At 42.7% G+C, this 144179-nt stretch overlaps 1 protein-coding gene across 2 annotated transcripts; it reads right to left on the bottom strand.

Annotated features, from left to right (window-relative positions):
* Positions 1-26227: 26227 nt before the first annotated feature.
* On the bottom strand, positions 26228-138077 carry ASB1 (ankyrin repeat and SOCS box containing 1). Of its 2 annotated transcripts, XM_073633680.1 has the most exons (5): positions 137926-138077; positions 94804-94945; positions 64922-65224; positions 37458-37837; positions 26228-27107 (listed from the first exon to the last, which is right to left on the bottom strand). In XM_073633680.1, exons 1-5 carry the CDS (start codon positions 137978-137980, stop codon positions 26971-26973), a joined length of 1017 nt encoding a protein of 338 aa, XP_073489781.1. In that variant the 5' UTR covers positions 137981-138077; the 3' UTR covers positions 26228-26970. The 2 variants fall into 2 exon arrangements, with proteins under 2 accessions (XP_073489781.1, XP_073489782.1); XM_073633681.1 differs by lacking the exon at positions 64922-65224.
* Between the last annotated feature and the right edge of the window lie 6102 nt (positions 138078-144179).

Genomic DNA, 144179 nt, shown 5'->3' with positions numbered 1-144179 from the left:
ACCGATCACGTGACCGCCCTCATGTGCCAATACATAGCAACACCGGCATCTGTTGACAGCCAATTGCATCTCTTGTATTTTCCCTCGAAGACAAGCTCGCCGTGAACAAGAGGGTAGCGATTGGCTGATTGTTTTCGTTTCGTGGATTGGCTGAAAATAGAAAGTGTTCTGCCCTTACTTGCAGGAGCCTTCCGGTCCATATTCTAGCATGTCTTTTCGGTCTCGGGGGTCACTGTGTACCTAGTGACAGCTACCCAGATAACCAATAACCAGCGGAAACCTAGGTAAGGAAATAACTTGGAATTGGATTATCTCATGGTGAAGTGAGTCACATGGGCAGGCTGTAGAGGTCTCCCGTCAAGAGCCTCAATGGCAAGTGGAGTGTCAGGCAGCAAGCGGAGGAGGTGAGTTGCCATCTAGATAAAGGAAGGCCCGTAGATGTGGTGTATCTGGATTTTGCAAAAGCCTTTGACACAGTTCCCCATAAACGTTTACTGTACAAAATAAGGTCCGTTGGCATGGACCATAGGGTGAGTACATGGATTGAAAACTGGCTACAAGGGCGAGTTCAGAGGGTGGAGATAAATGGGGATAACTCAGAATGGTCAGGGGTGGGTAGTGGGGTCCCACAGGGTTCTGTGCTGGGACCAATCCTATTTAATTTGTTCATAAATGACCTGGAGGATGGGGTAAACATCATCATTCAATATGATGAAGATTAGACCTTTGAAAAAGATTGTAAAGTCTTAACAATGTTCACATTATACATTTTGTCTCTCATAGTTGAGGTATACCTATGATGACAATTACAGGCCTCTCTCATCTTTTTTAAGTGGGAGAACTTGCACAATTGGTGGCTGACTAAACACTTTTTTGCCCCACTGTACATATCAGAAGAGCAATCCACTGTACAGGCAGTCCCCGGGTTACGAACACAATAGGGACGGTAGGTTTGTTCTTAAGTGGAATTTGTGTGTAGTGCATTTTTTTTAAAAATACTTTTTAATGAGTTTTTGTGAAAAGAAAAGAAAAAGAGAAGAGAAAAACAAAAAACAAAAATATAGGAAATTACAGAATAAAGCCTTTGGGAATACCCCGGCCTAAACACACAATATAACAGTCCTATAAGTTCTAATATATCTAATTTAACTACTACAACTTAAACTGCTTGTGCTATCAATTTGAAGGGATATTGGAAAGTATAATGGGTCATGTACTGTAGGTGACCACTTCTGGGAGGGGTGCTTAGGCTGGTAGAAACGCACCTAGGCGTACCATCATATCGGCAAAATGAAGTCATCAGCGCTACAAGGCATTTGGTCAAAGTAAACAAACAAAGGGGTCTAGATATTATTGTGTCATGTTTGAGATGTCTGAATCTAACCACACTTGCCAAATTTTGTCAAACTTGGCTGTGCAGCATCTAGCGAGATAAGCCGCTTTGTATAATGGCACCGCTGAGTTGATCAATGATTTCCATGATTTCAAGGGGGGTACCTCTGGTTGTTTCCATTTTATGAGTAAAGCCTTCCTAGCATAAAATAATAGGAGTCCTATTAGGGTTCTGGTTGCTCGGCGGTGGGCCAGGGGGCTGACCAGACCCAGCAGGCAGAACGACACCTTCAGGGGAACATGGATCATGAGCAGTTTCTATGAATTTTGTGACCTCCGTCCAAAAGGACTGGAATCTTGGGACAGGACCGTAACATATGGTTGAAGTCAGCTTCAGCTATACCACACTTCCAACAGTTGGAGGAGGAATTTGGGTAAATTTTGGATAGTCTCTGGGGTTACAAGTAAACCCTGTGGATCAGTCTAAATTGCATCAACTGATCTCTTACGGAGATAAGTTATAGAAAAGGATACTTCCAGGCATCTTCCCAGTCCTCTGAGTCAAGATCAGGGATCACGCCCTGCCATTTAGAGAGCAAATCCTCCAGACCAAAGTGGACTGAGGTTAATAAGGCCTTGTAAATGGTAAAGGTGGGTTTGAGCAGAGGGACTTCCCCCAATGTGGACTCAAGGTTGGACTGTAGGAGAAGCACTGGGGTGGATGTGTAGTGCATTTGTAAGTTTAATTTCAGCCTGTGCAAGAATGTGGGATGTTCCCGGTGCTTCTGGGCATGCAGTTGTTATCTGGGGCTCTTCTGGTCATGCAGTACGTGTAGTACTGCAGTGTGGGATGTGTCGGCGCTGCAATCTAGCTGCTCATAGGTATCTAGGACCAGCATGGAGCACAAGCGACCAGCATTGAGGCTGTTCGTAAGTAGGAGTCGTTCGTAACTCGGGGACTGCCTGTACTTGTTGACCAATTTCTTAGCATTCAAGCCTACTTGCTTGCTAAACAAACAAATTAAAATCTTTTTCTAACATTATGATAGAAGAGAGGTCTCCATCTGCGTTTCCGATGTGGAAGCCTACATACACCTTATCAGGATGCTCTAGCAGTGTGGTTCCTCACAGCCCAACAAAAAAAATCTTTTTTTCAATTTTTTTTATAAATACCTGAAAAGTGTGGTGTGCATTTGTGTTCATTCCCCTTTATTCTGATACCCCTATCTAAAATCTAGTGAAACCAATTGCCTTCAGAAGTCACCTAATTAGTAGTAAATCGAGTCTACGTGTGTGCAATTTAATCTCAGTATAAATACAGCTATTCTGTGAAGCCCTCAAGGTTTGTTAGAGAACCTTAGTGAACAAACCGAATCATGAAAGCCAAGGCATACACCAGACAGGTCAGAGATAAAGTTGAAAAAGTGGAGAAGTTTATAGCAGGGTTAGGTTATAAAAAAATAGTGCAAGCTTGAACATCTCGCAGAGTACTGTTCAATCCATCATTCGGAAATGGAAAGAGTATGGCACAACTGTAATCCTACCAAGACATGGCCGTCCACCTAAACTGACAGGCCGGGCAAGGAGAGCATAATTCACAGAAGCAGCCAAGAGACCCATGGTTACTCCGGAGGATCTGCAGAGATCCACAGCTCAGGTGGGAGAATCTGTCCATAGGACAACTATTGTCGTGCACTCCTCAAATTGTGCCTTTATGGAAGAGTGATAGAATGAAAGCCATTGTTGAAAGAAAGCAATGAGAAGACATGTGGGGGGGGGGGGGGGGGGGGGGCACGGCAAACATGTGGAAGAAGGTACTCTGGTCAGATGCAACAAAAATTTAATTTTTTGGCCTAAAAGCAAAACGCTATGTGTGGCGAAAAAAAACTAACATTGCACATCACCCTGGTGGCAGCATCATGTTGTTGGGATGCTTTTCTTCAGCAGGGACAGGGAAGCTGGTCAGAGTTGATGGGAAGATAGATGGAGCCAAATACAGGGCAATCTTAGAAGAAAACCTGTTAGAGTCTGCAAAAGTCTTGAGACTGGGGCGGAGGTTCACCTTCCAGCAGGACAACGACCCTAAACATACAGCCAGAGTTACAATGGAATGGTTTGGATCAAAGCATATTCATGTGTTAGAATGGCCCAGTGAAACTTCAGACCTAAATCCAATTGAGAATCTGTGGCAAGACCTGAAAATTGCTGTTCAGGCACTCTCCATCTAATCGGACAGAACTTGGGCTATTTTGCAAAGAATAATGGACAAAAATGACACTCTCTAGACGTGCAAAGCTGGTAGAGACATCCCCAAAAAGACTTGCAGCTGTAATTGCAGTGAAAGGTGGTTCTACAAAGTATTGACTCCCGGGAGCTGAATACAAATGCATGCCACACTTTCCAGATGTTTATTTGTAAACAATATTGAAAACCATTTATCATTTTCCTTCCACATTACAATTATGTGCCACTTTGTGTTAGTCTATCACATAAAATCCCCAAAAAAATACGTTTACGTTTTTGGTTGTAACATGACAAAATGTGAAAAATTCCAAGGGGTACAAATACTTTTTCTAGGCACTGTAAGTTAACTGTATTATAGTGATAATTGTATAGTAGGCGTGTGTGTATTGTCACTTTTGCAGATTGAGCACCATAGAGGTTATAACTACTTCACAACCATGCTGCCTGAGGTTATGATTAAGTGATTTGGTTTGTGAAACCTGTTAACCTTGCTGCTATAGTCCTGTTGTATCATGGTCTATTGATGTAATGTGTGGATTTTTATGATTAAAGCATTCATAATTCTGAAGATTAGAGTACAGTCACCTCTTTTGCACATACTTTGACAGTCTTTCACGAACTGGACCAGCACCAGATCTTCAGTACAACTATTGTATCACCTGGTGTTGCGGTGTTGCAGCCTCTTTTTGTCTTATTGCATGCTGCCTGGATCATCCTGACGTATTTTGCTATAATTATATCCTGATTTTGACAGGCGAACAGAGGAAAGAGTGGTATGTGGCCGTTATGCTGTATTTAAAAAAAAATAGAGCTGATAGGGAAAAATTGGCCAGTTTAGGAATCAGCAGGTGAGATATACCCAGGAACAGATCTTACATTCCAAGCACCAAAATGGCCCTACTAGCCCTTTTGAGGAAATACACCTATTATGAATCAAGCACTGTAACGGTGTTGTCCCTTTTCAATAAATCCTAGTGCTCTGGGACTCTTTTGTCATGCATTGTATTTTTAAAAAAGAGAGTGTATACATATAGTAAACAACATTTATAGACACATTTTTTGAGAAACTTGTAAACATAAGAAATACACAACCATTATCTTTCTATTTAGGTGGATTTGCTTTAGACCTCTGTGTTTAACGTTATGTTATCATTTATTCATCTAACAGACAATTCCAGAATATAGAAAGTTGGTTCTGTTCAAACAGGTGTAGAATTAATACATTACTAATACATTTTTCTGCAAGTGGTCCATGGTGTGTTTCCATGACATTGTGCTACATATCAGTTAACTATGCCATTCCCATAGTGGCCTAGGCCCTGGGAATCTCAGGAGCCTCCAGTCTCAGGCTTATTGCTGGTGAGAATTCAGCACCTGGCCTGAGAGGACTTTGATGCTACTGCTTCAGTCCCATTTAATCCAGGACAGGCGAGCGGTGAGATCTGAAAGAGGAGTAGATGGAGTATTAGTCTGCTGTTCTCATACCAATGGCTTAAACAGATTTGCAAAACATTTTAGCTTTTCATCATTTGCAAGCAAAATCTGTGAAGAATAACACCAGAACCTCTTGTACTAGGTATATCCCGCAAAACCACCAAACCAAACTAAATACAACCGGGCTACGGCACAGACAGCATCATTTTTTGCTCCTCTTAAAAAAAAAAAAAAAAAAAAAAAGATTCAGCAACTTCAGGCATCCCTGAATTTTTAATCACTCACCTGCACTATGCAGTAGACATGGTCTGTTTCTGGATTACATATATACAACACCGGAGATGCTAAAGGGCTGTAACCAGATGTTAACACTGAAAATTTTAAGTTACCCTCTGCACACTACATGCACGCATGCCTAGAAAACATTTGCTTAAACAGGGATTCTTATTGCGCTTAAGTTGGCCAACTGCATCAAAGTGTTCCCTCTCTGGTCAGTCCATAATATTCTTTGCAGACTGCTAGATTGTTACTTGCCTATAGCATACTTGAAAAGCATGGATATATATATATATATATATATATATATATATATATATATATATATATAGGAACTGCACGATTCTGGCCAAAATGAGCATCACAATTTTTTTACTTAGGATAAAAAGATCACGATTCTCGCTACGTAATTTTTTTTTAGGAGAGTGATTGAGAGATTGATTGAGAGAGAGAGCGATTGATTGAGAGCGATTGATTTGAGAGATTGATTGAGAGCGATTGATTGAGAGCGATCGATTGAGAGATTGATTGAGAGAGAGTGATTGGGGGATTGAGAGAGATTGATTGAATTTGAGAGACTGATTGAATTTGAGACATTGATTGAAAGAGAGAGAGATTGATTGGGAGAGAGAGAATTAAAAGCATTTGCTGATTCTTAAAAAAAAAAAAAACACAAAGCAGTATAGCAGGCAGCTTACATTTCGCCAGTGCTACTCAGTGCTGCCGTCACGCTTGTGCCGGTGCTCTGTCCCCGAGACCTCTGGGAAGAAGAAACATACTTACCGACCAATCATATTCTTCTTTGCTGACGTCAGACTTTTCACGCTGGCTCTGACAGCTTCCCCTCCGCTCCGAAACAGGCAACATCCCAGGGACACCATCGATCACTGCGTGGCGCGTGCTTTTAAACTGACAATTTGCTGAATGGTCAGAATCGTTCAAATCCAGAGTTGCGATCATATATAAATATGATATATTCATTTATTACTCCTTTTAAAGAAAAATGCAGCAACTTTAGGCAGGAATTATTGATTGTGTATATTACAATACATTTGGATAGGAATCGCACTGCATTCCTATTCAAATCACATGCGATGTCTGTGTGGTGCGATTTGAGCCAATTATTTATAAGACTCAAATCGGCACAAAAAAGGTGCAGGGCACTTTTTTCCTGCACTGGAATCGAATCACATGGATGTCAACACCTATGCGATCTGACTGTCAATCACACTGCGTTTTGCAAACCATTTTGGGGTGTCTTTAACTTAACATTGACACCCCCTGTGGTTCGCATAGAGGCTGTGCAAATTTAATGCGGTATGGGAAACGCACAGGATTGGCTGCATTTCCCACACCGCAGATAATGTGAACCAAGCCTTAGGGGTTGATTTACTAAAACTGAACAGTGCAAAATCCGGTGCAGCTGTGCAAGGTATCTAATCGGCTTCTAACTTCAGCTTGTTCAATTAAGAGCTGACAAAAAAAAATATAAGCTGATTGGTTTCTATGCAGAGCTGCACCAGATTTTCCACTCTCTAGATTTAGTAGACCAACCCCATAGTGCCAGTTTGAGGAAAAAAAGACAGCTGGAGGTGAGCTACAGACCAGGATTAGCAATGCACAGTATATTATATATATATATATTATCTACGGTATCAACATGTAAAGATAGTTCTCTATTCCTTTAACCAGCTACAGACCGAGATCCAGGGATGCATGTCTACAATGGGAAAAGGTCTGTAGCCCAACTCCAGCTGTGTCTGGTTGTCCCGTATTGGGGGTATAAGTTAATGCTCTCAAGAGTGTGGTTTTTAGCAAGTAAGATGTTGGCAATCTTCACGATAGCATATAAAATGGCCAGAGAGGAATCACGTTGACACAGTTGGCCAGTTAGAATGTGTATTGCAGTATATGTGAACGCAGAATCCCTGTTTTTTTTTAAGCATGAGTTTTCTAGGAATAAGTAAAGGTTAACCTGTGGATACACCCCTTTAGTGTATATTGTGTTGTAAGATATTTAGGACCTGAACAGTCATATCTTCATTTCTACTGCATATTGCAGGATAGCAATTAAAAGGGCAGGGATGCCTGAAGTAGCTGGATCACTTTGTAATGGAGGAAAAAAAATGTTCTCTGTGCCCTTGTATTTTTATATGTACAGTGCCTTGAAAAAGTATTCACACCCCTTGAAATTTTCCACATTTTGTCATGTTACAACCAAAAACATTAATGTATTTTATTGGGATTTTATGTGATAGACCAACACAAAGTGACACATAACTGTGAAGTAGAAGGAAAATGATAAATGGTTTTCAAATTTTTTTACAAATATCTGAAAAGTGTGGTGTGCATTTATTCAGCCCCCTTTACTCTGATACTCTAAGTAAAATCTAGTGGAACCAATTGCCTTCAGAAATCACCTAATTAGTAAATAGAGTCCACCTGTGTGTAATTTAATCTCAGTATAAATACAGCTGTTCTGTGAAGCCCTCAGAGGTTTCTCAAGCTTTGAACATCTCATGGAGCACTGTTCAATCTATCATCCGGAAATGGAAAGAGTATGTAGACCTACCAAGACATGGCTGTCCACCTAAACTGACAGGAGGCAAGGAGAGCATTAATCAGAGAAGCAACCAAGAGGCCCATGGTAACTCTGGAACAGCTGCAGAGATCCACAGCTCAGGTGGCAGAATCTGTCTACAGGACAACTATTAGTCATGCACTGGCAATTATGGAAGAGTGGCAAGAAGAAAGCCATTGTTGAAAGAAAGCCATAAGAAGTCCTGTTTGCGAGAAGCCATGAGGGGGACACAGCAAACATATGGAAGAAGGTGCCCTGGTCAGATGAGACCAAAATTGAACTTTTTGGCCTAAAAGCATAACGCTGTGTGTGGCGGAAAACTAATGATTTTCTTCAGCAGTGACAGGGACGCTGGTCAGTTAATAGGAAGATGGATGGAGCCAAATGCAGAGCAATCTTAGAAGAAAAATGTTAGATTCTGCAAAAGACTTGAGACTGGGGCAGAGATTCACCTTCCAGCAGCACAATGACCCTAAACATACAGCGAGAGCTATAATGTAATGGTTTAGATCAAAGCATATTCATGTGTTAGAATGGCCCAGTCAAAGTCTAGACCTAAATCCAATTGAGAATGTGTGGCAAGACTTGGAAAATTGCTGTTCAGATGCTCTCCATCCAATCTGATAGAGCTTGAGCTATTTTGCAAAGAATAATGGGCAAACATTTCACTCTCCTAGATGTGCAAAGCTGGTAGAGACATCCCCAAAAAGACTTGCAGCTTTAATTGGAGCAAAAGGTAGTTCTACAAAGTATTGCCTTTTTTTCAGATTTTTTTTGTAAAAAAAATTGAAAACCATTTATCATTTTCCTTCCACTTCACAATTAAGTGCCACTTTGTGTTGGTCTATCACATAAATTCCCAATAAAATACATTTACATTTTTGGTTGTAATATGACAAAATGTGAAAAATTTCAAAGGGTATGAATAGTTTTTCAAGGCACTATATATAATTTTGCATTATTTTATTAAATGCCATGAACAAAGACCGTATTCAAATTTCAATATAGGTTTTTTATTAGGGACAAAGGCATACGCCTCACCAAAAATGAAGTGACCTTTATTCTAGAGTGCACTTACATACTGCAGTTTGTCTTCCAATTTGGCCAATGGATTACTAGTATGATAAAGCCTTGCATGTCTACAGGTAACCTTAACTTGGTTATAAAGTAGATTTCCTTCTTTTAGTTTTTGACAAACCACAAGGAATCCTATTGCCATATTACTATTTTGCCAGTGTTCAGTAGCCTTATTGGTACATTTTATATTATGAATTTTAATTAATTGAGCAAAGATAACACACCAGGATAAAGATCCTTATTAGAAAAAAATAAATATGTTTCACACAAGGTGAAACTGCTGCCACCCATGTGAAGGTCTAGGTAGCCACAGACATGAAGATTGGTCAAAAGTTTTATCCCTATGGGTGATCCTATAAATATGCAGCTGTACTGTATATCTGCAGTAGACTGACTATAATATAGTATGCATAGTTTGATACTTATGCCTATAAGGATACTATTATAAATCATTCTAAGCTGAAATCTAGTTGTTACAGTGCTTTGCACATAAATGAAAAAAAAGCTAATGATCCAGAAAACTGGGTGCTATGGAGAAAATGAGACAATATTAAAACAAAATAAGAAAGTCAGTGATGACAGCACTTGTCCTGAAGATTAGTAATCCCTTTCTCATGCTTTTAGTTAAATAATTGCTACATGCACTCAAGATTAGCCACAATTTATTTAGATCACTCATGCAGTTGAACAGTACCGATGTGTGACTGAATCTTCATATACTCAGACATCGTCAGCTGAAAGCTAATGAGCTGTGATAAGTATGCAAACCTTCTGGTCAAATTTTAAATTACAGAAAGGTATTTTTGATTAGGCTCAGTTAAAAATAAAATAAAAAGCATAAACCAATGAATATTGTTGTTTCCATGTTACTTGCTTTTTGAGTACACTAGAGGCATTACAGTATACATTTTACTGCATGCACATTTGAGGATTTGAGAATTATTGCACAGGTTGTTCAGGTTGGTTAATACTGTAAATTCAAATGAGGTCTATATTGAAGAATTATGTCTGTTACCTGAACAACTTTAGACGGAATTATGCAATATAATCAATGAGTTCAAACTTAGTTACATATTGGTGAATTTAGCCTGTGTGTTATATTTTCTCAAAACGGGGTATAAATTGGCACAAATGTGAAATGTTGCAACCCAGGTAAGTATTATGTGGGTTTGGTTTTTCCATGAAGTTTTAAAGTGTGTTGTCTTTCATGAGGAACTGGTAGAGATGCTTGATGAAGCCTGTTATTTTGGTAGTTTAAAATTTCATAGCAACGATGTTACGCAAGCTAGTTCAGTTCAACCTTTGTAACAAATAAAAACACACAATTTGTTTTGAATTCCCTTCAATCATAATGTGTTAAATTTGAAAGAAATGCCATTTACAGGGTAATTCTGAAGACACTCACCACTTGTGTTCCAGATGGTGCCATTTGACCTATGTGCACCTTTTTTCATAAACTCATTCAGATAGGACTTAGGATCTGTCCCAGAAGCCAGGATGTCACTCAGCAATGCTATGTAGGCAATAGCCAGCCGCAAGGTATCAATCTTGGATAATCTCTTCTCATAGGGGAAAGTTGGGACTCTACCTCGCAATTCTTCGAAAGCAGAATTGATACTCAACATTCGCCTCCTCTCCCTGATGTTAGCTGCCTGCCTGTGCACCTTTACCTGAGGAGTCAGGCAGCTTTGGCTCTGAAAAATATCGTTTGCATCAACATCACTTACAGGGAACTGGAAGTCTGGTGTAAACTGAGCATCAGAAGACCAGGAAGAAAAGTATTCTGGAGCAATATCAAAATCTAGGGTGCAGATGTCCAGCATAGATTCATACTGACAGTTGTTTGATGGACCCAACAACTGTTCTGCAGTGGACATTTCTGGCTCCCATCCATTTTCCTTCATTCTACAAGTTGCAATGTGTTCCCATCCAGCGTTTAATACTGAATGGTAAGACCAGTCTGGGAGAATATCCTGGCTGTTGCCTTTAAATACTCTAAAGACACTTAGTGGCTCTGAATATTATTGTTGTTGTTCCTAAACTAATTAGAAGACGCAACTTCTTTTCAGAGGCCAATCAATGAAACGTGCTGATTTTTCCATAGCTGTTCTTTTTGCATGTAACAATCAGGGTGCTTACGCTATGAGTGGGGGTGTCAGCATGGCATCCTTAAGTGCCCTGTATAGCAGAAAGGAGCAGCCTCAGAAGTCTACAGAAGCCTGTCAGGAACATATGAGGCTCTTGTTTCCCCTTGTAATTGAGATCACAACCTCTACTTGCATGGGGTTTGTATGGGTTTTACAAACAACTTCACTTGTATTACCGTAACTTGTTAATTGGTTCCCAAGCGCTTGTGCAATGCATTTGTATGAACAAGGTACACTGACACACCATGGAAGAATATGAGTTTATAGCCTGAAATAATTAAGCACTACCTGGTCTGCTCAGCTTGCTGATGAGTTTCCAAGTAATTGTAAATAGAAATGTCATTCGGAATGTTGCAAAGGCCACATAAACCCTAAAGATACATTCTTACCAGTTTCTATTTTCTAAATACAACTCGCTTTAAAGAAAACCCAATTTTAGTAGCAAATAAAAGTTTACCAGGCCAGTGTAAAAATGTATTCTTTGAAATTGCAATTTTATGGATTTTTTTTTTTTTTTTACATAAGGCTATGACCTATTTAAAGCAATGACAGCCAAGTGTGGTTTCTGCCCACCCTTACTGATAAAGTCTGAGCTGGCAATGACTGTTTTAGTCTCTTTTGAGTTGGTAGTGTGCTGTGAAAGGTGCTGTGTGTGTGTAAGGGCTTGTTCACAAAGACTTTACTTGTATAATAGCAGTGTGCCTACTGAGCACTTTCAACCCCCTTCCTGCCCAGGCCAATTTTCAGCTTTCAGCGCTGTCGCGTTTTAAATAACAATTGCGTGGTCATGCAACACTGCACCCAGGTGAAATTTGTATAATTTTTTTGAGACCGAGCTTTCTTTCGGTGGTATTTAATTGGATGGATCCACTGTATTTTTTATTTTTTGCTAAACAAATTAAAAAAGACCAAAATGTTTAAAGAAAAAATGTTTTTCTTAGTTTCTGTTACAAAATTTTGTAAATAAGTAATTTTTCTCTTTCACTGATGAGCGCTGATGAGGCATCATTGATTGGCAGCATTGGTGGGCTGCACTGATCATCAGGACACTGATGATCACTGCCCTGATTATCAGTGTAGATGTCCCCTGTTTGGATTTACTGGTCTTTGGCTCTCCTCTCTGGCAAATCCCGTTTACACTGTGATCAGCTGTGATTGGACACAGCTGGTCACATGCTAAAGAGCCGCTGTGATTGGCTTTCACCCCTATCTGTGTCTGAAGGATGCAGCGGTCACAGATCGCTGCTGATGCGTGCTGCAGGGGGGCACGTGGGAAGAGCAAGCAAGGGAGGATGTCATATAATGCCCTCCTGGCAATATGCGACCACACTGTAGCCTTCATTTGGCTATAGTGTGGTCGTGAAGAGGTTAAATACTAATCTTGATGGAAATGCTGACTCACTTTAATCAAGCTGCTAGTAGCCTTTAGTAAGCATCAGCATGATGTGATGCTTGTTAAAAATCTGCTAAAATTTGCTAGCAGCTTGTTTAACCACTTTCCACCACTGTAAATAAACAGCCAGATGGCTCACTGGCAGGATGGTGAATAAAAACATCTTACTGCTAGCAACACTTGTGCATGCCCTGGGATTGCTGTGTCCTTTGAACACACCTGATCGCAGATTTGGGGGGGAGGGGGGGCACAGGGCCAATGAAATTCAAATATGTAAACAAAAGCTGCATCCTGCAGCCATTATTCTGTTTCCTGCAAGAGGAAGCACAATGTTTCCTACAGAGAGAGACTGATTTTTTTTTTTCAAACAGTATCAGTAGAGCAGCCAGCCAGTGTCTCTGATCACTAGACACTCCAGTAGAGTGTCACATAAGTCCCAGTGTCATTAGACCTGTGTCCAAAACAAATGGTGACCCAAACTAGTACAGTCAACAATAGAGTTCCTGATCCCCACAACACCAGTCTCAGTGTCCCCAAACCAGGGCAGCCAGCATTAGTGTTCCTGATCACCATACCATTCCCAGCGTCACCAGGACAGTGTAAGCTACAATCCCAATTCCAAAAAAGTTGGGACGCTGTGTAAAATCTACATAAGAACAGAATGCAATGATTTACAAATCTCATAAACCCATATTTTATTCACAACAGAAAATAGAAAACAAATGATTCAACTGAGAAAATGTACCCTTTTAACCACTTCTGCCCTGGACCATTTGGCTGGCAAAAGACCAGAGCACTTTTTGCGATTCGGCACTGCGTCCCTTTAACTGACAATTGCGCGGTCGTGCGACATGGCTCCCAAACAAAATTGACGTCCTTTTTTCCCCACAAATAGAGCTTTCTTTTGGTGGTATTTGTTCACCTCTGTGGTTTTTATTTTTTGCGCTATAAACAAAAAATTTAGCAACAATTTTGAAAAAAAAAACACATATTATTTTTTACTTTTTGCTATAATAAATATCCCCCAAAAATATATAAAAAACATTTTTTTTCCTCAGTTTAGGCCAATACGTAGTCTTCTACATATTTTTGGTAAAAAAAAAAAAAAAAATATACAAAATAGGGGATAGTTTTTTGGCATTTTTATTAATAATTTTTTTTTTTACTAGTAATGGCGGCGATCAGCGATTTTTATTGTGACTGTGACATAATGGCAGACAGATCGGACACTTTTGGTGCTATTTTGGGACCATTCGCATTTATACAACGATCAGGGCGATTAAAAATGCATTGATTACTGTGTAAATGTGGCTGGCAGAGAATGAGGTTAACCACTAGGGGGCAGTTAAGGGGTTAAGTGTGTCCTAGGGAGTGATTCTAACGATGGGGGGGATGGGCTATGTGTGACACAACACTGATCACCGCTCCCGATTATAGGGAGCTGTGATCAGTGTCAGTGTCATTAGGCAGAATGGAGAAATGCTTGTTTACATCAGCATTTCCACGTTCTTCCTCTCCGTGAGATGATCGCGGGTAACCCCGCGGACATCGAGTCCGCGGGACCCGCAATCACACTCACGGAGCTCGCGGCGAGCGCACACGCTGCAAACCGCTTCTTAAAGGGCAACGTACAGGTATGTTAATATGCCTGTACATGCTGGTTGGCAAGCGGTTAAGAAAAAATAAGGTAATTTTGAAATTGATGGCAGCAACATGTCTTAAAATAGTTGGAACAGGGCAATAAAAAAGGTGGTACTAACGAGGAAGAGCTGGAAGAACCTTTTGCAGCTAATTATTTTAATTGGCAACAGGGTCAGTAACATAATTTGGTGAACAAAAAAAACAGAGCATCAAAGGCTGGCCATACATTATACAATTTTCACTTTTTTGATAAAATTAGCTGAAAAAATTATCTCTTTATACAGGATTTACCTATTTACTAGGCTGGCGAATACGTGATCCGACGCCCCACTCTCCAACTCCATAGGCTCTGACTGCCATGGGGTATTGATCGCGATCGGCTGTTAGCGGGCTGAGCCTCTTGATGTGAGTTGGGCTTTGCATGCCCCATTTTAGGCATTGATAACTTATATTGGGTAAGCATCTTTATTAGTTTAATGAACTGTACTTGAACAATGTAATTATAAAACAGTACCTAATATGAATTTATGTAATCTAGAGATACCAACAGATGTAAGCGACGCCCTTGAAGCAGGAAATCTGCGAAACATGTTGGATTATCGCATATTCAAGCATCTTTCCAGCAATTCGCGGACTAATGATAATTAGTATCAAGTATCTCTAATGAACTGTTTGTAGCTCATGATTTTATTATATTCGCTAATATGTGTTTTTGTAATCAATAAAATGTAAATTTTTATCAATTCCTAAGTTTGTGCTTACCTTATTATACAGATAATATTGTCCCGAGGGGTTCCACACTGGAGCGGTGCGCTTGCAGGATGGTACAAAAAGTCCTGCAAGCGCATTCTTTGCAGCGCTGTAGGAGCGGTGTATACACTGCTCCTAAAGCGCCCCTTCCCATTGAAAACCTCCGGAATAGCGCCGCTGCGGGTGGTTGTAACCCTGTTGCGGCTACTAGCGGGGGTTAAAACCTCCCCGCTAGCCGGCGAATAGCGAAGGTAAAGCGCCACTAAATATAGCTGTCTCAGCACTGAAGATGGACTGGAGACAGCGGCTCAGTTATCAAGACACAGGAGCGATTGCTCTGTGTCCAATTGAGAAAAGGAAGGGGCAGATAAATTACATATTTACTGGCCCCTTCCTCCGCTCTGCATCCTGACACATCCCCCCAGCAGTCGACAGGAGAGGTGGGAAGCCGGCTGCGGGGGACGAGGGGGGGGTGGAGGATGAGGGCAGGGGACCGAAGGAGTGGCCGGAGCACACGGGGGCTGAGGAGGAGGACAAGGGACAGGAGGAGCGGCTGGAGCACACGGGGGCAGAGGAGGACAGGAGACCAGAGAAGTGGCCGGAGCACACGGGGGCAGAGGAGGATGACAGGGGACTGGAGGAGTGGCCGGAGCACACGGGGCAGAGGAGGAGGACAGGGGACCGGAGGAGTGGCTGGAGCACACGGGACAAGGGAGGAGGACAGGGGACCGGAGGAGCGGCCCGAGCACACGGGGGCAGAGGAGGAGGACATGGAAGAGGAGGACACAGGGAACAGCTGGGGATGATCGGTGCGGCAGAAGCCACGCAGCCATTACTTTGACAGGCTCAGGCTGTCACTGAATTCGGCTCACTGAGCCATCGGCCCACCGGGAAACTCCCAGTAGTCCCGATGGCCAGTACCTGCCTGGTAAGGAGTACCTTAAAAGCTGAAATGTCAAGGACTTAACTCAAGTTAAACCGATCACTGGTGTTTGATAAGATTAGACATGTCAAGCCTCATATAATACTCCTTCAGGAGGCTTATCTGGTTCATACACCTTTCATGCCACATATTCATCTTTCTCAAAAGAGGTTTCTATTCTGATGTCTAAAACTCTGAATGTTCAAATTATTAATGTGAAAACAGATCCTCAAGGGTGCTCTATTATACCGGTATTTGAACATATGGACAGAAATTATTCAGTAGAAATTGCGTTTGTTCTTGTCCGTTTGGATATAGCTAAACTGGACAAGGCTTCAAGCATATACTTATTTAAATTACCACGCGCCCAGTGACATTAATAGCATACTTACCTGGTTCCAAACACAAAGCCTGCTGGACCCGCTACCGGCAGCCTGTGGGCTGCATATAAGCTGTATACTGCAGTGGGCTGCTGGAGTGTGCTCTGTGTTCCAGCATTTAGAGAGACTGTACTGAGAGGGGGAGTTATCTCTGCCCACAGTTAAATTAAAGACCAAGCCTGCAGAACAAGAGCTTGTGGTAGGAAAGTGACGATCAATGATGGGGGTTATCGTTCAATGCAATGACCATCAATGCAGGGGATTGGGGGGTTTAATTGGTACTGCCATGACTGCAAATATGAGGAGAGTTAACTTTCACTACCATGGCCAGTAATACAGAAAGGGGGGATTGAGGAGCTAACTTTAACTGCGACTGACCAATGCAGGGGGGGGGGGTTAATAGTATTGACACCAGTGCTGAGGGTTATTATTGCATCCACTGACACCAATGTTGGGGGATGTTATTGCAGTCACAACAGCAATTTTGAGGGCTATTGTGCCCAATGACGCCAATGTTGGGGGTTATTTTTGCGTTCACTGACACCAATATTGGGGATTATTATTGTGGTCACTAACATGTTGGCGGCTATTGCATCCCCTGGCCAATGTTTGGAGTTATTGTGTTCACTGACATCAACGTGGGTTTTATTGCATCCACTGACACCAATGCTGGGGATTATTATTGTTGTCCACTAACACCAATGCTGGGTATGTATTGTACTCCAACTTCTTTAGTCTGCATTTCAATCAGCTGCACAAAATTCAGCATATCCAATTTGTTTCGGTGTTGAGGTGTGAAATGCACTTCTATTTTGCGGTCCTCTTGTTTTTAAGTTGACCGCCATTGCTGTACTCAAACCTCAAAAATGCATGCTCTTACCTTCCATGCTGCGAGACCGGATACAGAACTATCACCTGGTAGATGTATGGCACTGGAAGTACCCTGATAGAAGGAAATATTGTTGTTCAGACTCACATCATACACTGTGATCTGCTTATTGCACATACCACGTGGTACTCCTCTTTGGAGTTTACTTTACTAGGTCTTAAACCTTGGAGAATAGGTCCAATACTAGTTGTTATCCAATAGTGCTCTATAAACGTGAATATGGGACATATGGCAGAGCAATGGAGATGAAACCACTGAGAACACCAGTTGAGAGGCCTTCAAGGCCTATGAGGCACCTATTTTTGGCATCTACATGTACCCTTGGGAAAACTAATAGCGAAAAAATACACTCACTAGGACAGGCAACTGGATGCAAAAATGACATATCCTGGATCTATCCCCAGACAACTTTGAACACTGTCAGTGATTGTTTTTTGTTTCTTTCAGTAAGAGCAAGAACAGACACAACATATACAGTGTCTTAAAAAAGTATTTTTACCCCTTGAAATTTTCCACATTTTGTCATGTTACTACCAAAAATGTAAATGTATTTTATTGTTATTTTATATGATAGACCAACACAAAGTGGCACATAATTGTGCAGTGTAAGGAAAATTATAAATGGTTTTCAAAATGTTTACAAATAAATATGTAAAAAGTGTGGGGTGCATTTGTATTCAGCCCCCTTGAGTCAATACTTGGTAGAACCACCTTCGCTGTAATTACAGCTGCAAGTCTTTTTTTTGGGAATGTCTCTACCAGCTTTGCACATCTAGAGTGACATTTCTGCCCATTCTTCTTTGAAAAATAGCTTTAGTTCAGTCAGATTGGATGCAGAGTGTATGTGAACAGCAATTTTCAAGTCTTGCCTCAGATTCCCAATTGGATTTAGGTCTGGACTTTGACTGGGCCATTCTAACACATGAATTTGATCTAAACCAGGGATCCTCAAACTATGGCCCTCCAGCTGTTGCGGAACTACACATCCCATGAGGCATTGTAAAATTCTGACATTCACAGACATGACTAGGCATGATGGAAATTGTAGTTCCTGAACAACTGGAGGGCTATAGTTTGAAGACCCCTGATCTAAACCATTTCATTATAGCTCTGGCTGTATGTTTAGGGTTGTTGTCCTGCTGGAAGGCGAACCTCCGTCCCAGTCTCAAGTCTTTTGCAGACTCTAAAGCTGCGTACGCACGAGCGGAATGTCCGACAGAAAAAGTCAGACGGAAGCTTTTCATCATCTATTCCGATCATGTGTATGCCTCATCGGACTCTATTTTTTTTAAATTCTGAAGGACCTAGATATGGAACATGTTCTAAATATTTCCGACGGTACCAATTCCTATCGGGAAAACCGCTCGTCTGTATGTTGTTCCGATGGACCAAAAACGACGCATGCTCTGAACAAGTACGAGATGGAAGCAATTGGCTACTGGCTATTGAACTTCCTTTTTCTAGTCCTGTCGTAAGTGTTGTACGTCACCGCGTTTTTGACGGTTGGACTTTGGTTTGACCGTGGGTAGGCAAGATTGCATGAATGAAATTCCGAAGGAGTTCCATCGGAGAAACCTTCAGAGTTTATTCCGTGGACAAAACCGGTCGTGTGTACGTGGCATAACAAGTTTTCTTCTAAGATTGCCCTGTATTTGGCTCCATCCATCTTCCCATCCACTCTGACCAGCTTCTCTGTCCCTGCCGAAGAAAAGCATTCCCCCAACATGATGCTGCCACCACCATGTTTCACAGTGGAGATGGTGTGTTCAGGGTGATGTGTGGTTAGTTAGTTTTCCACCACACATAGCGTTTTGCTTTTAGGCCAAAAAGTTCAATTTTGGTCTCATCTAAGCAGAGCACCTTCTTCCACATGTTTGCTGTGTCCCCCACATGGCTTCTCCCAAACTGAAAACAGGACTTTTTATGGCTTTCTTTCAACAATGGCTTTCTTCTTGCTGCTCTTCCATAAAGGCCAGATTTGAGGAGTGGAAGACTAATAGTTGTCCTGTGGACAGATTCTCCCACCTGAGCTGTGGATCTCTGCAGCTTCTCCAGAGTTACCATGGGTCTCTTGGCTGTGTCTCTGATTAACGCTCTCCTTGCCCGGCCTGTCAGTTTAGGTAGATGGCCATGTCTTGGTAGGTTTGAAGTTGTGCCATACTCTTTCCAATTTCCAATAATGGATTGAACAGTGCTCCAGGCAATGTTCAAAGCTTGGGATATTTTTTTATAACCTAACCCTGCTTTAAACTTCTCAACTTTATCCCTGACCTGTCTGGTGTGTTCCTTGGCCTTCATGATGCTGTTTGTTCACTAAGGTTCTCTAAAAACCTCTGAGGGCTTCACAACAGCTGTATTTATACTGAGGACAAATTACACACAGGTGGACTCGATTTACTAATTAGGCGACTTCTAAAGGCAATTGGGTTCAGAAAGAATGATGGATACTTGTGCGCACACCAACAGACAATATGCAGACTAAAAAGAGTTAAAGGATGTAGCTGCCAACATAAGGGTGTTCTCACACTAATCAAAGACAAGTAAAACAATAAAAATATGCGGCGCTTACTAGGTAATTTAACTAAAAAAACGAAGAATACATATATTAAAATATGTAAAACAATCAACTATACCAGAAATTTCAAGACGGGAATTCCAAGTGGTGATTGTATCTTTAGAATTGATCTTCCATTACATTGTGTAACCAAAGGTTATAATAAACCAGTGTTACATCAAACAAATGAATCACAATATACCCAGTTCCAGACTGAATAATAATAATCCTTATAAGAATAAACTGCAATAGATAGCCAAGAGAAAGCAAATCTCCCAATATGTAAATTACTAATTCCTCTAAATAGGTAGGTAAGAGGAGAATAATAATGAGGTACGCAGGTGACTAAAACAAAAGTGCAAAAAAATATATATTAAAAGTGTAAAAACAACTAGAACTAAATGATCCACCAAAAATGTGTAGGGATAAGTGCACAACAGCAATTAGTGCAGCATCAGTTCAGCTTATATCAATAAACAATTTCTAAAACGCAACACTCCACAAAAGTGTAGTAAATTAATAATAAAAATCAACAAAACCATTAATTAATAATGCCTAAAAGGTAAATATGTGCAAACAAGCAATCAGTGCGGCATCAATAAAGCCTTAATAAGTAAAAATCATAAAAATTAGTGAATAAATATTGTGTGGCAAGTGCAACACAGCCAGACAGTGCAGCAACAAAAATTTACCATTATTAAGTGAAAAATATTTTCTGATATACAAGACTTCACACAGGTGTATTATAAATCTCAATCGTGACAATTAGAATTGGAAAAGATGTGCATTAGTGGTAATATGGATGTCAACATATAGGGTGTGATTTTTAACTATGTTCTTTTTGTGAAGTTATCTCTGTTTAAAAGCAGTGGTTTCCTGATGAAGCTATGTGTCTATTATCACAGTTTTAAATTGACACATAATTTTTGTATGATTTCTGTGTAATAAAGTTAATTTTTAATTGTAATTACTTGGTTGTTTTTAATGGCTCCTTAAAAGTCCCCCTTTTTTTGTTTGTAAAATCTGAGGAAGAGTTAAAGTGGATGTAAACTGGCCTGGGCACAAATATATACGTAGTGTCTTTCTGCTGCTCCGTTCCTCTGTTATCTGCATGATAACTTCTGACAAGCTCTCCAACACATGAGATAAAAGCAGGTGGAAATTTGTGTCAGGGAGGTAACATAGAGACAGATAAGCAGAGAGCTTATCTATTCAGACTGCAGCTCTGCAAGTTTCTTCGTTCCTTTGCCTATGTGGGGGTGTGTGTGCCTTTCCTCCAATCAGCTCTCACACTGTGTATGCCCAAACTCCAAACACACTGTTGAATGAGGAAGAAAGATTTGTAACACAATGTGCACTTTCTAAAGGATGTAGAAAGAGAAAGACTGCAGATATACATGGAAAACTTGTGTTGGGAGATTTATTTCATCTCTGTGTATCATCTGAGGCTGTTCACTTCACTGGGTATAGGAGAGAATTTACAATCACTTTAACATCTTAAATAGTGTTTCTCCTGAAGTTTTATACGTTTTCTCTGAATGCTCAGTCTATTCCTAAATAAGAACTGAATCATAAGCTTAATACGTTTTATTTGGCACTCCAAACACCTAAGTTTTCACTATCGCCTTTGCAACTCCTTCGTTCTCAGGTTAGACTGACATTACTAGACCTGCAAAGATATTGATATGACACCCAACTGATGTAAGTGCGTTGGTGGCTATTTCCACAGTTAAATAACACCTTATCCAACCTCATACACTGGAAATCTCTCAAAATTTCTGAGGGTAGCAACATTTTGGCTACTGCCCTACAAATCTATTATACCATAGGCACCCTGGGCTGTCTCCCCAAATATTCCTATGTGGTATAACCCCCTTGTTTTTTAACTGTTGGCCTGAAAAATGTGCATAAACTTTCCTGCACTGCAACAGGAATTGGCGGTGCTTCCCACTTGGTCTCTGTAATATCCTAAACTGTAACATGCTGCCGAAGCCCAGTTTGGATTGTGTGATGTACTCTCTCAACCATTAACCACTTACACCCCCTTCCTGCCCAAGCCATTTTTCAGCTTTCATCGCTGTGGCACTTTGAATGACAATTGCGCGGTCGTGCTACACTGTACCCAAACAAATGTTTTATCATTTTCTTCACACCAATAGAGCTTTCTTTTGGTGGTATTTAATAACTATTGGGTTTTTTTAGACCAAACATTAAAAAAAAATGTGTTTTACTTTTTTTCTGTCAGTAAATTTTGTAACGAAGTAATTTTTCGCCTTTACTGATGTGCGCTGATGAGGCGGCACTGATAGGCTGAACTGGTGGGCATTGATGAGGTGGCACTTATGGGCACTGATGATGTGGCACTAATATGCCGCACTGATGAGCGCTGTTAGACGGCACTGATGGGTAGCACTGATGGGCATTGATTGACATCAGCGATGGGCATTGATGGGCAGCACTGATTGCCAGCACTGACTGGCATCGCTAATGGGCACTGATTGGTGGCACTTGTGGGCAGTGGTGGGCACTAATAGTTGGCATTGGTGGGCAATAGTGGGCACTGATTGGTGACACTTTTTTTCTTTATTGTAATCAGGGCACTGATGATCAGTGCCCTGATTACATTCCTACATGTCCCCCTGTGAGGAAATGCCGCTGATCGGCTCTCCTCTCCTCCCAGTCTGTCAGTGTGAGGCGAGGAGAGCCGATTACCGGCAATTCCTTGTTTACATGTGACTGGCTGTGATTGGACACAGACAATCACATGATTAAAGAGCCGCGGACGCGGTGCAGCCGAGATTTCTGCGCTGCGTACCTGTCCTGGGACGCCGTCATATGACGGCGTCCCAGAACGAGAGCTGCACTGCCCCGCTGTCATTTGACGTTGCGCGGGCAGCAAGCAGTTAAAATGTGAATTGCTATTTTAGTATACAATATTTCCTGTTTCCATATGCAATATGCTTAAAAACCAAAATGGGACCTACGTGATTCTGGTGGAACTATTATTACCGTCTCTCACAATTGTCATCATAATTCTTTTTATGTTTATGTACATATCTGTCTAATGTGATATCTTTGAAAGACAAACTCAATTACAATATTTTCACAGAATTTATTTCACCCCTGATAAGACTGTAGAAAATGGGAAAGTGAGACTCCACTCTCTGTCACAAATGCCACAGAAATACCAGTGATATTCATAATATGGTTTGTGAATGCTCCAAATGTGGACCCCTCTGCTCTCAAATTACTGTTTTTTTTTCTCAGAACTTTGATATCCCAAATATATAATTCAAAATAATGTTCACTAGGAGTTTTTACTGATATAGACCTTGGGAGTGCCAACAAGACCACTTTAACCACTTGCCGACTGCCCATAGCCGAAAAAACGGCTGCAGGGCAGTTGGATTACTCTGGGAGGATGTACTATAACGTCCTCCCAGAATTGTGCACCCCCGGGAATATCTGTGACCGCGGATCATGGTATAGGACTGATGGCAGCGGCCCCATACCACATGATCGATCCTTCAAATGACACAGCGATCAGTTGTAAACAAGCGATGCATGCTTGGTTCATCTCTCCCCTCTCTGTATTGATCGGTACAGTGTGAGGAGAGGGGGAGAGATTGGCTGCAGCAGTGCTGCGGACTGGATCTATAGTGCCCACAGCGCTGCACTGTGCCAATTCCTGCCTCATCCATCCATGCTCAGCCATGCCATCCATGCTCAGCCACTCCATCCATACTCATCCATGCTCAGCCATCCCATCCATACTCATTTTGGGGTGTCATTTTTGCTATGTACATGCTATGTGTTATAAATATTGTATAAATGCACAACTTTGTGTAAAAAAAAAAAGTGTTTTTATTTTATTTCCACATTTTCCAAAAACTTGTGGAAAAAAATGACATGTTCAAAAGACTCATTATGCCTCAGAGAATATATGTTGGGGTGTTTGCTTTACAAAATGGGGTCCATTTCCATTGTCTTGGTGCTCTAGGGCCTTCAAAAGTGCAAGAGGTAATCAAGAAATTATATGTGTAATTTATGTTTCTAGAACGTCTGATGGTGCTCCCTGCACGTTGGGCCTCTGTATGTGGCCAGGTTGTGTAAAAGGAGGAATAGTAGAATGTGTTTTGGGGTGTAATTTGTGGTATGCATATGCTGTGTGTGAGAAATAACCTGTTAACATGACAATTTTGTGAAAAAAAAAATCTTCATTTTACAAAGAATTGTGGGAACAAAATTACAACTTCAAAAAACTCACTATGCCTCTTACTAAATACTTTGGAATGTCTACTTTCCAAAAAGGGGCCATTTGCGGGGTATTTGTACTTTCCTGGCTTGTTAGGGTCTCAAGAAACTAGATAGGCCGTCTGTGCATCAGGTGTGATCAATTTTCAATGATTGGCACCATAAATTGTAGACTCTATAACTTTCATAAAGACCAAATAATTCACACGGATTTGGTTTATTTTTACCAAAGATATGTAGCAGTATAAATTTTGGCCAAAAGTTATGTAGAAAAATAACAAATTTGCAAAATTTTATAACTGAAACGAAGAAAAATGCTTTTTTTACAGAATTGTTGGTCTTTTTTCATTTATAGCGCAAATAATAAAAAACCAACGGTGATTAAATACTACCAAAAGAAAGCTCTATTTGTGTGAAAAAAGGAATACATTTCATATGGGTACAGTGTTGCATGACTGAGTAATTGTCATTCAAAATGTAAGAGCACCGAAAGCTGAAAATTGGATCTGGTTAGGAAGGGGTTTAACCCCTTCCCGCCGACCGTACGCAGATATGCGTACTCGGCTTTCCGGGGTTATACCGGGATGATGCCCGCAGCTGCAGGCATCATCCCGGTACCGTTGTTTACAGCGGGCGATCGGCTACCCGAGTATAACAACTGATGCGGCTAAAAGCCGCTCAGTTGTTATACAGGAGGAGCAGGAGGGGACATCCCCCCCTCCCGCCGCTGTTACCGGGGCTCCCGTGCGATCGGGAGGCCCGGTGTCTGATCGTGTGCCTTCGGCGGCTGGGGGCGGGCTGGAACGAAGCTGTGGGCGGCTTCGTTCCAGCCTTCTCGTTGTAAACGCGGAAGCGACGGCATGACGTCACTTCCCGTTTACTCGGCTGCCAATGGCGCCGAATTTAAAAAAGTACACAGTATTCAGAATCGCCGTTTTCGGCGATCTGAATACTTTGAAGTGTAAAGGAGGGATGGGGGGTCTTTTAGACCCCCCATCCCTCCATAAAGAGTACCTGTCACCACCTATCACTGTCACAAGGGATGTTTACATTCCTTGTGACAGCAATAAAAGTAAAAAAAAAAATTTTTTTTTAAAAACACAATTTATAAAGTAAAAAAATAAATAAAATAATAAAAATTTTTTTTTAAAGTGCCCCTGTCACCGTGAGCTCGCGCAGCGAAGAAAACGTATACGGAAGTCGCGCCCGCATATGTAAACGGTGTTCAAATCACACATGTGAGGTATCGCCGCGATCGTCAGAGCGAGAGCAATAATTCTAGCCCTAGACTTCCTCTGTAACTCAAACCTGGTAACCGTAAAACATTTTTAAAGCGTCGCCTATGGAAATTCATAGGTACCGTAGTTTGTCGCCATTCCATGAGTGCGTGCAATTATAAAGGGTGACATGTTTGGTATCTATTTACTCGGCATAACATCATCTTTCACATTATACAAAAAATTGGGGTAACTTTACTGTTTGGATTTTTTAAAATTCATGAAAGTGTCCCTTTTCCAAAAATTTGCGTTTAAAACACCGCTGCACAAATACCGTGTGATAAAAAATATTGCAACAATCGCCATTTTATTCTCTAGATTCTCTGCTAAAAAATATATAATGTTTGGGAACTCTAAGTAATTTTCTAGCAAATAATACGGATTTTAACTTGTAAACACCAAATTTCAAAAATAGGCTTAGTCATGAAAGGGTTAAAGTGGGGTACACACTATAAGAAAATCGGACCAACGTTCGTCTGATTTTTCTTGATGCTTCACAGCAAATCAGAACCGATGAAAGAAAATTCTTATGAATATTCTTGTATGACAAAGGCTTTTTTTGTTTATTGTTTCTGATCATGCGCAGTCTTTCTTTTCTGATTTTTCTTGTATGAAAACAATACACTTTAAACGAAAATCGTTCATTCTGTTCCCGTACGAGAACAATTTTGGAGTTTGTCCCTTTGGGTATTTTCGTATGAAAAGTAGGAATCTGCTGTTGAAAGTTGTGTACACCATACGAAAATTCTTTGGATGAAAATGTTTGCCCGATTTTCTTATAGTGTGTATAAGCCTTTAGTGCTAAGTGGTTAAGGTCACTTCTCTCAAACTAAATATCTACTCAGCTCATAGATAATAATGCATGAAAATGATTAGTGAATATAGTTCTATAGATGAATCCGTGAAGCCAGAGGGTGCCTCACTAAAGCTGGAGGGAGTTGGGTCTTTTTTTTTTAACACCTGTAAGCAGAGAGCTCCTACTTCACCATCTTAATTGCAATGCACAGAACCCCTTTTCCAAAGTTGTTTCTGTCTTCATGGTCATACTATACAAATGATACTCGCAAAGAAGCAGATACAGTGAACTTCTTTTATTGTTAACTATTAGATACATGTACAGCTTTCACAACTGCAAGTTAATGGGTATCCTTGCAATAAATTATTGTATGTCCAATTATATTTTGCATTCAAAAACTGCAAATCCTACCCAGCGATGATGTTATTACATGTTCATTTTTTAAAAAGCGTTGTTAAACCCAAAACCAAAAATGTAATATATTGCAGCTTAACAATTATTAGATGTGGTGGCTCCATTCGTTTTGTTAAGCTCCCCCCCCTTTTTTCATCTGGCCAGCAATCCACCACCTGTCTTACAATGCCTACAGTCTGTATGAAGGAGTACATAGGCACCTTTGGACAGCAACATTGTAGTCTGGGGGGAGTGGTAGATGTACTAGCAAATTTTGTTACACTAATAAACTGAAGCCAAATTCCAACTAACACTTTTTAAGCAGTTACAGCAACAAGTTTTTTTTCCCGATTTTGGAAGTTCTTCCCACAGCTTTACTGGAAATTTGCATAATAATTTATATTAGTTATCTTATTTATGTATCATTTGCCAGAAGTGGACATGTGCTCTTTAGTGTAACGCACGAACATGTTCAATTTGCCATTTTTCCACTTGCAAAGTAAAATAAGGCACTGTTTTTATGATGACAATCCATCTTCCATAAAGGCTTGTTTTTCCATGCAATGTGCAAGGATGACATTTGCATATAGCAGAATTTTGGATAAATGTTGTAAACATGCATGATAAAAGCTAGCATCCGTCCTCATGAAGAAGGTAGTGCAGAACACGAGATGGAACAGGGAGGCTATTAATACAGGACAATCTCTGTTTTCCAATCGCCCTCCGCACAGCAATACGACATAAACTTGATAGGGTTCGTGTACAACCTGAATAAGAATGGGCATGGTTAGTTTTTTTCAGCTTTACATGTAATCTTCACACCCAGTTCATAAACTAAGATTATCTTACTTAAAGGGTAAGGAAACGTTCTTTCTTGTCCATTGAGCCACACAAGAAGTCTTTAAACTTGACAAAACAATGTATACCCAGAGAGCAAAGGATTGAAGTTTTAAGGTGCAAAAAAAAAATCAATCATGATTTGTTTAGTCATATATAAAGGAGGTGGTGCATTTATTAGTCTCCCAATACTAATTTGATGAAGTCTTGTAACTTAGTTACACTGCACCCACTGAATGATTGGACACTGCCAAATAAAAAAAAAAAAAGTGGAGGGCAGCCCTATGATAACCCCTCCTACTAGCAATATGCTTCAGACTTTTTTTTTTTTTTTTTTTACTAATGGCCTTTTTTTCAATTCTGCTGTTACACTCATTTTTGCTAGCATTCCTTCTTTGGTTCTGTATTTTATTTTTTTTTCTTTAATCGGGACTCTTCTTTACTTCTATGCTAAAGCTGAATTCTACAATTGCCACTATCCAGAATGGCCTTTCCTCAGCATAGCTTTTGGAGTGTCGTGCTGGTTTACTGCTATGGGGCCATAACTTGTCTTTAGCTAGACACAAAGGGGACAGTAATACTGCAATGGATGACCAGGGCTCACACTCCACTAACAGTTCCATGCTCTCTGAAGGTGCCAACATCTGCCATCTGAAATCTTGTTACCCAATGATGACAGAGTCTACCTCCCTAGCTCTTTGGATGGGGCCAAGGACCTTGCCTTGTTGACCGGGTCTCTACTAAAGTCATGCAAAACTTTGTGGCTAAATTCATTGAATTTCTGGCTGAGGTTGGCCGCTGAGGTTCTAGGCACGCTGCTGCCCCTTCCCTTGCATAATCTATAGATGATCTGCCTTCAGCCCTAGCAGCTTCTTAGCCATTGGTCCGTGACCATTTCTTACCTCTGATTCTGAGTCCGTCCAATCTCTACCTGACTAAATTATCCTAGTGGATTAGCAATTTTTGCAATAATGCTCTAGAATTAAGAGCATGGTTCAGCTCCAATTGATGTGGTGCACACTACTCTGAATATGTAGGATCAAAGGGCTATATCCAATCATGGGTTTTTCAGAGCCCCTGCTACTATAGACCTTCCCATTGCACCTGCTCTTTAGGGTCTTTCTCTGTAAAAATTGGAAACACCCTGACATGGCCTTGGTACCTCTGACCACTTACTGGACTTCCCATTCCACAGGGATTATGTTAAACACAAAACTTTGTAGACCCTAAAGTAAACAGGCTGCACACCCATCACTTCCTCTGATAATATTTATTCATCAAGACAACACATACTGCATGCTTCCACCTAAGCATGCGTGGTCTAGTCCTCATTGTCCTAGCTCTTGTGTATTATCAGTCAGTATTTAAAAATTGTCTCTGATCCCTTTCCCCAAAGAGAACATTTGGCTCCCTTTGGGTCTGTACATCCAGATCCTTTCCATGGTAGTTACCAAATATACCATTCTCTCCATTCCCAGAGGCACTTTTTGGCTTCTGTGGTCAGCAAGGATGTATGCTTACAGCTTCCCCCCTCTTACTGCTCTCACTTGTCAGTCTTGCCTTAGTAACCCCTATGTTCTCTAGGTTGTTGGCTCCAGTGTTTGCCCTGGAACTTTCTCAAACAACCCCCATTGTACTATACTAAGGTGGCCTCATGTGAAAAAAACAGCAGGTATTGACTTTTTGGATATGGTGTCTCTGGTTGACCAGATGCAGCAATGATTTGGCCAAATCCTGAACCTTCATAAATCATAGCTGGAATCTTGCTGTTGCCAAAAACAGCTGGGATCACCAGAGTACAGCCCTTGTTCTTTAGTCCTGTGGCGTGATTCGGGAGTCAGTGAATTACCCTCTTTGAGAAAGAGCCATCCCCTTCCCCCCTGTAACTGTCAAATCCTTTTCTTGGAGTCCATTAATGAACACAGAAGACTTTCACGTTTTAGTTTATACTGTCACCCACAGGAGGATTGAACACTGGCAAACAAAAAAAAAATAATCTAGGCCAGTCCAGGATAAACTCTCCAGCCTATCCTCTGCTGCCTTAGCCCAAGCGGGTGCAATATTGCCCAACAGACTTCTAAGGGCCCCAGAGACTAATCCAAAGAGGATAGGATGGCTAAACATTGCAGAAGAACCCCTGGGGACCATGGTCCTTACTCTTTAAGGGGCTACTATATCTAAAACAATAAACTTGTGCATTTTCATTACATAAATGCTTCAGATAATATTCTATGTACAGTATATAAAAGTCTTTAGAACCAAATAGAAACTGAGGTATCTAACAACTCTGTTGCCAAAGTAGGCTCCTCAATATTACAGTTGATAGTTTCTTTCTCAATGCTTATCCTGAAAGTCAACTGTGCTTTGGAAAATCTCTGTTTGCTTAGGCCTCATGCACACTTGAGTTCAAAAACTCTGCCTTTACAGGTACTTTTTTTTTTTTTTTTTTTTTACTTCTCTGCCTCTTAATGCCCCTCTTAATGCCTATGTGTCCATACACACTATAGGAATTTACAGGAGTTGATAGCAAGAACCCCCCCCAAGTCACATTCAGGAGAGGAGCTTTTGAGCATATAAAACACAACGCGGGTAAAATAGTCTAAACATGGTTGAGCATTTTTTTCATTTCAATGGCCAGAATAAATTATTAGCCTGTCCAATTAAATAAAAGGCCCAAACGCTTGATGCTCCTAAACACGTTTGCAAATATACAGCTTAGGCTCGTTTTTGAAGCTGCCTTTCTTCTGCCAGCAGTTTTTAAAAGCCCCAGTGTGCATGAAGCTTTAAGCGTATCCAACATTTTATATTTCTGGTATGTGTTTGTTTTACCTTGTACTTGTATTAAAAAGTATGCTTTTTGCATTGCTTACTTTGAAATACCAGGTGATCCTGCCAGACCCCTGCTTTTCCATTTAAAACTGACCACATCAGGGCACTGAAGCAGATACATTACTGTGTAGTCAGTTCTCAGTTTGATTCTTTGGAATCACATCCTGCAGTGGTCAGACTTGTGCTGACCCCTGTGGCAGGGTGAGGTTATACCATGTTCTAAGATGACAGTCTAGGCTAGATTTTGCAGAGAACAGGCACACTAATTGTGCAGGTGTGTGTGCTGGATCTATATAAGTGCCAGGCTTAGAGTTCAGGGCTCCACCCTCCCGGGAGACTGTGTGCGCAAGGGAGAAGAGAGGCCCATGTCTGCACCGTGTTGTCCAGGACAGATAGAAGCCAAAGCCTGAGTGCATGGTGGAGCAGCAAGACAATGAAAGACAAGCTGACAGATATAGTGTTTCTGCACAAGCACTGGGATGTGTGTTTGATGGTCAGGAGGACCAAGCCATGAGGCCTGAGTGGTAGGATTGCCAAAGAGTGAACAATGAGGCTAAAGTATTTTTGTTGTGCAAGTTACAATGACGGTGGAAATGGCTGCGTGGGCAACTGATATCTTTTGTTCATCTTTTCTTTGCTGTTTTAAATAAAAGTGGGCAGAAAAAGCCCTGAAAAGACACTTCTGGCGTGGAGTAAACTCACTGTTTTTTGCATGCGAGGATCCGAAACTCCACAGTCTTTTGCCTGCATCCTCCACCAAGTGTGACAAGTTGGGGGTTGTTTAACTCAATGGTAGTGCACAACAGTGAGTGACCACCCACTGAGTGAATTTCGGCCGGTTCGGAGGAAAATTCTAACAGTGTATGGTAAGCTTTAGGCTGCACTTTAAAAAAAAATCTTTAAAGAAAAAAATAGCTTTGGATAAAGAAGATTGTTCACATGAACTTTGGTGGATTTCTGCGGAAATCTGCATCTTCTTTTCAATTGATATTTATATTCTGATTGCCAAACATTCCATAAATCAGTCTAAGTGCTCTGGAGAACACTTACAAAGAAGTTTCAGGCTGCTAAGTTTGCCTGTGAACCTCACATTATAATTATATAGGCATATATTGAGATGCTGAATGACAGCTGAGGCTGTTACATCTAATTGTGGTACACATTCTTAAAGTGACAGTGTGGCACTAAAAAATAGTGTATGTACCCTGAATGTAGTACAAATACATTTTTAAGTGTGATGCGTGAGTACACAAAACAAAAAATAAAATACAGAAAATAGCAAATGACTGTGCTCAACACAGTGGATATATAAATCAAACATCGAGTAACAGTCCACAAAAATGTGAAGAGAGGGGCTCTTCCCGTGAGGGTGTCTCCAGTCACATGAGGATGGAAATCACTTGTCTGTAGTCACTCTCAGTAACACTTCAAAAGATAAATACTCTTTTACCGACTGGGGTGGACCCTAAATGTCGTACGACAAATGGGTCAAACAGGCTAGAGATCCTTTGAGGTCTGGATTGGGTGCTGTACACAGGAGATGGTCAGGTAGGTCCAATGTGGTGTCCCCGACTCCTGGTCCATGGATTCCACAGGCAATCTATGATCCAGATAAATGTTGCCCAAAAACACTTCCTCATGGACTCCAAACAGCAAACGTGGGAAAAAGAAGGAAGAGGGACTCCGGATAGTGTAGGTCAAACCAGATGGTTTATTGATAATCGGTCATGTATCAAAAATGGTACAATAAAAGTGATCACAAAAATATGTATAAAAAGAGAATAAAAGCAATGTGGGGTACAAGAAATGCTAGCCCGATGCGCTTCGACACTAAAAGGTCTTCAACTGGGGCAAATCGAAATTGCTATGGTATCTGCAGACCTTATTGTTTTAAGCCTAAGAACCAAAAATTGGTCTCTTGTTCCTTATATGTGATAGATGCATGTTTTTTTCAGGCTTTTTGGTAATAGGGTGACAATGTTCACTCACCAGACTATGTATAGGGCAGCAGCTTTGTTGCTCTAAGACAGAAAGTGGTTTACCACCTTCCCTCCTTATCTCCATAACATTGATAGAGTTGTACTGTAGTCCATAAGAGAACTTAGAACAGTGTTTACTGATAAGGTTCTGTGCTGTTATCTGCTCAGATTACAGGCAGGGGAAATTTGTACTTGCAGGAAGAGGTAATTTTTGGTTATATTATGCACTCCTTGGCTCTGTACACTGTGCATTACAGATAGAGTGTACATACACGTACTGTGGCATATGGGTACTGTGAGTAGGCTCTGGTCTATTTAACCATTGCCCTTTAAGCCCCTATACATTTTGAACACACACATTTAAGCAGTGCACTGAGCATGTTGCTTTAGTTATTTTTTTGTGTGTTAAAAAATGATTGGCTCCAGGTGCCAGATATGCTAGGCATGCCACTGGTCAAACAGAACTAAATTCTATTGTGAGTACCATGTAAAATTGTTGCTGTCTGTAATATCATGGTAAAGCAGAATGATTCAAATTCAAACAAATATGTCACTCCTCTCTACCTCTTACACAAATGCTAGAAATTTTTATTTTATGATTTACCATTTTTCTTTTTTTGCTGCATAGCATCACTTCTGGGTTTCCAGCCTAGGTCAGGCCCCAAGACCAGCTCTAATTGCTACCCAGCACAAATGCTGTTGGGTGCTATACTCTCCATTCAACAGAAGCTAGCAGCATTTTTGCGCATGCATGGAAATCTGCCACACGTGCACAGATACACCACTGGTAGCTTCCAAATGCCTGGAAGAGACCAGTGGCACATCTGCACATGCACGGGTTCTGTACAAACGGCAAGGCGGAAGTGGGGAGGGGGGTAATTCAGGAGCCCTTTAGTTCTGCTTTAACATTTTAGGGAAGAGCTGTACTCCTATCAAAAAAACAGTATATGGTTTTAACCACTTGTCAACCAGTGCTGTTTATAAAAAGTAGCTGGTAGCAGGGATTTTAAACACTACCGGCTGTTTAAATTTGTAGAGCAGGGTGATGGGCTTTCTTGGGTAAGAGGCTCAGGTGGTTGTAAAGGTACCTGTTTACGTACACATGCAGGATCTACGAACGTTTGCATTTATGTGTATGCATGTGGGGGGTGTATGGGGGTACTTCAAAAAAAATAAAAATGAAAAAATATTATTTTTTTACACTTAATTTTTTGTTCCCATTTAACTCTCTTACTATCACCTGGGGGCTAATAAACCCCCTTTGTGATAGCCTTGGGCAGGTGACAGGTACTCTTTATAGAGACATTATGGATCAATTATATCCCCAAGGTCTTCCCTGCTCTCCAGTGCAGCTAATCAAGCACAAATTGTGCTTGATTAGCTGCCTTTTTCGATGTAGTAGCCAGGGAATGACAGGTAGGGGAGTGTTACATGTACTAGCAGATTTAGATGCACTAACAAATTGAAGCCAAGCTGCAGCTCATACTTTATAGCAGTTATGTATAACTTTTTTGTATGAAAATTTTACATTAAAGCTGACCATTGTAAGCACCCTTGTCAGTGTTAAAGGCTGACTTCACCTTTTTTTTCCCCTAAAATCCAGCCCCCCTATTTACCAATATACCGTTAACGTACCTTGGTTGCAGAAAAATAAAAGCTTTCTTTGATTCTGAGAACAAGACCTTGCCTTACCCTTGCTATATTTCTTAAAGCTTCAGAGACTCCCTCGAATAGATTTGGGATGGAGAAACCAGTAAGACATAAGAAGGAGTTTACCAGCTGACCTCATTAGCACACCTTTAACCCATCAACTATGTTTTTACAGCATCTCCGGCCTTCACATGTGCATCTGTCTGGCGTCCCTTCAGACAGGTTCAGGTTGCATGCTAAACTCTCTGGGACCGGCATGCAGCCCACGGGACACCCCTGATGTAGTGCAAGGGCCTGATTGAATAGATGGTGTGTCCTCCTATTATATCGTTTTGGTAAATCTAAAAGAGATTGTACAGTGTTGCGCTTTTAGTGTCATTAACCGCTTCAGCCCGGGAAAATCTTACCCCCTTCCTGACCAGAGCACTTTTTGCGATTCGGCACTGCGTCGCTTTAATTGACAATTGCGCGGTCGTGCGACGTTGTACCCAAACAAAACTGACGTCCTTTTTTCCCACAAATAGAGCTTTCTTTTGGTGGTATTTGATCATCTCTGCGGTTTTTATTTTTTGAACTATAAACAAAAAAAGAGCGACAATTTTGAAAAAAAAAAAAACACAATATTTTGTACTTTTTGCTGTACTAAATATCCCTAATTTTTTTTTTAAAAGCAAATTTTGTCTCAGTTTAGGCCGATATGTATTCTTCTACATATTTTTGGTAATAAAAATCACAATAAGTGTATATTGATTGGTTTGCGCAAAAGTTATAGCGTCTACAAAATCGGGGATAGATTTATAGCATTTGTATTATTTTTTTTTACTAGTAATGGCGGCGATCTGCGATTTTTATCGTGACTGCGACATTATGGCAGACACATCGGACAATTTTTGGGACTACTGGCATTAATACAGCGATCAGTGCTATAAAAAAATGCATTGATTACTGTAAAAATGTCACTGGCAGTGAAGGGGTTAACACTAGGGGGCGATCAAGGGGTTAATTGTGTTCCCTAGTGTGTGTTCTAACCGGAGGGGTGATGGGACAGACTAGGGAAGATGACAGATCGCTGTTCATACTTTATATGAACAGACGATCTGTCACTTCTTCTCTCAGAGAACCTTCTTGCCATGAAGGTTCTTGCCATGTTACGAGCGATCGCGGGAGCCCGGCGGTCTTGCACCGGTTCCGGGGGCGAGCAGCGTGCGCGACGTAACATAATGTTGATTTGCTCAGCCGAGCCATGTTGCAGTACAACTGCGGTTAATTGACTACGGCACACCAAACACAGAAGCAAACACACATTTTGCCACATGAAAAAACAGGTGACAAATGCAGTAAAAAAACGTGCAACCCACCTATGTCTCATGAGTTACTTTGCCACGTGTAGCACAGCCCATTGAAGTCAACAGGCTGCCCTATGTGTGTCACTGAAAAAACTACCAAAAAAACACATGCGCTCCCACTACTCTAGGTATGAGTGGGGCCTGAAAGTGAAATTGGTGCATTTACACAAGAACAATGAGGCTACATTCACATCTGTGTGTTTCCAAACGCATGGCAAACCACACAGAAAATGTGTGCTTTGCCATGTGTTTCAGAAACACTGCAAATGTGAATCGTGCTTGCGTTGTTATTACATGCTGAAGGCACCCCAAGTGCGGCAAACGCACCAAAAACTGCAGTAACGCACCATGCTCCATTCCAAAAAAGTTATCGAGCTTCACTGGGGTGATTGTTGCGTGTAGGGCAGCCCATTCAAGTGAATGGGCTGCCCTATGCGTGACCAGTGAAAACCCTCCAAAACAAACGCATGCGAATGTGAGTTTTCTCTACATGGAGATGTGAAGGAGGCCTGACAACTGAGTGTCTCCATCCACTCCCTCCAATGTACTTGTATAAAGATGGCTATACACTATGCAATCTGATTGTACAATCTCTGTACAATTTCCTTTAGGTTTACTAGAACTATTAAATAGGCCACGCCTGAACAATCCATTCAATTTGTATCAAACAAGACAGGCCCTTGTACTACATAGTTGATGGGAGATCCAAAGGAGATTGTACAATCAGATTGTATAGGAAGTGGGGGGATGGTAGTATTGTAATGAGGGAGGTGTGGTCCAGAGTGGTGAACACACCCTATCACACCCTCTTCTATGATGCAACAAGGAAGTGAAGGCTTCTGAGAGATGACCTACAAGAAGTGAAAGCTGAGGAAGTGATGGAATTTGAAAATCATTTTAAAAATACAAACAAACTGACAAGATTTTAAAACCTCCTGTGGATAAGGTGAGAGATATGCACATGGGATGGCTGGGCCAGTAATGGCAATCAAACGCTTCTATTTTTTATGAAAACTGAAGACCTGCCAGAAAATGTGAACTTATCCTTTTAACTCTAACTGCTACATCTGCAGGACAGCTTGTTCTTTTGAAAAACAACAGACGTACTGGGCATTTCACCAGGTAAAAATAAGGGAAAGAAAGTCTAAAAAAGAAAACTAATGCAGCCATTAGTAAGCTGCAATATAATAAATGTTTGCTTTCGGGTTTAACCACTTGCCGACCAGCCACCGCAGTTGTACTGCGGCAGAATGACATGGCTGGGCGAACCGACGTTATGTTACGTCGCTTCGTCCTGTGGCCACTAGGGGCACGAGAGCACGATGCTCACCCCCGGAGCCGATGCGAGTGCCCGCTGGTCACGATCACCGCCGGGCTCCCACAATCGCTGCTGACACACGGAGAACCGGGATCTGTGTGTGTAAACACACAGTTTCCGGTTCTCTGAGGGGAGAAGAGACAGATCGTCTGTTCATGCAGAGAATGAACAGCAATCTGTCATCTCCCCTACACAGGTCCCATAATGTAAAAGAGATAAAGAGATGTTTTACCGACGACCTTCACACCAACTAATAGAATGTCATTCGTTCGCAAACGATACAACACAATTTTTCCATTTTTTTCAGTCTTTTTCGTTCACAATATCGATACCGGGTATTACTTGCTGGGCATCAACGAGCAGAAAATCGGCCAATCGTTTGCAGAACGGAAATTGTCGCCCGATTTTCTTATCGTGTATTTCTGCCATTAGGTTCAACCAAGTGAAACTGTTGTTGACTCGCCAAATATACAAAACTATGATTGACAAACTTCCCAGTCAAACCTGGTAGAACTACTTAAAAGTGATTGCAAAGGTAATTAAAAAAAAAAACAAAAAACAACAAAACATGTCTATACTTACCTGGAAATGCACAGAGTGGCCCAAACCTCCTCTTCTCGGGTCCCCTGCTGGCGTTCTTGGCCCCCTCCTCTGTCCAGTGCCCCCATGGGAAACCGCTTCCCATGAGGACACTTGTGTGTTTGCTCCTGAGCCCTGCTGTCGCGTCCGTTGACACAGGCAACGGGACTCGGCCCCCCCACACTCCCTCGCCACTGGCTTTGATTGACAACAGTGGGAGCCCCAGCTAAGCCAGCAAAACCCGGAAGTGAGGGGAGAGAAGAGCTGCAGATGTGCACTCCCTGGATTGAATGAAGGCTCAGATAAGTAAAAAGGGGGGGGGGGGAGGGTGATGGGGGGATGCTGAAGCCTAAACATTTTTTTACCCTAATGCAAGGAATGCTGTAAGGTAAAAAATGTTTAGGCTTTAGAGTCACTTTAATTACATTGGGTTCTCTCTTGACTGGCTTATATGTTAATATTTCTGACTGAGTGGTTTTGCAAGAATAAGAAAAAAAAAATTACCTTTGTGAGTGCTAGCGACTGACTGACACATACACACACACACACGCACGCACGCACGCGTGTATCATGACTCACATCTTGCCTCCCTGAAGAGTTTCAGAGCCTCTTGGTTCACTTTTCTCCTGGAGCTTTCCTCAACACTAGGTTCCTTGCGTACAAGACTCAGATTTGCCCCGTAGTCAATAAGCAGCTGAACAAATGGTTGATCGCATCCATGCCGGAGAACTGCCTCCAACAGACAAGATGGAGACGCCCGTGAAAAGTTTGTTTCGCATACCATACTCCAGCTGTTATAGTCAGGGTTGGCACCAGCCTGCAGCAGGAGACGGAAGCAAGGCAAACTGTCATACACTGCACTAATATACAATGGTGTGCATGATAATGATGTCAGGCATCGAGGGGAAGATCCCAATCCACATGACAGCTGGTGATCAACATCCACATCTGCACCATATCTGAAAATAGGGGAGAAAAAAGTAAATAGTTGTTGTAAGAATACAGCCAAGACAGGGTTGAATTTGCATGTTTAAAATTACCTCTACACATATCTAACCTCTATAAATATATTAATATATAAATATATTTCACAAAGACGTTATAGAACACATTTCCTTCTATGCCAAGCAATACCTCTAAAACCCTAATGGGTTTTTACTGGGTTCTGTTCGAATTTTCTTATCACTGTCCTGTTGACTATGGTTTCGCCCGTCAGGATGAGAGGGAGAATGTCCAACAGCAACATAGACAAATAAAAATGCTTTATAAATTTGAGTATGAAATAACTAAGTACCTTGTCAGTTTTTTATTGCTGTTTGTATCTCTATTGCAGATTTTCTCTCATTTCTTACCTGATGAATCTGTTGTCACCAGTACAGTAAGAGCCTGTGCTGACAGGCTTTGTGCTTGTGTCAATAGCATCAGTTTGAGAGCAGTCTGAGATGCTTCTAAGATCATTCAGAATTCATTAACAAGTGCATTTGACAGTAGCCTGTGCGTGTGCTTTTCACATGCTTTTTGTGCATTATTAAAGCGGGTTTTTGATGTGTTTTCATACATTGGTGTTTTTTTTCGAGAAGGAGACTGGTTGTTAAACATAAAAACACTAACCAAAAAAGCACCACAAATACACGCATTTTCCGGACTGCCGCACACCGATATATGTCCTAAGTTTGAAGAGGAATATCGTTGTTATGGCAGCAGCTAGCTGCCATAACCCCGGTGTCCTCTTTTTCGGCCGGAGGTCCGGTTTCTGATAACAGTGGTCTCTGCGGCGGATTGGCCACAAGATCACTTTTGTCAGCAGCGGGAGAGGGGCCCCCCTCCCGCCGCACTCTGGTGCCCTCCGCCACTTACCGGAGCTGTCGGCAGCAGCGGAGGCGATCAGATGTTGACCCACGCTGGGTATGGAGATGAGTGAGGGGAAGATGGCCCCCACCTGTCTCCATATCATTGCTGGGCGGAAGCGACGTCCAAACGTCACTTCCGCCCATAGCTCTTAAAGGCCCGTTTTTAAAAAAAACTGTTTTAAATGACAAAATTTTTTTATTGCATTTTAGTGTAAATATGAGATCTGAGGTCTTTTTGACTCCAGATCTCATACTTAAGAGGTCCTGTCATGCTTTTTGTCTATTACAAGGGATGTTTACATTCCAAAAAAAGTGCGTTTGTAAGACTGCTGCACAAATACGGTGTGACAAAGTATTGCAACGACCGCCATTTTATTCTCTAGGGTGTTAGAAAAAAAAAAAGTATAATGCTTGGGAGTTCTAAGTAATTTTCTATAAAAAAATAACTGTTTTTACCTTGTAAACAACAAATCTCAAAAATTTGAGATCGGTCCTTAAGTGGTTAAAAGAAAAGTGGTACAAAATACAAAAGAAGAAAAGATACCTGAGAGTGCGTTTAAGATTATATAAGTATACAGTGTATAATCAATAGGAGAACAGCAGTCAGTTGACAATGGCTGACTCTTAAAAAAAAAAAAAAAAAACATTTCTGTATGATATATCCTAAAGTACATTCTTAGAAAAGGGATAAACCATAGTAAACAATATCATATCTAAGTATCACAACGGTAAATAAATGCTGAGCTAATCATAATGACCACAGCTGATCAGATGCAAAAGTCAAATGGCTTTGTGTGTCATTAAGAAGGTGATTAGCTATACCTAATTGAGTTTACAAGTCATTTTTTTTTTGGGGGGGGGGGGGGGGTGGTCCTGGTTTTTATTTTCTTCTGACATATTGATGTTATATCCTTCACTTGGATGTTATAAGTTGCAAATAAATAAATTCAGCTGGAGAAAACAAAAACTGTGTCTGTCTTCATTTCAGGCTGCAAAGCAACAAAATGTGATTCTGGGGGGGGGGGGGGGGGGGGGGGATTCTTTTCTATACCCACTGTATAACCTCCCATTGACATATGAGTGTGAGCGCAAGAGTATAGAGCAGTGTATCTCAACCGGGGTTCTGCAGCAATCTGCCCGTCAATCACAAGCAGCTGACGGGTATATCAAGTCTCAGCCAACATGCAGAGTAGCACTGTAATTAGAGCTCTAGCATAGCGCGATCTTTCTCCCGTCCACCACAGGTGATGTCATTTACAAGCACCTGGGTGGACAGGAGGAAAGTAGGGGCCAGAGGGAAGGATCGCACTATGAGAGAGGTCTTATTACAGCCGCTTCCCGCACTACTCTGCATTTGATATACTCTGCCGTGTGTTCCATTCCCTGCAATCCGCATCTTGTGGCAGGTGACGTTGCAAGTGGCAATCTGCATCTAGTGTCAGGGATGTGGCAAGTGACAATCCGCATCTGATGGCAGGTGACGTGGCAAGTGACAAGCTGCATCTGGTGGCAGAACTATTTCATCTTATATAACAATGTAATAATAGAAATAATACGCTTCAATCATCCTAACATCATATCAACCATGGTGAAGTGGTGATTGAAGCTCCAACACCAGCCAACGCCCCGACAAATTGCCAGCAAAAAACCGCATCGCCCCCGTGGGCCTTGCCATAATTTTCTTCCACGCAGCTGGTGCCTGTTGCTAAAAAGGTTGGGGACAGCTGCTGTAGCGCATCAGGAGAACCATGAGGGATCACAAAGATCTCCTGTGAAGTTGATAAAAGTGACTGCCGCCACTGTCGCGGCTGGGCTTAACACTTTCTTTACTTTATTTTTATGCAGTGCCCCTCCCGAGACTAGACTCTGTATCTGCCCCTGAATGGGGGCAGGATAATACATGTTGATTGATGAAGCAATCGGCTCCCTGTAATTCTAAGTGCATACAAACAATAGACACAGGCTGGAAGGGAGTAGAATCCCCCACCTAGATAGCCCACACCATTTATTTGCACAAAAATGACATATACCCTGCTATGTGACCTCTATCACGTTGTGTGCCCTGTAACCTGCTATGTGACCTATACCATGTTGTGTGACCTGTACCCTGCTTTGTGACCTGTACCATGTTGTGTGCCCTGTAACCTGCTATGTGACCTGTACCATGTTGTGTGACCTGTAACCGACTATGTGAACTGTATCATGTTGTGTGCCCTGTACTGTACCGTGTTGTGTGACATGTTCTGTGTTGTGTGTGTTTCAGAAGAAAAACTGCACACGTTTCACATAAAATAGGCAAGTTCTAATATTTATTTCTACCATTTAATGCTTTTTCCTAAAATAATTGTTATTCTATCACAACTTGCTAATCACACCAATGTTTCGTAAGCTGTAGATCTGAATGCTATTTTAAGGTTCCTCAATGGTAAAAAGATTGAGAAACACTGGTATAGAGTATAACAATGTTAATAAGAAGAGCGAGAAAAGAAATGATAAGGAGGTATAATATAATATATATAATAATAATAATAATAATAATAATAATAATAATAATAAAGTATAGGAGGGAGGAAAATGAAAGCGCTAGGGAAGACAGGGAAAACAGTACATGTCCAAAAGTCTGTTTCTGCCACCCCCACAATTCTGCAATCATCCAGGCGAGAGTTGTAAATACTAAATCCAAGGGTTCCAGAGTTTTTCAGTCAATTGTTTGTCTCACAGCACACTAACCATTTTTTCATGAAAGTGGAAGTAAACTCTCTCCCCTCTTGAGCCCCGGAAGATTTTAACTTCTTCCTGACCAAAGCACTTTTTACAATCTGCACTGTGTTAATTTAACTGACAATTGCGCGGTCATTCGACACTGTACCCGAATGAAATTTGCGTCCTTTTTTCCCACAAATAGAGCTTTCTTTTGGTGGTATTTGATCACCTCTGCAGTTTTTATTTTTTGCACTATAAAAAAAGAGCGACAATTTTGAAAAAAAAGCAATATTTTTTACTATAATAAATATCCCCCAAATTTTTTTTAAAAAACTACCGGTAATTTCTTCATCACTTTAGGCCAATATATATTCTTCTACATATTTTTGGTAACAAAATATCAATAAGGGTATATTGATTGGTTTTCACAAAAGTTATACTGTCTGCAAACTATGGGAAAGATTTATGGCATTTTTAATTATTTTACACTAGTAATGGCAGTGATCTGTGAATTTTAGCGCTATTGTGATGGACAGATCAGAGACTTTTGACACTTTTTTTTGGAACCATTGGCATCTATACAATGATCAGTGCTATAAAAATGCACTGATTACTATGTAAATGTCACTGGCAGGGAAGGGGGCAATCATGGGGTTAATTGTGTGTTCCCTCAGTGTGTTCTAACTGTATGGGGATGTGAGTGACTAGGAGAGGCGACATATAGTTTTTCCTACTTAGGAACAAACGATTTGGCTCCTCTCCTCTGACAGCACAGGGATTTGTGTGTTTACACACACAAATCCCCACGCTGGCACTCATGCACGCGATCATGCGTGGCCGGCAGCGATCGTGCCCGCCGGCCACACGCATCGGGTCCCCGGGTGCGCGCCTGTGGTGGTCGAAAAAGGGTAGGACGTGCCCGTACGATATTTCACTCAGGAGAGCCATTGTGCCGCAGTATGTCTGTGTGACATGGTCGGGAACCAGTTAAAACCCCTATTAATCTCGCACTTGCTATTGAGCCTTTGGCCCTGGCAGTGTGGCAGACGCCAGAGATAGGGGGCATCTGCTGTGGTCCAGTGAAGGAGAAGAGTTCCTTTACTAAGTTGATGCAGGTGGTGGAGGAGTTTGGAGAGATTTCAGGTCTTCAGGTGGGTTGGGAAAAATCTCAAGCATTTCCTATAGAACCTTCTTTTTTTTTTTTTCAAATATTGATTTTGTTAAGTTTTTCAACATAGAAATACAAGAAGGGTACATAACAATTGCGGTCATGATAAACAATAAAATGTTACATATGGGTATTCTGGTAAGAGAGTCCCTTTGCTATCTGCAATATAGAATCCATAATACTGTCGCAATTGATGGATACAGCATTATTGCTTTAAAACAGAATGTGAATAACTTTCTTGGTCTTATTTGCTAGCATATATGGTGTCATCTTGATCGCCTAATCGTGTGTTTAGTTAGAGAGACTGTATCTCAAACCAACTGCACATCTCCCTATCGTCTGGACTTAGGACCAACAGTTTAAAGAAGAAAGATGGAAAAGGCAGAGAAGGAGGGGAGGGGAGGGGGGGGGTGAAGGGTAGGGGAAGGGTTTATTGTTCAGCACGGAGGTGGTGGATACATCAACAGTGTCCTCCACACTTGACCAGCCATGGGAGAACTTTCAAGAATTTAATAAGGATTGTCCTTCATCACAGTATATGTATAAGTTCCATGACCTCCAGACTTTAGAATGTTTTTCTTGTTTGTTTTGTGCCGTATGCACCAGATCCTCTAGTTTCTTAAGATCCTCCACTTTACGCAACCACAATCCAATGGATGGAGGTGTGTTTTGTTTCCAAGTAGCTGGGATGCAAGATTTTGCTGCATTGAGCAAGTGTCGCACAATGGATTTTTTATATAATTGTGCTGGGATTGTGGTAGCATGCAGCAGAAAGAACGCTGGATCTTTTTGAATCCTATGATCTGTGAATTTTTGTACGATCGTCTCTATTGTCGTCCAGTAGTGTAGCAATAATGGGCAGGTCCAAAAGATGTGAAGGAGTGTTCCCCTGTCTGATTGACACCTCCAACATTTGTCTGTCGTGGTAGGAAAGAGTTTGTGTAGTAATTGCGGTGTACAGTACCACCTTGTAAGAATCTTGTAGTTTGTTTATTGTATTCTCGTGCAAATGGATGATTTTAGGGAGAATCTAAGGATGTTTTGTGTTTGAGCGTCAGTAAAGGTCTGTTTCAGGTCTTTTTCCCATTTTTGTAAAAACCCCAGGTCTGGTTGTTCTGATGGAGTGTTAAGTAGGGTATAAGTTCTCGTTAATACTTGAGATAGTACGCCGTCATCCCTGCAGTATTCTTCAAATGTTGTCAAGTCGCGTGTAAATTGTACTGGGTCTGGTACTGAGTGGATGAAATTATGTAGTCGAATAGCTGACCAAAAAGAAAGTTGAAAGTTACCAGTGCCGTCCGTCAATGATTGGATCGATGTCCATCGATCTCTGTCCACGTAATGTAATGCACGGTCCTTACCCTCTGCCCAGAGTGTCTTGTATTCCGCTAGGTTCAAGCCAGGCGTAAACGCCGGGTTGCCAAGGATTGGAAATAAGGGGGAGTTTTTTGATGTCAGAGAGGTCATGTTGATTATTTTCGAACCCACGCGTAATGTGACCCCTATGATGGGATGTGTTTTCATGTCTGAGGGGAGTGGGTCATAGCACCATATCGCTCCTTTTAGAGGAATATGTACCTGGTTGTATTCTATCTGCGTCCACAATTTGGTTTGTCTGTGTCTGTTCCAGTCAATGATTCTCCCTAAATTTACTGCTTGATAGTAATTTTTTATGTCTGGGAGGGCCAGACCTCAATGTTGTTTCGGTAATGTCAAGAGTCTTGTGCGTAGTCTTGGTTTCTTATGTGACCATACAAATTTGGTAAAAAGGGAGTGTACATGTCTAAAGTAGAGGGATGGGATCTTGATTGGCAGTGCTTGGAACAGGTAGAGAAATTTCGGGAGGATGAACATTTTGATGAGATACATCTACCGAACCATGAGTGGAGTCCCTTGCTCCACTCTTCTAGCAGTTCTCTGGCTTTTGTCAGCATTGGAGGGAAGTTAAGTTCAAAAGTGCGTGTCAAATCATTTGGGATAAATGTCCCCAAATATTTTAAATGACTATCTGCCAATTTGAATCTAAATTTATCTTTCAAAGGAGACAGTTCGTCGGGTGTCATATTGATGCCCATGGCTGCGGACTTATCAAAGTTTATTTTCAGATTAGATAAATTCCCATATCTCCTAAATTCTTTAATTAGATTTGGTAGGGAAACTACAGGATTAGTGAGGGACAACAAAAGATCATCTGCATACGCCGAGATCTTGTATTGGCTTTGGTCTATAGTAATGCCTGTTATATTTGAGTTCTTCCGTATTGTGCATAAAAATGGCTCTAGAGCTAGGGTGAATAGAAGGGGAGAGAGCGGACAGCCTTGCCTTGTACCGTTAGAGATGGTAAAGGGTGCCGAAATGACTCCATTGGCTTTAACTTGAGCGGTCGGTATGGAGTAAATGTTAGAAATCCATTGTAACATCTTATTTCCTAAGCCGATAAGTTTAAGGACAGCGAACATAAATTCCCAGCTCACCCGGTCAAAAGCCTTCTCAGCATCTGTGCTGAGAAAGATTCCTGGTGTTTTGGTCACTGAGGCTCTGTGTATTAGGTTAAGTACTTTGGTGGTATTGTCTCTAGCCTCTCTTGAGGGGACAAAACCCACTTGGTCTAGGTGTATGAGATCTGTCATATGCTGAGATAGTCTACTGGCCAGTATTTTGGTATAGAGTTTAAGATCTATATTCAAAAAAGAAATAGGTCTATAACTCCCACAGGCGGCCGGATACTTCCCTTCCTTAGGAATGAGGGAGATGTGAGCTCTTAAAAGTATCTCTTTGTAAACGCCCTCCTTCCGTAAGGTGGTTGAATAATTTGACCATATGTGGGCCTAGTATTGGTAAGAGGGTTTGGTAGTATTGTAGGGTAAATCCGTCTGGTCCTGGAGCTTTACCTGGTTTCATTCCCTTTATGGTGTTCTGAAGTTCCATCAACGTGATAGGTTCTTCCAGAGCTGCCCCTGTTTCCTCCAAAAGTTTAGGGATGTCTGACAGGTTAAGATAATCTCTTATATCATTGTCATTGGTCTGCTGTTTCGGGAGGTTGTATAGGGAGGAATAGTAGTCTTGAAACTCTCGTGCAATTTGGATGGGCATGGCCGTCCTGTTTCCCGAAGACCAAATAATTTGGGGTATGTAAGCCTGTAGTTTCTGTTGCTTAACCACTTTGGCTTGTAATTTCCCGCATTTATTTCCTGATTCATAGGAGAGTTTCCTACAAAATTGGAGTGCTGCTTTGGCCATGTACTGTAATAGATCTACCGTTTGTCTTCTAACAGTCAGAAGTTGTGTTTCTAGAGACGGTGTCGGGTTATTTTTGTGTTTCGATTCTAGATCCTGTATCTTGTGATAAGGTCAGGGATTTAATTTAGAGTTCTCACTTAATATGATGCCTACATGTAAATCTGTTTTGAATGTAACTTTTTGGCTGTTGAACTCAATTGAAGCTGCTTTTGTTTTCTTGTAACTGTATTGCCATGGTGTTGAAGCTTGTGTTCGTAGCCCAGGTGACTCCTGTTGTTGTTTACCCTTGCCCTTTGTGGGGGGGCTGTGCTGATGCTATTGTTTGTATAATTGCCTATAAAAGGCCTTTGAAAGAAGTAAAGAGCAGCAGTCCATTATGCTCAGAACTTTGATACAGACATACCTGACTCTGTGTCTTAATTCCTATATGAAGCAATAATTAGACAAAGCAATATAAACTATAAGCAACTTATTTAAAAGTTGAACCTAACATTTTGGCGCCTGAACAGGGACTCACCGATGATACTACAAGAGGTGGCTGAGCTACGCTGACGGAACGAAAGGACAGGCATTCCGGGAACCACAGATCAAAAAACCTGCGCAGGTAAGAAAAAGCTTTATTTTTCTTATATTCTGTGCTCCCCTGATTTGTGCCTATCCGTTCTGTCAGTTACGGTTCTCCTGGTTTTAAAACACCAGCCTCTGTAGTGGTGAGTCTAGAATTACTGCATATTTTAGTTTATATTGCTGGAATTATCTGTTTGGTTGTTGTCTGTGTCTGTCTTGTCTGTCTTGTTGAGAAAGTGAATGAGCCTTGTCAAGGATGGTATGAGTTAGAAGGGGATTGCCGAACTAAGCAACGGAATGCGCCTTACCTCACATGATTGGGAACCTGAGGGCTTGTGAGTTTGGGGGTCTGACGCTTATGCTTAACCTCACATCTAACTCATAAACCATAGACGGGTTGAGAGTATAAGCCCTATCTGCTCCATAAAGCAGGGATAAGAGTGTATGAGAGGGATTCCCAGATAAGGGGAGGGAATAAGATCTCCAAAAGTCCGGAGATCTAGTCGAATACCTGGCCACTTAAAGGAATGCTTGTATATGTTGTAGCCGCATTTTTGTATATGTTGTAGCCGCATTCTGGTTTGTTATTGGGCTAGCATATAAAGTAATTATTTATTATTGGGCTAGCATATAAGGTAATTCGGTTTCAGAAATCTCATTCCGGAAGAGGTTTCTAGTATTCTAGCACCCTAGGAGGAAGGCAACGAGGAACTAGTGTAACTTAGCTGGTTTGTTATTGGGCTAGCATATAAAAGTAATTATTCATTCTTGTATATGTTGTAGCCGCATTATATTGTACACTAAGTGTCCCACACGCTACCTAGGCAGGACTGTTAGAATGGGCCAGAGGAACACAAAACCCCATCAGGGAATTGTGGCGCACTATACGGTGCCACAGATAATTAAGAACATTTATGGGAAAACCGAAGCACAGGACTTAAAGGATGTCCTTCGTAAATTTAAAGGTAAAAGGAGCAGCGGGCTTAGACCCGGATGTATGGAGTGAAATAAAAAGGGACAGACAAGGAGAGGTGTTAGAGAAGCAATGGATGCGTCAGGTTCAATGCTTAATTAGGGTTTCAAATAGAGCAAAAGAAGTGGGGTGGAAGTATAATCCAGACTGTGATGGTTGGGATATGAAAGACAGAAGAACAAAAAATGTTGAAATTTTAAATAATCTTAGTTCAACCATCCCACCCCTATATACTGACATAGAACGTAAACCACACAAGATATATCCTGTACTTAAGGGTAGAGAATGTTTTTTTTTTTTTTTTTTCAAGTTTGTGGAGTATAAGAATTTCATTCAGAAACTGTAGCTCCCGTACGCACTGATACATGCATTATAGTAAAGCCAGCTGTTTTCTGTAGATTTGTGACACAGTTAATGAATACACATGAAGCAACCTGGCAGGATGGGGAGGATTTATGCAGACATAAAATGACTCTGACCCTGTTTAACCAGTTTATGACTGACCTGCAGACCGAGCTGAGGGGGATGGCAATACTGGAGACAGGACATGTCAGACATATAGACTCAAGGGCTCCTTTTATTGTTAGATTAGAAGCTTTCTGTCAGGCAAAACAACAAGAGAGGGGGTCAATATCACCCATGAAACAAATGCCAGGACAGACTGTATCAGAATTTTACTTGTCTATGGAAAGTATGATGGCAGATGAGAGAATGGATTTAGAGCTGCCAGTCACGATCCGAGCCTTCAATAGACAGTTTATGGAAGGATTAATTCCACAGATAAGTGAAAGACTGAAAGTTTGCACACCACCCTTAAATTGTTTTGCGATTTTTGGCAGAAAAAGGTTGCAAGGTTAATAAGAAAAAGTTGCAAGTGTGTCAGGAAAAGGTTATCTTTTTGGGACATTGTATATCACAAGGTACAAGACATCCCACTGAGGAGAGGGTTCAAGTGATAAAGGGAATGTTACCCCCACGGAATTTCAAACAATTGCGTATGTTTTTAGGTATTGTGTCATATTGTAGACAATGGATACCACACGCTAGCGCTTTGATGCAGCCATTATACGATTGTTTGAAAATTGTACCGTATATGCTTACAGAAGTAGCTTATGAGTCGTTTATCATTTTAGATTATACTAAGATATTTAATCTGTACATTGCTGAGATCACTGGACACGCCACAGGTGTTCTGACACAGGCACATGTGAAACAAAGACCAATCGCTTACTTTTCAGCAGCATTAGATCCAGTATCTAGAGGTTCACCGTTCTGTGTACGGGCGGTAGCTGCAGTGTCAATTATCATAGATAAGTCATCAGAGATTGTTCTAGACAATCCAGTTGTGGTGCATACCACACATGACATACATGCAATCTTGTCTCAGGTACAGCCTAAACACATTTCCATGGCTAGGCAATTAAGGTTACAGTGTACTTTACTCTTACCTCCAAATGTCACTTTTCATCGCTGTACAACCTTAAATTTGGCTACCTTTTTGCCTCTTCAGTCACCAGATTTGGCAAGGGGGAATGATAGTGCTAATAGTACTAGTGAGAAAGGAAATGAGGTACCTGACACTCTTTTGTTTAAACAAGTAGATGAGCACGATTGTTTTCAGCTCATGGAACAGGAGACAATGGGATTCCCACATGTTACAGATACACAGATTTTAAATGCTGAGCACACTTTGTACATAGATGGCAGCAGGTTTGCTGATGACAAGGGTAAATATCACACAGGTTATGCCGTAGTGACTGATACACAGGTGATTGACGCACAGCCCTTACCAGCCCACATGTCAGCACAAGAAGCAGAATTAAAAGCTTTAGAACAAGCCCTAGAATACTTAAAAGGGCGAGAAGGGAATATTTACACTGACTCCGCTTACGCTTATGGTGTAGCGCATGATTATGGCCATATATGGAAGGCTAGAGGTTATCTGACAGCAGCAGGTACTCCTATAAAACATGGAGAAGGGATTAAGAGAGTCCTGAACAATCTTCAAAAGGTTAAACGAGTGGCCATCATGAAAATAGCGGCACACACAAGCGCAAAAACAATTGAGGCAAAAGGAAATGCATTTGCAGATTTGACTGCAAAACAGGCAGCTCTAGGGGGAGGAAGCCCTGAGACCTTAGCAGCAGTAGAGGTGAGTATCCCAGAACCAACATGGCAGCAGCTGAGTAAATTACAGGAGCAAGCAGGGGAGAGCGAGAAAGATAAGTGGGTCAGAATGGGAGCAGCACCAGACCTTGACAATGTATGGAGGGAAGGGGGCAAAATATGCCTGCCTGCCTCTCTGTACCCAGCAATGGCAGCGGCAGTTCACCTACCCACACACGTCAGTTCCAATTCCATGTATAGGATTGTGAACCAAGGATGGCTCGCCCCTGGATTCAGTAGTACTGCGAGAAACTACTGTGCAGCCTGCCAAATCTGTCTCCTGAATAACCCAGGACAGAGAGTAAAAACCCCACGAAAACACCAGGTCCGGGCCCAATACCCCTTCCAGAGACTGCAAATTGACTACATACAAATGCCCAAGAGCGGCCCCTTTGAATTTGTCCTCGTGTGTATCGATTTATTTTCAGGTTGACCCGAAAGTTATCCAGTAAAATCGGCTACAGCTAAAGCCACAGCTAAGAAACTGATCACTGAGTTAATACCTAGGTTTGGTCTTCCTGAAACCATAGAATCAGATAGGGGGACACACTTTACAGGAGAGATCATGCAGAATGTAATGACCATGTTAGGGGTTCAACAAAGTTTTCACACCCCTTACCACCCACAGAGTTCAGGATCAGTGGAGAGAGTAAATGGGACAATAAAGTTAAAAATACAAAAGGCAATGCAAGGGTTAAACAAGCCATGGCCTGAATGTCTGCTTTTGGTTTTATTCTCTATAAGGTACACTCCAACAGGAAAAACAGGATTGTCCCCATATGAGATACTTTTTGGTAATGCGCCTAGATTAGGTCTATACCAGAGTATGCAATTGCAATGTGACAGTTTGACTGCATATGTAATACAATTACAACAACGTCTAACTAAGATCCACAAAAGTGGGTATTCTTCTCTTCCAGACCCTAATTCAATAGCAGGTACACATACACTGCTACCAGGGGATTATGTATATGTAAAGAAACACACCAGAAAGACATTGGAGCCAAGGTTTGAAGGTCCTTATCAAGTGCTTCTGACCACGGCCACTTCAGTAAAGCTGGAAGGAAAACCTACCTGGATACACACATCACATTGCAAGAAACAACCCGAGAAAACAACATGATGAAATATCTACTTACATATTTTCTGTTGAAAATTGTTGTTTTACAAATACATGCATGGACTCCTGGTATTAATGTAATTGAGGTAGAGGAAACAGCAAACTTTCAATGGGTTATAGATGATCCTAAAGTAGCAAATGATTCAGGATATGAGATGAATAAGTATTATGATGTAGGTAATTACACTGTTAAAGGACACAGGCGACCATTTCATATAGATGTAGGTATTGCATGGATACAGGCAGACCCACTCTCAGAAGTAACTATAACTTTCCAGTGGAATGACAATATGCGCTTTCCTTTCAATAACAGTAAAAATCATAGGTGCCATAAAATATCCCTTTCACAGACGTGGAAACAAGCACGGGAATGGGTGGTAGGACAAATGTACCAAATATTAGTCCATAAAGCAGGGGGAGAAAATATATCAGAAGGGATGTTTAATCTGACAGATATTACCGTTAATCAATCAAGTACTTTCCTCTGTGCCTCTTGGTGGAGGGAAGAGAGAAATGATGGGTGGTATTGGAATGCAGAGGCCTATGGATTTCACATACAAATGGAGGAAGAAGTAACGCCAATAATTGAATCTTCCATATTAACACCCGTACCAAACACTTGCATAAATGTATCAACATCACAACAGAAAACAAAAATAAAATTCAATATCACCTTTCCCTCTATACCGGAGTGTAGGTATAAGCGAGAATGGTATGATACTCTATTGGGATTAACAGGTACAGGAATGGGAGTTTTAAACTCGGTCGAGATAGAAGAAATGAACAACAGATGGAAGCATGCAGGGGGACACATAGCTGACAGCTTGACTATCACAAGCAAATGGTTACCCACCACTTTTGAAACCTAACTGCAAGAAATACCCCTATTACAATTTTTGGGAGGGTTAATAAATCACACTATAGGAGCAGAGCTCCAGCTGTGGAATCAAAGTCAACAGTTTGTAAATTTCACACAGTGCTCTTTTAACCTCTTATCCTATCATATACAAATAAATAGGGCCAGGACTGAACTACAGTTGGGAAATTATCATACCTGGATGAAATATTTTAAAGGTCTAACTGACGATGGTGTATGGTTCCAAGTAAAAGGGGATAAGATAGAATGTGAGGAGAAATGGTGTGTAGGAAGGTTTGAAGCATATCGGGTAGCAGATGTAATGGAAATGTGTAAAATAGTGGTTATGCCACTAGTAATTAAAAACGAGTTTTGGTATCCAGAAATATATGGGAAATATGTAGATAAAGGAAACAGAACCCATGATCTTAGTCTATGTGAAGGAACTAATAAGGGAATAGTGTGTGGCAGAAGTTCCCCAGTATATGAACCTTGCTTGTTAAAATACCAAACTAGCATATGCAAAATGCAAAGAACACCGATAAATGTGAACAATAGATTCATAGAAATAGGACCCCAGCATATTTGTATCATTACTAATGACAACCGCACCATGTTAGCGTTAAATAGATCGGCGCCGTTTGCGGGATGTATAAAAAAGATTAAAATATTACAATGGGGTAACGACACCTATCTTTTTGAACCAGACGCCGATAAGGTATTCTCTTCAGTTTATGAGGTACATAATCTCACTGACACTACACCCTTTATAATTTCTTTAGACCCACTAAAACAGGTTTTGGAACAATCAGAGTTGTTAAGACAACACATAGAAACACTAGAACATACCCTACAGAATAACCTTGTATCCGCAATTATTGACAAAGGTAGACTAGTACATCTTGACTCACAGATACAACAGGATACTGCACCACATTGGTGGGATATATTTAGTGGAATGTCCTCTACAGCAACCAATACCTTTCACTGGTTGTTAAGTCCAATGGTAATTATTATTCTAATATTAATATCACTTACAATCACGAATATATGTGTATACAGGAAAATAAATAGGAAAATTAGGAGAATAGACAGGGCATACCGATAAATGTGTATTGACATCACCCTACTCCTATAAAACTCCTCTTCTTGAATTTTAAGATGTTGGTAATACCTAGGGGGATGGGTTCTACCCCTCTGACAACTCGCGGTCAGGGAAAGGACTCTGGGGAAAAACTGACTAGAACTTATTCATGAGGACCCAGGGGGAAGGAGAGGATGATGTCAAAGGGGGAAATTGATAAGGTCAGGGATTTAATTTAGAGTTCTCACTTAATATGATGCCTACATGTAAATCTGTTTTGAATGTAACTTTTTGGCTGTTGAACTCAATTGAAGCTGCTTTTGTTTTCTTGTAACTGTATTGCCATGGTGTTGAAGCTTGTGTTCGTAGCCCAGGTGACTCCTGTTGTTGTTTACCCTTGCCCTTTGTGGGGGGGCTGTGCTGATGCTATTGTTTGTATAATTGCCTATAAAAGGCCTTTGAAAGAAGTAAAGAGCAGCAGTCCATTATGCTCAGAACTTTGATACAGACATACCTGACTCTGTGTCTTAATTCCTATATGAAGCAATAATTAGACAAAGCAATATAAACTATAAGCAACTTATTTAAAAGTTGAACCTAACAATATTAATAGTCGTTTTTCCCGTTCTCATTTGATATGTGCTCCATGTTTGATCAAGACCCCTCTTATTACGGATTTATGAGCTTCCCATAATATTCCTGGATCACAGTCCGCGGTGTCATTGGTTTGGAAGTATTGGTTCAGTTGGGTCGTAACATCTGTCAGCACGGAAGGAGTCTGTAGAAGACTTTCGTTCAGCCTCCAGATCTTTGTTCGGGAGGTCAGTGTCCATGATAGGGAGTAGCGCAAAGTGATGGGAGCATGGTCAGATCAAGTGATATTCCCTATCCCCGGGTCATGTGCCTCTTCCAATTGTCCATGTGGTATCAGGAAATAGTCGATACGTGAGCATGTTTTGTGGGGGGACGAGAAGAACGTGTAGTCCCTTTCCCCCGAGTGGTAAAGTCTCCATATGTCAATCAGTTGGGCATTATGTAAGTCTCGTGAGATGCGTTTGTGAACACTGGATCGCAAGGAGGAGGTACCAGAGGAAGTGTCAACCGTGGGGGCTAACGGGACATTAAAATCTCCACCTACAATCAGGCGTCCTTCAGTGAAGTCCATCAGTATGGATAGTGTATTATGTATAAAGGTATCCTGACTATCATTTGGAGTATATACAGTGGCTAATGTTATCAGAACATCCCCTATTAGTCATTTGATGAACACATAACGACCTTCAGGGTCTATTTTAGAGTCGCGGTAAGTCCAGGGCACCCCTCTTGCCAGAAGTATCAATACCCCTTTAGATTTATTCTTTGGATTTGTAGCATGGTAGGCTATTGGAAAGAGCTTGTTTTTCAGGCATGGTGGTGCTCTAGTTTTAAAGTGGGTCTCCTGTATAAACGCTATATCTGTTCTAACCCTCTTAAGGTCATTTAGTAGCATACGGCGTTTCTCGGGTATATTCAACCCTTTGGCGTTCAGCGAGAGAACATTGATTTGATCCATCACGACCACGCTGGGTGGGGAGGGAGTCGGGGATGGGGTAGAAGAAAGGGATGTGGGTGGGTGAAAGGTAAGGAAATTAGAGGAGAAAGAAGAAGTAGAAATGAGAGAGTAGGGTTAGCTCAGACGAGAATAAAGCGGGCAAGAAATATTAGCCCGTGTCCTATCTACTATTGATCATTAAAATAACAATCCTATGCAATATTTTGCAATGAAGCACAATCCAGAATTCACCGGGTGTAGTGCTTCGGCCTATTGGGGAGGAGGTTAGGTTACGACCGGGGGAGTATTCCCGGTCTCGTCTATACTCCCCAGCCGTAGGGTATAACTCGTGTTTGCATTCCACTAAAAACCATAAAAGAAAAACCATTAACATAAAATAAGAAAATGAACCAACGAACGGATGTAAATACACATTTTCATAAGAACTCATGCATGACCCCGAATCCAACTCTCAAAACTGTGGACCCGTTGTCATACACTTTAATAAAGCAAGTGATATATTATATTCAACATAAGAAAAATAAGAAAAAACAGCTCCTGTATCTCCTTCTAGTCTAAGTGGCCCATTCAGGATCTCTTACAATCCCCCAATACCAAGAGAGGACAGTGTAATCATTTGTGGCCCCTGGGGTCAGTCATACCCTCCGGTTGGCTTGGCTGCCCTGTCTTCCCCATACCTTACTGGGAGTGTCCCCTACAAGGTATCTGAGTTATTAAATACTATCAAATGTACTTCAGAAGTATCTTTCCACTAGACCCAACATGTCAGTACTTTATTACTTTTTTCATTATACTTTATCTTCCCAATGGCGCACAGTGGGGGGTGGGCAGGGGTCACTGACCTTTAAGGGACCCAAGTTGCTGCAGCCCCCCACTGTGGCCATAATTCGTAAAGACATCTCCGGAAGCTGTATGGAGAAAGTAAGCGTTAAACAAAGAGTATTATTACGTCCTGATCTTCTGATAGGGATCACACAGTATTTGCAGACATCATCACATCATCAGTAATGCTGGTAAGGAAGTTGTCGACCCTTTCCCCCCCGGATCGAAAGAGCCAATGTGGGCAGTTTGGAGATCGTATGCAGGTAAGGGATTGTTCTCTCTGTGGCACTCCTAGTGAATATCCTCCATTGTCCATTCTGCCCATTCAGGAACCGGGGGGGAGATATATTTGAGTCAGCTCTCCAGTCCTGTATCTCTCCCCTTTCCCTATAAATGGGTCACATACCAAGAACAGCTTCTTAAAAATTCCCTACTCAGTTCAGGTGTTCACCCAGTAGTTTGTAGAGCTATAAGTGTAGGAAGTTTTATCGGGGGGGGGGGGGGGGGGAGGATATGTCAGATGGGTCCCTAGGGAGTGGGAAAGGTCATGTTGAAGGAGTAACAGGGCGAAGGCATTGTATGCAGTTAGCATGTGTGAGTGTTCTCACCGTTATGACATCTGCTTTTAAGCTTCCCTGGAATCCTCCGGAGATGTGATATGGGATCTTCTGTTGTTCCTCCGCGGTCGTGGAGAGCGGGTTCTCCTCTGGCTGGAGCTTGAGTTTGAGCCACCCAGGCGGAAAGAGTTACCCGTGAGAGCGTGCAGCCAATCAGGTACATCAATGGGGTCTGTGTCGAAAAAGGCAAACAGAGCAGGTAGATCCGATGGTGAGCGCAGGGTGTAAGCCTGGGAGTGTTTCTTAAAAGTCACCGATATGGGGAACCCCCATCTGTATGTGATGCCGAGGTGTTGGGCGAGTTACAGGACGGGTTTCAGCATTGCCCTCCTTTGCAGGGTGGCCCGTGACAGATCTGGAAGGATTCGGATTGTAGCCCCATCGAACTCGGTATCTCTCATCTCCCATGCCTTTCGCAGAATGACTTCTTTGTGTGTGTATTGGTGAATCCTGCAGATCACATCTCTTGGGTGATTTGGGTCTGCGGGTCGCGGTCCCAAAGCTCTATGAATCCGATAGAAAGATACATTCTGTGGGAGTGTGTCCCCAGCAACGTTCCTGAATATTGCCAGTGCTGTAGCCACCAGGTCCTCTGTCCCAGTGGCTTCGGGCATGCCTCGGAGTCGCAAATTGTTTCTCCGGCTGCGATCTTCCATTTCTTCAAGGCGCAGTTGCTGGGACAGTATGGATGTCACTTGTGCAGCCTGTGCCTCTTCCACTCGCTGTAACCTCCATTCCAGTACTGACACTTTGGCCACCCCTGCTCCCATCCTCTCTGTCAGCATGGTAATATCACTGCGTACCGCTGCTATGTCTTGTCTATGGGACGTTTCTAGCCTGTTAGCTAGTGATTCCATGTTGGCTCTCGTAGGTAGGGCCTGAAGCAGTGCCCTCAGCTCCGCATCTGCCCGGAGAGTTAGTAGAGTGGAATGTGGGTAAGTCAAGTCCTGTGACTCAGGGCCAAACACTGCCGGTATACCGCGGTCTCCCTCCATGGGGTGAGAGGTAGTTGGGGACGTCTGTGAGCTATGTGGCAATGGCCTGGCCTCGTGGTGTCCGCCATCTTTGGAGCCGGGGATGCTTCTTGCTGGCCCGGGAAATACCGCTTAATCTCCCCGTTAGCTGGTGGTTTAGGTAGTGGTTTCTTTCTCTGTTTTCCTCCCGGCTTCCCAGCGGAGTACATACCGTGATTGCTGAAAAATGTGGTAGAAATTAGGGCTGGAAAGGTCAAGACGGACCGGGAGCTCCGCTAGATCACGTCTTTACACAGCCATGTCCAGACCACCCCCCCAGGCCCTATAGAACCTTCTATCTCCACTGAATATCTACAGAGGTCACGTCTGCATTTCAGATTTTTCAAATACAGGGTGATCTCTCTAGATTTGAAGAACTTAATATTACTCCCATAGTTAAGCAGATGGTGGACAGGCTTCGTACCTGGACATCAATGCCCCTTAATTTAATTGGCCACATAAATATCTTCAAAATGATCTTCCTACCGAAATTTCTATATTGTTTCAAGCTGCCCCAGTTTTTCTCCCAAAGAAATTTTTTGCACAGGTGGAATCTACCCTCTCCTTTTTTTCTGGAATGGTAGCCAGCCCTGTATATCCAAGTCCTCATTGCAGGTGGCTAAGGCCGTGGAAGGTCTGGCATGCCCAAATCTATGGAATTTCTTTATTGCTTCCCAACTCACCTATGTTCATGCTTGGTAACACTCTGACCCTCAGACTCCCTCCATAGCGCTTTTGTCTGCCTTCTTTGGACCCTCCACCTCTCTCAGGGACGAGCTACATAGGTCAAGGAGATCCCTGGGCTCAAGATTTTCTCCTGTTGATGTTGGTTTTATGGCTTGGAGGGAGGGGGGGAATTCTGACACAGGCCTCTCTGGGTATGTTGCCACAGACCCCTTTGTAGAGGAATCCTAATCTCCCTGAGCTCTTTGGTCACCTGTATTCGCCCTAGTCGGTTTTGTGTTACTCACCTCTCCCATATCGTTGAGAACAATAATTTAGTGACCTTTGACACCTTAGATGTAAACATGGCGTTGAAAATAAGTTCTTTTTTTAAAAAAATATTTCCTACTGTGGTATGCCATTCGGGCGCAGTTTGGGTTATTGACCATTGAGCTCACGGAATCTTCTATGGAGGATCTCATCGTTTTCAGAAATCTCCAGACTGGTGACCTTTATGGTCACCTCCAGTTGATGGGGGCTGATCCTTTCCAGAACTCTCATCGCAAATGGCTGTTGCTAATACCTTTCACTTTCTGAGGAGGTTTGGGAGGAGGCTACTGAGATATGCTTTCAGGATATAATCAACACTGCTGACCAGTTGATCATATTTAAGTTTGTACATCATTTACACTACACACCAGCCAAGCTGGGATTGGGTCAGGATATTGCTTGTTCTAGATGTGACCTGATTGCTGCAAATTTTTTTCATATATGTTTTGGGACTGTCCTGAACTCTCTTCCTACTGGAAGGATCTGTTTGCCTTCGTCATACAGACCCATTGCACTACTAAATAGTGATTTCAAAATTCTGACAAATCTTCTTGCTATTAGGTTGTATCCCATGTTGCCTTCTGTAATAGACCCAGACCAGACAGGTTTCATGATCCGCAGAGCCACAGACGTCAACCTCCGTAGACTCTTCACAAATATCCATGCCCACCACATCAATGAGGGATCTCGAACGATTGCCTCATTAGATATTGAAAAGGCTTTTGACACCGTCGAGTGGCCCTTCTTATGGGAGACATTGCGTAGGATGGGGTTCCCTTTGCTTTTTATTAAATGGCTTCAAGTGATATACAAATGCTCTACCTCCTCGGTGCGCTTGGCAGAAAAACTATCAGATCCCTTCAGCCTCTCCTCCAGGGGAACAAGGCAGGGCTGCTCTCTCTCTCCGGCACTATTTGCCCTTGCCATAGAACCAGTGGCGGAGGCGCTGCGCACTACCCCACACATCAAGGGTCTGCGCATCGGTCTGCTGGAGGAGAGGGTGGCCCTATATGCTGATGACATGCTGCTTTTTCTCAGCGACGCAGGTCCATCACTACAGGGTGCACTGACAATACTGAACACCTTTGCTGGGGTTACTGGGTTAAAGGTGAATTGGTCCAAATCCTTACTATTTCCAATAGACCAGGCCGCAAGAACGGGTTCCCCTCCGGATATCCCCCTCCAGTGGGTGGACACCTTCAAATACCTGGGTGTCGTTGTTTCCCCCAGAGCTACAGAGTTCATCCATCTTAACCTAGATCCAGTTGTGCAAGACATAAAGATCAAACTTAAGGCATGGGGGAAGCTGCCACTGTCACTATGGGGCCAAGTTAACCTTCTCAAAATGAAAGTTATCCCAAAGCTCACTTACCTCTTTCGGCACCGCAATGGATTCCCAGATTTTTCTTTAAAAAGCTCAATCCTTCCTCTGGGGTCCCTCCACGCCAAGATATAAACTGAGTACCTTGATGAGACCGACAACGCAGGGGGGTATGGCATTCCCAGACTGCCATAAATATTACCTCGCCGCACAGTTGGTAACGGTAACATGGTGGCTGGATCCAGACAAATCTAATTCAGCTACAGCTCTGGAGACGGCGGTGATGGGGTAATTGGAAGCACTTAAACTGCTGGTCTACAGGGGACCTCGGGCCCCATACCCCCTGACCCCCTCCATGCATACTACCTTACGTGCATGGAGGGCAGGACTGGCGATAGAAAAATACGGAATACACAATGAAGTTTCACCCAACGCTCCAATTTGGCTAAATCCTAATATTCCCCACTTCTATAAAATGCTTAACCCATATGCATGGACCAAATACGGTGTCAAACTAATATCACAGATAATTTCAAACAACACATTGACCCCCTTGTCCCAACTTTCACAGATGTATAATATACCAAATTATTATATATTCCGTTACCTGCAATTATCTCATGCTTTTACCGCACAATTCCCGAGATCCTCCTGCGTGGTTGTCCAGTCTGGGTTGGAAAAGACACTCCGCACTAGATGCGCCGAAAAACCAACCTCTCATCTTTATGAACATTTGATAATTGTGTCTCTCCCACCCATGGACCAACTGTGGTCCCGCTGGCAAAGGGACATTCCAACACTGGACAACGATGACTGGGATGATGTGTGGGATTTCCCCTTTAGCTCCCTGGTTTCACTAAGAGACATACTATTGCAATTTAAAATAGTGCATAGAGCATACTTTACACTGTATAGACTTCATAAAATGAAACCTGAACACTCTGCAGAATGCTGGAGGTGCCATACCTCCCGGGAGACTTTACGCATATTTTTTGGACCTGCCCTAAGATTCGGCGGTATTGGACTGAGTTGCTAGAAATGATTATTCTGGTTGCCTTGGTTACGATTCCGGTGAAGATGGAGGTGTGCCTTCTGGGCCTGGTGGAGACAATAGTGCCAACAGTGGCAAAAAGAACCTTGAGTGGGCTGTTGCTCTTTTATGCCCGGAAAAACATTGCTATGCACTGGAAAAAACCTACGTTACCTTCCTTGGCCCAATGGAAACGACTCATAAATGAGAGCCTCCCATTATACAAAGACACATATATAGAGGATGCCCCCAGAAATATGATAAAATTTGGCGTACATGGCTTGATGAACCAACTACAGTTTGAACGCCGAGGGAAGAGGATAATGAATGAGGTATACATATAAACATATTAATAAAAACATATTCGTATATGCCTAAAGAGGAGAGTGGGGGATATTATGCATGAATAAGCTATAACAGACTCCCAAAAAAAAAAAAAAAAAAAAGGGAATAAAAAATTAAAAATAAAGAGACACCAGTAATCCTAGTTGTCTAGCGGCATTACGAGTAAACATACATGAAGCCATGAATGATCTGAAACTTAAGCAAAAAAAATTAAGCATACAGACAACCGACAAGCACTGATGTTGATGTTTATGTATGATTTTGTTATTGTTATTTTTCTTTGTTGTTTGTCCAGAAAATACAATAAAAAAGATTTTCAAAAAAAAAAAAAAAATGTGTATGTGTGAATGTTGATTGGGGTTTTCTTTGTTTTTGGCACAGTGTTTTCGTTTATTGAATACCTGATTTTGTATGCCCTTAAGTGCCTTATGTGCCAGTAATGTGATTTTTTATCTTTGTATCTTATACTGTGAAAACTAAATAAATACCTTTTAAAAAAAAAAAAATCACTATTAATCGCTGTACTAAGATGTCACCTTACTTGCTCAATTCGCTTCTAATCTATCCTGTTATCTGTAATGATGTCAGTGGCACATGCACATTTCTTCACACGATTCGCAGGCATGCTCTTTGTGCTTTCAGTCCATTGATCAGTGTGCCGTGACGACATATACGCTCCCTGTGGCACTGCGCTCCAATAACGCAAGACTACATTCTCAACCTCGGAAACTAGGAGACGGCTTGGCTGAGAAACTATTGCGCATGTGCGAAAATATAGCAAGGGCACGAAAGGGCGGAGGTATTTTCTACTACAGACATGGAAAACAAAACTTAATATGGCGCTGGCTTATCCCGGGAGAAATGCATGTATAAACATCTTAAACACAGTAAGGAACATGCGATAGGGGCTAAATTATATTCTAAGTGCATACAAACAATAGACACAGGTGGGAGGAGAGTGAAACATGCTGAATCTCCACCTAGATAGCCCACACTGTGTTTTTGCACAAAAATAATAAAGATTTGAGTTCAAATACATATTTGTATGAGAATTTAAAACATTTATTCATTATGTACTTTTCCTTTTGTATTTCGATAGTTTTTTGTTTGTTTTTACATGTGACCAGAAGCAGAAGACTAGAAGCTCCTCCCACCAATATTTCCTTGCAGATGGGCTGGCAAACAGCTGGGTCACATGACAGCTGTATATCGATTATGAAAAAAGGTAGATTTTTTTTTTTTTAATTAAAATAAACAGCGCCATCATCCATATACATAAAGAGAATAGATATTGTAAATTATACAGTATGTGTTTAGTATCATTTTAAGTAGTCTGAAGGAAATCCCATTGTTCTCGTCCTAAGCTGCCAATGAGGTTTCTCCCTTATGTTTCTAGCACAGCATTGAAGAATGACCGTGGATTACATATTTTTCTTTAGACCTTTGATCATAAAGGTTGAAGTCACCATCCCCTTATTTCCTACTTACAACCATTAAAGTGGTATTCAACCCAAAAGCAAATATTTATTATATTGCAGCTTACCATGTCTTAGATGTGATGGCTGCATTCATTTTTTTCTTTTTTTTTTAGGATTTCTTTCTACCATTTCATCTAGTGATCCAGTCAGTAAGTCTGTTTTTCAAAAGAACAAGCTCTCCAGCAGAATGAGCTCTCCAGCAGAATGTATCAGTTACAGAGGTGAGACAAATCATTTAACACTAGCAGGGATGCCTACAATGATCAGCTTTAATTTATTTATGTAAAATCTTTATCCTAAAAGGAGAAAAAAAGTTTGCTGTAACTGCTTATAAAGTATTAGCTGGAGTTTGGCTTCAATTTGTTAGTGTGTTTAAATCTGTTAGTACGTGTAACACTCCTCTTCCTCCATGCTGACAATGCTGCTGTCTAAAGGTGCCCCTTGTGCTCATTCGTCCAGAGTGGGGGCACTCTAATACAGGAGGTGTATTACTGTCTGGATCACCAGGTGAAAACATAAGGAAAAAAGCCTAAGAAAAGTAAACTGATGCAGCCACCGCATCTAATGATTGGTTAGCTGCAATATATTACATTTTTGGTTTTGCTTTTAATTCCACTTTAACTTCTTTATTTCTTTTCCCGCTTCTTATTCTGTTTCTGCTAATGAGGTATCTTCTTTATTATGGTTGCTAAAAATTATCCTGTTTACACAAATATTCATATAAAACTTCCTCACTTAAATCTGCAATCGTGTATATAATCTTTGCTCAATTTCCTGCATTAAATACCTTTTTAGCAGCATGTCAATTCAGTGAAAGGTGTATGCAGTACTTCCTCCTTAACTGAATATTTCTCCAGATAACTTCCTGGCTCACATTTCTGCGTATGTATTTTCACCATTTTGTTCATTACATTTATCCTGCTCATTCTGTTTGATTGTATCCTGTCTAAAGTCTAACGCCACTTTGAAATTGTCACTGTGCTACATATTACACTCATATATTGGGCGTAACATTTAACATGGTGATATATGGACCTCCTACGACCCCAAAAATGCCCCCCTTCCCTCGGACAGCATACAAGGATTATTTCTGTCCATTCATTCACAGATCTTGAAGCAGCAGATCTGTAGTTCTCATAAACACAAGTGTGTGGATCAATGCACTCATATTTACCCTTCCTCTAGCTCTGTAACTGAAAGTCCATACGTGCAGTGAAAGAAACTGCAGAGGGTGTAGATGACTTCAGGCCCAACAGGTCATAGAGCTCAAATATAACCGCTATTATATTTTCACTAGTATATTTTTTGAGCAACCTCCCTCTCATGCTCCAGTGTAAGAATGAGGCTGCAACATAATACAATGGCTTCCAATATCAGATTTAGGGGTCATTTCAGAGAAAGAAGGACCACTTTCTAGCAAGGATTGAGCTAGTTGGGTAGCTCTGTGTAAAAATAAATGTCAGGACGAAATGGTAAACGTTTTAGGTTTGTCTTTTGCCTTCGCATATTTAAATAGGGTTTTCACTCATTGGAAAATAAAAGCCCCCTGCTACACACCATTTCCTTATAGTATACCTGCCCCTTGTGGGCCCTCATGCTGTCCACCAAGAGTTCAGTCCAGACACATAGTTACTTGTCCCCTTTCCACCATTTTTTTTTTTTTGCTGTGTCCTGATTGGCACCACAGAGCCTCTTCTTAAAAGGCCAAGTTTACTTTTTTTTTTTAGAAAAAATAATAAATGCACATATTTTTGCAGGAGAAAAATTTGCAATTATTTTTTTCGTGTGGGAGCCTGGAAAGCATTGCACCCATAATCAGTGGATCAGGGATGCACTGTATGGCTTCTGCAGACAAACCCATACCTGCATATGGGCTGTCCGTTTGAAAGCTGCAGGGCTTGTGAATGAACTACAAATGCACTCATCAACACCTTCGCAGTTCATTCAGAACTAAAAACCAGCAGCTGCGGTGGATGACAGTAGCTGTAGTTGATCATTCACAGGAAACTTTGCTTTTGAATTGTGACAGCGAGTGTGGAGAGAAGATCCCCCATCCGCTGTCACATCATGGGGGATCTAGCGAACTGGCTGCCAGAACTGGAACATGTTACATGTTCCTCCAATATTTAGGGTGAAACATATTCTAAAAGGGGAACTTACCCTTTAAAAGTTGTGCTCAGTGCCTTCTACATCAGACTCTATTCATTCCTATGCAAACTGTAGTGTACACCATCTCGACTGGAGTCAGGTGATGTATGGACATTATACTAAAATGATTAGAGTCTAAAAGCGTGTGGATGTTGCATTGAAATGAATAGGGTCCAGGAGGTGCATGGACATTCCACTGAAATAGTTGAAGTCCAGGTAGTGTATAATGTTTCACTAGAATAAATGGAGTCCAGGTGTTATATGGAAAGGAGTATAGAAGGTGTACAATTCTTCCACTGAAATGAGTGGGGTATGTGTCGCACATGCATGGAAGGTGTAGGGCTTGATTTGGGTTATTTTAAAGAAAAGGCAGTGGATCGTCAGGCAGGCCATACAATGACGTGGAGCAGGGACAAATAGTATTATTCCCTGACTGAACTGCTTAGAAAGGCATAGCAGGGCCCTCTAATCATTACATGAAAAATCAACAACCTACTTTCCTTTTTTAGGGATGAAAAAGATAATCACCACAATCATGTATTAAAGGACTTTACCATACAGGGCTCACTGTGGAACACGTATCAGCTTGTATCAGATATTTTGCATGCTCCTATATGGTAGCCACACTTTCCTTTATCAGAAAAAAAGCTCTCCTGCCAAGAAAAAAATGTAACTGTCATATACTATTGTGATATCATAAAGATATATTATATAGGTTCAGAAACTGTCCAGCTGCAGTACATATGGTGCAAGTGACTGAACTTCTATTGAGAAAATGCTAAATTATATATATATATATATATATATATATATATATATATATATATATATACACATACATACACACACACATACATACATACATACACACACATATACACACACACTTGGCCAATATGTCCTTCCAAGTATAAATTAGACCAATTTGATAACACCCCAAATCCACATCACAGGCATAAGTTATCATATACGGTGTGCATTAAAGGCTCTTTCTTACCTTATCAGCTCTTCTAATATATCAGCCCTGCCCATACGAGCTGCATGATATACTGGTGAACTCCGATTATGTGGACTGCCATTAGGGTCTGCTCCAGCTTTCAGAAGAACCTGCACACATTCCAAGTGTCCATTTTCTGTGGCCACAAAAAGAGGTGTTTGCCCTTTTACATCCACTAGCTCCAGCTCAGCCCCATTATGGATCAGGAGAGAGACACAATCTGCATGGCCAGCTGTTGCTGCAATGCGTAGAGGGGAGCAGGGGAGCCATCCGCTGCACCACACTGACTTCTCATTTATACGTCTGTGAGAGTAGGGAAGGGGGAATAAGACACTTATCAGACAGTTATTTTAGGAGAAACTTCTCGTCAAAAGGCAAATATGTCATCAAAATAACCAATTCAAAAAAAATTTCCTCACTAAAAGTGTGTTCCTGTCACAGTATGATCTTGTATAAATATTTACATTTTTGCTGTTTAACATGCAATCTGTTTTTAAAGTTATTTTCACTTTGTTAAAAAGAATGATGCCCTCTTCTATGATCACTTCAGCTCCTGCATCTACAGCGGGTAAAATAAATATTGAACACGTCACCTTTTTTCTAGGTAAATATATTTCTAAAGGTGCTATTGACATGAAATTTTCACCACATGTCGGTAACAACCTATGCAATCCATACATACAAAGAAACCAAAACAAGTTCAGAAATTAAGTTATGTGCAATAAAATGGAATGACATAGGGAGAAAGTATTAAACACATGAAGAAAGGGAGGTGCAAAAAGGCATGGAAAGCCAGGACACCAGCTGAAATCTATCAGTAATTAGAAAGCAATCCTGTCCCTTGTCAGTGCAAATTATTATCAGCTGGTTCAGTCTCAACTGATGGCCTATAAAAAGGTGTTTCATTACCAAGGTGTCACACAAGAAACATCTCATGATGGATAAAAGCAAAGAGCTCTCTCAAGACCGATGCAACCTTATTGTTGCAAAACATACTGATGGCATTGGTTACAGAAGGATTTCTAAATGTCTGAATGTTACAGTGAGCACTGTTGGGGCTATAATCCGGAATTAGAAAAACATAATTTTATCATAAATCAGCCACAAGCAGGTGCTCCTCGCAAGATTTCTGACAGAGAAGTGAAAAGAATTATCATAAGTGTTGTCTAGGAGCCAAGGACCACTTATGGAAAGCTTCATAAAGTCCTTGAATTATCAGGTACAATTGTTTCTAATAAAACAATAAGTAATGCACTTGAAGCTTGTTTAACGTTTGCTGCACAACATTTAAACAAGCCTTTAAAATACTGGGAGAATATAGTCTGGTCAGATGAGACCAAAATTGAACTCTTTGGATGCCATAATACACACCATGTTTGGGGGTGAAATGCCACTGCAAATCACCCCAAAAACTCCCCAATACCAACAGTGAAGTTCAAAGGTGGGAACATCATGTGTGGGGCCGTTTTTCAGCATGCGGTACTGGCAAACTTCATATCATTGAAGGAAGGCTGAATGGAAAAATGTATCAAGATATGATGTATCAAGTCTTGATAAAAATCTGCTGCCATCATGCAGGATGATGAAGATGAAACGAGGGTGGACATTTCAGCAAGACAATGATCCCAAACACAAAGCCAAGGAAACTCTCAATTGGTTTTAAAGAGTGAAAATAAAACTGCTAGAATGGCCCAGCCAATCACCTGACAAATTCAATAATAAAATCTATGGAAAGAACTAAAGATCGGAGTTCATAGAAGAGGCCCAAAGAACCTTCAAGATGCGAAGAATGTTTACGTAGAAGAATGGGCCAAAATCACACCGGAGCAATGCATGTGACTAGTTTCTCCATACAGGAGGCGTGATGTCATTACCAACAAAGTATTTTGTACGAGGTATTAATTTTCAGCTACCGTGTTCAATACTTTTTCCATGTTTCATTCCATTTTATTACACATAACTTCATTTCTGAACTTATTTGTTTTGGTCTCTTTGTATGTATGGATTGCATGGGTTGTTACCAACAGGTGGTGAAATTTCATGTCGATTGCACCTTTAGAAATATATTTACCTAGAAAAATGGTGCTGTGTTCAATACCTATTTTACCTGCTTTAATAAATATGTATTATATGCCTTATGGATCAGAGCAATTTTTACATTTCTGATTCTTTTTTTTTTTTTAGTAACAAATACTTTTTAGCAATATTACTTTCTGTTTTTTCCATGAAATCTTAGGACAAAAATCTTTCATATGTAAGTAAAGTGTACATATTGTCCATTTATTATGATTTTTTTAGTACAAAGCATGGCAAAGTTATTTATAAATGAATATGAATGGTAAAAAAAAAAAAAAAAACACTTCTCTTGGTCTTCTTCTGGATCCAGAGTATTCAGCCTTCTTTATTGGCTGCACGAGAGTTACTTTGTTCCAGCCCGCACAGCATACTGAGCCTACGCTGAGCTACACACGCATGGCTAAGTGTACAACAAAGAAAACTGCATACAGAAAAAAGCTCTTATTTCAGTAGAGCCCTACAGAGTGTTTTCTGCAATAAAAGCTGCTAGCAAATAAATACAAAACTTTAACTTTTTGCTATAATAAATACCCCCCCCCCCCAAATTTTTTTTAAAAACAAATTTCTTCATCGGTTTAGGCCAATATGTATTCTACATATTTTTGGTACAAAAAAACGCAATAAACGTATATTGATTGGTTTGAGCAAAACTTATTGCGTCTACAAACTATGGGAAAGATTTATGGCATTTTTATTATTTATTTTTTACTAGTAATGGCGGTGATCTGAGATTTTTAGCGGTATTGTGACAGACAGATCGAACACTTTTGACACATTTTTGAGACCATTGACGTTTATACAGCGATCAGTGCTATAAATATGCACTGATTACTGTGTAAATGTCACTGATAGGGAAGGGGCTACCACTAGGGGGCGATCAAGGGGTTAAATGTGTGTTCCCTAGATGTGTTCTAACTGTATGGGGATGGGACTGACTGGGGGAGGAGACATATCGTTGTTCCTACTTAGTAGGAACAAACAATATGTCTCCTTTCCCCTGACAGAACAGGGATTTGTGTGTTTACACACACAAATCCCAGTACTGGCTCTCGTGCACACAATTGTGCATGGCCGGCGGCGATTGCGCTCGCCGGCCACGCGCATCTGGTCCCCCGCCGTGCAGCGGGTGCATGCGCCTCTGGCAGCTCTTAAAGGGAAGGACGTACGTATAAGAGGTACGTGAGCCGGTCCAGAACTGGTTAAAATGGATGTAAACCCGATTCAATAAATTTGAGCCTGTAGCGGTCTCTTGCTCGGTAGCTCTGTTATCAGCCTGATAACTTCTCACAAGTTCTCCGAGACAGGAGATAGAAGTGTATGTCGGGAGAGGTTGCTATAAACAGATTAGCAGTCAGCTTGCCGTCTAAGAGCAGACCTCTGCACATTCCTTTGCCTATGAGGAGAGTGGGTGTGACCCTTCCCTCCAATCAGCTGTCTTGGCTGCATGCCAATAATCCACTCCCAGAGCTAATCAGGAAGAGAAAAACTAAAACGAGGAGCACTTTTTAAAGGATATATACAGATGAAGCCAGCAGATATACATGTAAAACTTATGTAAGGAGATTTGTTTCATCTCTGTGTATCATCCGAGGCTGTTTCCTTCATATATGTGAGGGTTTACATCCACTTTCTGTTTCAATGGTTTTTATTGGAGGTTTTTCCAAGACATTTTTAAAATTAAAGTCTTAACTGTATACCATATCTCAGTATAAGTATTATACAGTATGCCTTTCTAGAAAAGTATATTGTCTTCTGGTCTGCACATCTGTTACAGCTTATTGCTCCAATTCAAGAGAAAACAAAAAGGGTAAAATGAAAACACAACTAGATAACATTTCCATAGTCTGATAAATAACTATGAATGTCTCTTGAATTGCCCATCCCTTCACCCCTCCCAGTGAAGGAAGGGAGGAAGGGGGAGGACCAAGACAGTTTACATCCACTTTAAAGAAAAGTTGATCTGAAAATAAAAGATCATGTGTAAACACAATGTAATGTAATGTCCGTTTATCTCCTACTCTATTAGCTTTTAGACGATCCCTGAAAACCCTTCTCTTCAGAGAAGCCTACCCTACCCACACCTAACTGTATTTTCATTTTTCCATCAGCTCATCCCCCAGTTATTACCTTTTGACCCTCCCTTCTAGATTGTAAGCTCTAACGAGCAGGGCCCTCTGATCCCTCCTGTATTGATTTGCATTGTAAGTGTACTGTCTGCCCTCATGTTGTAAAGCGCTGCGCAAACTGTTGGCGCTAAATAAATCCTGTATAATAATAATAATAAACCAATAATATTGTTATAGAGCAGTGATGGCGAACCTTGGCACCCCTGATGTTTTAGAACTACATTTCCCATGATGCTCATGCACTCTGCAGTGTAGTTGAGCATCATGGGAAATTTAGTTCCAAAACATCTGGGGTGCCAAGGTTCGCCATCACTGTTATAGAGTGTTTATAAACAAACCTGCAAGCAGTGCTTGCAGGCTTTGTTATTATAAAAGCACTGTCAACACAAACTGGAAACCTAGTGAATTCATAGAGCTCCAAAGCCACATTTTTTTCTACATGAATTACAGTTTGAAGTCAAGGCAATCATATAATTCATTGAGGAATAAGTAATTTTATGTCCACTCATAATTGTTGGTTTCTATTAGAGATAAAATTTGCAATCATTGCAGTAACCATGATTAACAAGTTGCCGACCAGCCACCACAGTTACACTGCGGCAAGGTGTGCGAAATGACCTACTGGTACGTCGGTTCACGCACTGGCATTTGCAGGGCGAGCGCCCGCCGTGGGTTGCGGGAGCTCGCCTGCGGGTCCGACGCACTCGATGTCCATGGGCCACCTGCGATCAAGGGAAAGAGAGGCAGAATGGGAATCTGTAGTTAAGGAGCTTGGCAATGAAGACACATGGAGGAGCTCCCTGAGGTGGTTTCTTTGCAGGTATCCGGTGAGCTCGCTTCACAACAATTGTGAGAAGGCCTCCCTGCCATAGGTGGAAATGAGCAGGTATTCTAGAAATGTACCAGGGTTTTTACCCTCTTCTCCTTCCGGGAGGCCTATGAAGCGGAGATTGTTCTGCCTCAAATGATTCTCCAACTCGTCCTGTTTCTGCTGCAGCAGAGCGATGAGGCGGTGTGCCAGGTCAGCTGACTCGTGCAGGGACGGGAGGGCTTCTTCCACGCTTCCTAAGCATTTTTCCAACTTACCCACTCTCTCCTGCAGGTGTTGCATACCCTGGCGGAGTAGGGGAGATATCCACTTTCACCTCCACGATCCTCGTAGTGAGGGAGGTCTGACAGGTAGCAATCGCCTCCAGGATTTCTGCCTTGTCGGCCGCGCGGGAGGTAAAGGAGGAGGAGGGGGAGCCGCCATCTTTGGCCTGTGGGTCTCTGTCCTGTCAGCGGAATCGATCGAGTTTTGCAACCGTGTCGGCCTGTTTGCAAGGCGGCGACATCTCTCCTGGGGTCACCGAGGCACTGCAGGTAAGATACCGGGTGGATGGCTTGTGAAAAGAGGGACAGGATGTTAGATTCAGGATTTCGCCACGCCCCCAGGTATGGAGGACTTTGACAAGCTTCTACTCCTTTAAACTCTTGGACAAGAAAGTTTGATGTTCATACCCGCTCCTGTGCTTTCGAAAAGAAAAAGTTTGGTGTTCTTCTGTTAGCCCAACAAGGTTTATTTTTACGTCGTCGCATTTCGCATCCCCTTCAGGGCGTCATCAAGAACATGTCCTCGATGACACCGAGGATGAGGGGCGAAACGCCTCGACGTATTTCCAGTATAGTGAACCAGTGATGCTATTTCCAGTTTCCGTGGAACGCACGCCAATGGTGCGAACCCGGAACCACGCTGATGCCTGTTTTTGTCTCGTGAGTGACATATGTTAGCAGCACAGTGTGTTTTCTACCGGCACTACTTCACATGTATGTTTTCTCTTTTTTACCTCGTTATATATCAACACTCTGGATTCCTCTGAGATCTATCACCTTTGGAAACTTGGATATTTTACGTTACAGCTCCGCAAACCTATAAGCCTGTTTGACCCCTGGACTGCAAAGTTGAGGGTCCATTAACTCTTAGTGGGGTCACGAGAGGGGAGACCATCTAATTAGAAGCACTTATCCAGTAATATTGATTACTATTGGAAGCACCTAGTACTTTTTGAATATTTTCTCACATTGTTTAGTGTGTTACATTGTGTTATATAGTAGCACTTTATTTTGATATTATATTTACATATTGGAAGCATCTAGCACTTCATGAAAACTTTTTCACATTGTTTAGTGTGTCACATTGTGTTATATGGTAGCACTTTATTCCGCTAGCACTATTATTATCTATACATTTCATCCATTAAAGTTCTAGTACCTTTGCGACAGCAGCTGCGGTCTCTCAAGTCATTTTTTATTTATTTTTCCACTAAGCGCAAGTTGTAGTTTGTTTTTAATTAATCTTAAGAAACGCATATATTTTTTTCTGTACATTACCAATGCGCCGTAATAAACCTTTGAAAAATAGGATTTTTATAACAGCTTACCTGTAAAATCCTTTTCTTTTCAAGTACATCACGGGACACAGAGCCATAGTAGTTACTATGTGGGTTATAGGCCACCTGCAGGTGCTGGATACTGGCACACCCTAAACAGGAAGTTGCCTTCCTATATAACCCCTCCCATACCAGGAATACCCCAGTTTTGTAGCAAAGCAATACACGTGTATACTAGAAAGAGGAGCAGGACCTCTGTGTCCCGTGATGTATTTCAAAAGAAAAGGATTTTACAGGTAAGCTGTTATAAAAATCCTATTTTCTTTAATCGTACACATGGGACACAGAGCCATAGTAGTTACTATGTGGGATGTCCCATAGCAATGCCAACTGAGGGGAGGGAGACACAACAGAATTAGGGCAACATGAGACTAGAGGAGTTATACTGCTGCCTGCAGTACACTATGCCCAAAGGCAATATCCTCATGCCTTTTTACATCTACCTGATAGAATCTGGTAAATGTATGTATTGAAGACCAAGTTGCGGCCTTGCAGATTTGAGCCATGGAGGCTTAGTGATGCACTACCCACGGAGCACTAACAGCCCTAGAGGGGTGTGTTTTGATTTGAGAGGGTGGAATCTACTTCTTTAAACCATAAGCTTGAACGATTGCTTGTCGAATCCATTTAGAAATAGTAGATTTCGATACGGTCTGTCCTCTTTTAGGACCTTCAGGCAATACGAACAAAAGATCCATTTTCCGAATCTGATCAGTCGCATTTAAGTAGACTTTGACTGCTCTCACCACATCAAGAGAATGTGGTGATTTTTCTTCCATAAAACAGGGTTCTGGAAAAAATGAAGGCAAAAAATTAGGATGAGGACCCAATACTACCTTATCCTTGTGAACAATAATAATATGGCTCTTTACAAAAAAGAGCAGCCAATTACGATACGCTTCATGCAGCAGATATGGTTGCCAGAAAAAATAGTTTCCTTGTCAAAAAGGACCAAGGGAATATGTTGTATCGGCTCAAAAAAAGGCTATTTTTGTAATGCCGACAAAACTAAATTCAAGTTCCAAGGGTTTCAGGGGTGACCTAACCGGAGATTAAGTAGTGTTACCTCCTGAAATAAAGTTACGGACCAAAGAATGCAAAGCAAGTGGTCGTTAAAATAATACTGATAAGGCCGAGACCTGCCCTAAGAAAATATTCAAGGCCAGTTTTATATCTTACCCCATCTACAGAAAGTCAAGGATTCTACCTATGACCCATTTCCTGGGGTGCCAACCCCTGGTTTCACACCAGGAGACATATGCTTCCCAGACTCCATAAAATAGAATTATGGAGGCCAGCTTCCTTGCATTTAACCAAGGTAGATACCACTGAACCTGACAGCCCACGTTTCTTCAGAGTGTGGGCCTCAATAGCCAAACCGTTAAATTTAGCGTTTTAAGGTAAGATGGAATGCCGGACCTTTGCGAGATAAAGTCTGGACGTGGTGGTAGGGTCCATGGGACCCCTACCGCCATGCTTATGATCTCTGCATACCAAGATCTTCTGGACCACACTGGGGCCACAAGAATCACCAACTTCCCTTACTGCTTGATCCTGCGAAGAAGTCGTGGACGCACGCAGAAAAGGAGGGAATGCATAAATCTGTAAAACTGATTCCATGGGAACACCAAGGCACCTGTTCTGCATGCTAGCGGATCCTTTGTTCTGAACATAAAGATGTTGAACTCTCTGTTGAACCTGGATGCAAACCGATCTACGTCTGGGATCCCCCATCTTTGACCTATTGTCAGAAAGATATCGGGATGAAGGAACCATTCTCCCAGGAACAACTGCTGGCGACTCAAAATAGACCGTTTGCCAAATTTCTATCCCTAGAATGAAAAACTGCCGATAGTCAAGGTACATTGTTTTCTGCCCAAGATAGGATAGGATTCACCTTTCTCTGGGCCGCACAACTTCTTGTGCCCCCTTGATGATTGATATAGGCCACTACTGTGGCATTGTCGGATTGGATCCTGACAGGATAGCTCCGTAAATTAAATGTTCAGGCCCTCAGGTCCAAGCGCTCTGCCCGAATCTCTAGAATGTTAATGGGCAAGGTCATTTCTGATCTGGACCACTTCTCTTGGACAGTTGCCTCTTCCAGGACTGCTCCCCAACCTAAAAAAGGTTAGCGTATGTTGTTACCACTTCCCAGGTAACTGTAGGAAGGATTTTCCCCTTTGTAGAACAACCCTCGTGTTCCAAGCCGATAAGATACTGTTTTGCAGCAGTCTCGAATGAAACTGAGCATAAGGAACAGCCTTGAATGAAGCCACCATCTTTTCCTCATGCAAGCTGAATAGAAGGATTCATCTTGCGTCGACCACCTTAATCAGTTCCTTTATGGCGCTGATCTTTGCCTGGGGCAAGAATACCCTTTTCTGGGTGTATCTATGAACAGACCCATAACCTCCTTTATGGTTTTGAGGAAGATTTCTCTAGGTTGAGAATCCAACCTAGGTATCCCAGGTAGTTGAATGTGGTGACCATACTTTGGTCTAAGCGGGCTACCGACTGGTCTATCAAGAGCCGATCGTCTAGGTAAACTATAATCATTATACCTTGGGCCCATAATGCGGCTAGAGGAGGGGCCAGAACCTCTGTAAACACTCAAGGTGCAGTAGCTAGACTGAAAAAACAGGGCTACAAACTGAAAATGAAGATTTTCTACCTTGAAGTAGATAATACTGGTGAGCGGGGAAATATGCCAACGGAGGTATGCACCCTTGATGTCAATTGACATCAAAAGTTCTCCTCCTTGTAGGATGGAGACAACTGATTGGATTGACTCCATGCGAAAAAGAGCGGATATCCAGGAACCGGTTTAGATTCTTGAGATCCAGAATGGGTTTGACATCTCCATTCGATTTTGCCGTGAAAAAATGTTTGAATAAAACCTCAACCCCAGCTCTTTCATGGGGACCAGCATGACCACTCTTTGCCAAAGGATGGTCCAATGCTAGAAAGAGAGACTTCTTTTTCTCTGGATCCTTTTTTTTTTTTAACAACAAGGTTGGTCTTTATTGGAGAAGACATCATTGTACAGTAAACATCTACAATTAAGCTCTCATATACAATTCGAAAGTAAAAGGATCAAAATACAAAAAGGTTCATTTGTAAGATAACATAAAATGCGGAGTCAGATATAGGAAGGAACAACTGTGCCAACTAGTGTAGGTATCCCTTATATAGCTTTCCACGTGCATAGGATCCAGAGTGTCGGGTTTTAAGATATTGCTTATCTGGTGGGGGGGGGATACTATGCCATCTTATGCTAATGCCATAATATCTACACACAATGTCCTACTTATTACATTATGGGGTACTAGAACTGTTCAGTCCAAGGCAGCCATATTCGATCAAACTTCTGCGGACATCCTCTATTGGTGTAAGTCATCTTATATAGAGGTAACACAGCATTAACAGTGGAGTCCCACGCCTCCACCCTGGGGGGGAGACGGTGACGCCCATTTTTTAAGAATTTCCTTCTTGGCATAGAACAGCAACAATGAAATCAGTATTTTCGTGTATTTAGGCCTCTGGTCATCGTCATGGATGCCCAAGAGAGCCAGTTCGGGCGATACTGGCAACGTTAACTGTAGGCGGATATTAATACTTTCAAAAATGGCTGTCCAGAACTTTTTTCTCTGGATCTTTAGGAATGTTTGATCTGAGAAAACGAGGAGATGGGAATTTTTAAAACCCCAGGTTGTACTGTAGAGCTATTGAAGAAGCCACCCATCTGTCTTGACATTCTCTTTGCCAGACCTTTGAGAACTGCAGAAGTCTCCCCCCACGAGCAGGGGCACCCTCTCCTAAGGAGGCATTAGTATCTTGTTTGTAGGTTTCTTTTGTCCCTGGGCTTGACCCTGAGGATTACCTCTTGAACATGCACCTGGCACTGGAGAAGGAGCTTGTTTAAATGAAATATATTTACTCCTTTTCTTAAATGGCAAAGGGGTACCTTTCCAATAGAAATTCTTTGGATGAATTATCCAAGATATCCCAAACAGCCGTTCACCGCAAAAATGAAAACCAGCCAGCAGTTGTTTTTTATTTGATGCTTTGGCTGACCAATTTTTCAACCATAGGTTACATAGTTAGTAAGGTTGAATAAAGGCACCAGGCCAACCTGATTGAGTGTGGGTACGTGTCTAGAATTATACCTATTTATTTAGGGTACCCATATTGCGCCGTCAATTTTATGCACCGCTCAACACATACATAGCACACTCACATCGGTCCCTACCCTCGAGGAGCCCACAATCCAAGGTCCCCAACTCCCATTCATATACTAGGGCCAATTTTGGACAGAAGCCAATTAACCTACCAGCATGTCTCTGGAGTGTGGGAGGAAACCGGAGTACCCGGAAGAAACCCACGCAGGTACAGGGAGAACATGCAAACTCCAGGCAGGTAGTGTCGTAGTATTCTATACATATGTACCAGCCCAGCGAAAGGCGTGAGGCCTGAAGATAGAATATCTCATAACGTCTATTGCCAACATAAAGCTACTAGGAGCTTGCCAGATCCTGGGCCTGCTGAACCGGGATAACCTTTAGCACATGTTTAAACTGGTCCCTCAAGGATTTTGACATATACCACTTACTGTCAGCACAGGCCAAGACCTACTCAACCTGTCAGGAAAACAATATATGTTTTTTTTTTTTCTTTAATAGGAATTCCAACTCTTTATCCGTTGGATCCTAAGTATTTGAGCATTGTCTGCTGGACAAGTCAAACTTTTAATCAGAAGATATAGCAGCGTCAATTGCTGGTATCTTCCACCTTTAAAGTTTTTTCCTCCACAGGATAAAGTGTGAAAAACTTTTTAGGAGGGAAAAAATGCTTACCTGGGTGATCCCAATCAGAATACATAAACTTTCCCAACAATGAATGGACAGGAAAGGCATACACAGCCTTGGGAAGGCTTTAGGTGAACCCAAAACAAGAAGTGCACACTCAGTTAAGGGTAGCATAAAAGGTGAGGCAGACCGATTTCAGTAAGGAATTGCACCCACAATGTGAAGCTGATCCTTCCGCATATGACCCCTCAGAAGAGGAGTCATCAGACTGTTCATGGTCCCCCGAGAGAAAACATCTTCTCCCACCCCCAGAGCCTCAGTTTGAGGGTCCTTGGGTAATGGAATGGAACCTGTCGCATTTTATCCCAATCTGGGATGCGATTAAAACCACTAACCTTTTTCCCATGTTATCATGGCTGAGGAAAAAAACCCTTTTAGAAATATAGGCAGGGGCTGCAGTGTTGTAAACGGTTGCAAACATTCCATGGCCCCTGAAGGCTTACTCTGACCAGCCACCCCCTCTCAGGGGAGGATGCCATTGTAGAGATGAGTTTTAGGCTTTCAGAGCTCGAGGGAGATCCCTTTAGCCCTCTATTGGAGTGTTTCTCCTCCCCTTCTGACCATAGTACCTCTGCATTTATGCATCGGGCTACCAGAAGAATCGCATCCACTGCTTTGAGCAATAGTCCAGCCACTGCCGATGCTATTAACGCTCAGCCTGATGCGAATAGTAAATGTGTCAATAGGAATGCCTGTGTCACCAAACCTCTTACATGCACCTCTTTGCTCTTGTGTCCCTTCGGCAACTTGCAGCAGCAAAAATTGAGCTTTTTTAACCACTTGCCTACCAGGCTCTAACGCCCCCTTCCTACCCAAGCCATTTTTCAGCTTTCAGCGAATGACAATTGCGCGGTCATGCTACACTGTACCCAAACAAATTTTTTATTATTTTTTTCACACAAATAGAGCTTTCTTTTGGTGGTATTTAATTACTGCTGGGGTTTTTTTTTTTTTTTTACAAAAAAAAAAGACCAAAAATTTTGGAAAAAAAAGTTTTTTCATTTTTTTTCTGTCAGTAAATTTTGTAACTAATGTTTCACCTTCACTGATGAGGCGGCATCGATGGGCACTGATAGGCTGAACTGGTGGGCACTGATGAGGAGGCACTAATATGCCGCACTTATGGGCACTGTTAGGTGGCACTGATGAGCACTGTTAGGTGGCACTGATAGGTGGCACTGGTGGGCACTGATAGGCGGCATGGATAGGCGGTACCGTTGGGCATTGATGGGTGGCACTGATGGGCGACACTGATGGGCATTGATGGACAGTAGTGATGAGCATTCATAGGCGGCAATGATTGCCAGCACTAAGTGGCATGGCTAATGGGCACTGATTTGTGGCACTTGTGGGCAGTGGTGGGCACTGATTGCTGCCACTGGTGGGCACTAAATGCTGGCATTGGTGGGCATTTGTTTCACTTTATTTCTTTATTGTAATCAGGGCACTGATGATCAGTGCCCTGATTACATCCCTAGATGTCCCCCTGTGAGGAAATGCCACTGATTGCTCTCCTCTCCTCACACTCTGTCAGTGTGAAGTGAGGAGAGCCGATTACCAGCATCTCCGTGTTTACATGTGACCGGCTGTGATTGGACACAGCCGATCACATGGTTAAAAAGCCACGGACGCGGCACTTTACACAGATCGGGGTCGCGCCGTGTCCTAGCAACACGGCGTGGCCATGGTCGCTGCGTGCCCGGGCTGGCGCGCGAGCGTGACCGTTATGGGCCACTGTCATACGACGGCGTCCCAGAACAAGAGCTGCACGCCCCGCCGTCATTTGACAGTGGGCGGGCGGCAAGCAGTTAAACACACTCCCATGCCGAACGTTGGAGGACGCCAACACATCGCTAAGCTCCGCCCCCTCCATCGCGCAACCTCCTCTCTTTCAAAAGAGAGTTTTCCCACGTGAGCACGGGCCTCCGATCCAGCGGGATCGGCTTGTGTGTGAGATAGGGGTGACGAGCAGGAGATCTAGACAAGCTGCCGTGCTGGGGCGGTAGGAAAACGGAGTGGCATGCCGATCGTTTCTTAGCTTTCCCCTTTCCAGGCAGAGAGAGAGAGCTTTGTGGAGAGTGGTGGATGAAGGGCGCGTGATCAAGCTTACATCAAAACATATAAAATTTATTTCGGAGGAAATAAAGAACAAATAAAAGCAGTTGAATAATACCAATACTACATATCATGCAAACAGGTGACAAAATATAAAAAACATGAAAAATTAAAAATGGGTTAGGAATATCATGAGCCCATGTTGAGGCAAGTATTTAGAGTTGGCTAACGCGTTTCGAGGATGACCTCTTCATCAGAGCCTATTATAGAACCAGAGTGCAGTCTCTATATGCCAGTAGGCCAAAAGTGTGTACATCATCTTGATGGCTAGTTGGAAAAAACGGCCTGAAATGGAAGATGCGATTTTCTGTGTTCCATACCAGTCCACGTTCAAGCGTTCTATGTAATAGTAGATGGTGTGTAGGTTCTCCTTTAAGTTAGTAGATAAATGGTTATGGGGTGGCGTGAACCTGTCACTGGCTGGGTGGAGGGGAGATCTTTTGACTTGTAAAACTCCTGGTGGGATGCTGTCCAAAAAATGGAGGATGGAGGAGGGTGAAGGTCTCACGAGAGAATGCTGCAGCCGTGTGTGTCCGCAGCAGTCACTCAGTCTCAGGTGAAGGAGGATGGCAGACGAGGAAAGCTTCTAATAGAGCCGGTTGAGGGGGCGGGCCTGAGCTTGGGCTGTAGGAGGATTGGATGAGTGGAAGGTGTATGTGTGGCCAGCGGTGGAACGCACGCCGTCAGGCGGGTGGGCGTGGCTGTGCGCTCCAAGGGCGGCCACATGATCTGGCTCCTGTCAGCGCCTGGAGACGGAAGGAGCTCAGGCGGAGAGTGAGCCGGTCCGGTGTGTGTTGTGTGGGACGGATGGAGACACACGCACACACACACACACACGCTCAGGCGACTCAGGTGTGCAGGAGCATCAGGATGGGGAGGGGGGATGTGTGTTGGGATACAGTTGTATGGAGGGTGAGGATGGAATTTATTGAAATGTAAATGAAATGGAGATGAAAATTAAATTAATATGAGAATGAGAATAATAGTGATGGCATTAATAACAAAAGAATGACAATAAATATAAATATAAATATAAATAAACATAGGAATATTTAGATAAATAAAAATGAAAATAAAAATAAAAATAAAAATAATAATAAAAAATAATAAAAAATAATAATAAAAATAAAAATAAAAATAAAAATAAAAATAAAAATAAAAATAAAAATGAAAAAAAAAAAAAAAAAAAATAAATAAAAATAAAAATAAAAATAAAAATAAAAATAAATAATAATTATATAAATAAATAAAAATGAAAATAAAAATCAATTGATATAAAAAATGAAGAATGGAAAATAAAAATAGAAACATTATTATAAATGTTAATAATTAATAATGAAAGTGGTGGTGATAACGGCAAAAAACGGTAAGAATTGAGAAAATTATATGTATATATATATATATATATATATATATATATATACACACACACATACAAATATATATATATGTACACACATCCATACATACACACATATATATAGGAGATTCGTTATTATATAATGGAATTATCAATACCATCACCATCACTCGTACATACTGAAAGTAGATGGGAATGACAAGTTGGCGGGGGGTGGGATGAACAGAGTGGAACAGGGGGGGTGGGAAGTGCTCAGGGCGGGGAATGGTGATGATGGAAGCCAATGTAAACCTGGAGCTAAATGATGCCATGTATTTCCAAGTCCTCATTCAATCCATCAGGAACCATAGACCCGAGGGAGAATATCCAGAAAGATTCTTGTCTGCAGAGTTTTCTGAATCTCCTCCCAGCATCATCGTCTTTTTTGATGGTTTCGATACCAAACACTTTAAGACCTGTTGGGTTTCCATTGTGGTGTTCTCTGAAGTGCCTGGGAACTGAGTAGTTTTGGTTTTTCTTATTTTTTATGGACCGATGGTGTGTATTGCTGTTGATGATGCTGCATTTATGCTCGCTAAACCTTGTCCTCAAGGGACGTGTTGTACGTCCGACATATAGTAGCCCGCATGGGCAGATTAGGCCATAAATCACATAGGGGGTGCCGCAATTGATGAATTGGCCAATCTTATGGTTTCGGCCGTCTGTTCCAGAGACTTCTTTTTTTCTATGTGCCATGAAGGGGCAAGCTCCACAGTTTCTGATTCCACATTTGTAGTTACCCTTCTGGTCAAACAGGGATGTCCAGCGGCCTGTAGGGGTCTTGGTTAGGTTCAGTGGTTTGCGTACTCTGCTTGGTGCTATTAGACCTCTGAGGTCTTTTGCTTTCCGGAATACAACTTCAGGTTTGGACGGTAGGATTGAATTGAGGATGGGATCTTGCTTGAGAATGTTCCAGTTTTTCTGGATGGCTCTCTGTATGTCAAAGGCTTTGGTGTTATATTGTGTGCTAAATCTGATGGAATTCTTCATTGTCTGCTTTTTCCTCTCTGTTTTTTTGAAGGTTGTTACCATGGTAGCTGTGGGGTGTTCATCATAGAGTGACCAGTATTTTAAGAAGGCTTGTTCTATCAGGTGTTCTTTGTATCCTTTCTCGAAAAATTTCTTTTTTAGGATGGACCCTTGCATTTCGTAGTCACTTCTTTTGGTGCAGGTTTTTTTCAGCCTACAGAATTGCCCAAAAGGGATGTTGCGGATCCACTTGGGATGATGGTGGCTTTTGGCATGAAGGTAGGAATTCCCTGCACTAGGTTTGAAGTGGGTTTTAGATGTGATCATTCCTTCTTCGTCGATAAAGAGATCGAGGTCCAAGAAGACAAGTGATGTATCATCAGTTACGTGGGTGAAGTTGATGCCAAAGGGATTGGAGTTGCAGTGGTCCAGAAATTTATTGAGATCTGTATGCGATCCGTTCCAGATGATCAGAATGTCATCGATGTATCTGGTGTACAGTGCAAGCTGATCCTTAAAGGGGTTGTTGGCCCAGATGGACAAGTCTTCCCATAGGCCCATGAATAGGTTCGCGTAGCTGGGAGCAAATTTTGCTCCCATAGCTGTCCCTTTTGTTTGACGAAAGAACTCACCCACAAAAGAAAAGTAGTTGTGGGTGAGGCAGAATTTTATGGAGTCGAGGAGAAATTTAGTCTGTAGGGGGTGTGTATCGCTTTTCGATAGAAAGTACTCCACTGCTTCTAAACCGTATTTGTGTTCTATGGAGGTGTATAGAGATGAGACGTCAAGAGAAAGCCATTTGTATTGCGGTTGCCATGAAACAGATGAGAGGATATCGAGCATATGACCAGAATCTTTAACGTAAGACGGGAGTTGTAATACTAGGTCTTGTAGGAAATGGTCTATATAGCAGGCTAGATTACTGGTTAAACTGTCAATACCAGCAATGATGGGTCTGCCTGGTGGATGTGTCTGGTTCTTGTGGATCTTAGGGATATGGTAGAAGTGGGGGGTGAGTGGGTGCTGTTTGTTCAAGAAGAGGAATTCACTTTTTGTGATGACTCCGTTCTCCTTAGCTTGTTTTAGTAGAATTTCCAGAGAGATGGAGAAGGATGGTAGAGGGTCAGCAGGGAGTTTCTCATATGTCTCGGTGTCTCCAAGTAATCTTAGAGCCTCAGCCATATAGTCGTCTCTATTTTGAATTACAAGACCACCGCCTTTGTCAGCTTGTCTAATAATGATGTCTTCGCGGTCTTGGAAGTTCTTAAGGGTTTCTTTGCAGACTTCGGAGTCTTTGTTCCTGATTTTAGTGTATTTACCGTTGGTGTGATTGTTCTGGCAAATACTTTTAATTTCATCCAGCACTATCTCATAAAAGATAGGAATGTATTTTCCTTTTGCCCAGTGGGGATGGAACGAAGACTTGGGTTGGAACTCTGTGTGTACGATCTGTTTTTCCATAAGGGCTAGGAGTTCTGGTTCTATTTCATAGTCCTCGCAAGCTCCTTCTTGGTATAGGCTCTCAAGATTTTCGAGTGCATTATCTATATACGGAGTTTTGTCAGATCTAGTACTTGTGAGTGAGGATGATGCTTCAGGGGCCGATTTCTGGAGAGCGAAGTACCTTTTCAGAGTGAGATTTCTTGTGTACCTGTTGAGGTCTACGAAGATCTCGAAGAGATTAGGTGGATTTTTAGGAGCAAAATTAAGGCCCTTGCGTAGAATATCTAGTTCTGTGTCATCAAAGACTGAACTGGATAGATTGAAAATTTTGATTGTGGTGTGTGTAGGAGTTATCTTTTCCCTTTTTTTGTTTTTCTGTCCTCCTCGTCGTCCTCTTCTTCTCCATCTTCTCTTTTTCTTATCATCCTCTGTGGGAGTTCTAGAGGGATTTTTTGTTGTTGAGCTGTGGGGTTCAGACTGTCCACAGCTCTTTCTCCTAAAAAAATGCATGGTGATGTAATTTCTATCGATTTTGGCTGAGTCGATGAATTGGCCTCCTGTTGTTTGGTGAGGTGGTCGGTGGTGATGGCCACTGGTGGTGGATTGTGATTTGTGTGCGTATTGGCAGTGGTGCTGATAGGTGGATCATTAGTGGGTGTTTTTGTTGTTGTTGTTTTTTGGGCCTGAGCTCCTGATGTTGGGGTGAGGCCTACTCTTGAGTCCGGAGGTTTAGTCCATTTGTTTCTGTTTTGGTTCCCATCATAGTGAGAGGAGGGGTGAGGGAGGGCTGACACCTGAGGAACTTTATTGGTCAAAGGGTTCCCCTTATTTGTTCTCTTGGAAGAATGGTTTGAATGGTTTTGTGGTTGGGAGCTTTTGTAAGGTCTCAGCTTATATGTGTTTCTTTTATTGGTGTTGAGTTTCGTGTGGCGTTGGGGGGTTATGGGGCGTATGTTGTTTTGAGAGAATGGTGGAGGTTTCTGGGGGTGTGCATCATTAGCATCTGAAGTTTTTTTCCATTCAAATTCTCGTCCAGAGAGGTAGTCAAGTCTGTCCCTCTCAAATTTACCCGATTTCTTACTGATAAGATTGGTTTCGAAGCTTACCATTTGGTCATTGATCTTTTTGTCCCAATCGTCGAAAGTTGGGAGATCTGTGTAGGGGGCCAGGTCATCTTGTACATTTTTCAGATCACTACGGATTTTGATTAAGTTCCTTTCTCTTTGGGTGATGATTGAGAGAAGTAATTTTTTGTTTACTTCTCTCATTTGGATGACCCATGCATCCTTGAGATCGTCATCTAGCCAGGTGCAAGTCTTGGTTAGTCTAAGACCTCTTGGTATACGGTTTGCTTTGATGTAGTTTTCTAAAAGTAGAATGTCCCACCATTGTATCATTTCTTTCTGTAAAATGTTTCTTAATTTGGAGAAAAGTGTTATCATGAGTTCTTCCCTATTTGGAGTGGTTGTTGGTTTGGTAGTGGTGTCTGACGGTTTGTTGCATATTTCATGCGCTTCAATGCTGTTAGAGAAGCCTCTTGCCAGAGAGGTCCGTCTTAGTTCTCTTTGTTCAATAGATAGGACCATGTTGGTCAAATATTATGATATTTTTATGATATTTTGTGGCCTGTTGAGTTATAAGTTCTGCTGAACTCGATGCACGTCCAGGGGGAGATGTGACGTGTAGGGATGGCCTCACCTCAGCTGCGGGAGACCCCTAGGGGTTGATATAGATTGTGGATGAGGAAAAATTACTCCTGCGCTTGTGAGGGTCTGATTTGGTTTTGAAAAGGGTAGTATTGTGAACTGTAGCACAGCTTGAAGAGATGGTATTGCTTGTCCCGCTGCCCAGAGAGTGACCCCGGGGTGGTCAGGTAAGGCTAAGTGGAGAGTGGTGGATGAAGGGCGCGTGATCAAGCTTACATCAAAACATATAAAATTTATTTCGGAGGAAATAAAGAACAAATAAAAGCAGTTGAATAATACCAATACTACATATCATGCAAACAGGTGACAAAATATAAAAAACATGAAAAATTAAAAATGGGTTAGGAATATCATGAGCCCATGTTGAGGCAAGTATTTAGAGTTGGCTAACGCGTTTCGAGGATGACCTCTTCATCAGAGCCTATTATAGAACCAGAGTGCAGTCTCTATATGCCAGTAGGCCAAAAGTGTGTACATCATCTTGATGGCTAGTTGGAAAAAACGGCCTGAAATGGAAGATGCGATTTTCTGTGTTCCATACCAGTCCACGTTCAAGCGTTCTATGTAATAGTAGATGGTGTGTAGGTTCTCCTTTAAGTTAGTAGATAAATGGTTATGGGGTGGCGTGAACCTGTCACTGGCTGGGTGGAGGGGAGATCTTTTGACTTGTAAAACTCCTGGTGGGATGCTGTCCAAAAAATGGAGGATGGAGGAGGGTGAAGGTCTCACGAGAGAATGCTGCAGCCGTGTGTGTCCGCAGCAGTCACTCAGTCTCAGGTGAAGGAGGATGGCAGACGAGGAAAGCTTCTAATAGAGCCGGTTGAGGGGGCGGGCCTGAGCTTGGGCTGTAGGAGGATTGGATGAGTGGAAGGTGTATGTGTGGCCAGCGGTGGAACGCACGCCGTCAGGCGGGTGGGCGTGGCTGTGCGCTCCAAGGGCGGCCACATGATCTGGCTCCTGTCAGCGCCTGGAGACGGAAGGAGCTCAGGCGGAGAGTGAGCCGGTCCGGTGTGTGTTGTGTGGGACGGATGGAGACACACGCACACACACACACACACGCTCAGGCGACTCAGGTGTGCAGGAGCATCAGGATGGGGAGGGGGGATGTGTGTTGGGATACAGTTGTATGGAGGGTGAGGATGGAATTTATTGAAATGTAAATGAAATGGAGATGAAAATTAAATTAATATGAGAATGAGAATAATAGTGATGGCATTAATAACAAAAGAATGACAATAAATATAAATATAAATATAAATAAACATAGGAATATTTAGATAAATAAAAATGAAAATAAAAATAAAAATAAAAATAATAATAAAAAATAATAAAAAATAATAATAAAAATAAAAATAAAAATAAAAATAAAAATAAAAATAAAAATAAAAATGAAAAAAAAAAAAATAAATAAAAATAAAAATAAAAATAAAAATAAAAATAAATAATAATTATATAAATAAATAAAAATGAAAATAAAAATCAATTGATATAAAAAATGAAGAATGGAAAATAAAAATAGAAACATTATTATAAATGTTAATAATTAATAATGAAAGTGGTGGTGATAACGGCAAAAAACGGTAAGAATTGAGAAAATTATATGTATATATATATATATATATATATATATACACACACACATACAAATATATATATATGTACACACATCCATACATACACACATATATATAGGAGATTCGTTATTATATAATGGAATTATCAATACCATCACCATCACTCGTACATACTGAAAGTAGATGGGAATGACAAGTTGGCGGGGGGTGGGATGAACAGAGTGGAACAGGGGGGGTGGGAAGTGCTCAGGGCGGGGAATGGTGATGATGGAAGCCAATGTAAACCTGGAGCTAAATGATGCCATGTATTTCCAAGTCCTCATTCAATCCATCAGGAACCATAGACCCGAGGGAGAATATCCAGAAAGATTCTTGTCTGCAGAGTTTTCTGAATCTCCTCCCAGCATCATCGTCTTTTTTGATGGTTTCGATACCAAACACTTTAAGACCTGTTGGGTTTCCATTGTGGTGTTCTCTGAAGTGCCTGGGAACTGAGTAGTTTTGGTTTTTCTTATTTTTTATGGACCGATGGTGTGTATTGCTGTTGATGATGCTGCATTTATGCTCGCTAAACCTTGTCCTCAAGGGACGTGTTGTACGTCCGACATATAGTAGCCCGCATGGGCAGATTAGGCCATAAATCACATAGGGGGTGCCGCAATTGATGAATTGGCCAATCTTATGGTTTCGGCCGTCTGTTCCAGAGACTTCTTTTTTTCTATGTGCCATGAAGGGGCAAGCTCCACAGTTTCTGATTCCACATTTGTAGTTACCCTTCTGGTCAAACAGGGATGTCCAGCGGCCTGTAGGGGTCTTGGTTAGGTTCAGTGGTTTGCGTACTCTGCTTGGTGCTATTAGACCTCTGAGGTCTTTTGCTTTCCGGAATACAACTTCAGGTTTGGACGGTAGGATTGAATTGAGGATGGGATCTTGCTTGAGAATGTTCCAGTTTTTCTGGATGGCTCTCTGTATGTCAAAGGCTTTGGTGTTATATTGTGTGCTAAATCTGATGGAATTCTTCATTGTCTGCTTTTTCCTCTCTGTTTTTTTGAAGGTTGTTACCATGGTAGCTGTGGGGTGTTCATCATAGAGTGACCAGTATTTTAAGAAGGCTTGTTCTATCAGGTGTTCTTTGTATCCTTTCTCGAAAAATTTCTTTTTTAGGATGGACCCTTGCATTTCGTAGTCACTTCTTTTGGTGCAGGTTTTTTTCAGCCTACAGAATTGCCCAAAAGGGATGTTTGTCCAGGTGGGGGGGTGTCTGGTGGAGAAAAAACCCCCACAAAAATTACCGGAGGTCTGCTCGCTAGCCGGGGGAAAAAGCCTGCTGCTTCCTGACACAGCGTGATCTCTGAGGAAAGCATGCGAAGGTACGTGCTCTATACAGCCCCCAGTGGTGACTCTTAGGCATGACAACATTTACTTTTTTTTTTTTTTAAAGGAGACAGTTCATAAAAAAATTTAAAAATTCCTTAGAAAAACTCCACTTACCTTTCCCGCTGCAGGGTTTTCTGTGGTAAAACCAGCAGACCCAATCTTCAAGGTGAGTTCCGTTAAACTTCAGGAACCTGGGACCCACACTCCTGGACCCGTAATAGCACCCTGCCAGTAAAACTTTATGGCTGAAAATACCAAAGTACTGGATCCCGGGGTCCAGCTCTCTCTCTAAAAAGAGAAGCGTTACAGGCAAAACCTTGTTTCTTCCGCCACGAGGCCCGGGTACCAATGAATTCGGCCTAAAAGACACTTTGAATGGATCCGGTTGCATAGCTAGCCCCAGCAAGGATTGCTTCAGTGGAGCTCAGCACAGCACATCTTTACTCGTGACCAACACCATAGACACTGGCGAAAAAACTGAGGTACTCCCGGTATGGGAGAGGTTATATAGGGAGGCAACTTCCTGTTTAGGGTGTGCCAGTGTCCAGCACCTAGACAATGGCCTATAACCCACAAAGTAACTACTATGGCTCTGTGTCCCGTGATGTACGATTAAAGAAATATTGCTTACAACACTTGGTGTAAGAAGCTTATTTTCCCCAGATCTGGTGGATATGAGAAACGATGACAGATTGGCTAGACAGACAGACTGATGTATTTTACAGTAATGATGGTTCATTTTCAGGATTTATAGAGACAGAGGTAGCAGAGGATCTGGCTTGGTTAAAGCTTAATATAGCAATGGGTCCTGATGGTATTCATCCCAGAGTTCTAAAAGAACTTCGAGATATAGTTCCTGGACCATTAACAGATCTTTTAAATCAATCTCTTCTAACAGAAGTTCCTCAATCTCTTCTAACAGAAGTTCCCCATGACTAGCAGAAAGCTAATATTGTACTAAAAAGGGCAGCAAGGTAGAAGATGGCAATTACAGTTTAGTGAATCTAACAACTGTTGTAGTCAAGTTAATGCAATCCCTCCTAAAAAGAAGGATAATTGATCATTTAAAGACATATATTAACCGCTTCAGCCCCAGAAGATTTTACCCCCTTCCTGACCAGAGCACTTTTTGCGATTTGGCACTGCGTCGCTTTAACTGACAATTGCGTGGTTGTGCGGCGTTGCACCCAAACAAAATTGACATCTTTTTTTCCCCACAAATAGAGCTTTCTTTTGGTGGTATTTGATCACCTCTGCGTTTTTTGTTTTTTTTTGCACTATAAAACAAAAAAAGAGCAAACATTTTGAAAAAAAAAAAGCAATATTTTTTTACTTTTTGCTAAAAGTGGTGGCACAGTGGTGTAGTGGATAGCACTTTCGCCTAGCAGTAAGAAGGGTCGCTGGTTCGAATCCCAACCACGACACTACCTGCCTGGAGTTTGCATGTTCTCCCTGTGTCTGCGTGGGTTTCCTCCGGGTACTCCGGTTTCCTCCCACACTCCAAAGACATGCTGGTAGGCTAATTGGATCCTGTCTAAAATTGTCCCTAGTATGTATGAATGTGAGTTAGGGACCTTAGATTGTAAGCTCCTTGAGGGTAGGGACTGATGTGAATGCACAATGTAAATGTTAAGCGCTGCGTAAATTGACGGCGCTATATAAGTACCTGAAATAAAATAAAAAAATAAAATAAATATAAAAAAATTTTCCTCAGTTTAGGTCAATATGTATTCTTCTACATATTTTTTGTAAAAAAAAAAAAAAATTGCAATAAGCGTATATTGATTGGTTTGCGAGAAGGTATAGGGGATAGTTTTATGGCATTTTTATTATTAATTTTTTTTTTACTAGTAGTGGCGGCGATCTACGATTTTTATCGTGACTGCGACATTATGGCGGACACATCGGACACTTTTGACACTATTTTGGTCAGTGATATAAAAATGCACTGATTACTGTGTAAATGACACTGGCAGGGAAGGGGTTAACCACTAGGGGGCGATGAAGGGGTCAAGTGTGTCCTAAGTAGTGATTCTAACTGCGGGGGGGATGGACTACAACTCACTGCAGTGCAAAGCATTGATCTCTGTCATGACACAAGGCAGAACGGGGAAATGCCTTGTTTATATTTTCCTGTTCTGCGGCTCCGTGATACGATCACCGGGAGACCGTCCCCCGGGCACGGTCACCCTGTACGCGGCACGCGCTGGCCCTGCCAATTTAAGGGGACGTACAGGTATGCCCATTTGCCCACTGCTGCCATTGTGCCGACATATATCAGCATGCAGCGGTCGGCAAGTGGTTAAGACATGGGCAAAATGGTTTGAATTTAAGAAAACTAAACTATTATTATGAAATAATATCAGACCCTGATGTTAAATCATGTACGTATGACTTATTAATTAATATCGATTAACCTTATAGTTTTTGGACCTCCCCGATAGTTCTATATATTTACATTTGTCGTAGCCCCCCCCATGTTTTCCCCTTCTTTTTCTTTCTTTGGATTTTATAATTTTTTTCCCCTCTTTCCCCCTTTTTTTTTCCTTTTGTGTGGTTCACGCTCCCCTCTCTCTATTTCGCTATTGGAGGGGTGAGGACGGGAACTGATGAGATAGATTGCATTGTATATGTTTAACCCTTGGGTGGTTCCATGGATATACAATTGGCTAAAGGATAGATACCAGAGAGTGTGGTTGTAAATGGTGTTCATTTAGAACAGAGCCTGAGATCCGTCACTAGTGGTGTATAACAGGGTTCTGTACTAGCAAGAGGGTGTGGTGCTGCACTAATCCAAATAGATGAATAGATACATAGATGAAGGGCGTACTGCAGGGCTATAATTTGGACCTCACAATACTTTATATTATTGCACTCACTGTGAGTGCAATAATATTAAGTATTGTGAGGTCCAAATTATAGTAAAGTATAACTAATCTCAAAAAAGGTAAATCCAAATGTCCGGACTTGTGAAAAAATGCAATAACATCAACATAAACGATATAAAGCATGCAGTGCCAGACTTATCAAGTGGTGCATAAATAAGTATGTGGGTGGTGAAAAAATTGATACACCCAATTTACAAAAAGCAGAATAAGAAACGGGAAAATACAATGTTACACTGTACGTCCGGAGAGATCTCAAGGCGTATGACAATAGTCTAAAGTGTCCAGTGCAAACAATCAGTGCTCAAAAAGGATCCCGGACTAGATCTCTGTATGCCTAAGATCCTCAAGGGGCAAGGCGGCCAAGAGAGGAAAGGGATGCCATATAGTGTAGTAATTTTTAAAACCAAGTATGCTTTATTAACAGTAAAAATAGTACTCACACAACGTATAGCAGAGAGCGCATGTAACCAACGAGCAGCGAGCTCGTACACTTCTGTGTCTTATTTTAATGATACCGGCTGTCACTGTTTGGTTATAAGTAGGCACTGGGGGGATCTGGCCATGCACCCAGGTCTTCCCCTCCCTATTAACTGCACAAGTAATTCCATCCGCAGCTCTCCTTAGCATGTTATTGCCTGACATATCCATCAGACGCAGACTATTAGCTCTACTGACGTTACTGTCAGTGTTTTGATAACCATTAAAATGGCAGCTTCCGTGCAACCCTGGGAAAATGGCCGCTATGGCATTTTCCCATTGGACTTCGAGAAAATGGCCGCCGTACATTCACTTAACCTTATCTATTTAAAGACAAGTCTGTGTGCCTCCCAGCATTCCCTGATGAAGTCACGTGATGCCACGCGTAGGGACGGGACAGGCACCTTCCACTGTCAGAAGTGTACGAGCTCGCTGCTCGCTGGTTACATGCGCTCTCTGCTATACATTGTGTGAGTACTATTTTTACTGTTAATAAAGCATACTTGGTTTTAAAAATTACTACACTATATGGCATCCCTTTCCTCTCTTGGCCGCCCTGCCCCTTGAGGATCTTGGGCATACAGAGATCTAGTCCGGGATCCAGAACCAACCCCCATAGGAGCTGATATGAGCGGTGTTTGATTTATGCTGTAACCTCAGTATAATGAGGTAAGGGGCCATTACCTACCAGTGTAGGATTGCTGCATGAAGAGGACTGAGTATCCCTCTCTGATCTATACACTTCACATCCCCCACCCATTCAAGTGATTGGTCTTTGAAGAAAGTTTGCGGTTTGCACTCAGTGTTTGGCACTTTTTAGGACTGATGAGTCATTGAAGATTTTTTTGCTGCACAAGCCACTTCTTCTGGACTGTATATATGTTTGTATGCCTTTTTGAGCACTGATTGTTTGCACTGGACACTTTAGACTATTGTCATACGCCTTGAGATCTCTCCGGACGTACAGTGTAACATTGTATTTTCCCGTTTCTTATTCTGCTTTTTGTAAATTGGGTGTATCAATTTTTTCACCACCCACATACTTATTTATGCACCACTTGATAAGTCTGACACTGCATGCTTTATATCGTTTATGTTGATGTTATTGCATTTTTTCACAAGTCTGGACATTTGGATTTACCTTTTTTGAGATTAGTTATACTTTACTATAATTTGGACCTCACAATACTTTATATTATTGCACTCACTGTGAATACACACCACGCCCACGTTTTGGGGCTAGCCTCATACACATTTAGACGTTTAGCACTGCAGTACGCCCTTCATCTATGTATCTATTCATCTATTTGGATTAGCGCAGCACCACACCCACTTGCTAGTTTACTGTATTAATAGGGGCCAGTTAGGACCCTATCCGGTGCAAGCGGCTTTTCCTTTGGTATTATATTTCCTACATGGTAGCTGGGAATAAAATACTCTAGAGGGTTCTGTACTAGGTCCTGTTCTATTTAATCTATATGTAAGTTATATAACTAAAAGGTATGGTATGTCTTTTTGCTGATGGCACAAAGTTGTACAATAGGGTTGATATCACTGGAGGTGTCTGTAACATGGAACAGGATTTGGCAATGGAAGATTGGTCAAAGCAGTGGAAACTGCTTTTCAATGTTTCTAAATGTAAAATAATAACCTAGGGAAAAAGAATGCCTTGAAAGATTACCCTCTTGGGGGTACAGTGTTGGCCAGCACTACATAGAAAAAAGATTTGGGGGTACTTATTTCAGATGACTGCAAAATGATCAAACATTGTGGCCAGGCAGTGAGAAAAGTGAATAGAATTCTAGGATGCATCACTAGAGGGAGCACCAGCAGGAGGAAGGAGGTCCTGGTTCCTCTATATAGATCTTTAGACCACATTTAGAATATTGCATCCGGTTCTGGAAACCGCACTTACAAAAAGATATTGATAAGATAGAGCGGGTCCAGAGAATAGCAATAAAAATGGTGAAAGGTCTGAGGGATAAAACATATCAGAGGATAGACTTAAAGCGGAGTTCCACCCAAAAGTGGAACTTCTGCTTGTTCATCTCCCTCCCCCCTTTGGTGCCACATTTGGCACCTTTCAGGGGGGAGGGAGGGAACAGGGATCTGTTTTTGACAGGTCCCCTTCCGGGAGATGGGGCCGCTGCGCTGTCTCACAGAAGTTCGGCCCCCTCCTCCTTCCTCTGCTGCCGGCCAATTGGAAAGCGCAGCACGCTTCGCGCATGCGCAGTATGGCTGTGGCTGCACCAGACAGTCGCTCTGAAGATCAGCTGCAGTGCCGACATCGCGGGCTCCCCGGACAGGCAAGTGTCCATATATTAAAATCAGTAGCTGCAGTATTTGTAGCTGCTGACTTTTAATTTTTCTAGATGTGGGCAGACCTCCTCTTTAATATGTACAGTCTGGAGGAAAGAAGGGAAAAGGGGGACATGACTGAAACCTTTAAATACATCAAGGTGGCGGATAAAGCTCAGTAGGGCAGTATTTTCAGTATGAGGTCAAGATCTAATACACATGGACTTAACCTCAACTAGCAGGAGGAAAGTATCTTCATTTTACTGAAAGAGTAGTAAACGCTTGGAATAAACTTTCAGCAGAGGCAGTGAGTCAGTCAACAGTAAGTAAATTCAAACATGCTTGGGACAAACACAGATCTATACTCGGACAAAAAGGAAAAAACAAAACAAAACAAAACAAAAAAAATGAAAAATAGAAAAGAAACAAAAACATGTATAAATATAAAAAAATGTGGCAGGCTCAATGAACCTCTTGGTCTTTTTTTCTGCCGCCACTCTATGTTTCTATGGAGGCACGGATCACATCAGCTGATGCTTCTTATAAACAATCTTAAAATTTTTGAGTGTCTTATCAAAGTAGCTTTTTCCTTCAGCACTGTGAATGTTTAACGGATGTGTTCAATAAAGATGAGAAATTAGAATTGCTTGTGTGTTATCAACTGAAGTACATTGTGTTTTTTCTATTGTTATTACTTAGATGAGGATCAGATCATCATTTTATGGCAAAATTACTGCAGAAAACCAGTTAAATTCAAGGGATTCACATAATTTTTCCTGCCACTTCACATACAAGTTTTCCTGTAGTGACTCTGTACATTAGACTGAGTAGTTAGGTATCCTGCAGACACTACTGAGATAAGAGGGTAAAGCTGGCCATAGACAGTTCATTTAAAACTAACATATTCTTCCATTCACACTACCAAGGTGGAAGGAGGATTCCCCCCAGCCAGAACATTGTTTTCCGACAGTGGGACCTGACGCTCTAAGAATACACTGATCAGTGGCTGCAGCCACTGATTGACATACACTTTCCACCATTCAAATGGTTGATTTTTGTCAAGCAGGGATGGCCACATGCTGATCGAAACAAGTCCAGTCCCTGCTGCACTGACCAAATTGCGAGCAGTGTATGGCCAGTTTTTAACAACTGCTGTAGATATAGTTCTCCATCAGACAGACTGCACCGACAGAAACAGTAAGGGCATGGGTCAACAGACTTTGATGGGCAAATGCAGCGTGCTTTTGACATCAGCTTGTCGAACCTGCTTCGACTGCTTCTGCATTCCCACAGACTTATACACTATATTACCCAAAGTATTGGGACGCCTGTAGGGTTCAATATTGTGCTGGCCAACCCTTTGCAGCTATAACAGCTGCAGCTCTTCTGGGAAGGCTGTCCACAAGGGTTGAAGCTGTTATAGCTGTAAAGGGTGGGCCAACACATTATTGAACCCTACGAACGAAAACTGGGATGCCATTAAAGTTCATGAGCATGTAAAGGCAGGCGTCCCAATACTTTTGGTAATATAGTGTATGAGGCTATTAACAGTTCTAGAGCAGAAAGGTCCATCAACACTGACCCTAAAACACACTTTTTAAGTAAATGTAAAACATACATCATGAGTGCTGTACAGGTCTACTTATGTATGTCCCTTTTAATAGTGGTTTATGGTTCACCATCATGCTCACTTTTTGGCACACTCCCAAGCCTCCTTGAAGTACAGTGTTCAGTGTTTATGCATCCAATTGCCAGGCCATGTGTGAGGCATGGCTAAGCCTACACAAGAACTGGTATTTGCATAGTGTCCTCAGGGGGCTCCAGTAACACAAAAATTCAGAATGATCCAGGCTAATACTTTTTTTGTAAAAAGAACAAAAACAAAGAATAATACCTATAACTACTACATTCTAACAAGTCTTAATCCAATCTACTAATGCAATTAGGCAGCAAAAGGTATTCCTGGAGCTATTTTTTATTTGAATTCTGGATCAACTCCATAAATAACACAGAAACAAACTTCAACTTAAGATTCCAATAATAAAGAAATACACAGTCTTGCAGGGGGAACCACACAGCTAGTGTGTACAAATCCTCTGGCAGCTCATTTTACTTGTCTGTACTGTCTCAGGCATACCTTAGAAACCTCTCCTCTTGCAATAGTGTCCTCAGTGTATCAATATCTCCCACACAGGCAGCATTATGTAGCAGTGTGTCCTGACACTGCTCCAGCTCATGGTCACAGTACTGGTCCTGCAGCCAGGCTTTCAAGTTGCGTCCTGCAAAAGGCCCAAATGATTAATAGAAGACAGTAAAAACACAAACTTTTCTCCTCAAATGAGGAGCATCAAGTAATGCATACATTTTTTTTAACAATCAAAGGTGCTTTATTGTTCTCATATCAGGTAAACACAGCATACAGACTGACAAAACAAAACCGTATACATTAGTCTTAGGCCCCTTTCACACTGGGGCGGTGGGGGCGTCGGCGGTACAACAGCGCTATTTTTAGCGCTGCTGTACCGTCGTTCTTGCAGCGGTATTCGGCCACTAGCAGTGCGGTTTTAACCCCCCCTGGCGGCCGAAAAAGGGTTAAAATCCCTCGTACAGCGCGGCTATAGCCGTGGTATTGCCGCGGTATAGCCGCGCTGTCCCATTGATTTCAATGGGCAGGAGCAGAGAAGGAGCGGTGAATACACCGCTCCTTCACCGCTCCAAAAAAGCGGTTTGCGGGACTTTTTTCACCGTCCTGCCTGCGCACCGCTTCAGTGTGAAAGCCCTCGGGCTTTCACACTGAACAAACAGTGGAGGCTGTTTAGGGGCGGTTTGCAGGCGGTATTTTTAGCGCAATACCGCCTGCAAACCGCCCCAGTGTGAAAGGGGTCTTAAGCAATAAAACAGAGAATAAAGGTATTTCCAGTAGTACATAGATCTTACCGAATATGTTGAAATTAAAAACAAACACAGAACTTAGGCAAAGAAGGGAAATGCGCAGATGAATAAGACAAAGTAAACAGCCTTCAAGGGCTTGAGGTAGAGGTCCATGGGGCCCATACCTTGTCATACTTCCACTGACATCCTCTATTCATATATGTAATTCTGTACATAGGCAGGGCGGCGTCAATCAGTGCTTCCCAGGAGGAGAGGGATGGGGGAGATGGTGAGATCCATTTTAGGAGAAACTCTTTTTTTGCGTAGAATAGGAGGTAGAATAGGAGGTAGGGAATCAGAAGTTTTTTATGGTGAGATCGCTGTGCGCCATCGTGAACCCCCATTAATGCTAATTCCGGTACCTCCGGAAGGGACTGCTTTAACCTAGTATTGATTTCAGCAAACACAGTTGACCAGTAGGATGATCTAACGTATATTCCCTATCCGTGAGAATGCGGTGTAGTCTCTGTGGTGTGTAGTAGATACTATGGAGGAAAGGGATGCATACATACATGGATACAGTACTGTGCAAACATTTTAGGCAAGTGTGAGAAATTGCTGTAAATTAAGAATGCTTTCAGAAATAGAAGTGTTAATAGTTTATATTTATCTATCTATCTATACACACACACTATATACACATATATATATATATATACACACATATACACACACACATACATACATATACACACGCATACAGTATCTCACAAAAGTGAGTACACCCCTCACATTTTTGTAAATATTTTATTATATCTTTTCATGTGACAGCACTGAAGAAATGACACTTTGCTACAAGTAAAGCGGTGAGTGTACAGCTTGTATAACAGTGTAAATTTGCTATCCCCTCAAAATAACTCAAGACACAGCCATTAATGTCTAAACCGCTGGCAACAAAAGTGAGTACACCCCTAAGTGAAAATGTCCAAATTGGGCACAATTAGCCATTTTGCCTCCCCAGTGTCATGTGACTTGTTAGTGTTACAAGGTCTCAGGTGTGACTGAGGAGCAGGTGTGTTAAGTTTGGTGTTATCGCTCTCACTCTCTCATACTGGTCACTGAAAGTCCAACATGGCACCTCATGACAAAGAACTCTGAGGATCTGAAAAAAAAGATTTGTTGCTCTACATATAGATGACCTAGGCTGTAAGAAGATTGCCAAGACGGTGGCCAAGACCATACAGCGGTTTAACAGGACAGGTTCCACTCAGAACAGGCCTCGTTATGGTCGACCAAAGGAGTTGTGTGCACGTGCTCCGCGTCATATCCAGAGCTTGTCCTTGGGAAATAAAAGTATGAGTGCTGCAAGCATTGTTGCAGAGCTTGAAGGGGTGGGGGGGTCAGTCTGTCAATGCTCTGACCATACGCCGCACACTGCATCAAATTTGTCTGCATGGTTGTCGTCCCAGAAGGAAGCCTCTTCTAAAGATGATGCACAAGAAAGCCCGCAAACAGTTTGCTGAAGACAAGCAGACTAAGGACATGGATTACTGGAACCATGTTCTGTGGTCTGATGAGACCAAGGTAAACTTATTTGGTTCAGATGGTTTAAAGCGTGTGTGGCGGCAACCAGGTAAGGCGTACAAGGATAAGTGTGCCTTGCCTACAGTCAAGCATGTTGGTGGGAGTGTCATGGACTGGGGCTGCATAAGTGCTGCTGGAACTGGGGAGCTACAGTTCATTGAGGGAACCATGAATGTCAACATGTACTGTGACATACTGAAGCAGAGCATGATCCCCTCCCTTAGGAGACTGGAGGAGGTCTCTAACATCCACCAGCTCCGTGATGTCATCATGGAGGAGTGGAAGAGGACTCCAGTGGCAACCTGTGAAGTTCTGGTGAACTCCATGCCCAAGAGGGCTAAGGCAGTGCTGGAAAATAATGGTGGCCACACAAAATATTGACACTTTGGGTCCAATTTGGACATTTTCACTTAGGGGATGTACTCACTTTTGTTGCCAGCGGTTTTGACATTAATGGCTGTGTGCTGAGTCTGGGGCTGCATGAGTGCTGCTGGCACTGAGGAGCTACAGTTCATTGAGGGAACCATGAATGTCAACATGTACTGTGACATACTGAAGCAGTGCATGATCCCCTCCCTTAGGAGACTGGGCCACAGGGCAGTATTCCAACATGATAACGAACCCAAACACACCTCCAAGACGACCACTGCCTTGCTAAAGAAGCTGAGGGTAAAGGTGATGGACAGGCCAAGCATGTCTCCAGAACCAAACCCTATTGAGCATGGGGAAATCCTGAAACGGAAGGTGGAGGAGCGAGAGGTCTCTAACATCCATCAGCTCCGTGATGAGATCATGGAGGAGTGGAAGAGGACTCCAGTGGCAACCTGTGAAGTTCTGGTGAACTCCATGCCCAAGAGGGTTAAGGCAGTGCTGGAAAATAATGGTGGCCACACAAAATATTGACACTTTGGGTCCAATTTGGACATTTTCACTTAGGGGATGTACTCACTTTTGTTGCCAGCGGTTTTGACATTAATGGCTGTGTGCTGAGTTATTTTGAGGGGACAGCAAATTTACACTGTTATACAAGCTGTACACTCACTACTTTACATTGTAGCAAAGTGTCATTTCTTCAGTGTTGTCACATGAAAAGATATAATGAAATATTGATAAAAATGTAAGGGGTGTACTCACTTTTGTGAGATACTGTGTGTAATTTTATATATTTATTAATTACACACAGTATCTCACAGAAGTGAATACACCCCTCACATTTTTGTAAATACAGTGGAACCTTGGATTACGAGCATAATCCGTTCCAAGAAAATGCTTGTAATCCAAAGCACTCGCATAGCAAAGCGAGTTTCCCCATAGAAGTCAATGGAAAGGAAGATAATTTGTTCCGCATTGACTTCTAGTGTTTGAGTGATTCCGAGCATTTCCGAATGGCTCCAAACCTTTCCGAGTGTCACCGACACCCCCGCACCTCTGGCCAAATGCGGTACCGCACACCTCATTAGCTTGAATTCTGCTAGTTTGTGAGACAACACTCGCAAATCGAGTCAGAATTTAAAAAAAAGAAAAAAAAAAGTTGCTCGTGTTTCAAAACGCTCGTTAACCGCGTCACTCTTTAACCAAGGTTCCATTGTATTTTATTATATCTTTTCACATGACAACACTGAAGAAATGACACTTTGCTACAATGTAAAGTAGTGAGTGTACAGCTTGTATAACAGTGTAAATTTGCTGTCCCCTCAAAATAACTCAACATACAGCTATTAAAAGAAAAATATGGGTTTCCTTTTTTTTTTTGCTTACATCTATTCTGTGAGCTGCTGATATCTATAAATCCTTCCAGCACTCTGAGAAGTGCCCCCATTATGTTTAAAAGCGAACTAAATACCTGTGGGAGGGTCTACAGACTTTCATACAGTGTAAAGGCCCACACACATCGGACTTTTTGACAACAAACATGCAAATTAGCTGTTTTAAGGCAACATCCGGACAAATGTTGGCTGCGCGAACAGACAAACTTGGTGGCAACAAAAGTCCGACGTCGGCAAGTCCAATCGTGTGTACACAAAACCATCGAACTTTAGAACAAAGTGCAAACACGCATGCTCAGAACCAATGCATAAGATCAGATAATAAGTGAATAGAGCAGCGCTAGTGACAATAAACCAAAATAATAAATATGCTACCGCTGCTGTAAGAAAGTACTAGTACTTGAAAATTATAAAACAAACACATACACATGAAGTCTTTGATGACGCCCTGGGGGAGGGGCGAAACGCATTGACGAAACATCCGGCTCACGTCCAACCAGTGACTCATTTCCTGTTTCCGTGGAACGCACGCTGCAATCGGCGATCGGGGAAGTATTCTGATATGCCTGATTGCAACCAGGGAGTCTGTGAGTAGCGCTGTGGTGCGCAAGTGGTTTTACAGTTTTACAATATTTCACCATATTGCCTTTCCTTTTCTTTTGGGGTCAACATCCACAAATACATGACCTATCTGCAAGAACTTTTATATCGGCTCCTATATTAGAGACATCACTGCATAACATCTATGGGGATGGATTGACAGCGCATGCTGAAGAGATGCTGTCTGCTTCTAGTGAGACTGTCTAGTAGCCCAGCTGTTATTTATCTAGGACGATTTATTAGCACTATATTTACTTTGTCAGCACTTAATATATATTTACTATTTCACTAGCAATTGGACAATACTGATTGCGGACTCATTGGAATTTGCACTTTATGTATGAAGTTTTTTGGAGAACGTTCAGTGTATATTAATATCCATTACTCATGTAATTTATGGATTTAAGCTTATCAGTATTGCATAGAGCACTTTACATTTAGGATATTCATGGTATAGCACATTTTTACCAGTGCTGTTTGTGTTTGTTTTATAATGCATAAGATCAGACAACAATACAGAAGTTGACCAAAGGGTGGCGCCGGAGAATTGAACGTCCTCTTTTGAAGTATCATCAGTACGTTGAAACGTCACTACGTTCGTATAATAAACAATAAAGTGCAGCGCTAATATGATATGTGAGAAGATACAATTGAGTTCCGCCAAGTGACATATAAAACAATTAGTGACAAAACATATTGCGAATACAAGTAAGAAACAAAACTGAAATCACAAGTGTATGTGAGAAAAATCCAAAAGTTCTTAATAAGTCCACAAATATATAAATAAAGAACACCCATCCAAGAGAGGTTGTGACGAAAGGTGCCTAGATGTGATCCACCAAAACGTGTATGAGTAGAGTCTGCTTACCAGACGGCGATGACTGCTATTATGGCAGTCTCGCCCAGCATAGGGATTATGGTCTCCCAAAACCCAAGGTACAATGCAGGATCAGTAGTTCTAATACTCCATCAAACCGGAAATACAAAAGAGAACACCAGAAGTGCTGGACCCCATTACAGGGATCGTACGAGCTCAAACAGGTTGTCAGGAACAGCTGATCCGAAGTTGAAACAGGATTCCGTCCACGTCATATAATTCAAACTTCCAGGGTGGCAATCAGGAATATTCCCTTCTGTTCACTACTCCGGCAAAGCCGCTCAAAGCAAGTGATGAAGTGTTTAAGAGAAAAAGAGGCGCTTCATTGTGCAGTAGGTTTAAAATCCTTTTAATCCATACAATGGACAACTGACATCAAAGGCACAAGCAGAGCAGTTAAAAAACACACAGCCGTGGCCGAAACTGATCAGCTGGAAAGTGGTGACGTCAGGTCCTCAGGCTCCACCCAACGCTGCGTTTCTCTGTAAGAGGCATCGACTGGGAGAGGAGGCTCCTCTCCCAGTCGATGCCTCTTACAGAGAAACGCAGCGTTGGGTGGAGCCTGAGGACCTGACGTCACCACTTTCCAGCTGATCAGTTTCGGCCACGGCTGTGTGTTTTTTAACTGCTCTGCTTGTGCCTTTGATGTCAGTTGTCCATTGTATGGATTAAAAGGATTTTAAACCTACTGCACAATGAAGCGCCTCTTTTTCTCTTAAACACTTCATCACTTGCTTTGAGCGGCTTTGTCGGAGTAGTGAACAGAAGGGAATATTCCTGATTGCCACCCTGGAAGTTTGAATTATATGACGTGGACGGAATCCTGTTTCAACTTCGGATCAGCTGTTCCTGACAACCTGTTTGAGCTCGTACGATCCCTGTAATGGGGTCCAGCACTTCTGGTGTTCTCTTTTGTATTTCCGGTTTGATGGAGTATTAGAACTACTGATCCTGCATTGTACCTTGGGTTTTGGGAGACCATAATCCCTATGCTGGGCGAGACTGCCATAATAGCAGTCATCGCCGTCTGGTAAGCAGACTCTACTCATACACGTTTTGGTGGATCACATCTAGGCACCTTTCGTCACAACCTCTCTTGGATGGGTGTTCTTTATTTATATATTTGTGGACTTATTAAGAACTTTTGGATTTTTCTCACATACACTTGTGATTTCAGTTTTGTTTCTTACTTGTATTCGCAATATGTTTTGTCACTAATTGTTTTATATGTCACTTGGCGGAACTCAATTGTATCTTCTCACATATCATATTAGCGCTGCACTTTATTGTTTATTATACTTTTGGAAGTCAGATACAGGATTTTTTCAGGGTGCTGGCAGCTTTTTTCTTTTTATCTAAGCGCAGCTTTTACCCAATTTGGGTCTCCTTTTTTACGTCACTACGTTCGTGTTTGTTGCCTAAAAAGTCCTGCCGTGTGTATGGTTAACAAGTTCACGGCCAATGCCCTTTGTACAGAAATCCATGGGAAAGTTTGTATAAAGTCCGATCGTGTGTATGAGGCTTAATACCGACAATGGTCTGGCTCTGGCGTCTGGATCAACCCACTTTCCTGTAATTTTGCTTGATTGATGTCGGCTCATTTTTCGAGAATTCACTTCACAGAGCGTAGCTGCTCAGTCTTCCCTCCTCTCTCTCCCCTTCCCTTCCCTTTTCCTCTGCAGCATGTTCCCATCCTCAGACAAATCCAGCAAAGATAAGAGCACTTCAGGCAGTGACTAAGGTAGGAGAAGTCACTGATAGTAATATGTACAGGAGATTTACATATGCAGCACTATCAACCAGAGTGAAAACAATATATTTTTAAAGCAGAATATGGATGTGACAGCACAAAGGCATTCCATGTATAACTGGTATAGTAAAATGAAATAAAATCAGAGCCAACATTGTGAATGAATCCTTTTATTGACTATCTGGATTTCTATATAAGACAATGAAACCTTCCATTCACATCTACTTGTATTTGCATACTGAAGCCCAGAGCTCCTCAGACATGGACAGAGCTTTGCTCCCCCATAATTGGTGTATTACCTAGTACTCCTATAGTAATAATGTCTCCTTAATTGCAAATAGAGTATTACAGGATCACATACCGTACAGTGCCATCACATGCCATACAGTCACATTACATGTTGTACAGTGCCATCACATGCTGTACGGGGATGGGGATGATGGGACTGTATAGGAGTACAGGGGATGGGGATGATGGGACTGTATAGGAGTACAGGGGATGGGGACGATGGGACTGTATAGGAGTACAGGGGATGGGGACGATGGGACTGTATAGGAGTACAGGGGATGGGGACGATGGGACTGTATAGGAGTACAGGGGACGGGGACGACGGTACTGTATATCACGGCATGTGATGACTCTGTACGGCATGTGATGACACTGGGGATGATGGGATTGTATAGGAGTACAGGGGATGGGGGATAGGGATGGGATCAGTGACAGAGGGATGGGGGGGGAACGACATCAGTGACAGAGGGATGATTTGTATGTACAATAAATGAGACTCTGGGGACATATCAGGGTCACTTTAGATGTAGGGGAGTTTTCAGTCTCCTCTCCTATGCATTGTACACAGGTATGCTCTTGTCAGAAACTATGAATCAGACTGAGACAGAAGTACCGTTAAATCACACTTGTTTAATCATAATAAAAAAAGTTAAACAGAGTAAACGTAGTCAAAACAACAGCCAGAGTTCAGGAACCGGAATGAATAGTCAGACAAGCCAAAACGTCAGGGAGCCCTAAATGAGCGTAGCAGAACAGCAAGCAGGATCTGGAGCCAGTAGCAATGTCAGCCAAGCAAGTCTTTAACAGGAACACAGGAGAGCGTCTCTACAGATGTGACCAAGGCGAAGGCAGAGATCATCTGGACTGGATGGCTTAAGTAGGCAGGACTGACGAGCAGGATATCATCAACAGGTGAGTCACTGTGGAGAGATAGGAGCTGGCAATTAGCCGACAGCTCAGCAGCCAGCTTTGAGAAGGAAGGGCTGAGCCCAGCCCTGTCAGTACCCCCTCCTCAATGGCCCCTCCCCATCGAAGGACCACCAGGCTTCAAGGGAAAACGTCTATGGAAATCACTGAGGACAGGGGGATGTCTGAGGGTGAGACCCAAGAGCGTTCCTCCGGACCTTACCCTTTCCAATGCACCAGGTATTGTATGCGCCCACGGGACCTATGAGAGTCAACAATGGATTGTACTTTATACTCCTCATGGTTCTCAACCTGTACAGGGCGAGGATGAGGCACAGAGGTGGTAAAGCGGTTGTAGACCAAAAGTTTTAATAAGGAGACATGAAATACATTCGAGGTACACATTATTAGAAGGAAGGTCTAATGCGTAAGCCACTGCGTTAATCCTGCGCAGAATACGGAAAGGCCCAAGAAACCGAAATACGAACTTCAGAGAGGAAACACGAAGTCGGGGGTTCCGAGATGGCAGCCAGACCCTGTCCCCAACCTGGTAGGAAGGCGCAGGCAGGCGTCTACGGTCAGCATGGAGTCTGTACCTATCATTAGCATGTCGCAAAGCCTCCTGGACTTGTGCCCAAATGGAACAAAAACCACAGAGATGCTCCTCTAACGCAGGAATACTCTGTGGAAAAAATGAGTCAGGCAACATGGAAGGATGGAAAACAAAATTTCGCCATAAACGGGGATAATTGGGAAGCAGAATTCAAGGCACTATTGTGAGAAAACTCTGCCCACGGTAAGAGGTCTGACCAGTTGTTATGATGGTCAGAAATATAGCAACGTAGGAAATGCTCCAAAGACTGATTGGCTCGTTCTGCAGCCCCATTAGACTACGGGTGATATGCAGAGGAGAAAGCAAGCTAAATTCCCAACTGTGCACAAAAGGCTCGCCAGAACCGGGACACAAACTGACTACCTCTGTCTGAAACAATCACCTTGGGTAGCCCATGTAAGCGAAAGATCTCCCAAGCAAAAATCGAAGCCAGTTCCTTAGAAGTGGGCAACTTCTTTAGTGGAATACAATGGGGCATTTTCGAGAACCTGTCAACCACCATAAAGATAACTGTGTTGCCCTGGGAGTTGGGTAACTCCACAATGAAATCCATAGACAGGTGGGTCCAGGGCCTCTCTCCATTGGGTATGGGTTGTAGGAGGCCCACTGGAAGGTGTCGTGGAGTTTTACTCTGAGCACATAGGGAACAGGCAGCTACAAAGGCAGTTACATCAGCACATAGACTAGGCCAGCAGAATTGTTGGGAAATGGCCCAAAAGAGTTGATTCTTCCCAGGTTGGCCAGCAGCCTTGGGAGAATGGTAAGTCTGGAGCATGGCAGTACGGAGACTCTCTGGGACAAAGCAGCAGTCACAAGGTTTCTCAGGAGGAGCATGGACCTGAGCAGCAAGAATTGTCACCCAAAGGAGAAGCGAGACTGGTGCGAACTGTAGCCAAATATACGATCAGGAGGAATCACAGGAACCGGAACCGACTCCATCTTTGAAGTGGAGGAAAATTGTTGTGACAAAGCGCCAGCTCTTACATTCTTAGTACCAGGTAAGAATGAGACAATGTAATTGAAATTAGACAAAAAAAAGAGCCCATCGCGCCCTTCTGGGAGAGAGGCGTTTAGCCTCAGACAAGAATGTGAGATTCTTATGGTCAGTAAGAATGAGAACCAGCACGGTGGTACCTTCGAGGAGATGTCTCCATTCTTTAAGGGCTAATTTTAAGAGGGAAGTTTCAGGAAAAAAACTTACATTTTAAATGAAGAATTTTGAAGCAAAATAAGGGTCAGTGCCCATTAATGCAGCCTTATTGCCCATCTGCAGCCTCGCCATTGCCCATCATTGCAGCCTGATCAGTGCCCATCTGCATCCTTGCCCATTATTGCAGTCTGATCAGTGCCCATCTGCAGCCTTGTCCATCATTGCAGCATGATTAGTGCCCATCATTGCAGCATGATCAGTGCCCATCTGCAGCCTTGCCCATCTCTGCAGCTTGATCAGTGCCCATCTGCAGTCTTGCCCCTCTTTGCAGCATGATCAGTGAGCATCTGCAGCCCTGTTATTGCCGAAATAGACAGAGCTGGATCTCCTGTGTACTTGGTGAGTCCCACCCCTTGGCCCCGCTCCTATGATGGACATAGCACCGGTCCAATGGCGGGACGTCAATGCTAGGAGGTGGGACTGGGCGTGACTGCGAGAGGAGCTGAGTACACAGGAGATTCAGTTCTGTCTATTTCAGCGGAGCTCATTCCCTCCTTCTCCTCCGAGCAGCCGTTTGGCGTATAACACGCACACATGATTTTGCCCTGATGTTAAGGGGGAAAAAAGTGTGTGTTATATGCCGATAAATACGGTATTTGATCCCCTATCAATCAAGATTTATGGCTCCCAGGTGTCTTCTATACAGGTAACGAGCTGAGATTAAGAGCACTCTCTTAAAGGGAGTGCTTATAAACTCAGCTTGTTACCTGTATAAAAGACACCTGTCCACAGAAGTATTCAATCAGATTCCAATCTTTCCACCATGACCAAGATCAAAAAGCTGTCCAAGGATGTCAGGGACAAGATTGTAAACCTACACAAGGCTGGAATGGGCTTATAAGACCATCGCCAAGCAGCTTGGTGAGAGGGTGACAACAGTTTGTGCGATTATTCACAAATGGAATAAACACAAAATAACTGTTAATCTCCCTCGGTCTGGGGCTCAATGCAAGATCTCACCTCATGGCATTTCAATGATCATGAAAACAGCAAGGAATCAGCCCAGAGCCACTCGGGAGAATGTTGTCAAGGCAGCTGGGACCATAGTCACCAAGAAAACAATTGGTAACACACTACACCATGAGGGACTAAAATGCTGCAGCGCCGGCAAGGTCCTCCTGCTCAAACAAGCACATGTACAGGCCTGTGTGAAGTTTGCTAATGGACATCTGAATGATTCAGTGGAGAACTGGGTGAAAGTGTTGTGGTCAGATGAGACCAAAATTGAGCTCTTTGACATCAACTCAACTTGCCATGTTTGGAGGAGGAGGAATGCTGCCTATGTCCCCAAGAACACCATCCCCACTGTCAAACATGGAGGTGGAAACATTATGCTTTGGGGGCCTTTTTCTGCTAAGGGGACAGGACAACTTCACTGCATCAAAGGGATGATGGACAGGGCCATGTACCATCAAATCTTGGGTGAGAACCTCCTTCCGTCAGCCAGGGCTTCGAAAATAGGTCGTAGATAGGTATTCCAGCATGACAATGACCCAAAACACACGGCCAAGGGAACAAAGGAGTGGCTCAAGAAGAAGCACATTAAGGTCCTGGAGTGGCCTAACCAGTCTGCAGACCTTAATCCCATAAAAAATATGTTGCGGGAGCTGAAGGTTCGAGTTACCAAATGTCAGCCTTGAAACCTTAATGACTTGGAGAGGATCTGCAAAGAGGAGTGGGACAAAATCCCTCCTGAGATGTGTGCAAACCTGGTGGCCAACTACAAGAAATGTCTGACCTCTGTGGTTGCCAAAAAAGGTTTTGCCACCATGTTTTATGTCATGTTTTGCAAAGGGGCAACTACTTATTTTACTGTCCCTGGACCATAACCTTTGACTACAAGATTTGTAAAAAAAAATACTTATTTCACTCATTAAAATACAAATCAATTTATAACTTTTTTTGAAATGTGTTTTTCTGGATATTTTTGTTGTTATTCTGTCTCTCGCTGTTAAAATAAACTATCATTAAAATTATAGATTGATCATTTGTCAGTGGGCAAATGTACGAAATAAGCAGGGGATCAAATACTTTTTCTCTCACTGTACATGTTGGAAGCAAATGGAAAACCTGGCAGGGCTTAGAGTGCCAAAGGAAAAAGGTAATCAGGAAGTTTCATTCTTAGAATATGCGTTCCAAGCAAAATGAGGGGAAGTTTAGACTAGATAGGTATCTTATGTTTAAATGCTGAAAGGATAGGGATTAGGTTAGGGGAATTATAATTTGAGTTATTGTAAACTCTGTCTGTTCAGCAATTGCAGTCCATGTGGAATATGTGACCTATATACATTACATTTCTTCTTGGTCTTTTAACTGCAACTTGCAGATATTATCTTCCAGCCATATGTTCTGTCGCTTATTAACATATTGGTTAACACTGGATAATGCCCTGTAGTGTGCTGCCAGCCCCAGAGCAGAGATTCTGCACTTGTCTTTGCACATATGCCATAGTACACATTGCTGAACAGTGTTAATTTAGTCAACTAAAACGACTAAAACATTTTAGTCGACTAAATAAATACTATTTTAGTCGACTAAAATACGACTAAAACTAAAACCCATTTTAGTCAAAAGACTAAAACTAAAACCCATTTTCGTCAAAAGACTAAAACTAAAATGCCATTTTAGTCAAAAGACTATGACTAAAACTAAATTGCAATTACTGAAATGTACTGGAGATTTTAGTTGACTAAAACGTAGGACATTTTAGTCGACTAAAATGTAGGGCTGCAACTAACGATTATTTTCATAATCGATTACTTGGCCGTGTAAAGTTGTAAAGTTTAAAAAAAAAGGCAATTTATTCTTAAATATCTCCATGCAGTGGTAAATATAAATAACCAACTATATGGTTAGGGAGTAAAATATCGAATCCACTCTGAGAAAAACAGACAGAAGAAATATACCGTATATACTATTAGAGGAGATATACTGTATATACTATTAGAGGAGATATACTGTATATACTATTAGAGGAGATATATACTGTATAAACTATTAGAGGAGAGATATACTGTATATACTATTAGAAAGTGAATCTGGTAAATATCATCAGACTCAGAGATCAAATTTTTTTATTAAAAAACAACACAAACAATGTCTTCCTTCAAAAAAAATGTCATTTTAAGAACGTTTGTTCGATTTTCTAATCGTTAGTGGGGTCAAATCGACGTTTGTTTTCAACCACAGTGATGGGAAAATGTAGAAATAGAAAACGTCTTGGTCAAAGGAATTTTCAGACGGTGTATGTGGTTTTCGTTCAGAAATTACATTCCTTTTAAAAACAGAATGTTAAAAACAAGTGAAAATTTCAAACAACATTCTTTCATTCAGCGAATGTATACAAAGATTTTTCGTCTGAATATTCTTGTCTGAAAATTGATCCATGTGGCCAGCATAAGGCTCGGTACACACCTATGCAGTTTGCCTTTACGTCTAGTAACATTAAACATTTTTAACCCCATTTAGTAAACGGGGTTAAAAAAAACGAAAATTAGCCCTTTATAGTACAAAAAAAAGCAGATAATGTAAGGGGTTCATTTTTTTTTACTGTAGATCTGTGAAAGTAATATTTACAGTAGCGATTTGCTCTTTTTGTACTATAAAGGGTTAATTTTAGGTTTTTTTTTAACCCCATTATGTTACTAGCCGATTAATCGATTATGAAATAAGTAATCGATTAATTTCATAATCGATTAGTTGTCGATTAATCGATTAGTTGTTTCAGCCCTACTAAAATGTACTGGAGATTTAGTCAACTAAATACAACAAACTAAAACAATTGTAGAAGACTAAAATGGGACTAAAACTAAAATTAAATTTTAGTCCTAAGACTAAAATTAACACTGTTGCTGATAGACCCTACTATGTTTGTAACAATACACTTGGTGCCTAACATTGGAACTAGCCATTTCACTGGCTAAGAATTAGTTACAATTTCAATATATACTAAATTCTCTTGTTAAGAGACATTTCTGAAAAGTTTCCAAACCTCACATTTAAAACTTCAATACCGCACATAGTCAAATGACGTCCTTGACTTTGTGCAGGGATATCTGAATTATGCCTGCAGCTAGAGGCATTATTCAGATATCATTCTTTTCGGCTGGTGATTCTGTGCACCATAAGAGCGATCATAGCGGCAGTTTCGCCACTTGATTGTTCTTATAGGCGACGTCCCCCCCCCTCCCACTGCCATCCGGTGCTTCTCTGGGCTCTCCTGTGCCATCGGGGGGCCCGGAGAAAGAAACGGCCGGCGCCGGATGAGTACGATAGAGATTTCCGGGGACCAGATGGTCACCAGTCATCTCTATGACCGTCGGAGGCCCGGGCGCGACGTTATGACCAGATGTAAACACTCAGATGTAAACAAAGCCGCAATCGCGGCTGTCAGCATGAGATCTGTACATTTTTTTTCACAATCTCATGCTTTCTAGCCTGGAGGAAAGATGTGGGGTCTCTATGACCGTCGGAGGCCCGGGTGCGACGTTAGGACCAGATGTAAACACCCAGATGTAAACAAAGCTGCGATCGCGGCTGTCAGCATGAGATCGGTAAATTTTTTTTCACAATCTCATGCTTTCTAGCCTGGAGCCTTATTGACCCTGCATATCTCCATAAAGAGGACCTGTCACCTAGATTCCTATTACAAGGGATGTTTACATTCCTTGTAATAGGAAAAAAAGTGATCAAAAAAAAAAAAATGTAAAAAAAAAAAAAAAAATGTAAAAATAAAAAAAAAATAAGTAAAATAAAAATAATAAAAAAAAATTAAAACACCCTTGTCCCCGGTAGCTCGCGCTCAGAAGCGAACGCACACATATGTAAACGCCATTCAAACCACACATGTGAGGTATCGCCACGTGCAACAATTCTAGCACTAGACCTCCTCTGTAACTCTAAACTGGTAACCTGTAAAATTTTTCGCCTATGGAGATTTTTAAGTACCGAAGTTTGGCGCCATTCCATGAGTGTGTGCAATTTTAAAGCGTGACATGTTAGGTATCTATTTACTCAGCGTAATATCATTTTTCACATTATACAAAAAAATTGGGCTAACTTTACTATTTTGTTATTTTTTAATTCATGAAACCCTTTTCTTTCCAAAAAAAAAAGCGTTTGAAAAATTATTGCACAAATACCATTCGATATAAAAAGTTGCAATGACCGCCATTTTATTCCGCAGGGTGTCTGCTAAAAAAACATATATAATGTTTGGGGGTTCTGAGTAATTTTCTAGCAAAAAAAATGATGATTTTTACATGTATGAGAGTGCCAGAATAGGCCCGGTATTGAAATGGTTAAAACAGTACAACTCTATATTACAGTATTGGCTATACATTTTAGAGATTCTTTCCTATAAAATTTTTCTGACGCCTTCAGGGCAGCACACACTGGGTTGTGACTCCGCCCCCACAACCTGACAGGATTGGTTAGCTATAAATGTGAAGGGGAGACACCCCGCTGCATTCTCTTTTTTATCCTCACCTGACAGATTTGGATGAACAAGGTTGCTCCTATATACAAGATCAGAGAAAAAGCCTCTTACCGCACTTGCCCCAGCAGGTTCAAGCCTCTCCTGTTGGAAGTCCCTCCTGTACAGTCTCTAAAGGAGCATCTATGGAGGGAACCCCTGTTCTGCTGGTCTCAGGGGGCATCTGGATGTCTGGCACAGTAAGCTTTAAAGAAGCTTCATATATTGCAGTGGCCTCCTCTCTATTCTGACTGTCCCTGTTTTCTTTCTCCAGTTTAGGTTTTTCCCCTGCTTAAGGGGATTGCTGGTACCTGTTGTCCGCCGCCTGTGGAGCCGTCATGGCCGCCGACACTCCTCCTCCGCTCTGCACGCTTGAGGAAGTCAGGTTATTGCCTAGGTAAAGCTATGCCCTTCTCCAAGATGGCGCTGGGACGCTCGGGACACTCTGCGCATGCACGGGAGCGTCATTTTGCCGCGACGGTGGCGCCAGATTAAAAAACACAGCTTTTCTCTGTGTTTTTTGCTGTAGCTAACCAGCAAGCTGAATTTCACTGTCTGTCACTATTGCTGCACCTGCTTTGCCAAAACTGACTCAGCAATTCAGGTAAGTCTCATCAACTGCTCCAGGCTCTCTCCAGCCTTCCTTTCAAAAAAAAAAAAAGAGAGAATAAGAATTTTTATCTTTCATTCCTCTTCAGGCTGCCGGTCACTATTGCTATGGAGACCACTGCCCGTGCAGACCACCATCAGCAAACTAGGTAAGAGGCCATCCGTCATTGGTAAGTATTGCGCTGCGTATTGGTAGCCCTACCAGGTCAAGAGCCGCAAGTTCAAGGCATGGAAGAAGATCAAGTCATGCGTCAAGCAGGAGGTCCCGCAGAAGCCGTTCAAGATCTTCCTCCCGCCACCGAAGACATAGCCGCTCACTTCACAGCCGCTCACGCCACAGCCGCTCCTGTCATAATCGGTCACACCGCAGACGGTCACCTTCATCTCAACGTCAGAGCCGCCACACCCGTCCTGCAGCAAACGCTTGCTGGGTATGAGGCGCGTCGGCCTTGCCAGATAAACTAGCCTGCCGCTCATGCTTCAATGAGGCAACAAAGGAAAAAGAATTAGACGCAAGGGTGGCTATGGAGCTCATAAGAGAATCTGTACGAGAAACCATAATGGAGACGACGGCACCACTAACGGATAGGCCTGCTCCCAGCACATCGTCAGCAGACTTCCATCAGCCCCAGGCGTCAGAATCTTCCTCCAGAGATGAAGATCAGGAGATGTCAGCAGGCTTTGATTTTTCCCTAGTTGAACCTTTTGCAAAATCAGTTAAGGAAGCGATCGGCTGGGAAGAAGATAAAGTGGAACAGCAGAAAGTTTGAAAATATTTCCCAAATTTAAGAAAAGATCCAGAATACTTTCCTTTTATAGATGAACTGGAAGATGAGATCAAATTAAATACGAGTGGGAAAGATCTGATATGCGGTCCAGTCTCACCAACAGACTGGCAAAGATGTACCCCTTGAAAGAGTCTAAAGTCAATTCATTGATTAACGCCCCCGTCGTCGACTCCTCCTTGATGCGTCTTGCATGGCATGTCACTCTGCCAATTGAGGACGCAGTTTCCTTTCGGGACGTTCCTGATCAGAAATTGGATCTAGAATTGAAAAAAGCATATTCCATGGCTGGAGGCGCTTGCAGGCCAGCGATTATCACAGCAGCAGTAGCTAAACCCATCTCAGGATGGGTAACCCGGGTGGAGAAAGACCTTCAAGACGGCACTGAATTAGGGAAAATAATCTCCTCTCTTCAGGAAATTAAGTTGGTAGGCGACTTCATGGCAGAAGCCTCAGTCGATATTATAAGGTCTTCAGCTAGATCAATGCTAGCCTCAGTCACTGCAAGAAGGGCCTTGTGGCTGAAACCATGGATGGCCGATATTGCATCCAAAACAAACTGGTGCAGGATCCCATACGATGGCTCAAACCTGTTTGAGTCTAAATTGGACGCCGCTATCTCCAAGGTAACAGGAGGGTCCGTCCTACAGACGCAACCTTCCCGATAAATACAAGGAAGCTAAATCCTACCGTCCCGTTAGGGAGTTTAGAAGGGACTGGAAAAATGCAAGACCTTCCTTCCTGAGGATGCAGAAGTCCAAGACTACCCCGGCAGGGGAGCAGCAGACGTCCTTTTGAAGATTTGCCAGCCCACCCAGCACAGGTGGGCGCCAGGCTCAAGAACTTCGTACAGATCTGGTCAAGTCATATAAAGGATCTGTGGACACTATCCACAATCAGATTTGGACACAAATGGAAGTTTATGGGCGGACTCCTGGGAAATCACTTCCAATCAACCAGACTGCCATCTTCACTAAACAAAAGGAGGTTACTAATAAAATATGTAGTAGAATTGAAGCAAAAAAGGAGCGATTCTGGAAGTTCCATCATGTCAAAAGGGGAGGGGTTTCTATAACCCCTTATTTTTGGTAAAGAAGAAGACAAGAGACTTGCGCCCTATATTGGAATTAAAAAATCTCAACAGGAACATCAAAATAGAGGCTTTCAAGATGGAAAGCCTCCAGTCCATACTTCTGGCAGTGAACCTGGGCGACTGGATGCTATCAGTAGATTTATCAGACGCTTACCTACATATTCCGATTCATCCCACCTTTCAAAAGTTTCTCAGATTCGCCATCAACAAATGCCACTTCCAATTCCAGTGCCTCCCTTTCGGCATCTCTTCGGCTCCCAGGACGTTCACAAAGGTCCTGCTACCCTTGGTTGCATTCCTCAGGGAAAAGGGTATTCGAATCCACCATTATTTGGACGACATCCTGCTTTTAGCAGAAAATCGGGAAACTCTGCTATGTCATTGGAAGATTCTACTCACGACTCTCCAGGACATTCGGTTGGCTAGTCAATTGGAAAAAGAGCAGTCTGCAACCCACGCAAAATATGGTATTTCTGGGAGCGGATCTGAACACCAAATTGAACAGGGTACAACTTCCTCAGGAGAAAGTCCAGCCTCTAATACAGAAGATGCGGAGATTACTGTCAGCAAAGCATCTACCAGCCAGGACCTGTTTGAGTGTGCTAGGGTCCATGTCTGCAACTCTACCTTTCTAAGGCAGTGGGATGGAGAATCGATGCGTCAGACCATTCCCATTTCCAGACCAATGAAGCAATCGGTATGGTGGTGGACACACCCGAGCAACCTCAGAAGATACAGGCCGATAGTTCCTCCAGATCCGGAAATGGTCACTTCGGATGCCTGTCAGAGCGGTTGGGGAGCCCACTCTCAAGATCAAGCAGCTCAGGGCCAATGGCAGTTCCACGACCAGGATGTAGTATCGAATATACTAGAGCTCAGGGCAGCTTTCCAGGCTCTCATGGCATTTGCACCAGCCCTGAGAGAGAAGAATGTGCTTATCCGGATGGACAACAAGGTGGCAGTGTCCTATATCCAGAAGCAGGGGGGTACCAAGAGTCTCACGCTGATGGAGGAAGTCCGTCCTATCTTGGAATGGGCACAGGCACACCTAACAGACTTAAGGGCAATATATGTCCCTGCGGCACAGAGCATGTTAGCCAACTATCTAAGCCGAGAGACTCTCTCGAACAACGAATGGTCCTTAAGCCTCCAGGCCTTTTCCCTTCTTACGGGGAATGCCAGAGGTCGACTTAGCAGCCACACCTGCGAATACAAAGTGTCGGAGGTTTCTGTCAAGAGCGTCATTCCCATCAGCCGAGGGAATAGATTGTCTAATTCACCCATGGAAATTCAAGTTGGGGTACATATTCCCTCCAACCCCGTTAATTGCAAGGTTCCTGTCCAGGCTCCGGAGATCTTCAGCCACAGTAATTGCAGCAATCCCATTTTGGCTGAGAAGACCGTGGTTCATGACCCTATTGCAACTCAGCCTTCAGCCACCAATCCCTCTTCCGGTAACCCCGGATCTGCTATCTCAAGGCCAATTCCTACACCCAGCTCCGGAGAAGTTGCATTCTGATGGCCTGGAAGTTGAGGGTAGGGCTAGGTTAAGGGAACAAGGCTGTTCTCAGGAAGTAATATCAACCCTGATGCAAGCCAGGAAAAATACCACCAACACCACCTATACAAGAATTTGGAGCAAGGTCTTTTCCATGGCACAGCAGAAGGGATGGAACCCCATTTCTCCAGAACCTCCTCAAATTTTAGAGTCCCTCCAGTCAGGAATCGACAAAGGCTTAAGTTCAAGTACCCTTAAGGTACAAGTATCCGCTTTGTCGGCCAAAACAGGCACTAGATGGACACTACATCCTCTGGTATATATCTGGTAATTTCTGAGAGCCTGTCTGAAGATCAAACCTCCCAAGAAACCAGGTTTTCCATCACGGGACCTCTCTCGATGCCTTCACCAATCCTCCTTTTACTCCATCTGAATCAATCTCCCTGTGAGATCTAACTCTGAAACTGTCTTTTCTCATTGCAATTACATCAGCAAAGAGGGTATCTGAAATCCAAGCACTGATGGCATCGGAACCTTACTTAGTATTTTTCCCTGATAAAGTAGTACTAAGACCTTCAGAACACTTCATCCCAAAGGTAGCAACTTCCTTCCACCACAACCAAGACATTGTCTTACCATCCTTTACTAATGATCAAGGTGAACCTCATCCGCTGGATGTTAGAACAACCATCATTAGTTGCCTTGCGGCTACAACTCCTTTCAGGAAGACTGATTCCCTCATGGTCATTCCCCATGGAAACAGACGAGGTCAAGCGGCTACTTCACCTACTATCACCTCCTGGTTAGTCAAATCCATCAAGAAGGCATATTCCATTCGCCATCTGGCAATTCCTGAAGGCGTCAGAGTTCACTTGACCAGGGCAGTGGCTACCTCCTGGGCAGCATATTGCAGGGTCTCACCGGAGACGATTTGCAAAGCAGCGACTTGGTCCTCCAGACACACTTTCATTTCTCACTATAGAGTGGACGCTGTTCACTTGGCTATGGCAGGCTTCGGCAGATCCGTTGTTAGAGCCAATTCTTCCGCATTATAAAGAATAAATATTATTTTCTTGCACCCACCCGACTGGCGAGTTATTTCCCAGTGTGTGCTGCCATGAAGGTGTCAGGAAAACGGAAAATTGTGTACTCATCTTTCCGTAATTTTCCTTTCCTGACGCATCTTCATGGCAGCACAGATTCCCACCCCGTTTTATGGTGATATATTTACAGAGAATGCAGCGGGGTGTCTCCCCTTCAAATTTATAGCTAACCAATCCTGTCAGGTTGTGGGGGCGGAGTCACAACCCAGTGTGTGCTGCCATGAAGATGCGTCAGGAAAGGAAAATTACAGAAAGGTGAGTATACAATTTTCCGTTTTGCAGAATGAGAAATCTGTTAATCTTAGGATATCTGATGGAAGCTCTCGTTCCGCCATAAAATATACAAAAAATTAGACTTTAGTGCCACAGATCTCGTGATTAAATAAACCAAAATTTTGTGTAAAATAAAGGTGCTATAAAGTTCACACCAGCTGCGATGCTAACGTAAGCTTAACTGTAAAACTCAATAATGAACATATTCATACATCACGCTAGAATATCATATACTGCTGCAATCTAAAATATAAAGTAAAGCCACACAAATAGGTGCAGTGCCTTGCAGAAGTATTCACCCCCCCCCCTGGCTTTTTACCCATTTTGTTACATTACAGCCTTTTGTTCAATGTTTTTTTTAATCTGAATTATATGTGATGGATCAGAACACAATAGTCTAAGTTGGTGAAGTAAAATTAGAAAAAATATATACATAAAACTATTTTTCAGAAATAAAAAAATAATTGGCATGTGTGTATGTATTCACCCCCTTTGTTATGAAGCCCATAAAAAGCTCTGGTGCAACCAATTACTTTCAGAGGTCACATAATTAGTGAAATGATGTCCACCTGTGCGCAAAACATGATCTGTCATTGCATATACACACCTTTTTGAAAGGCCCCAAAGGCTGCAACACCTAAGCAAGAGGCACCACTAACCAAACACTGTAATAAAGACCAAGGAACTCTCCAAACAAGTAAGGGACAATGTTGTTGAGAAGTACGAGTCAGGGTTAGGTTATAAAAAAATATCCAAATCTTTGGTTATCCCTAGGAGCACCATCAAATCTATCATAACCAAATGGAAAGAACATGGCACAAAAGAAACCTGCCAAGAGACGGCCGCTCACCAAAACATACGGACCGGGCAAGGAGGGCATTATTCAGAGAGGCAGCATAGAGACCTGAGGTAACCCTGGAGGAGCTGCAGAGTTCCACAGCAAAGACTGGAGTATCTGTACATAGGACAACAATAAGCCGTACGCTCCATAGAGTTGGGCTTTATGGCAGAGTGGCCATATGAAAGCCATTACTTTCAGCAAAAAACAAAATGGCATGTTTTGAGTTTGCGAAAAGGCATGTGGGAGACTCCCAAAATGTATGGAGGAAGGTGCTCTGGTCTGATGAGACTAAAATTAAACTTTTTGGCCATCAAAGAAAACGCTATGTCTGGCGCAAACCCAACACATCACAACCCAAAGAACACCATCCCTACAGAGAAACATGGTGGTGGCAGCATCATGCTGTGGGAATGTTTTTCAGCAGTCGGGCCAGAGTTGAGGGAAAGATGGATGGTGCTAAATACAGGGACATTCTTGAGCAAAACCTGTACCACTCTGGGTGTGATTTGAGGCTAGGACAGAGGTTCACCTTCCAGCAGGACAATGACACCAAACACACTGCTAAAGCAACACTTGAGTGGCTTAAAGTGGAGGGCCAACCTAAAATAAAAAAGTGCATCAATATTTAAAAAAAAAAATTAACTTACCTGGAACCCCTGTTGCTAGGCAGTCTTCCTAATCTGCCTCTTCCTATTCCGCTGCGCTTCCTCCTCTTCGGCAAGCGGCCCCGTTGCCTTCTGGGACATGTGTGTGTCCCAGAAATCAACAGGGCCATTCGCAGGCTTGCTGGACAGGTAAGTGTCCTTATTAAAAAAACAAAAAAAAAACGGCCGGAACACCACTTTAAGGGGAAACAAGTAAATGTGTTAGAATGGCCTAGTCAAAGCCCAGACCTCAATCCAATAGGAAATCTGTGGTCAGACTTAAAGATTGCTGTTCACAAGCGCAAACAATCCAACTTGAAGGAGCTGAAGCAGTTTTGCAAGGAGGAATGGGCAAAAATCCCAGTGGTAAGATGTGGCAAGCTCATAGAGACTTATCCAAAGTGACTTGGAGCTGTGATAGCCGCAAAAGGTAGCTCTACAAAGTTATGACTTTAGGGGGGTGAATAGTTATGCACATTGACTTTTTCCGTTATTTTATCCTTTTTATTGTTTGCTTCACAATAAAAAAAAAAATAAAAAATAAAAAAATCTTCAAAGTTTTGGGCATATGCTATAAATTAAATGATGCAGATCCTCAAACAATCCATGTTAATTCCAGGTTGTGAGGCAACAAAACACGAAGATTGCCAAGGGGGTGAATACTTTTGCAAGGCACTGTATATAAGTCCGATAAAGCGCTCGTGCTTTAATCTTCAAAAATAAAACAGGTGCTCCACTAGTGCTCAGTTCAAGTGCCCCATATGGATGTGCACCAACTATTTCTAGTATGGTCATTTGCACCTGTAGGGAATCCACCCCTGGGTGATGTTCTAGATGGTGACTATTTCAAAGGGATAATCACAAGGTCTCTTATTGCTATTGGGATCTCTTGTATTAGTAGGGGATCCTCCCCTACATAGGATCCTCTAAGGCAAGATTACAGCTCGCTGGATGGGTCCTCAGATGGTATTATGCAGGAAAAAAGACAATCAGGGAATTCCACATAGCGTAAAACTGTAGATTAATTAAAATTGATAAGAAACAAAAAGGTGAAACATACATTTTATGATGTCTAAAACCGGGCATAATGCCAGTCTAATCATTGAAGGAGAGCAGGTTGAGTTCTCAGCACAGCTAGAAAAAACTGACCATGAAATGCTCATGAGTCTAGTATGGTTTTAATTGGAAAGCAGAGGGACTTGCAGAAACACCAGGTTTTTCACACAAAAGGAAGCAATACAAGGAGAACAGGATACTTTTTCATACAAGCACATGGTACAGCAGACACATATCAGGAATAGGAAATATTGCGGATAAAGAGTTCCCTGTTCTTTAGCTATATGCTTTGCCCAAACTGTTAAAGACTGACAGAACCCAATAGAGGAATGGTGGGTTGCCAAGGAAAAGGCCGCTTTAAATAGGGACTGACATTTTTTATCCACAGGGTCCTTTAAACACTGAAACATTGTCCAACAGTACTACAAGGGTCCTTATCAGATAAGATGCCACAGGGTCCACAGCTGGGAACACCCACTTTTTGCAGAAGCGTTCTCCATAAGGTATTGTTGAGCTAAATGTTCAGGGAGCATGAACACTTGTCCAGATTTTCTTCAGTATGCAGATACAACGGAAAGGACTTAGCTGGCTTGGGTGCTTTCCAAGACAGCAACCACATCACTTTAAGTGCAGATAATTTCGGAAGGGACATCTAGATCATTGAGTTTTGGAGTTATTCTAGGCCTGAGTGTCATCCACAGAGGATTCATCCACCTCTGAGAAATCCAGTTCTGCTGACCTTTCCTCCTCTTTATACAACCCTAAAAAAGGTGGAAGGGGACCATTTACACTCAACTTCTTATTCATAAGAACTTCTTATTCTACCAGAGGCGTAACTAGAACCTTCAGGGTCCCGGTGCAAGAAACCATGAAGGGCCCCCCTGACTCCCGGCCGGGGGCACTTTCTCTCAGGCCTGGGACCATTTCCCCAAAGCCTGGTGGTGGAACTCCACGGCTCGGTCGCAAGTGCGACCCTGGTAGTTCCTCCACCGGTGTCAGCCGTTTTTTTTTTTTTCATTATTATTTTTTACCCTTTATTTTATTTTACGAGCCTCATTGGGGGGGGGGGGGGGGGGCGTTGGTGAGATATCAGGGGTCTAAACAGACCTCTGATGTTCCACCTTTGAGACAGGGAAAGGAGATTGAGGACACAGCCCACAATCCCCATCTCTGAAGCCTCAGCTGCACAGAACCTTGATTGAGGACATAACCCACTGTGCCTCAGCTGCACAGAATCTTTCCTTTCAATCACAAACTGAAGCATAGTAAAGATAGTTTACTACGTCTCAGTTACAATTGAACAGATGCCGATCACTGGCTGTCCAATCAGACATGGAAGGGGCTGGTAAATTACATATTTACCAGCCCTTTCCCTGCTCTCCATCCTGACAAATCCCCCGGCAATGCTGAGGGGGAGGACAGGGGGCCAGGAGAGAGCAGAAGGAAGCTGAATAGGAGGAGCGGAAGGGGAGGTGTATAGAGGAATCAATCTATTTTCCTCCTGCAGGAGGAAATCAGTTCCTCTATTTGCCACACTGCAGCTTCTCCTATCTGGGTGTACATTGGAGCTGCATGGGCCCCCTAGAGCATGGGGCAACTGTGACCCCCTGTAGTTACACCCCTGGTGGCAGTACTGTGTGGGGGATGGGGGCAGTGGCAGTGCTGGGGGGGATGGGGTTAGTGTGACAGTGGTGGTGGGTTTAGAGTGGTGTCAGTGCTGTGTGGGGGAATGGGGGAAGTGGCAGTGCTGGAGGGTGATGGGGGTTGGGATTTATGGCACGCACTTGCTCTCTGTGTCAGCTTAGGATTCTATGTTCCATGTATGCTCTGGCTCCCTCCACATGTCTCCAGGTGACTATCCCAAGATGGGGTCTCCTCAGCTGGCAGGGACCTCCTCCGGCTCCTCCCCCTTTGCTCTACCTGGTCAGTTGACAAGAGCAACCAGTTTCTGCCTCCCGATGGCTATGGAGGTTTGCAGCTGCAAACTCAGTGGCTCTGGGTGAGCGATCCGCTGTGCAGTTACTATGGCAGTGATGATACACAGTGCAACTGTGACCCCTGTAGTTACACCCCTGGTGGCAGTACTGTGTGGGGGATGGGGGTAGTGGCAGTGCTGGGGGGGATGGGATTAGTGTGACAGTGGTGGTGGGTTTAGAGTGGTGTCAGTGCTGTGTGGGGGAATGGGGGAAGTGGCAGTGCTGGAGGGTGATGGGGGTTGGGATTTATTGTACACACTTGCTCTCTGTGTCAGCTTAGGATTCTATGTTCCATGTATGCTCTGGCTCCCTCCACATGTCTCCAGGTGACTATCCCAAGATGGGGTCTCCTCAGCTGGCAGGGACCTCCTCCGGCTCCTCCCCCTTCGCTCTACCTGGTCAGTTGACAAGAGCAACCAGTTTCTGCCTCCCGATGGCTATGGAGGTTTGCAGCTGCAAACTCAGTGGCTCTGGGTGAGCGATCCGCTGTGCAGTTACTATGGCAGTGATGATACACAGTGCAGCTGCAAACTCAAGGCAGAGAGGCTGGATGAGCGGTCCACTGTGTGCTGATAGTACACTCTCCCACCATTGCCTCTGGGTAACTAGCACAATAACCTTCTGGAGGCGGCAAACCCCCCCCCCCCCATAGAGGCAGAATTGCCAGGGCCCAGTCGCAAGTGTGACTGGTGCGACCCTGATAGTTCCTCCACTGATGACTACCAATTTTTCCACCACAGCGGCAAACACAGTTGTAAATTCCTCTTTGGACAAAAAGGTACTTGATGGAAGAGACCCGGAGGGAGTAAATGCAAAACCAGACGCTGCTATAGCGCTAGAGCTGTTCTGTTGCCCCAGAAAGTATTTTTTGGAAATAGACTATATCCAATGGGAGCTTAGTTCCCTACCCTTCCCTCTGGTATCAGATTCACCATAGCTGCTTTGTCCGTAAAGGGGTAACATTTACAGTACCAGATCGCTAAGAGAGGGGAGCCTCACAGTGTCCAACTCCAGTGGTCTCTGGTCGCTCTGCAGCTGTGCTGCACAGGCAGGCATGCCGCACCTATGAAGTGTCATAGCCAAGCTGTGTGTGCCCAGACAGCGGCAGGCTGCGCCTGTGCACAGTTTAGTGGTTAGCGAGGCACCTACCATGTCTGCTAAAGTATGCCAAGCAGTACAATAACATCTAATTAAGTATCAACTGACCTTGCAGTACCAGGGCATAGTGGGGGAAAACAGATAACCACGCCCAAAGCCCCCCCACCTTAAAGCCATAAGGCAGGGAGCCAGCACAAGGGACCCCCACATTAAGGAGCAACTTATACGATGCAGAGCAGAGCTACAAACAGCTCAATCTTCACACATCCTGATCAGGCTATCCCGCAGGGTCCTCAGAGACTGGGGTCTGTCGCACCTGACTGTGGCCATGGACCTGTATAAGGCTCAACAGTGAAAAGCAATAGTAGATCAGGTCCAATTTCTATGTCTCTTTTTAGAACTATGGACACTAGCAAAAAATGTAAGCGCCGCTGGGTGCAGTTAGGGTTATGCAGGGCTAAGTCAGGCTTTGCTGCCTGAAAGTGTCCAATCACCTGGAGGTGGAGCATAACTCAATGGTCTAAGAATTAACCCTCCTGTGACCTGTGATGCAAGAAAAATAGGTAATAAGAGAAGTATATCCCAATGCACGGGCCATACAGCCCATTCCTGAAAGAGTCTTCTGAGGTTGTGGCACAGCAAAGCTAATGACTGATGGTGATAAATAGAATCCACCTGTGTGTAATCAAGTCTCTGTATAAATGCACCTGCTCTGTGATAGTCTCAGGGTTCTGTTGAAAGCGCAGAGAGCATCATGAAGACCAAGGAACACACCAGGCAGGTCCATAATACTGTTGTGGATAAGTTTAAAGCCGGATTTGGATACAAAAAGATTTCCCAAGCTTTAAACATCCCAAGGAGCACTGTGCAAGCGATCATTTTGAAATGGAAGGAGTATCAGACCACTGCAAATCTACCAAGACCTGGCTGTCCCTCTAAACTTTCAGCTCAGACAAGGAGAAGACTGATCAGAGATGCAGCAAAGAGGCCCATGATCACTCTGGATGAACTGCAGAGAACTACAGCTGAGGTGGGAGAGTCTGTCCATAGGACAACAATCAGTCGTACACTGCACAAATCGGGCCTTTATGGAAGAGTGGCAAGAAGAAAGCCATTTCTCAAAGATATCTATAAAAAGTCTCGTCTAAAGTTTGCCACAAGCCACCTGGGAGACACACCAAACATGTGGAAGAAGGTGCTCTGGTCCGATGAAACCAAAATCGAACTTTCTGGCCACAATGCAAAACGATATGTTTGGCGTAAAGGCAACACAGCTCATCACACTCAACACACCATCCCCACTGTCAAACATGGTCGTGGCAGCATCAAGGTTTGGGCCTGCTTTTCTTCAGCAGGGACAGGGAAGATGGTTAAAATTGAGGGGAAGATGGATGCAGCCAAATACAGGACCATTCTGGATGAAAACCTGTTGGAGTCTGCAAAAGACCTGAAACTGGGACGGAGATTTATCTTCCAACAAGACAATGATCCCAAACATACAGCAAAATCCACAAAGGAATGGTTCACAAATAAACGTATCCAGGTGTTAGAATGGCCAAGTCAAAGTCCAGACCTGAATCCAATCGAGAATCTGTGGAAAGAGCTGAAAACTGCTGTTCACAAACGCTCTCCATCCAACCTCACTGAGCTCGAGCTGTTTTGCAAGGAAGAATGGGCAAGAATTTCAGTCTCTCGATGTGCAAAACTGATAGAGACATACCCCAAGCGACTTGCAGCTGTAATCGCAGCAAAAGGTGGCTCTACAAAGTATTAACGCAAGGGGGCTGAATAATTTTGCACGCCCCACTTTTCATTTTTTTATTAGTTAAAAAAGTTTCAAAAATCCAAAAGATTTCGTTCCACTTCACAATTGTGTCCCACTTGCTGGTGATTCTTCACAAAAAATAAAAATTTTATATCTTTATGTTTGAAGCCTGAAATGTGGCAAAAGGTTGAAAAGTTCAAGGGGGCCAAATACTTTCGCAAGCCACTGTGTATATATATATATATATATATATATATATATATATATATATATATACACATATATATAAATAAATGTATATACATATATTTATACAGTGTCGGATATGCAGCTGAAATGATCAACACAGGTATTATAAAGAACTAAAATAGTATTAAAGAAAAACAAAAATACAGACTTACTAAACTTGCTGGCTGCTTGTTTCTTTTCCACCACTAGGTGGCTATCCAGCCCCGCCTTGGGCTGTGTTGCTGCATGCAGACACCCGGCGGGTGGGCGCCACTGGAGCGGGGCAGGCATTGGACCCACTGTCCATGCTCTGCTCTGCTGTATCCAGCGGAGCTTACGTGCGCCTTTGCCGCCGTCTATACGACAAGCGGCGGGTGCTCTCCTTCTCCCGCCAGTGACGTGGGGACACGTGACGTCATTGCGGCCTTCGAGGAGTGGCTAAGCCGCGCGCCCCCCTCGTCAGAGGGACGCTCTGACCTCCGCAATCAGCTGTATAGTACACAGCTGATGCGGCGGAGCGCACCACCTGATTGGTACACACCAATCGAGGTAGGTATATTAGGACTGACACTCGGACACCTTGTGTCAGTCTCTCGGCTGCAGCCTGGATGTCAGCTGTGTGATATAATCCAAAGGTAAACCCTATCGCCACACCAGCTATTACATGGACATGGTTTTCGTCCATCTCTTAGCTTTTTTCAGCTAGCAAACTTTTACTTTATACTCTATCTACCACTAAGTGAAACTAATTACCCTTTTTTTTGTTATGATTGTCCCCACAGTGGCCATACTCATTTGCCGCTGTGATACCAGGCGTCCCTTATGAATGCATCCCGCTTTCCAGCCCATGGATACACGGTTCATTTTCATGCCGTGTTTATGGATTTTTTTTTTTTCAAATATCAAGTTTATTCAACTCCAAACAGGGGTGGGGGTCCCGATACAAAAAACATAAACAATAAGCACTTTGTCATGGTCATTATACAGGGGTCAAATTAGTACAAAATATGATACAGTACATAGTTAGGTCTGCAACTTCCGAGTATATGAGTATTTCAGGTAGGGAATAGAGAAACCCGAGACAATGTGCTGATATCTACAGCTCCGGGGTACTCCCCCCCCCAACTTTTTCCATATTTCTAAAGAAAATGGGGACCGAAGTCCCTAGACTAGAGATGAGGTGGGAAAGATAAGGGAAAGGGTTTTAGAAGAAGAAAGAGAAGTAATAGAGAAGTAGTGGGAGGTGGAAGAAGAAGGAGACGGGAGAAGAAGGAGACATGGCGGTAGTTAAACCAGTATACCGGTCTCAACGGAGTCCACCTAAAACGTGTGGGGGAGAAGTTATGAGCCAAGTAAGCGTTGTCCTTCCTCGGAAAAAATAAATGCGTTCCATATGTCCCATGTTTTTTTAAAGGTTTCTTGTTTATGTTGAGCAGTAAGGATCAGGTCTTCCATATTCTTTATGTCCTCCACTCTCCGCAGCCACATCGAGAGGGCTGGTGGAGAGGGTTGTTTCCAGCAAAGTGGGATACATGTCTTTGCTGCATTGAGCAAGTGGCGTGTGAGAGATTTCTTATATCTCTTGATGGGGATCGAGGAAAGGTGTAGGAGAAAGAACGAGGCCTCGTCTGGAATAATATACTCTGTGCACTTTTGTGTTATCCGTCTGACTTCACCCCAGAAGTCTTTCAACTTCGGGCATGACCAAAAAATGTGGATCAAGGTTCCCTCCTCCTCAGCGCAGTGCCAGCACCGGCTCGAGGAAGAAGGGAAGCATTTCTGTAGTCTGGAGGGGGTCAGGTACCAACGGGTAAGGAGCTTGAAATTAGTTTCCTGAATTTTAGTGCAAAGCGAAGATTTAAGGGCAAGTGTGATTATACGTTGTCGCTGTGCTTCTGAAAACGAGCAGTTCAAGTCTCTCTCCCATCTGGCTAAGTAGGGAGGTGGGGGTTGTTCTTTTGGTGAGATTAATAATGAGTAAGTTTGGGACAGAATATGGGCTAATGGGCCTTCTCCTGAACAGAGCTCCTCGAACGTCGTTAGTTGGCGGACAAACGTTTGTGTTTTTGGTAGGGAGTGGAGGAAATGGTGCAGTTGGGCAGCTTTCCAGAAACGGAGGTGGTAGTCGCCTGCTGGGTTGGTTAAATCATGTATGGATGGCCATTTTCCTCCAATGATAAATTTGGCTGCGTGATCTCTACCTGAGTCTCTAAGGTTGTTATAGTCTGCTGTATGTAATCCCGGGGTGAAGTTTGGGTGGCCAAGGATAGGAAATAGAGGCGAGCTTTTTGTTGTGAGGGAGGTCTGCATGGCTGTTTGGTGGCTATGTCTCAGGGTGGTACCTATTGAAAGGTGTGACCTCAATTTAGGTGGGAGGGCATCAAAACACCATAGTGCACTCTTTAGAGGTATCAGTGTTTGGGACTGTTCCAGTTGGACCCAAAGTTTAAATGTTTTATTTCTCCTCCAGTCCAGTATTCGCCCTAGGTGAGAGGCAAGGTAATATTGACGAATGTCAGGTAATGCTAGTCCCCCCTCTCTTTTGGGAAGCGTGAGCTGTGAATGTTTCAAGCGGGGCTTTTTATGAGCCCACACAAATCTGGTGAAAAGGGATTGGACCTGCTTGAAGAATGAGGATGGGATATGAATGGGTAATGCTTGGATCAGGTAGGTAAATTTAGGTAGAACGCACATTTTCAAAAGATTACATCTCCCGAACCAGGAGTGAAAACCTGTGTTCCACTTTTCTAACAATATCCGGGTTTTAATCAGCAAGGGTGGGAAGTTCAGTTCAAACGTTCGTGACAGGTCAGAGGGAATCTTTGTGCCTAAATATGTTAGGGCTGTATTCGTCCACTTAAAGTTGAAGTTAGACTGCAAGACCCTCAGTGTCGGGGGGGGGGGTATAGAAATGCCCATTGCTTCTGACTTTGAGAAGTTTATCTTTAAGTGAGACATGGCTCCATAGGTTTTAAATTCTTGCATGAGGTTTGGCAGAGAGATTCTTGGGTTGGTTAGGGAGAATAATAGATCATCCGCATATGCGGAAATTTTGCAGTGGGAGTCACCTATTTGAAGCCCTGTTATGTCTGGGTTTGCTCTAATAGTGCATAAAAAAGGTTCCAAGGACAGGGCAAATAGTAGGGGGGAAAGGGGACAGCCTTGTCTAGTGCCGTTAGCAATAGAAAAGGGGCTTGATAGCACACCATTAACTTTTACTTGGGCTGAGGGGTTGGAATAAATATTTCGGATCCATGTCAGCATCCTGTCTCCTAAGCCGATATGGCGGAGAACTGAAAACATGTAGTTCCAGCTCACCCTGTCAAAAGCTTTTTCAGCATCGGTGTTCACAAATATACAGGGGGTCTTGTTCTCGTTTGCTACATGGATAAGATTAAGGGCTTTGATGGTGTTGTCCCTTGCCTCTCTGGAGGGAATGAACCCAACCTGGTCCAGGTGTATTAGGTTTTGGAGATGTTGTGCCAGTCTAGTGGCAATTATTTTGGAGAATAACTTTAGATCCAAATTTAAGAGGGAAATGGGTCTATAGCTTCCGCATGCGCTCGGGTCCTTCCCATCTTTATAAATCAGAGAAATATGGGCTTTAAGAGTCTCACTCGGGAACCTAGCTTCTTCTCCTAGGGCATTAAAAAAAGCTACTAATCGTGGGCCTAAAATGGGGAGAAAGACTTTATAGTATTGAGCAGTGTAACCATCTGGTCCTGGGGCCTTGCCTACTTTCATAGATTTCACTGCTGACTGGAGTTCCTCCAAAGTTATTGGTTCATCTAAGATCTCCTGGGTTTCAGCCGAAAGGGATGGGAGCTGTGAGTCTGAAATGTATTTTTCTACAGTTGCTCGTTCGCTAGGGGAGCTGGGGAGATTATATAAGTTGGAGTAAAAGTCTCCAAATTCTTTGGATATTTGCTTTGGGGTAGTGGCTCTTTGGTCATCAGGGCCGATTATTTGTGGGATATAAGCTGCTGATTTAAGTTCTTTCACAGATCTGGCCAATAGTTTCCCGCATTTGTCTCCCGATTCATAGGAGAGTTTGCGGCAAAACTGAAGGGCCGCTTTTGCCTTGTAGCGTAATAGGTCTGTTATTTGTGTACGTAGCGTCATCAACTGCGCCTCCAGGTCCTGAGTGGGTGTTTGTTTGTGTTGTATTTCTACTGAGGCCAAAGCTGCGAGTAATTTAGTGATTTGTTCATTTCTTTTTCTCTTTATGGACGCCCCGTGTTTAATGAGAACTCCCCGCAGGACACACTTGTGAGCCTCCCATAATATTCCGGGGTCGCATCCCTGAGTATCATTCTCCCGGAAGTAGAGATCAAGCTCTTTGGTTACATCCTCCAGTACCTCGGGAATTTGTAGAAGACTCTCGTTCAGGCGCCAAAACAGGGATCTGGGTGAGGGCCAGTCTGTGAGGATGTATGTGAGGAAAATGGGAGCGTGGTCAGACCATGTGATCTGACCTATTGATGAGGAGCTCACAAGGTGTAACTGGTCGTGGGGCATCAAGAAAAGGTCGATTCTGGAATACACCTTGTGTGGGGGAGAGAAGAAGGAGTAGTCTCTTTCCCCTGAATGCTGGAGGCGCCACACATCGGTCAGCTGAGCACTATGTAAAGTCTGCATTATTCGTTTCCTGGCAGTGGGGGAGAAGGAGGAATTACCAGAAGATGTGTCTATTGAAGGGGTCAGAGGGACATTTAGGTCACCTCCCAAGAGTAGTTGGCCTTGTTTGTATTTTGTCAGTTTTTCTATTGTGCGTTTAAGGAATCTGTCCTGGTGTTCGTTCGGGGCGTACAGTGTAGCTAATGTGAACTGGTTCCCAGCAATCAAGCCCTTTACAAATATAAAACGCCCCTCGGGGTCTGCTAACATCTATTGAAATTCCCATGGTAGTTTGCTGGAGATCATTATGGAGACCCCCCTAGATTTAGATTGGGAGTTGGTTGAATGGTAAACATGGGTAAAAGATCTATTCTGCAGTATAGGGGATTTGTCTGTTTTAAAGTGGGTCTCCTGGATGAAGGCAATGTCAGTATGAGATTTTTTAAGGTCGCAGAGTAACATACGTCTCTTCTCCGGGGTGTTCAAGCCCCTGGCGTTAAGAGAGGTCACCGCAAGAGAATCTACCGCCATGTCTCGGGGTAAAAAAGGGGGTAATCTAATCCAGGAAGGGAAGGGAGGGGGGGAGGAAAGGTAGGAGTGAGTGGGAAAGAGACAGAACAGAACAGAAAGAAGAAGGAGGTAGGAGAAAAAGGTATATGAGGGTTTAGGTCAAATAAAACCCATATAACCAACTAAATAGGTGAGTCTTAATAACTTTCTTATGTATACAGAGCCGGAGCCCCGGCTGTACACAATGGCCTATGTGGGGAGTGGGTGGGCAATAACCTGTAGACAAGAGCCCAGAGCTCCCACCCACCCCGACATCCCATCGGTAGTAAGCAATGTAAAGGAAAATAAAAAACAGAATGCTAAAATTAACTCAGAAAATTAACATTGGACACCAGAAAACCTGTGTTCTCAACAGTAAGCTAGTGAATCGCTCATTTCTTCGTCACGCGCCCACTAGAAATTGTTTGTGGGAATATGACTGAAAATGAGCGCTCCTATGACCCCTTCAGCCTACATCCATAGACCGGGTTCCGTACTCATCTCGGGCAAGGCGGAGGAACCATCAGCCCACAGTGCAGTGGTATACATTTCTCCAGGTAACTATAACATCTAAACCAACATAACTGAGAGTTCACTTGACATTGAAGCAGATGACCGCATACTCTACAAACTGGTAAGATATCCTAATAAATTCTGTAGTTGAGAGTATAGGAGACGTCCATATATGGGGTGGTATAGGTATTAGGCTATGGTAGCTCTCCTGAACTCCTGCGCCCTGCACGGGGTGGCTCAAAACAGAGAGGATATCCTCCAGCGCAGTGAATGTACTGTTCATTGTGGTTGAGCCAAAATCACTGCACAACGTGACCCCAGTACAGCATGAGTTCCGCCATGAGGCTAACTGGGCAAAAAGGGGGTATGTCCGCGGTGGTGAATCAAAGTAAAGGGCAAGAAAAATGAGTAGGAGGGATTCACAGTAATGTCTTGTGGCGTACAAGGTGTACTGAGTCAGCCACATCGTTAGTGTGAGAGTATACAGGGGAGAGAAAAAACAATATGGGGTCTTGGAGATTAAGCAGCGGTAGATAGAAGACAGTCACATCTACTCACGTTTCCCGTATCTCATCTTGAGATAAAGAGCGGGGACGACGTCCATATCTTTGTTGTCTCTGTGGTTGAGGGACTTGTCCCTGTGAGGTGGTTATTCGTCCTGGCGCACGAGGGAGGTAATCCAGCCAGTTGGGGATGTTGATCGGGTCTGTTCCCAGGAAGGTGAAGAGCGCAGGCAGAGATTCCGGGGACCTCAGAAGGAATGACTTCTGGTCTTTGAGGAAGGTGACCGACAGCGGAAATCCCCAACGATAGGTGGCATTGCTGCGTCTGGCTAGGTCGAGTAGGGGTTTCAAGAGGGCGCGTCGGTGGAGAGTCGGTCTGGAGATGTCAGGTAGGATCTTCACTGTTGCGCCATCAAATTCTATATCTCCTGCTTCCCAGGCACCACGAGAAATGGCCTCCTTATGAATGTAGTGATGTAGTCGGCAGATCACATCGCGCGGTCTGGTAGGGTCTGACGGGCGAGGACCCAGGGCTCTATGGACTCGATCGATCTCCACACTCTCAGGCAGATGGTCCCCCGCCACTCTTTTGAAAATATCTGTGACAGTGGCTAGTAGGTCTGATGGGCCCGTTGCTTCCGGGAGGCCTCGGAGCCGCAGGTTGTTCCTACGGCTCCGGTCCTCCATTTCCTCCATGCGCAGCTGAAGGTCCACTGCGGCGCAAGCCCGGTCTTTGGATTCCAAAGAGGCCACTCTCTGCTCGAGGGTCACCAGAGAGGACTCTCCTGTTGTAAGACAGGAAGATAGGGATTGCATGTCTTGTTTAATTTCTTTCATCTCACGCTTATGTGCGGCCTCCACCTTTCCCACTAAGGCCTCGATATCCGCTCTTGTCGGGAGAGCCTGCAGGATTGCCTTTAACTCCGCGTCCGCCCTGAAGGTGACAGGAAGGGGGGTCATGTTCCCCCGAATCTCAGTAGACATGCCCGGGGAGCTTGGGTACACCACCGGGCTCCTTGATCCCTCTGAAGACTCTGGATCCATCAAAAGGGCTGGTGTCTGTGAGAGAGAGTCACGAGGTCCCGCCATCTTGGGGTCCGGGGAGCTGGGTTGCGATCTCCCAAAAAGTCTCTGGAAATCTCCTATAACAGGTGTGTTTGTAGCCGGGCTGGTTCTCTGTTTGTTCCTTCGGTTTGTTCGTCTCTTAGAAGAGAGCATTCTGCTTTAAAAAGAGCTGGAAATGCCGGGATGGGTGAGAGGTGGCCGGGAGCTCCTAGTGAACACAACTCCACTCGGCCATGTCCAGACCACGCCCTCCGTGTTTATGGATTTAAGCAGCCAGCCTGTATTCCTTCCCTTGTTCTTACCCCTTTTTGTTTGTTCAATGAGTCAATGACATATATGTAAGTATTTCACATTATCTTATGATATAATCAGGCTCCAAATTATACTGTAGATGCCTATACTATAATGAACTATGTATCTATTATACACATATACATTTATGTTACAGAGACAACAACAGTATACCCATTTATAAATCTCCCCTGAAGAAGGAAAAGTACACTTCAATGCGACTTTCCGAAACATGTCGGGATATATGCTGTGCAATTCAAGTAGAGTTTAACTCACTTTGAGCAACACCTTGAATTACCAGCCTTGGGTGATATATACATCTATATGTGTTAACCAACTTTGATGTTATTCATTGATGTACCGTTTGTATTGTATATGATCTTGAATTTTCTCTACAATTTTTTTTTTTTTTTTTTAAATATTTTTGTACAGTAATAAAGTTGGCATTATCCTTTCCTTTTATACTTACCTGCTTCCTATTCATTCTTCCCTGCCCTGTAAAGTCCAATGGGGCGTCCCTTGAGTGCAATTTTTTGCACTTCTTTTTCATACAAAGTTATTTAGGATGTTGGCAGGCCACTACACTATCAAATTCTTATAGTCTAAATTTCCTGTTATAATAGAGTTGATACGGGAGATCAAATGTGCATTTACCTCTTGAAACCTCATTTAAGAACTAGCTAGCATGCCCCAGCAGATCAGCAAGATTAGCCAAGTATTAGAGGAAGAATCTGAGGAAAGATTCTGAAAGAGTATTCTTGCACATTTCTCAGGAGCCTTAGTGGTCCAAGTACAAATAAGCGCAAGGATGTGAGTAAAGGTCAGGACCGGGCCAGTATCAACTAAGCATGTGCCTGAAATTGCATGTAGCTACCCAACAGGACACTTTGGATAAATTTTTTCTGAGGTACCCTTGCCGGGTTCAGCCTGGACACATGTGAACTTGTCCTCTGTGTCCCTAGCATGAGCTCCAAGTGGGAATCAATGTCCTCCACACAGACAAGCTGCAAAGTGAGGTCATCCAAGGAAGAGGAGCAGAGGAGACCAAAAGAAAACAGGGCACAAAGTCCACAATCTGCAGAAGTGGGAACAGCCATGTCAGAGGGCAGAGGTACACCAAAACTGCAGCTGCATGCAACCGTTTAAGAAAAAGAAGATTCCCTCTCCTGCCTCTGAGCTGCTGAAGAGAGGTAGTGAAGGCAGAGGACCGGGCACCTTGAACAACTGGCAATGAGCAGTGGTGGGAAGCAGTGGTTAAATAGGGAAAAAAGTTAGACATCCTAAAGAAACAGAATGCCTAGGACCCAACAGGTTCTTGCCCCAGGGAAGGCTCACAGAAATGGTTGATGGCAGTAAATCTCTTCATTTGGGAACCCAGCATTACACTGCTTGAGAACAGAGTACACTAGGACATGCTGACAAACAGCTCCTATGTATGTATTTTGTATGTATATTTAGCTGTCTGCCTGGAATTCAGCTTAAATAACTTACCTTTACAGCAGGTGATGAGACATATCTTTCCTTTCTTGAAGAGCTCTGGGCACTGATGGCATATGACACTTTTCAGTGTGTTGCACAGAGTGTCCCATGTGGCTTCTAATTTTATATATAATTCATTCAGTGATGTAGTGGCTGACAGAAGGGTGCAGCAAAGAACCAGGTAAGTGTCAGATACCAGCTGTGCCCAGAAGTCTTCACAAAATGTGACCAAGGCCAGCCATAGACGGAGCGATTGTCTTTCCTGCAAAAGAAAATTGCTCAATTTCGGGGACTTCTTCCCATTGAGCCATTGTGTTCTCCTGGCAGGAGAAGCTGTCTCCACTGGAAGAACACAGCGATTATCGCTAGCAGCTATAATAGATGCTAGCAATAATCACACATAAAATCCTACAGGTTGGTTGTACCCAAATTGATCAAGCCATCAACTTGGGTATATTCAGCCTGCCCATACAAGGTTCGAATTTCGGCTGGTTCAGTAGGGAACAATCTTTGGCTGGCTTTACTGCCCACCTTTTACAAGGTGGCTGCCATTTATTAGTATTTTTACTTCAGCAACAAGGTTGCTTTAAAATAGAACATAGAAAATGGCTAATAGGTAAAGAAGAGACTTTGTACGTTTCTTCAGCCTAAAAAACTCTTACCTACTAGCAATTTTTTTTCTTTGTTACATATTTAGGTTAGGAAGTAAAAAGATGCAAGTCTATCTAGTTCAAACAATAGAGGACAAAAAATAAAAATAGAAAACCTCAATATACACTTTCCTATACTCAAAGCTGATCCAGAGAAAGGCAAAAAAAAAAAAACCCTACAAAGTATGATCCAATTTGTTCCAGTGGGGGGAGGAAAGGATTCTTCCTGATCCCCCAGGAGGCAATCGGATTTTCCCTGGATCAACTACCCCTGGTGTTATTACCTAGAAATGTTTAAAAGAGAACTGGATACGAACAATCTACTGAGCTGTACAGAACTAGCTCTTGTGGGAGTCTTCCACATTTTCACAGCTCTTACTAGCGTCTACAAAATAGGGGATAGTTTTATGGCATTTTTATTATTAATTTTTTTTTTACTAGTAATGGTGGCGATCTGCAATTTTTATCGGAACTGGGACATTATGGAGGACAAGTCGGACAATTTTGACACATTTTTGAGACCATTGGCATTTTAACAGCGATCAGTGCTATAAAAATGTCACTGGCAGTGAAGGAGTTAACCACTAGGGGGCGATCAAGGGGTTAATGTGTTCCCTAACGTGTGTTCTAACTGAAGGGGGGAGGGGACTGTGTAGGGGAAGAGATAGATCGCTGTTCATACAGAGTATCAACAGACGATCTGTCACTTCTCCCCTAGGAGAACCGAAAACTGTGTGTTTACACACAAAGATCCTGGTTCTCCATGTGCCCCGAGCAATCGCGGGAGCCTGGTTTGTGATCGCGACCGCCTGGCACTCAGTGGGCGAGCGCGCCCCTAACGGCCACAGGGAAAAGCAACGTTACATAACGTTGTTTCGCCCAGCCGTGCCATTCTGCCGCAGTACAACTGCGGCGGCTGGTCGGCAAGTGGTTAAAGAATAATGTCACCTAAAAGTGCATCTTGTGTTCTGCTACAATTTAGAATCACGGCAGAATTGAGACCCTAACTACTTGCTGCAAAATCACGTACCTGTACGTCATTGATTTCAAGTGGTTGCACCGGAGTGATGCCTGTAGCTGCAGGCATCACCCTGGTACCAAAATGTTAAAAAGGAAGAAAAATTACTGGCAGTCCCTACTTCCTCCTATCTCAGCGCTATGGGTTTCAAATTTTACCAATAGAAGCAAACGGTTAAACAACCTTAAATTTAAATCACAATATATATCACTTTGTCAATATATATCTTAAACAACAGCCACTTAAAATATAGATACCAAACTCATAAATGACAAATCTTTCAAACTGTAAAATCAGATAAAAAAAAAATTCATAAAAGCGGCGCTTCAATCAGAAAAAAACTCTGATTAGCTAGCATATGTACAATGACACATACGAACATTAATTGCAAAATATTGAAAACTTAGTAGCAAAATAATAATAATAATAGATGGTGATAAAATAAAGTCCGTAGTGAATGAAGATGGTGGACCTAGAGTAATCTGCTGGTGAGTGCACCTTTCACCAAACTTCTCTCACTCACCAAAAAGATGAAATAATCAAGCATCAATTAACATCGGAATCTACATGGTCAACTCGGACAAGGCATGTGAAAGTTTTATGCAAGTATTGATTGATTTTTAATAGGATGAGCACAATAAAAAGTCAAATGGAACTGTCCTATGTGGAGTTTTTCTTCTCATGTTCCCAGATTTCCTGATTCCTGAGACTTTCTAGCGTGGATCTATCCGTGTATGTGGCAAGATACTGATGTTAATTGAGGCTTGATTATTTCATCTTTTTGTGAGTTTGAACCCCAGCGGTGTATGTGGAGCAGTTTGGAGGAGTTTGGTGAAAGGTGCACTCATCAGCAGATTACTTACTGAGATTACTGATTACCACCATCTTCATTCACTACGGACTTTCCTTTATCACCATCTAGTATTATCACCCTGGTACCGTTTTTTAGAGCCGACGGTTGGCTCTCTTGTAATAAAAACCAATGTGGCTAAGCAGCTGCTAAATTGTTATTACAAGCAATGGGGGGGGACGTTTCCTTATGAAGCTCATCCGGGCTCTCCAGTCCCACCGGGAGACACAAGCGAGACCCAAACAAAGCCGCAATCGGCTTTGATCAGATCTCGGCTATAGTAACCCAGAAGCAACGTCATGACATCACTTCTGGTTTACTTGGAAACGAATGGCGCTAGTTTTCAAAAATCAAAAGTATTAAAAAACGCAGATGGCGTTTTGAATGCTTTCAAAGTGCAGAGAAGGGGTTTGGGGCATTATAAAACCTTATAGTATCTGTCACAGGGATGTTTACATTCCTTGTGACAGCAATAAAAGTTAATTAAAAAAATTAAAGAGGCAGTGTAAAATTTTAAATAAATAAAAAAAAAAACAAAACGTTTACAGCACCCCATCCCTTCGTGTTTGCGCACAGAAGCGAATGCATATGTAAGTCGCACCCGCAAATGTAAACAGTGTTCAAACCACAGGTGAGGTATCAGCATGATGGTTAGAGCAAGAGCAATAATTCTACCACAAGACCTTCTCTTTAACTCCAAAGAGGTAACATGTAAAAAATGTTAAAGCGTCGCCTATGGAGATTTTTAAGTACCGTAGTTTGTCGCCATTTCACGAGCGTGCGCAATTTTAAAGCATGACATGTTGGGTATCTATTTACTCGGCGTAACATCATCTTTCACATATACAAAAATTGGCCTAACTTTAAGTTTTTTTAATTCATTAAAGTGTATTTTTTTTTCCAAAAAATTGCGTTTGAAAGACTGCTGCGCAAATACCGCGTGACATAAAATATTGCAAAGACTGCCATTTAATTCTCTAGGGTCTCTGCTAAAAATAATATATAACGTTTGGGGGTTTTAAGTCATTTTCTAGCAAAAAAATACTGATTTTAACAAATGTCAGAAAAAGCCCCTGTCTTCAAGAAAAATCTCTTTTTCTCCAGACGTAAACCGTGGCCCCCAAGCACTCTAATGACCTGAAAGTGAATAACTCAACAAACTGTGTACACTCAGGGCTGGTGCAAGGATTTTTGACACCCTAGGCGAAACCTCATTTTGCTTCCCCCCTGGCTCCAACCTTTTTGTCCTGCCCATGTAACCTACCTGACCACTACACTGACCTACCTGATTCCTACTTCCTGCAGTACTCACACTCCCTCCTCCTCATCTCCCACACACACAGTACGATGTAAATCAGAGGATCCATCCTCCTCCTTTCCGCTTCATCAACCATCTCATCAGGGCTCTCCCAAGCACTGGGTGGGCAGTTGTTTAGGAGTCCCCGCCAGTGCCATCCAGCAGCTCCTTGGTGTCCCCCGCCAGGAGGTCAGCTAACAGCCGCTACACCTCTGCCAATGCTCCCATGATCTCCGCAGAGCACCGCCTCGCCCCCTCCGTTGTACTCACACACGGCCTGTGTAAAGCACCAGAGGGACAGGCTGGAGCAAAGGAGTCCCGGGGCTGGCGCTGTCAGGTATTATGGTGAGGATATGTGACAGCGGGGAGCTCAGTGGGCCACATCGGGGGGATTGGGGGCACCTACAGCAGATGTGTTCCCAGGACAGCCAGCACTAAACAGGACTCACAGCGACCAGGAGAGGAGAGCCAGGAGAGGTCAGTACACGCCTGGGGCTTCACTGGGACAGGGGCCACGGCTGCGCCCTAGGTTGTAGTGCGCCCTAGGCGGCTGCCTAGTGGTAGCACCGGTGTCTTGCCGAGAAAGTTCCCTCGGCGGATAAGGACCCCCCCTGTACTGCGCAGGCGCAGCGCCTGCGCAGTACGAACTACCATGAGCCGCCGGAGATAGCCGAAGCTCAAAATCTTTAATCAGCTGTACACGGCGCCTGCGCCCTAGGTCCAGGTTCCTTCCCCACCATCCAAGTGGACCTAGAGGGGGAATAAAAAAGAGCCAAGCGAAGCGAGGCCGTGCCCGAAGCGTGGCGAGCGAAGCGAGCCCGCGAGGGGCCCACTTACAGGCGCCGTGTACAACTGATTTTCACCTATTCATCTTCGGCTATTTCCGCCGGATCCTACTGCACAGGCACTGTAGGGGGGTCCTTATCTGCCGAGCGGAACTTTCTCGGCAGAACACCGGCCCTGTGTACACTGCATGCACAGTACAATGTACACTCCTGGCATGTGCAGGAATGGAGTATGGTGCCGACACGGGTTCATTCCAGAGTTACATCATCGGTGGTCACAGAGAGGACAGGAGAAAATGGCTTCAACGTTGTATGTGTGAAATTATGATGTCATAGAAAATGCACCACAGACTGAAAGAGGCTTTATTCAACTGAATCCTTTTCTAACTCTCCACAGATTGTATGTTAATACTAAAAGTTTACATAGAAGTTACTACAAAGGCAGCCAGCTTGTACACCTTCCACATGCAGACACTATAGCTAAGAGGTGTGCCATGACTAGTCACTTCTATCAGGCATGCTCTTTTCTCTGGTCACTAAATATGAATGATCTGCTTTATTATAGACCTCATTTAATGAAATGATCGGAGCTGATATTGTAGAGCCCTTGTACACATGTCTGGTGCACCAGGGCCTTCATTTATACCTGTGGGGTCTTCCTGAGTGGCAGTATAGGTCGGTATGGCAGCACACTGCATAGAAGTGGCCCATACACACTACAGGTGGTGCTCTTACCTACTCTACCGGTGCCTCTCATACCACCGTCTGCCCCCTCAAAGTCCTCCTCCATCCGGAATTTAATCACGCTCTTCCAAAGATGTTCCGCCTCCCGCCACCGCCTATTGGTCGTTCCACGTGTTACGTAAACAGATTACTGGCACGTCATTAAGCGAGGACAGCGGAAGAACGTTGTGTCATACGTCCGACCAATCAGCGGCTGCAGTCATTCTGCCTATAGGAGAGCTGAAACAGATCCAATGTTTTTCTTCTCATCGCTGTTTCTATGACAATATGCGCCCTGGTAGTGAAAATGGAGAACATTGGCTTGTAATAGGAGGAATTGTCAGATCTAAACTCCATTACTAAAAAATTCCATACTAAAAAATTCCATACAATCAACTTCCAGCAAAAGCCAAGTCTTTGTCCAAGAGTCATCTCCCAAGATGAACGCTTATCTTTTATATGAATTTACACTCTAAGGGCCAGTTCACACCACATGCAGTCCAGTGCATTTTTTTTCTGCATCAAAAACGGGTGGAAAGAAGGTTATATGGCTTTCAATGGCATAGTTCACACCAGTGCTTGCAGTTCCGGTGCGTTCCTGTTCCAGAAAAAAAAAGTAGAACATGCTGCATTTTTCCTGCACTGGACTGTACTGGAATGCTGTAAAACGCATCAAAACTGCACTGGAGTGCACCTAAATGCACTGGAACACATTTGCTCTTATTTAAGGTTAAGAAAGAAGAGGGGGGAAAAAAAGCACTGGACTGCATTAAAAACGCACCAAAAACACATAAAAAATGCACTGGATCGCATCCGGACTGCGTTTCTATGGTGTGAACTGGCCCTAAGTGTTAGAAAAATGTCTCTGAAATCACGTTTAGAAGCGTCTGAGCATAAACTCATTCTATTGGCTAGAATATTCATTTAGGCTCCATGCACACTGGCGTTAAAATAACATTATAAAAACGCCAGTAGCTTTGCAGTGAGTTTTTTAGCCTTTTTGCAATAGCGTTTATTAGCGTTTTTCCGCTTTTTAAAAATTTTTTTTTTTTTTAATTGATCAAAAACGTTAAACAAACGCTGGTGAGCCACGTTTTTCAGAGTTTATCGACGTTTAGCGTTTTTTGTGGTCAGAAAAACGACTCCTGAACGTGATTTTATGGCGTTCAGAAAACAGCCGATAAACTCCACTGCTGATAAATATCCAAAAACGTCCATGTACACATAGGATAACATAGAGGGGAGTTTATGGGCTGTTAAAAAAAAAAAAAAAATCGGCCAAACTCCCAAAAACGGCCGTTTATGAGCTTCAGTGTACATGGAGCCTAATGCCGCGTACACACGACCAGACTTTCCGGAATCATTGCATTGGATATTCCGACCGTGTGTGGGCTACATCGGACTCTTTCTTTCGAAAATTCTGACGGACCTAGAAATAGAACATGTTTTTAAACTTTCCGACGGAATCAATACCTATCGGGAAAACCGCTCGTCTGTATGCTATTCCGACGGACCAAAAACGACGCAAGGGCAGCTATTGGCTACTGGCTATTGAACTTCCTTTTTCTAGTCCCTTCGTACGTGTTGTATGTCACTGCGTTCTAAATGATTGTACTTGGTGTGATCGTGTGTACGCAAGTCCGTTTCAGCGGAACTTCGTCAGAAAAACTGTTATGCCCCGTACACACGGTCGGACATTGATCGGACATTCCGACAACAAAATCCTAGGATTTTTTCTGACGGATGTTGGCTCAAACTTGTCTTGCATACAGACGGTCACACAAAGTTGTCGGAAAATCCGATCGTTCTAAACGCGGTGACGTAAAACACGTACGTTGGGACTATAAACGGGGCAGTGGCCAATAGCTTTCATCTCTTTATTTATTCTGAGCATGCGTGGCACTTTGTGCGTCGGATTTGTGTACACACGATCGGAAATTCCAACAACGGATTTTGTTGTCGGAAAATTTTATATCCTGCTCTCAAACTTTGTGTGTCGGAAAATCCGATGGAAAATGTGTGATGGAGCCCACACACGGTCGGAATTTCCGACAACAAGATCCTATCACACATTTTCTGTCGGAAAATCCGACCGTGTGTATGGGGCATTAGAGTTTATTCTGAAGGAAAAACCGGTCTTGTGTATGCGGCATAAGTCTGGCCACTGGAATCAATTTACATGCATATACACAGATTTATACATGTTCACAGGTAGATTATACTCATAAGCTCCTCTCAAAAACGCAGCTTTGGGGCATTTTTTTTTTTTACCTCTAAACACTGCTCTTAAAATACTGATCATAACTCTTAGCCCTTGTTCACACTGAATGCAGCTTTGAAATCCTGCAAATTCATCTGAAATCGCACAAATTTCAAAGCCACATGTCAGTGCGACTGTGCATATCTATCTGTGCAGCTTCATGCACATATGTCTATGCAAGTCGCACCCGAAATCGGCTAACGTACTGCAGGGTGCTGCGCTGAAAAGTCGGCATCACACCGATTTGAACACTGCCATTGCCGACCTGTCAAATCACATGACAAGTCGCTCCAGTGTAAATGGGGGCTTAGTGTGCATGGTCACATAGACTTATGCTGCGTACACACGATCGTTTTTTTGTCGGAAAAAGATATGACAGCCTTTCCGATGGGATTCCGCTCAAGTTTGCCTTGCATACACACGGTCATGCAAAAGTTCGCTGAAATCACGACCGTCAAGAACGCGGTGATGTACAAAACACTACGACGAGCAGAGAAAATTACGGTCAATGCTTCCGAGCATGCGTCGAATTGTTTCCGAGCATGCGTAGGGATTTTGCGCTTTGGAATTGTCACAGACGATCGCATTTTCAGATAGGAACTTTTCCCAACCAAAAAAATGTGAGCATGCTCTCAATCTTTTGCTGGCTGGAATTCCGCCAGCAAAAGACCGATGGAGCATACACACGGTCGCATTTTCCGACGAAAAAATCTCATTGGTCTTTTGCGGGCTGAAATTCCGGCCGTGTGTACGCGGCATTAGGACTCTTTCACACATGCAGACAGCTTGTCTGTTATTCATCCATCGACGGATGAAAAACAGACCTTAATGCATCTCTATGCAAGAACTGATCTAAATGGATGATCATCCATTTACAGCCACTTCCATTAACATCCGTTTTTTTGGAACAGATCAAAGCCCTATTTTTTTTCTGTTAAAAAAAAAAACAGATGTAAACGGACAAACAGTCCATTTTTGCATGAAAAAATGGCTCCGGGACTTAAGTGGTTAAAGGATAAGTTCACCTTTTAACAAAAAATAATAAGTGCACATTTTTTTGCAGTTAAAAAAAAAAAAGTGCATTCATTATTTTTTGTTTCTGGAGCCTGCAAAGCTTTACACCCGCAATCAGCAGATCACTGGCACCATGCATGTCTCCTGTAGTACTGTGGGTGTATCTGTGTGCCCATACATCCCGTACGGGCAAGCAGATACAATTTGACAGGAAGAGAGAATGAACTACCAGAGCGCTCCACAGCGCCATTGTAGTTCATTAAAAATTACAAGCCAAAAAGGCTGGCAGACTTTGTAGTTTTCCATTTACAATACACTGAGAATGAGTGACATGGCCGGGCGGGTGGAGCCCTGAATATGGGTATAACATGTTACCACAGGTGAACTTATCCTTTAAGGACTCTAGCTGGCAGATGTAAAAAAAAAACGGATGTAAAAATGGGATTAAAAACTGATGTAAACTTCATCTGTTTTTTTTCTTTGATAAAAAATGACTGAACTGATGAAATGAATGGTCCGCATGTGTAAAAGGGGCCTTACACTAAACATTTTTTTTCTGGGTAAGAACATCTCCCATATCCCTGTTTACATTTAGCATGCTGCTGGGAAATGTCGACATCAATATAATATATATATAATAAGGCTTACCTGTAGGTACTGGAAATATCTCCTAAACCTGCACGGTTTAGGAGAGATTTACCATATACACTTGCGCCGACGTCATGCGCACTGAAGACGTCATGTGTCGTTTCTAAAGGGCTTGTACCGTGACCGGTGTCTCCCGCGTGCATGCACGGGAGTGACATCACGCGACTCCGGCCCCCAGAAGGAAGAGGGGTGAAGATGGATGCGGCCACCAGCGGGGACATCGCAGGCTTCGTTTGCAGGTAAGTGCAACATAATTATGCTTTTACTTTGCAGGGGAAAAAAAGAGAAAGTAAAACCTATCAGGGTTTACTTCCTGACTCACATGGTAATAAGGATATGCCAGAGGATTGGGACTCACAGAATACACCAGTGATCCGCATTATAGGCACAAAAAGAGAAACTCTCCATAGTGTGAATCCGCATGTATCATTTATTACCACCCGACGTACGTTTCGTCAAAGATTGACTTAGTACGTCGGGTGGTAGGCGTGCTGACGTCATCGCAGTGTACTGTGTACTGGTGGACGGGTGTCTGCGAGACGGCCGGCATTCTCCTACAAGTTTGTTTTACTCCTGTCTGATGTAAGTGCAATACTTTCTTTTTTAATAAATGATACATGCGGATTCACACTATGGACAGTTTCTCTTTTTTGTCCCTATAATGTGGATCGCTGGTGTATTCTGTGAGTCCCAATCCTCTGGCATATCCTTATTACCCTCAAGTGATCCACTGCTGGAGCTGGTCTGATGTCAGGTTATTGATCCCAATTCACAGGCTTGCTATTGCTTGCCTTTTGGTAAGCGTGCATTTTTTAAGGTGGAGGTTCACTTTCACTGGTGTTTTTATTCATCATTTTTCTTCGCACACAAAGGATTGTTTATCAAGATTCACTTCACAGAACATTATTTCTTTATGGGACTTTTTTTGATGGTATCCCCTTTTATGTGGGGACTCACCACCATATCACACGTCACTCAGACTGTCACAACATGTTTGTTTAATATTTTTTGCAGCGCAGCTTTCCATTTCTTTTCTTTTAGTTTTAGTCATAGTCATAGTCTTTGGACTAAAATGCCATTTTAGTTTTAGTTGTATTATAGTCATCTCAGTTGTTTTAGTTTCAGGCTGGGTTCACACCTCCAATGGATGTGGCTCACAGCAGGGGTTCGGTGCATCCCTGTTCTCCGTTTTAGGGACAAATCACGGCCGAATTTTTGCCTGAAACGGAGCCAAAGACAGCGTTCTTGTGCAAGCCGCTCTACAGCTGCAACGGAGATATGTGAACGGGCTCCATAGAGAGCAGGTCACAATCTCCTGTCATGCGATTTGGATATGGGGAAACCCAATTTGCATAGGTGTGAACCCAGCCTTAGTCGTATTTTAGTCATCTCAATTGTTTTAGTCGTATTTTAGTTGAGTAAAATAGTATTAATTTAGTCAGCGAAAATATTTTAGTCAACAAAATTAACGCTGGTGTTTAAGATGCAGTTGCAAAGCATTGGGAGTGCTCAGGATGAAAGAGGGAAAAAGCCCCATAGAAGAAGGCATTTGACATGATTTGATAACACGTGCAACACAACTGACAAGAGTATTAACACCATGAGGGGAATTTGTGCATTTTATATGCAGCCTTAACTTTCAAGGCTTTGTGAACTTAGCCTAAGCCCTCGTTCACATTGACTGCGGCTTTGAAATTGTGTGATTTCACAGTCGCATGTCAGTAGTAGTAGTAGTAGTAGTAGTGCAGTACTAGTAAAAGTAGTGCAGTACTTTTTCAATTTGATGTTGCACCAATTTGAACAGTGTGATTGCTGGCAATAGAATGCGACCTGTCAAATCGCATGACAAGTTGCTCTGATGTGAACGAGGGCAAACGCTTCTCCCTCACATTCCAAAGCCCCCTTCTCTACCCCTATCTGACTGACTTTCTTGGGCCTCTTTCACACAGGCTGTGGTTTCTACCACCCTATGAAAGGTGAATATGGCAGCAGAGCAGGAACTTCTAGGTATGCAGGAACAATTCTTCTGCTTCCTGCATGCATTTTTTACCCTCAGCTGCCAGAGATTTTGTATAGAAATATCAGACCTAAACTGCGAGCCAAGCATTTGGCTCACAGTTGTGGTGCGGCCCTGTCAAACTCAGCTTGTTGTGGCATGTGTACAGTCCACTTTTGGCTGCATGTTATGTTTTAGGTGGGGGGGTGGTAAAACCACAGTTCTCAACCGCTTTTTTTTTTTTTTTCACTAGCCTTTGGTCACCTGGGTGAAGGAGGGGATTTAGGGATGCATGAGACCAGGCTTCATGGTACATCCTCAACATGGGTGTAAAATGAAACATGGGGG

This window comes from Aquarana catesbeiana, linkage group LG06 (assembly GCF_042186555.1).
Source record: "Aquarana catesbeiana isolate 2022-GZ linkage group LG06, ASM4218655v1, whole genome shotgun sequence".
NCBI classification, from domain to species: Eukaryota; Metazoa; Chordata; class Amphibia; order Anura; family Ranidae; genus Aquarana; species Aquarana catesbeiana.
Note: the sequence above shows the minus strand (reverse complement) of the source record. Positions and strands in the feature narration are given on the sequence as shown.

Bases quoted from the DNA above. Each gene is read 5' to 3' on its own strand.
- ASB1 (XM_073633680.1), bottom strand. From the start codon at position 137,980: ATGGAGGAGGACTTTGAGGGGGCAGACGGTGGTATGAGAGGCACCGGT. The intron at 65,225-94,803 runs GTATGCCTGAGA...CTACTCTCACAG, and splicing joins CAAGAGGAGAGGTTTCTAAG to ACGTATAAATGAGAAGTCAG. The intron at 27,108-37,457 runs GTGAGTCATGAT...ATTCTTATTCAG, and splicing joins ACTCTTCAGGGAGGCAAGAT to GTTGTACACGAACCCTATCA.